The sequence below is a fragment of the Pimephales promelas genome, chromosome 7 (genome assembly GCF_988280905.1).
Source record: "Pimephales promelas chromosome 7, fPimPro1.hap1.1, whole genome shotgun sequence".
Taxonomy (NCBI): Eukaryota; Metazoa; Chordata; class Actinopteri; order Cypriniformes; family Leuciscidae; genus Pimephales; species Pimephales promelas.
The window spans coordinates 25,494,079-25,615,974 of NC_142775.1; the positions used below are offsets into that span (position 1 = coordinate 25,494,079).

General features: G+C 38.1%; 5 protein-coding genes across 12 annotated transcripts; all 5 read right to left on the minus strand.

Annotated features, from left to right (window-relative positions):
- Nucleotides 1-24,105: 24,105 nt before the first annotated feature.
- On the minus strand, nt 24,106-42,468 carry rif1 (replication timing regulatory factor 1). Of its 3 annotated transcripts, XM_089133262.1 has the most exons (37): nt 42,300-42,468; nt 41,534-41,584; nt 40,889-41,010; nt 39,014-39,092; nt 38,750-38,846; nt 38,515-38,645; nt 38,343-38,434; nt 38,060-38,249; nt 37,885-37,977; nt 37,646-37,784; nt 37,188-37,339; nt 36,944-37,058; nt 35,858-36,034; nt 35,495-35,605; nt 35,260-35,322; nt 35,066-35,166; nt 34,173-34,259; nt 33,980-34,053; nt 33,630-33,813; nt 33,421-33,528; nt 33,179-33,328; nt 32,986-33,085; nt 32,626-32,905; nt 32,501-32,543; nt 32,230-32,429; nt 31,986-32,079; nt 31,725-31,856; nt 31,479-31,621; nt 30,127-30,216; nt 30,007-30,055; nt 26,948-29,893; nt 26,699-26,821; nt 26,513-26,599; nt 26,202-26,317; nt 25,865-26,018; nt 25,667-25,787; nt 24,106-25,575 (listed from the first exon to the last, which is right to left on the minus strand). In XM_089133262.1, exons 3-37 carry the CDS (start codon nt 40,999-41,001, stop codon nt 25,340-25,342), a joined length of 7,170 nt encoding a protein of 2,389 aa, XP_088989388.1. In that variant the 5' UTR covers nt 41,002-41,010; nt 41,534-41,584; nt 42,300-42,468; the 3' UTR covers nt 24,106-25,339. The 3 variants fall into 3 exon arrangements, with proteins under 3 accessions (XP_088989388.1, XP_088989389.1, XP_088989387.1); XM_089133263.1 differs by lacking the exon at nt 41,534-41,584 and having other exon boundaries at nt 33,630-33,810; XM_089133261.1 differs by lacking the exon at nt 41,534-41,584.
- A 653-nt stretch (nt 42,469-43,121) lies between these two features.
- On the minus strand, nt 43,122-50,229 carry tnfaip6 (tumor necrosis factor, alpha-induced protein 6). Its single transcript, XM_039655625.2, has 6 exons — nt 50,028-50,229; nt 47,966-48,103; nt 45,983-46,144; nt 43,828-44,056; nt 43,653-43,693; nt 43,122-43,523 (listed from the first exon to the last, which is right to left on the minus strand). Exons 1-6 carry the CDS (start codon nt 50,146-50,148, stop codon nt 43,429-43,431), a joined length of 786 nt encoding a protein of 261 aa, XP_039511559.2. The 5' UTR covers nt 50,149-50,229; the 3' UTR covers nt 43,122-43,428.
- A 6,787-nt stretch (nt 50,230-57,016) lies between these two features.
- On the minus strand, nt 57,017-93,704 carry itgb5 (integrin, beta 5). 2 transcript variants are annotated; one of them, XM_089133264.1, is made up of 16 exons: nt 93,356-93,704; nt 93,191-93,282; nt 92,645-92,730; nt 90,698-90,905; nt 90,340-90,589; nt 89,293-89,461; nt 87,614-87,775; nt 86,043-86,138; nt 85,870-85,959; nt 83,236-83,370; nt 77,082-77,511; nt 61,817-62,039; nt 60,622-60,722; nt 58,692-58,811; nt 58,323-58,489; nt 57,017-57,829 (listed from the first exon to the last, which is right to left on the minus strand). In XM_089133264.1, exons 1-16 carry the CDS (start codon nt 93,406-93,408, stop codon nt 57,731-57,733), a joined length of 2,481 nt encoding a protein of 826 aa, XP_088989390.1. In that variant the 5' UTR covers nt 93,409-93,704; the 3' UTR covers nt 57,017-57,730. The 2 variants fall into 2 exon arrangements, with proteins under 2 accessions (XP_088989390.1, XP_039511557.2); XM_039655623.2 differs by having other exon boundaries at nt 93,191-93,703.
- A 624-nt stretch (nt 93,705-94,328) lies between these two features.
- rbm44 (RNA binding motif protein 44) lies at nt 94,329-107,427 on the minus strand. Of its 2 annotated transcripts, none has more exons than XM_039655620.2 (18): nt 107,083-107,427; nt 106,387-106,453; nt 106,112-106,218; nt 105,952-106,026; nt 105,819-105,876; nt 104,033-104,175; nt 102,989-103,944; nt 102,836-102,897; nt 102,088-102,252; nt 101,802-101,967; nt 101,690-101,730; nt 100,314-100,404; nt 96,284-96,368; nt 96,111-96,218; nt 95,826-95,896; nt 95,658-95,731; nt 95,031-95,244; nt 94,329-94,875 (listed from the first exon to the last, which is right to left on the minus strand). In XM_039655620.2, exons 1-18 carry the CDS (start codon nt 107,222-107,224, stop codon nt 94,603-94,605), a joined length of 2,898 nt encoding a protein of 965 aa, XP_039511554.2. In that variant the 5' UTR covers nt 107,225-107,427; the 3' UTR covers nt 94,329-94,602. The 2 variants fall into 2 exon arrangements, with proteins under 2 accessions (XP_039511554.2, XP_039511553.2); XM_039655619.2 differs by having other exon boundaries at nt 96,084-96,218.
- Nucleotides 107,428-110,878: 3,451 nt separating this feature from the next.
- etv5a (ETS variant transcription factor 5a) lies at nt 110,879-120,358 on the minus strand. 4 transcript variants are annotated; one of them, XM_039655764.2, is made up of 13 exons: nt 120,218-120,358; nt 118,620-118,752; nt 118,439-118,529; nt 118,181-118,228; nt 117,807-117,857; nt 115,927-116,050; nt 115,555-115,839; nt 114,535-114,821; nt 113,236-113,295; nt 113,052-113,120; nt 112,613-112,782; nt 111,559-111,660; nt 110,879-111,431 (listed from the first exon to the last, which is right to left on the minus strand). In XM_039655764.2, exons 2-13 carry the CDS (start codon nt 118,665-118,667, stop codon nt 111,201-111,203), a joined length of 1,566 nt encoding a protein of 521 aa, XP_039511698.2. In that variant the 5' UTR covers nt 118,668-118,752; nt 120,218-120,358; the 3' UTR covers nt 110,879-111,200. The 4 variants fall into 4 exon arrangements, with proteins under 4 accessions (XP_039511698.2, XP_039511696.2, XP_039511697.2 ...); XM_039655762.2 differs by having other exon boundaries at nt 111,553-111,660; XM_039655763.2 differs by having other exon boundaries at nt 118,439-118,532.
- Between the last annotated feature and the right edge of the window lie 1,538 nt (nt 120,359-121,896).

Below are 121,896 nucleotides of genomic sequence, written 5' to 3' on the forward strand. Positions count from 1 at the left end.
GTGCAAAAATGGAGGTTCTAGCCCCTTCCAGAGCTGAGACATCGAAACTCAAAAATTGGGCCCGAAAAAAAAACGACAGTGGTACCCCTTACGTTTTTTTTTTTTGGGCGAAAAATTAAGTTTCTCCAATCTTCCCAAAACTCTGGATTCTGATAGAGGGCCATGAGACTTAGACCTGAGTGCAAAAATGAAGGCTCTAGCCCCTTCCAGAGCTAAGATATCGAAACTCAAAAATTCGGCCCGAAAAAAAAAACGACAGTGGTACCCCTTACGTTTTTTTTTTTTGGGCGAAAAATTAAGTTTCTCCAATCTTCCCAAAACTCTGGATTCTGATAGAGGGCCATGAGACTTAGACCTGAGTGCAAAAAATGGAGGTTCTAGCCCCTTCCAGAGTTGAGATATCGAAACTCAAAAATTCGGCCCGAAAAAAAAACGACAGTGGTACCCCTTACGTTTTTTTTTTTTGGGCGAAAAATTAAGTTTCTCCAATCTTCTCAAAACTCTGGATTCTGATAGAGGGCCATGAGACTTTAACCTGAGTGCAAAAATGGAGACTCTAGCCCCTTCCAGAGCTGAGATATAGAAACTCAAAAATTCGGCCCGAAAAAAAAACGACAGTGGTACCCCTTACGTTTTTTTTTTTTGGGCGAAAAATTAAGTTTCTCCAATCTTCCCAAAACTCTGGATTCTGATAGAGGGCCATGAGACTTTAACCTGAGTGCAAAAATGGAGACTCTAGCCCCTTCCAGAGCTGAGATATAGAAACTCAAAAATTCGGCGAAAAATTAAGTTTCTCCAATCTTCCCAAAACTCTGGATTCTGATAGAGGGCCATGAGACTTAGACCTGAGTGCAAAAATGGAGGTTCTAGCCCCTTCCAGAGTTGAGATATCGAAACTCAAAAATTCGGCCCGAAAAAAAAAACGACAGTGGTACCCCTTACGTTTTTTTTTTTGGGCGAAAAATTAAGTTTCTCCAATCTTCTCAAAACTCTGGATTCTGATAGAGGGCCATGAGACTTAGACCTGAGTGCAAAAATGGAGGTTCTAGCCCCTTCCAGAGTTGAGATATCGAAACTCAAAAATTCGGCCCGAAAAAAAAACGACAGTGGTACCCCTTACGTTTTTTTTTTTGGGCGAAAAATTAAGTTTCTCCAATCTTCTCAAAACTCTGGATTCTGATAGAGGGCCATGAGACTTTAACCTGAGTGCAAAAATGGAGACTCTAGCCCCTTCCAGAGCTGAGATATAGAAACTCAAAAATTCGGCCCGAAAAAAAAACGACAGTGGTACCCCTTACGTTTTTTTTTTTTGGGCGAAAAATTAAGTTTCTCCAATCTTCCCAAAACTCTGGATTCTGATAGAGGGCCATGAGACTTAGACCTGAGTGCAAAAATGGAGGTTCTAGCCCCTTCCAGAGTTGAGATATCGAAACTCAAAAATTCGGCCCGAAAAAAAAACGACAGTGGTACCCCTTACGTTTTTTTTTTTTGGGCGAAAAATTAAGTTTCTCCAATCTTCTCTAAACTCTGGATTCTGATAGAGGGCCATGAGACTTTAACCTGAGTGCAAAAATGGAGACTCTAGCCCCTTCCAGAGCTGAGATATAGAAACTCAAAAATTCGGCCCGAAAAAAAAACGACAGTGGTACCCCTTACGTTTTTTTTTTTTTGGGCGAAAAATTAAGTTTCTCCAATCTTCCCAAAACTCTGGATTCTGATAGAGGGCCATGAGACTTAGACCTGAGTGCAAAAATGGAGGTTCTAGCCCCTTCCAGAGCTAAGATATCGAAACTCAAAAATTTGGCCCGAAAAAAAAACGACAGTGGTACCCCTTACGTTTTTTTTTGGGGCAAAAAAATAAGTTTCTCCAATCTTCCCAAAACTCTGGATTCTGATAGAGGGCCATGAGACTTTAACCTGAGTGCAAAAATGGAGACTCTAGCCCCTTCCAGAGCTGAGATATCGAAACTCAAAAATTCGGCCCGAAAAAAAAACGACAGTGGTACCCCTTACGTTTTTTTTTTTTGGGCGAAAAAATAAGTTTCTCCAATCTTCCCAAAACTCTGGATTCTGATAGAGGGCCATGAGACTTTAACCTGAGTGCAAAAATGGAGACTCTAGCCCCTTCCAGAGCTGAGATATCGAAACTCAAAAATTCGGCCCGAAAAAAAAAAACGACAGTGGTACCCCTTACGTTTTTTTTTTTTTGGGCGAAAAATTAAGTTTCTCCAATCTTCCCAAAACTCTGGATTCTGATAGAGGGCCATGAGAATTAGACCTGAGTGCAAAAATGGAGGTTCTAGCCCCCTTCCAGAGCTGAGACATCGAAACTCAAAAATTGGGCCCGAAAAAAAAACGACAGTGGTACCCCTTACGTTTTTTTTTTTTGGGCGAAAAATTAAGTTTCTCCAATCTTCCCAAAACTCTGGATTCTGATAGAGGGCCATGAGACTTAGACCTGAGTGCAAAAATGAAGGCTCTAGCCCCTTCCAGAGCTAAGATATCGAAACTCAAAAATTCGGCCCGAAAAAAAAAACGACAGTGGTACCCCTTACGTTTTTTTTTTTTGGGCGAAAAATTACGTTTCTCCAATCTTCCCAAAACTCTGGATTCTGATAGAGGGCCATGAGACTTAGGCCTGAGTGCAAAAATGGAGGTTCTAGCCCCTTCCAGAGCTGAGATATCGAAACTCAAAAATTCGGCCCGAAAAAAAAACGACAGTGGTACCCCTTACGTTTTTTTTTTTGGGGCGAAAAATTAAGTTTCTCCAATCTTCTCAAAACTCTGGATTCTGATAGAGGGCCATGAGACTTTAACCTGAGTGCAAAAATGGAGACTCTAGCCCCTTCCAGAGCTAAGATATCGAAACTCAAAAATTCGGCCCGAAAAAAAAACGACAGTGGTACCCCTTACGTTTTTTTTTTGGGGCGAAAAAATAAGTTTCTCCAATCTTCCCAAAACTCTGGATTCTGATAGAGGGCCATGAGACTTTAACCTGAGTGCAAAAATGGAGACTCTAGCCCCTTCCAGAGCTGAGATATCGAAACTCAAAAATTCGGCCCGAAAAAAAAACGACAGTGGTACCCCTTACGTTTTTTTTTTTTGGGCGAAAAAATAAGTTTCTCCAATCTTCCCAAAACTCTGGATTCTGATAGAGGGCCATGAGACTTTAACCTGAGTGCAAAAATGGAGACTCTAGCCCCTTCCAGAGCTGAGATATCGAAACTCAAAAATTCGGCCCGAAAAAAAAAAACGACAGTGGTACCCCTTACGGTTTTTTTTTTTTGGGCGAAAAATTAAGTTTCTCCAATCTTCCCAAAACTCTGGATTCTGATAGAGGGCCATGAGAATTAGACCTGAGTGCAAAAATGGAGGTTCTAGCCCCTTCCAGAGCTGAGACATCGAAATTCAAAAATTCGGCCCGAAAAAAAAACGATAGTGGTACCCCTTACGTTTTTTTTTTTTTGGGCGAAAAATTAAGTTTCTCCAATCTTCCCAAAACTCTGGATTCTGATAGAGGGCCATGAGACTTAGACCTGAGTGCAAAAATGGAGGTTTTAGCCCCTTCCAGAGCTGAGATATCGAAACTCAAAAATTCGGCCCGAAAAAAAAACGACAGTGGTACCCCTTACGTTTTTTTTTTTTGGGCGAAAAATTAAGTTTCTCCAATCTTCTCAAAACTCTGGATTCTGATAGAGGGCAATGAGACTTTAACATGAGTGCAAAAATGGAGACTCTAGCCCCTTCCAGAGCTGAGATATCGAAACTCAAAAATTCGGCCCGAAAAAAAAACGACAGTGGTGCCCCTTACGTTTTTTTTTTTGGGCGAAAAATTAAGTTTCTCCAATCTTCCCAAAACTCTGGATTCTGATAGAGGGCCATGAGACTTAGACCTGAGTGCAAAAATGGAGGTTCTAGCCCCTTCCAGAGCTGAGACATCGAAACTCAAAAATTCGGCCCGAAAAAAAAAACGACAGTGGTATCCCTTACGTTTTGTTTTTTTTGGGCGAAAAATTAAGTTTCTCCAATCTTCCCAAAACTCTGGATTCTGATAGAGGGCCATGAGACTTAGACCTGAGTGCAAAAATGGAGGCTCTAGCCCCTTCCAGAGCTAAGATATCGAAACTCAAAAATTCGGCCCGAAAAAAAAACGACAGTGGTACCCCTTACGTTTTTTTTTTTTGGGCGAAAAAATAAGTTTCTCCAATCTTCCCAAAACTCTGGATTCTGATAGAGGGCCATGAGACTTTAACCTGAGTGCAAAAATGGAGGCTCTAGCCCCTTCCAGAGCTGAGATATCGAAACTCAAAAATTCGGCCCGAAAAAAAAACGACAGTGGTACCCCTTACGTTTTTTTTTTTGGGCGAAAAATTAAGTTTCTCCAATCTTCCCAAAACTCTGGATTCTGATAGAGGGCCATGAGACTTAGACCTGAGTGCAAAAATGGAGGGTCTAGCCCCTTCCAGAGCTGAGACATCGAAACTCAAAAATTCGGCCCGAAAAAAAAACGACAGTGGTATCCCTTACGTTTTGTTTTTTTTGGGCGAAAAATTAAGTTTCTCCAATCTTCCCAAAACTCTGGATTCTGATAGAGGGCCATGAGACTTAGACCTGAGTGCAAAAATGGAGGCTCTAGCCCCTTCCAGAGCTGAGATATCGAAACTCAAAAATTCGGCCCGAAAAAAAAAACGACAGTGGTACCCCTTACGTTTTTTTTTTGGGCGAAAAATTAAGTTTCTCCAATCTTCCCAAAACTCTGGATTCTGATAGAGGGCCATGAGACTTAGACCTGAGTGCAAAAATGGAGGCTCTAGCCCCTTCCAGAGCTGAGATATCGAAACTCAAAAATTCGGCCCGAAAAAAAAAAACGACAGTGGTACCCCTTACGGTTTTTTTTTGGGCGAAAAATTAAGTTTCTCCAATCTTCCCAAAACTCTGGATTCTGATAGAGGGCCATGAGACTTAGACCTGAGTGCAAAAATGGAGGTTCTAGCCCCTTCCAGAGCTGAGATATCGAAACTCAAAAATTCGGCCCGAAAAAAAAACGACAGTGGTACCCCTTACGTTTTTTTTTTTTTGGGCGAAAAATTAAGTTTCTCCAATCTTCCCAAAACTCTGGATTCTGATAGAGGGCCATGAGAATTAGACCTGAGTGCAAAAATGGAGGTTCTAGCCCCTTCCAGAGCTGAGACATCGAAACTCAAAAATTGGGCCCGAAAAAAAAACGACAGTGGTACCCCTTACGTTTTTTTTTTTTGGGCGAAAAATTAAGTTTCTCCAATCTTCCCAAAACTCTGGATTCTGATAGAGGGCCATGAGACTTAGACCTGAGTGCAAAAATGAAGGCTCTAGCCCCTTCCAGAGCTAAGATATCGAAACTCAAAAATTCGGCCCGAAAAAAAAAACGACAGTGGTACCCCTTACGTTTTTTTTTTTTGGGCGAAAAATTAAGTTTCTCCAATCTTCCCAAAACTCTGGATTCTGATAGAGGGCCATGAGACTTAGACCTGAGTGCAAAAATGAAGGCTCTAGCCCCTTCCAGAGCTAAGATATCGAAACTCAAAAATTCGGCCCGAAAAAAAAAACGACAGTGGTACCCCTTACGTTTTTTTTTTTTGGGCGAAAAATTAAGTTTCTCCAATCTTCCCAAAACTCTGGATTCTGATAGAGGGCCATGAGACTTAGACCTGAGTGCAAAAATGGAGGTTCTAGCCCCTTCCAGAGTTGAGATATCGAAACTCAAAAATTCGGCCCGAAAAAAAAAACGACAGTGGTACCCCTTACGTTTTTTTTTTTGGGCGAAAAATTAAGTTTCTCCAATCTTCCCAAAACTCTGGATTCTGATAGAGGGCCATGAGACTTTAACCTGAGTGCAAAAATGGAGACTCTAGCCCCTTCCAGAGCTGAGATATCGAAACTCAAAAATTCGGCCCGAAAAAAAAAACGACAGTGGTACCCCTTACGTTTTTTTTTTTTTTGGGCGAAAAATTAAGTTTCTCCAATCTTCCCAAAACTCTGGATTCTGATAGAGGGCCATGAGAATTAGACCTGAGTGCAAAAATGGAGGTTCTAGCCCCCTTCCAGAGCTGAGACATCGAAACTCAAAAATTGGGCCCGAAAAAAAAACGACAGTGGTACCCCTTACGTTTTTTTTTTTTGGGCGAAAAATTAAGTTTCTCCAATCTTCCCAAAACTCTGGATTCTGATAGAGGGCCATGAGACTTAGACCTGAGTGCAAAAATGAAGGCTCTAGCCCCTTCCAGAGCTAAGATATCGAAACTCAAAAATTCGGCCCGAAAAAAAAAACGACAGTGGTACCCCTTACGTTTTTTTTTTTGGGCGAAAATTTAAGTTTCTCCAATCTTCCCAAAACTCTGGATTCTGATAGAGGGCCATGAGACTTAGACCTGAGTGCAAAAATGGAGGTTCTAGCCCCTTCCAGAGTTGAGATATCGAAACTCAAAAATTCGGCCCGAAAAAAAAACGACAGTGGTACCCCTTACGTTTTTTTTTTTGGGCGAAAAATTAAGTTTCTCCAATCTTCTCAAAACTCTGGATTCTGATAGAGGGCCATGAGACTTTAACCTGAGTGCAAAAATGGAGACTCTAGCCCCTTCCAGAGCTGAGATATAGAAACTCAAAAATTCGGCCCGAAAAAAAAACGACAGTGGTACCCCTTACGTTTTTTTTTTTTGGGCGAAAAATTAAGTTTCTCCAATCTTCCCAAAACTCTGGATTCTGATAGAGGGCCATGAGACTTTAACCTGAGTGCAAAAATGGAGACTCTAGCCCCTTCCAGAGTTGAGATATCGAAACTCAAAAATTCGGCCCGAAAAAAAAACGACAGTGGTACCCCTTACGTTTTTTTTTTTTGGGCGAAAAATTAAGTTTCTCCAATCTTCTCAAAACTCTGGATTCTGATAGAGGGCCATGAGATTTTAACCTGAGTGCAAAAATGGAGACTCTAGCCCCTTCCAGAGCTGAGATATAGAAACTCAAAAATTCGGCCCGAAAAAAAAAACGACAGTGGTACCCCTTACGTTTTTTTTTTTTGGCGAAAAATTAAGTTTCTCCAATCTTCCCAAAACTCTGGATTCTGATAGAGGGCCATGAGACTTAGACCTGAGTGCAAAAATGGAGGTTCTAGCCCCTTCCAGAGTTGAGATATCGAAACTCAAAAATTCGGCCCGAAAAAAAAACGACAGTGGTACCCCTTACGTTTTTTTTTTTGGGCGAAAAATTAAGTTTCTCCAATCTTCTCAAAACTCTGGATTCTGATAGAGGGCCATGAGACTTTAACCTGAGTGCAAAAATGGAGACTCTAGCCCCTTCCAGAGCTGAGATATAGAAACTCAAAAATTCGGCCTGAAAAAAAAACGACAGTGGTACCCCTTACGTTTTTTTTTTTGGGCGAAAAATTAAGTTTCTCCAATCTTCCCAAAACTCTGGATTCTGATAGAGGGCCATGAGACTTAGACCTGAGTGCAAAAATGGAGGTTCTAGCCCCTTCCAGAGTTGAGATATCAAAACTCAAAAATTCGGCCCGAAAAAAAAACGACAGTGGTACCCCTTACGTTTTTTTTTTTTTGGGCGAAAAATTAAGTTTCTCCAATCTTCTCAAAACTCTGGATTCTGATAGAGGGCCATGAGACTTTAACCTGAGTGCAAAAATGGAGACTCTAGCCCCTTCCAGAGCTGAGATATAGAAACTCAAAAATTCGGCCCGAAAAAAAAACGACAGTGGTACCCCTTACGTTTTTTTTTTTTTGGGCGAAAAATTAAGTTTCTCCAATCTTCCCAAAACTCTGGATTCTGATAGAGGGCCATGAGACTTAGACCTGAGTGCAAAAATGGAGGTTCTAGCCCCTTCCAGAGCTAAGATATCGAAACTCAAAAATTCGGCCCGAAAAAAAAACGACAGTGGTACCCCTTACGTTTTTTTTTTTTGGGCGAAAAATTAAGTTTCTCCAATCTTCTCAAAACTCTGGATTCTGATAGAGGGCCATGAGATTTTAACCTGAGTGCAAAAATGGAGACTCTAGCCCCTTCCAGAGCTGAGATATAGAAACTCAAAAATTCGGCCCGAAAAAAAAACGACAGTGGTACCCCTTACGTTTTTTTTTTTTGGGCGAAAAATTAAGTTTCTCCAATCTTCCCAAAACTCTGGATTCTGATAGAGGGCCATGAGACTTAGACCTGAGTGCAAAAATGGAGGTTCTAGCCCCTTCCAGAGTTGAGATATCGAAACTCAAAAATTCGGCCCGAAAAAAAAACGACAGTGGTACCCCTTACGTTTTTTTTTTTGGGCGAAAAATTAAGTTTCTCCAATCTTCTCAAAACTCTGGATTCTGATAGAGGGCCATGAGACTTTAACCTGAGTGCAAAAATGGAGACTCTAGCCCCTTCCAGAGCTGAGATATAGAAACTCAAAAATTCGGCCCGAAAAAAAAACGACAGTGGTACCCCTTACGTTTTTTTTTTTGGGCGAAAAATTAAGTTTCTCCAATCTTCCCAAAACTCTGGATTCTGATAGAGGGCCATGAGACTTAGACCTGAGTGCAAAAATGGAGGTTCTAGCCCCTTCCAGAGTTGAGATATCAAAACTCAAAAATTCGGCCCGAAAAAAAAACGACAGTGGTACCCCTTACGTTTTTTTTTTTGGGCGAAAAATTAAGTTTCTCCAATCTTCTCAAAACTCTGGATTCTGATAGAGGGCCATGAGACTTTAACCTGAGTGCAAAAATGGAGACTCTAGCCCCTTCCAGAGCTGAGATATAGAAACTCAAAAATTCGGCCCGAAAAAAAAACGACAGTGGTACCCCTTACGTTTTTTTTTTTTTGGGCGAAAAATTAAGTTTCTCCAATCTTCCCAAAACTCTGGATTCTGATAGAGGGCCATGAGACTTAGACCTGAGTGCAAAAATGGAGGTTCTAGCTCCTTCCAGAGCTAAGATATCGAAACTCAAAAATTCGGCCCGAAAAAAAAACGACAGTGGTACCCCTTACGTTTTTTTTTTTGGGCGAAAAAATAAGTTTCTCCAATCTTCCCAAAACTCTGGATTCTGATAGAGGGCCATGAGACTTTAACCTGAGTGCAAAAATGGAGACTCTAGCCCCTTCCAGAGCTGAGATATCGAAACTCAAAAATTCGGCCCGAAAAAAAAACGACAGTGGTACCCCTTACGTTTTTTTTTTTTGGGCGAAAAAATAAGTTTCTCCAATCTTCCCAAAACTCTGGATTCTGATAGAGGGCCATGAGACTTTAACCTGAGTGCAAAAATGGAGACTCTAGCCCCTTCCAGAGCTGAGATATCGAAACTCAAAAATTCGGCCCGAAAAAAAAACGACAGTGGTACCCCTTACGTTTTTTTTTTTTGGGCGAAAAATTAAGTTTCTCCAATCTTCCCAAAACTCTGGATTCTGATAGAGGGCCATGAGAATTAGACCTGAGTGCAAAAATGGAGGTTCTAGCCCCTTCCAGAGCTGAGACATCGAAATTCAAAAATTCGGCCCGAAAAAAAAACGATAGTGGTACCCCTTACGTTTTTTTTTTTTTTTGGGCGAAAAATTAAGTTTCTCCAATCTTCCCAAAACTCTGGATTCTGATAGAGGGCCATGAGACTTAGACCTGAGTGCAAAAATGGAGGTTTTAGCCCCTTCCAGAGCTGAGATATCGAAACTCAAAAATTCGGCCCGAAAAAAAAACGACAGTGGTACCCCTTACGTTTTTTTTTTTGGGCGAAAAATTAAGTTTCTCCAATCTTCTCAAAACTCTGGATTCTGATAGAGGGCAATGAGACTTTAACATGAGTGCAAAAATGGAGACTCTAGCCCCTTCCAGAGCTGAGATATCGAAACTCAAAAATTCGGCCCGAAAAAAAAAACGACAGTGGTACCCCTTACGTTTTGTTTTTTTTGGGCGAAAAATTAAGTTTCTCCAATCTTCCCAAAACTCTGGATTCTGATAGAGGGCCATGAGACTTAGACCTGAGTGCAAAAATGGAGGCTCTAGCCCCTTCCAGAGCTAAGATATCGAAACTCAAAAATTCGGCCCGAAAAAAAAAACGACAGTGGTACCCCTTACGTTTTTTTTTTTTGGGCGAAAAAATAAGTTTCTCCAATCTTCCCAAAACTCTGGATTCTGATAGAGGGCCATGAGACTTTAACCTGAGTGCAAAAATGGAGGCTCTAGCCCCTTCCAGAGCTGAGATATCGAAACTCAAAAATTCGGCCCGAAAAAAAAACGACAGTGGTACCCCTTACGTTTTTTTTTTGGGCGAAAAATTAAGTTTCTCCAATCTTCCCAAAACTCTGGATTCTGATAGAGGGCCATGAGACTTAGACCTGAGTGCAAAAATGGAGGCTCTAGCCCCTTCCAGAGCTGAGACATCGAAACTCAAAAATTCGGCCCGAAAAAAAAACGACAGTGGTATCCCTTACGTTTTGTTTTTTTTGGGCGAAAAATTAAGTTTCTCCAATCTTCCCAAAACTCTGGATTCTGATAGAGGGCCATGAGACTTAGACCTGAGTGCAAAAATGGAGGCTCTAGCCCCTTCCAGAGCTGAGATATCGAAACTCAAAAATTCGGCCCGAAAAAAAAACGACAGTGGTACCCCTTACGTTTTTTTTTTTTGGGCGAAAAATTAAGTTTCTCCAATCTTCCCAAAACTCTGGATTCTGATAGAGGGCCATGAGACTTAGACCTGAGTGCAAAAATGGAGGCTCTAGCCCCTTCCAGAGCTGAGATATCGAAACTCAAAAATTCGGCCCGAAAAAAAAAAACGACAGTGGTACCCCTTACGTTTTTTTTTTTGGGTGAAAAATTAAGTTTCTCCAATCTTCCCAAAACTCTGGATTCTGATAGAGGGCCATGAGACTTAGACCTGAGTGCAAAAATGGAGGTTCTAGCCCCTTCCAGAGCTGAGATATCGAAACTCAAAAATTCGGCCCGAAAAAAAAACGACAGTGGTATGTATCCCTTACGTTTTTTTTTTTTTTTGGGCGAAAAATTAAGTTTCTCCAATCTTCCCAAAACTCTGGATTCTGATAGAGGGCCATGAGAATTAGACCTGAGTGCAAAAATGGAGGTTCTAGCCCCTTCCAGAGCTGAGACATCGAAACTCAAAAATTGGGCCCGAAAAAAAAACGACAGTGGTACCCCTTACGTTTTTTTTTTTTGGGCGAAAAATTAAGTTTCTCCAATCTTCCCAAAACTCTGGATTCTGATAGAGGGCCATGAGACTTAGACCTGAGTGCAAAAATGAAGGCTCTAGCCCCTTCCAGAGCTAAGATATCGAAACTCAAAAATTCGGCCCGAAAAAAAAAACGACAGTGGTACCCCTTACGTTTTTTTTTTTTGGGCGAAAAATTAAGTTTCTCCAATCTTCCCAAAACTCTGGATTCTGATAGAGGGCCATGAGACTTAGACCTGAGTGCAAAAATGGAGGTTCTAGCCCCTTCCAGAGTTGAGATATCGAAACTCAAAAATTCGGCCCGAAAAAAAAACGACAGTGGTACCCCTTACGTTTTTTTTTTTGGGCGAAAAATTAAGTTTCTCCAATCTTCTCAAATTTCTGGATTCTGATAGAGGGCCATGAGACTTTAACCTGAGTGCAAAAATGGAGACTCTAGCCCCTTCCAGAGCTGAGATATAGAAACTCAAAAATTCGGCCCGAAAAAAAAACGACAGTGGTACCCCTTACGTTTTTTTTTTTTGGGCGAAAAATTAAGTTTCTCCAATCTTCCCAAAACTCTGGATTCTGATAGAGGGCCATGAGACTTTAACCTGAGTGCAAAAATGGAGACTCTAGCCCCTTCCAGAGCTGAGATATAGAAACTCAAAAATTCGGCCCGAAAAAAAAACGACAGTGGTACCCCTTACGTTTTTTTTTTTTTGGGCGAAAAATTAAGTTTCTCCAATCTTCCCAAAACTCTGGATTCTGATAGAGGGCCATGAGACTTAGACCTGAGTGCAAAAATGGAGGTTCTAGCCCCTTCCAGAGTTGAGATATCGAAACTCAAAAATTCGGCCCGAAAAAAAAACGACAGTGGTACCCCTTACGTTTTTTTTTTTGGGCAAAAAATTAAGTTTCTCCAATCTTCTCAAAACTCTGGATTCTGATAGAGGGCCATGAGACTTTAACCTGAGTGCAAAAATGGAGACTCTAGCCCCTTCCAGAGCTGAGATATAGAAACTCAAAAATTCGGCCCGAAAAAAAAACGACAGTGGTACCCCTTACGTTTTTTTTTTTTGGGCGAAAAATTAAGTTTCTCCAATCTTCCCAAAACTCTGGATTCTGATAGAGGGCCATGAGACTTAGACCTGAGTGCAAAAATGGAGGTTCTAGCCCCTTCCAGAGTTGAGATATCGAAACTCAAAAATTCGGCCCGAAAAAAAAACGACAGTGGTACCCCTTACGTTTTTTTTTTGGGCGAAAAATTAAGTTTCTCCAATCTTCTCAAAACTCTGGATTCTGATAGAGGGCCATGAGACTTAGACCTGAGTGCAAAAATGGAGGTTCTAGCCCCTTCCAGAGCTAAGATATCGAAACTCAAAAATTCGGCCCGAAAAAAAAACGACAGTGGTACCCCTTACGTTTTTTTTTTTGGGCGAAAAAATAAGTTTCTTCAATCTTCCCAAAACTCTGGATTCTGATAGAGGGCCATGAGACTTTAACCTGAGTGCGAAAATGGAGACTCTAGCCCCTTCCAGAGCTGAGATATCGAAACTCAAAAATTCGGCCCGAAAAAAAAACGACAGTGGTACCCCTTACGTTTTTTTTTTTTGGGCGAAAAAATAAGTTTCTCCAATCTTCCCAAAACTCTGGATTCTGATAGAGGGCCATGAGACTTTAACCTGAGTGCAAAAATGGAGACTCTAGCCCCTTCCAGAGCTGAGATATCGAAACTCAAAAATTCGGCCCGAAAAAAAAAAAACGACAGTGGTACCCCTTACGTTTTTTTTTTTTGGGCGAAAAAATAAGTTTCTCCAATCTTCCCAAAACTCTGGATTCTGATAGAGGGCCATGAGACTTTAACCTGAGTGCAAAAATTGAGACTCTAGCCCCTTCCAGAGCTGAGACATCGAAATTCAAAAATTCGGCCCGAAAAAAAAACGACAGTGGTACCCCTTACGTTTTTTTTTTTTTGGGCGAAAAATTAAGTTTCTCCAATCTTCCCAAAACTCTGGATTCTGATAGAGGGCCATGAGACTTAGACCTGAGTGCAAAAATGGAGGTTTTAGCCCCTTCCAGAGCTGAGATATCGAAACTCAAAAATTTGGCCCGAAAAAAAAACGACAGTGGTACCCCTTACGTTTTTTTTTTTGGGCGAAAAATTAAGTTTCTCCAATCTTCCCAAAACTCTGGATTCTGATAGAGGGCCATGAGACTTAGACCTGAGTGCAAAAATGGAGGTTTTAGCCCCTTCCAGAGCTGAGATATCGAAACTCAAAAATTCGGCCCGAAAAAAAAACGACAGTGGTACCCCTTACGTTTTTTTTTTTGGGCGAAAAATTAAGTTTCTCCAATCTTCCCAAAACTCTGGATTCTGATAGAGGGCCATGAGACTTAGACCTGAGTGCAAAAATGGAGGTTTTAGCCCCTTCCAGAGCTGAGATATCGAAACTCAAAAATTCGGCCCGAAAAAAAAAACGACAGTGGTACCCCTTACGTTTTTTTTTTTGGGCGAAAAATTAAGTTTCTCCAATCTTCCCAAAACTCTGGATTCTGATAGAGGGCCATGAGACTTAGACCTGAGTGCAAAAATGGAGGTTTTAGCCCCTTCCAGAGCTGAGATATCGAAACTCAAAAATTCGGCCCGAAAAAAAAACGACAGTGGTACCCCTTACGTTTTGTTTTTTTTGGGCGAAAAATTAAGTTTCTCCAATCTTCTCAAAACTCTGGATTCTGATAGAGGGCAATGAGACTTTAACATGAGTGCAAAAATGGAGACTCTAGCCCCTTCCAGAGCTGAGATATCGAAACTCAAAAATTCGGCCCGAAAAAAAAACGACAGTGGTACCCCTTACGTTTTTTTTTTTTGGGCGAAAAATTAAGTTTCTCCAATCTTCCCAAAACTCTGGATTCTGATAGAGGGCCATGAGACTTAGACCTGAGTGCAAAAATGGAGGTTCTAGCCCCTTCCAGAGCTGAGACATCGAAACTCAAAAATTCGGCCCGAAAAAAAAAAACGACAGTGGTATCCCTTACGTTTTGTTTTTTTTGGGCGAAAAATTAAGTTTCTCCAATCTTCCCAAAACTCTGGATTCTGATAAAGGGCCATGAGACTTAGACCTGAGTGCAAAAATGGAGGCTCTAGCCCCTTCCAGAGCTAAGATATCGAAACTCAAAAATTCGGCCCGAAAAAAAAACGACAGTGGTACCCCTTACGTTTTTTTTTTTGGGCGAAAAATTAAGTTTCTCCAATCTTCCCAAAACTCTGGATTCTGATAGAGGGCCATGAGACTTAGACCTGAGTGCAAAAATGGAGGTTCTAGCCCCTTCCAGAGCTGAGACATCGAAACTCAAAAATTCGGCCCGAAAAAAAAAACGACAGTGGTATCCCTTACGTTTTGTTTTTTTTGGGCGAAAAATTAAGTTTCTCCAATCTTCCCAAAACTCTGGATTCTGATAAAGGGCCATGAGACTTAGACCTGAGTGCAAAAATGGAGGCTCTAGCCCCTTCCAGAGCTAAGATATCGAAACTCAAAAATTCGGCCCGAAAAAAAAACGACAGTGGTACCCCTTACGTTTTTTTTTTTTGGGCGAAAAAATAAGTTTCTCCAATCTTCCCAAAACTCTGGATTCTGATAGAGGGCCATGAGACTTTAACCTGAGTGCAAAAATGGAGGCTCTAGCCCCTTCCAGAGCTGAGATATCGAAACTCAAAAATTCGGCCCGAAAAAAAAACGACAGTGGTACCCCTAACGTTTTTTTTTTTGGGCGAAAAATTAAGTTTCTCCAATCTTCCCAAAACTCTGGATTCTGATAGAGGGCCATGAGACTTAGACCTGAGTGCAAAAATGGAGGGTCTAGCCCCTTCCAGAGCTGAGACATCGAAACTCAAAAATTCGGCCCGAAAAAAAAACGACAGTGGTATCCCTTACGTTTTGTTTTTTTTGGGCGAAAAATTAAGTTTCTCCAATCTTCCCAAAACTCTGGATTCTGATAGAGGGCCATGAGACTTAGACCTGAGTGCAAAAATGGAGGCGCTAGCCCCTTCCAGAGCTGAGATATCGAAACTCAAAAATTCGGCCCGAAAAAAAAACGACAGTGGTACCCCTTACGTTTTTTTTTTTTGGGCGAAAAATTAAGTTTCTCCAATCTTCTCAAAACTCTGGATTCTGATAGAGGGCCATGAGACTTTAACCTGAGTTCAAAAATGGAGACTCTAGCCCCTTCCAGAGCTGAGATATCGAAACTCAAAAATTCGGCCCGAAAAAAAAAACGACAGTGGTACCCCTTACGTTTTTTTTTTTTGAGCGAAAAATTAAGTTTCTCCAATCTTCCCAAAACTCTGGATTCTGATAGAGGGCCATGAGAATTAGACCTGAGTGCAAAAATGGAGGTTCTAGCCCCTTCCAGAGCTGAGACATCGAAACTCAAAAATTGGGCCCGAAAAAAAAAACGACAGTGGTACCCCTTACGTTTTTTTTTTTGGGCGAAAAATTAAGTTTCTCCAATCTTCCCAAATCTCTGGATTCTGATAGAGGGCCATGAGACTTAGACCTGAGTGCAAAAATGAAGGCTCTAGCCCCTTCCAGAGCTAAGATATCGAAACTCAAAAATTCGGCCCGAAAAAAAAACCGACAGTGGTACCCCTTACGTTTTTTTTTTGGGCGAAAAATTAAGTTTCTCCAATCTTCCCAAAACTCTGGATTCTGATAGAGGGCCATGAGACTTAGACCTGAGTGCAAAAATGGAGGTTCTAGCCCCTTCCAGAGTTGAGATATCGAAACTCAAAAATTCGGCCCGAAAAAAAAACGACAGTGGTACCCCTTACGTTTTTTTTTTTTGGCGAAAAATTAAGTTTCTCCAATCTTCTCAAAACTCTGGATTCTGATAGAGGGCCATGAGACTTTAACCTGAGTGCAAAAATGGAGACTCTAGCCCCTTCCAGAGCTGAGATATAGAAACTCAAAAATTCGGCCCGAAAAAAAAACGACAGTGGTACCCCTTACGTTTTTTTTTTTTGGGCGAAAAATTAAGTTTCTCCAATCTTCCCAAAACTCTGGATTCTGATAGAGGGCCATGAGACTTAGACCTGAGTGCAAAAATGGAGACTCTAGCCCCTTCCAGAGCTAAGATATCGAAACTCAAAAATTCGGCCCGAAAAAAAAAACGACAGTGGTACCCCTTACGTTTTTTTTTTTTGGGGCGAAAAAATAAGTTTCTCCAATCTTCCCAAAACTCTGGATTCTGATAGAGGGCCATGAGACTTAGACCTGAGTACAAAAATGGAGGTTCTAGCCCCTTCCAGAGCTGAGACATCGAAACTCAAAAATTCAGCCCGAAAAAAAAAACGACAGTGGTACCCCTTACGGTTTTTTTTTTGGGGCGAAAAATTAAGTTTCTCCAATCTTCCCAAAACTCTGGATTCTGATAGAGGGCCATGAGACTTAGACCTGAGTGCAAAAATGGAGGCGCTAGCCCCTTCCAGAGCTGAGATATCGAAACTCAAAAATTCGGCCCGAAAAAAAAACGACAGTGGTACCCCTTACGTTTTTTTTTTTTGGGCGAAAAATTAAGTTTCTCCAATCTTCTCAAAACTCTGGATTCTGATAGAGGGCCATGAGACTTTAACCTGAGTTCAAAAATGGAGACTCTAGCCCCTTCCAGAGCTGAGATATCGAAACTCAAAAATTCGGCCCGAAAAAAAAAACGACAGTGGTACCCCTTACGTTTTTTTTTTTTGGGGCGAAAAATTAAGTTTCTCCAATCTTCCCAAAACTCTGGATTCTGATAGAGGGCCATGAGAATTAGACCTGAGTGCAAAAATGGAGGTTCTAGCCCCTTCCAGAGCTGAGACATCGAAACTCAAAAATTGGGCCCGAAAAAAAAAACGACAGTGGTACCCCTTACGTTTTTTTTTTTTGGGCGAAAAATTAAGTTTCTCCAATCTTCCCAAAACTCTGGATTCTGATAGAGGGCCATGAGACTTAGACCTGAGTGCAAAAATGAAGGCTCTAGCCCCTTCCAGAGCTAAGATATCGAAACTCAAAAATTCGGCCTGAAAAAAAAAACGACAGTGGTACCCTTTACGTTTTTTTTTTTGGGCGAAAATTTAAGTTTCTCCAATCTTCTCAAAACTCTGGATTCTGATAGAGGGCCATGAGACTTAGACCTGAGTTCAAAAATGGAGACTCTAGCCCCTTCCAGAGCTGAGATATCGAAACTCAAAAATTCGGCCCGAAAAAAAAAACGACAGTGGTACCCCTTACGTTTTTTTTTTTTGGGGCGAAAAATTAAGTTTCTCCAATCTTCCCAAAACTCTGGATTCTGATAGAGGGCCATGAGAATTAGACCTGAGTGCAAAAATGGAGGTTCTAGCCCCTTCCAGAGCTGAGACATCGAAACTCAAAAATTGGGCCCGAAAAAAAAAACGACAGTGGTACCCCTTACGTTTTTTTTTTTTGGGCGAAAAATTAAGTTTCTCCAATCTTCCCAAAACTCTGGATTCTGATAGAGGGCCATGAGACTTAGACCTGAGTGCAAAAATGAAGGCTCTAGCCCCTTCCAGAGCTAAGATATCGAAACTCAAAAATTCGGCCTGAAAAAAAAAACGACAGTGGTACCCCTTACGTTTTTTTTTTGGGCGAAAATTTAAGTTTCTCCAATCTTCTCAAAACTCTGGATTCTGATAGAGGGCCATGAGACTTAGACCTGAGTGCAAAAATGAAGGCTCTAGGCCCTTCCAGAGCTAAGATATCGAAACTCAAAAATTCGGCCCGAAAAAAAAAAAACGACAGTGATACCCCTTACGTTTTTTTTTTTTGGGCGAAAAAATAAGTTTCTCCAATCTTCCCAAAACTCTGGATTCTGATAGAGGGCCATGAGACTTTAACCTGAGTGCAAAAATGGAGACTCTAGCCCCTTCCAGAGCTGAGATATCGAAACTCAAAAATTCGGCCCGAAAAAAAAACGACAGTGGTACCCCTTACGTTTTTTTTTTTTTGGGCGAAAAATTAAGTTTCTCCAATCTTCCCAAAACTCTGGATTCTGATAGAGGGCCATGAGACTTAGACCTGAGTGCAAAAATGGAGGTTCTAGCCCCTTCCAGAGCTGAGACATCGAAACTCAAAAATTCGGCCCGAAAAAAAAAAACGACAGTGGTATCCCTTACGTTTTGTTTTTTTTTGGGCGAAAAATTAAGTTTCTCCAATCTTCCCAAAACTCTGGATTCTGATAGAGGGCCATGAGACTTAGACCTGAGTGCAAAAATGGAGGCTCTAGCCCCTTCCAGAGCTAAGATATCGAAACTCAAAAATTCGGCCCGAAAAAAAAAACGACAGTGGTACCCCTTACGTTTTTTTTTTTTGGGCGAAAAAATAAGTTTCTCCAATCTTCCCAAAACTCTGGATTCTGATAGAGGGCCACGAGACTTTAACCTGAGTGCAAAAATGGAGGCTCTAGCCCCTTCCAGAGCTGAGATATCGAAACTCAAAAATTCGGCCCGAAAAAAAAACGACAGTGGTACCCCTTACGTTTTTTTTTTTGGGCGAAAAATTAAGTTTCTCCAATCTTCCCAAAACTCTGGATTCTGATAGAGGGCCATGAGACTTTAACCTGAGTGCAAAAATGGAGACTCTAGCCCCTTCCAGAGCTGAGATATCGAAACTCAAAAATTCGGCCCGAAAAAAACCCGACAGTGGTACCCCTTACGTTTTTTTTTTTTTGGGCGAAAAATTAAGTTTCTCCAATCTTCCCAAAACTCTGGATTCTGATAGAGGGCCATGAGACTTAGACCTGAGTGCAAAAATTGAGGTTCTAGCCCCTTCCAGAGCTGAGACATCGAAACTCAAAAATTCGGCCCGAAAAAAAAAACGACAGTGGTACCCCTTACTTTTTTTTTTTTGGGCGAAAAATTAAGTTTCTCCAATCTTCTCAAAACTCTGGATTCTGATAGAGGGCCATGAGACTTAGACCTGAGTGCAAAAATGGAGGTTCTAGCCCCTTCCAGAGCTGAGATATCGAAACTCAAAAATTCGGCCCGAAAAAAAAACGACAGTGGTACCCCTTACGTTTTTTTTTTTTTGGGCGAAAAATTAAGTTTCTCCAATCTTCCCAAAACTCTGGATTCTGATAGAGGGCCATGAGACTTAGACCTGAGTGCAAAAATGGAGGCTCTAGCCCCTTCCAGAGCTGAGACATCAAAACTCAAAAATTCGGCCCGAAAAAAAAAACGACAGTGGTACCCCTTACGTTTTGTTTTTTTTTGGGCGAAAAATTAAGTTTCTCCAATCTTCCCAAAACTCTGGATTCTGATAGAGGGCCATGAGACTTAGACCTGAGTGCAAAAATGGAGGCTTAGCCCCTTCCAGAGCTTAGATATCGAAACTCAAAAATTCGGCCCGAAAAAAAAAACGACAGTGGTACCCCTTACGTTTTTTTTTTGGGCGAAAAATTAAGTTTCTCCAATCTTCCCAAAACTCTGGATTCTGATAGAGGGCCATGAGACTTAGACCTGAGTGCAAAAATGGAGGCTCTAGCTCCTTCCAGAGCTGAGATATCGAAACTCAAAAATTCGGCCCGAAAAAAAAACGACAGTGGTACCCCTTACGTTTTTTTTTTTTGGGCGAAAAATTAAGTTTCTCCAATCTTCCCAAAACTCTGGATTCTGATAGAGGGCCATGAGACTTAGACCTGAGTGCAAAAATGGAGGCTCTAGCCCCTTCCAGAGCTGAGATATCGAAACTCAAAAATTCGGCCCGAAAAAAAAACGACAGTGCTACCCCTTACGTTTTTTTTTTTTGGGCGAAAAATTAAGTTTCTCCAATCTTCCCAAAACTCTGGATTCTGATAGAGGGCCATGAGACTTAGACCTGGGTGCAAAAATGGAGGCTCTAGCCCCTTCCAGAGCTGAGATATCGAAACTCAAAAATTCGGCCCAAAAAAAAAAAACGACAGTGGTACCCCTTACGTTTTTTTTTTTTCGGGCGAAAAATTAAGTTTCTCCAATCTTCCCAAAACTCTGGATTCTGATAGAGGGCCATGACACTTAGACCTGAGTGCAAAAATGGAGGCTCTAGCTTCTTCCAGAGCTGAGATATAGAAACTCAAAAATTCGGCCCGAAAAAAAAACGACAGTGGTACCCCTTACGTTTTTTTTTTTTTCGGGTGAAAAATTAAGTTTCTCCAATCTTCCCAAAACTCTGGATTCTGATAGAGGGCCATGAGACTTAGACCTGAGTGCAAAAATGGAGGTTCTAGCCCCTTCCAGAGCTGAGATATCGAAACTCAAAAATTCGGCCCGAAAAAAAAACGACAGTGGTACCCCTTACGTTTTTTTTTTTGGGCGAAAAATTAAGTTTCTCCAATCTTCCCAAAACTCTGGATTCTGATAGAGGGCCATGAGACTTAGACCTGAGTGCAAAAATGGAGGCTCTAGCCCCTTCCAGAGCTGAGATATCGAAACTCAAAAATTCGGCCCGAAAAAAAAACGACAGTGGTACCCCTTACGTTTTTTTTTTTGGGCGAAAAATTAAGTTTCTTCAATCTTCCCAAAACTCTGGATTCTGATAGAGGGCCATGAGACTTAGACCTGAGTGCAAAAATGGAGGCTCTAGACCCTTCCAGAGCTGAGATATCGAAACTCAAAAATTCGTCCCGAAAAAAAACGACAGTGGTACCCCTTTCGTTTTTTGTTTTTTTTTCGGGCGAAAAATTAAGTTTCTCCAATCTTCTCAAAACTCTGGATTCTGATAGAGGACCATGAGACTTTAACCTGAGTGCAAAAATGGAGGCTCTAGCCCCTTCCAGAGCTGAGATATCGAAACTCAAAAATTCGGCCCGAAAAAAAAAACGACAGTGGTACCCCTTACGTTTTTTTTTTTTTGGGCGAAAAATTAAGTTTCTCCAATCTTCCCAAAACTCTGGTTTCTGATAGAGGGCCATGAGACTTTAACCTGAGTGCAAAAATGGAGGCTCTAGCCCCTTCCAGAGCTGAGATATCGAAACTCAAAAATTCGGCCCGAAAAAAAAACGACAGTGGTACCCCTTACGTTTTTTTTTTTTTGGAAACTGATAGAGGGCCATGAGACTTAGACCTGAGTGCAAAAATGGAGGCTCTAGCCCCTTCCAGAGCTGAGATATTGAAACTCAAAAATTCGGCCCGAAAAAAAAAACGACAGTGGTACCCCTTACGTTTTTTTTTTTGGGCGAAAAGTTAAGTTTCTCCAATCTTCCCAAAACTCTGGATTCTGATAGAGGGCCATGAGACTTAGACCTGAGTGCAAAAATGGAGGCTCTAGCCCCTTCCAGAGCTGAGATATCGAAACTCAAAAATTCGGCCCGAAAAAAAAAACGACAGTGGTACCCCTTACGGTTTTTTTTTTGGGCGAAAAATTAAGTTTCTCCAATCTTCCCAAAACTCTGGATTATGATAGAGGGCCATGAGACTTAGACCTGAGTGCAAAAATGGAGGCTCTAGCCCCTTCCAGAGCTAAGATATCGAAACTCAAAAATTCGGCCCGAAAAAAAAAGCGACAGTGGTACCCCTTACGTTTTTTTTTTTGGGGCGAAAAATTAAGTTTCTCCAATCTTCCCAAAACTCTGGATTCTGATAGAGGGCCATGAGACTTAGACCTGAGTGCAAAAATGGAGGCTCTAGCCCCTTCCAGAGCTGAGATATCGAAACTCAAAAATTCGGCCCGAAAAAAAAAATGACAGTGGTACCCCTTACGGTTTTTTTTTTGGGCGAAAAATTAAGTTTCTCCAATCTTCCCAAAACTCTGGATTATGATAGAGGGCCATGAGACTTAGACCTGAGTGCAAAAATGGAGGCTCTAGCCCCTTCCAGAGCTAAGATATCGAAACTCAAAAATTCGGCCCGAAAAAAAAAGCGACAGTGGTACCCCTTACGTTTTTTTTTTTGGGGCGAAAAATTAAGTTTCTCCAATCTTCCCAAAACTCTGGATTCTGATAGAGGGCCATGAGACTTTAACCTGTGTGCAAAAATGGAGGCTCTAGCAGAGGCGTAGCAAGCTTTTGAAAAGTGTGGGGGATGGATGTGTCATTTAAATTTGGGCATGTTACGTAGACCCCTGTCCCTCTAGCGGGGTTCGGGGGCATGCTCCCCCGCAAGAAAATTTGGTACATTTTAAGGTTAAATGCATCAATCTGGAGCACATTGAGAGCTCAAAATTAAGAGCTTCAACTGGATTCGACCCAGGCCTGTGCACATTGAACAACAAAAAAAAGCATGGACTTGTTGCTTACCTAAAGAGGGCTCAAACATGTTTATAGTTAAGATATAGAGTCTGTCATTATATTCTATATTATGCTATCAAAATTACAATACTTTTGTCCTAATTTCTTCACTTGTAAGAAATAAACCCTTGAGCTTTTATTTAGGAGAAAACACAGAACACCATGCTGATCGTGTGAGCAAAGAGCGCGTTTTTTTTTTTTTTTTTTTTTTCAAATCACGCAGCATTACAAACAGAATGCCTAACGCAAGTCTTTTACTGTTTATCCAAAAATACGAAATATAATAATGAAAACACTGGACATGTCAATAAAACATAAACATAACATCTTCCCAAACACATATCAAGCTTATTTAAAAAACTCGAAAGCATAAACACTCATTCAAAGTACCTGGAAAAGGGAGATGTAAACAACCATAAGTTCCCGCCTCCTCAGCACGAGCTGACCGATACATCTAACACATCAAGAGAGGCGGGACTTAAGGCAGAACAGCCAATCATCAGCCGGACACACTCAAAGCCGGTGTCATGTTTGAGAGGAGACAGCCGCACCGAGCGCACACACACACACTGAGCGCCAGAGAAACGGAGGAGCGACTGTAGAAAGGCGTTTGTGTAAAATTGCGGAAAAACGGCAGAAAAAGTGCAGGTGTTGAACACTCTCACCGGGAAAAGTGTGGGTGTTAAATCAGAATCCAGAGTTTTGAGAAGATTGGAGAAACTCAAAATTTCGCCCCCCGAAAAAAAACGACAGTGTTACCCCTTTTGTTTTTTTTCGGGGGGCAAAATTTTGAGTTTCTCTGATCTTCTTGAAACTCTGGATTCTGATAGAGGGCCATGAGACTTAGACCTGAGTGCAAAAATGGAGTCTCTAGACCCTTCCTGGGCTGAGATATTGCGATCCCACATAGCATTTATCCCATTATAAAAATAATGGGTTCGTGGACGGTGGAATTTTGGGACGGCCCTTGGTGCCACACACTCAGGGGGCCTCCCTGAGTGCAGTAGAATAGTTTTCATCCGAAGATTTTGAAAGCTAAGCTTAAAAACCACGTGTCCACAAACCCATTATTTGTCCAATAACCCACTATTTTTATAATGGCATAAATGCTACGTGGGATCTCAATATCTCAGCTCAGGAAGGGTCTAGAGACTCCATTTTTGCACTCAGGTCTAAGTCTCATGGCCCTTTATCAGAATCCAGAGTTTTGAGAAGATTGGAGAAACTCAAAATATCACCCCCCGAAAAAAACCCGACAGTGTTACCCCTTTTGTTTTTTTTCGGGGGGCGAAATTTTGAGTTTCTCTGATCTTCTTGAAACTCTGGATTCTGATAGAGGGCCATGAGACATAGACCTGAGTGCAAAAATTGAGTCTCTAGACCCTTCCTGAGTTACAAGGTAACACGATGTAACAGGTTACATCGTGTTACCTTGTAGGATACATTGTTAGTTTTTGTGAGTGAGTAGTGAACATCATGGCAACGTATAAAAAGTACCTCACACGGAAACACTTAACTTAAAGGATAAATGCGCGCAATTAACGTAAATCAAGCAAGCTAGAATGCATAGGCTACGAAGTGTTGGCAAAATAACACATTATTGGAGCGCAGAGGGCATAATATGTAATTTTTTCCAGAAAGTTTCTTGCACAAAATAACTTCAAGCACTTTCAAGGACCTGTGTCTATGTATGTTTATTTTCAAAAACTTTCCAGGGCCTTGAAAAAAAAAAAAATCAGATTCACAAACTTTCAAGGATTTCAAGGACCCATGGGAACCCTGTATGGAGCTAGGACTTTCTTTATTAGATGTGAGAAAATAAACATTTTTTTTTCTCTCTGATCATTTGAGAGAAAATTACATACAGATAGCAAAAAAAGCATTCCATGAGAGAAAAAAAAAAATTTAATAGAAAAAGTTCATACCAAAAATAAAAATTAATATTTAAGACTAAAAAAAGTTGAGAAAGTATTTTCTCATACAACATAAAAAATATAAATGTTTTAAAATACATTTAAAAATTATTTCTGAGGAAAAAAAAATCTCTCTCAAAATACTTAGATATATTTTTTGCTATTGGTGTGAAAACATACTCAAAAAAAAAAGAAAAATTCTTGCTCTCGAGAAAAGTATTCTCGTCGTTTGATAAACTTAAGATTGAGCCACTGTCACTGTGACTATTTTAATGATGTCTTTAATAACTTTTCGATGCCAGCAAGTTTCAATCCCTCAAGAAGCCTATGGACTAGTATGGAGGATTGATCCAGCTCTCAGATTCAAAAATATCTTAATTCATGTTCCAAAGATGAAAAAAGGTCTTGCGGAGTTGGAACATGAGGGTGAGTAATTACTGACAGAATTTTCGTTTTTGGGTGAACTATCCCTTTAAATAAATATTGTAAAAATAAATTGCTTATTGCTAACATCAAGTAAAAATACTATTTCATTTATTTGCATGTTCATGTCCATTGTTAGGTTTTTTTTTTTTTTTTTGCTCAAATTAAACATTTCAAAATTACCAAGCCAGTTTCTTTAGCAACAACAAAAAAAAAAAACGTCCAATTTGTTATTTTGTGGTTTGTATAAAAGACTGGGGAAAAAAAAAAGAAAAGAAAAAAAGCACCAAATGTTAAATAAAAACAAATTAAATTTTATTAATACTATAGTTTTATTTAAAAAAAAAGGTTCCTTGGCATCTCCGTACAATTTTACAGTCTTAAAAATCACTCCATAAAATACACACACTTAAGTAGCAATGGTAATGGCCATTTTGGCCATTTAAGTCTATTCTCTGAAAGCATAATTAGAAATGCAACTACTCTAAAATTCAAGCTAAAACTTTAGGGATGAGCAGTCCACTGTTAATTCAAGTTAAAAGTGAATTCTTGTGTCAGGAAAATGTCTCAATGTCCTCATGGCAAGCTATCATCAAGATTATTCAGCAAGCGGGACTGCAGATGGGTCACAATGCTTCTCATCATTCCGCTCAGATGTTCGTGCATCAGGCCCAACTGGTGGGGTGAACAGTGACCAAGTTCCTCTGAAGTTAAGCGTCCACCAAGGGTGACAACATCTGAGAGCAAATCATTCGATTTTTTCTCCTCAGGCATCAGTCCTGAATCTACTCCTGCTTCTGATGGTTTGTCATCTGGCAAAAGTTCAGAGAAAAAAAGTAATGAGGCAAGTCATCAATATGTATTATGCATCACCAATGAACTTGACGGGGGAGGGTGTGTTACCTTGAGCCTCTCCTGGTGTTTGCTCTTCATCTTGGTTTTGAGGAAGCTCCATCTCTTCAGGCTCAGATGTCATTTTCTCCATTTCGTCAAAACTCTTGAGGTCATCAGAACGCCCTTTTCTCTGTACAGCCAAACTTGAGGTGTAAGAATGATCTTCCATAATAAAGTAAGACACTATTTAAATAATCTACACATTACCTGCTGTTCATAATAGGTTTTAAGTGCTTTCCTCACATTGGACAGCTTAGGTGAACGAATAGGAAGGGACTTGATTTCACTAGGGGTAAGGGCACTCAGATCTCCAACCGTTTTAATGTTCCGGGCTCTAACAAGTTGGCCAAAGCCACGAGGCCTGAACATACAGAGAAATAAACAGCAATTAGTTCCATTCTTACTACAGATATCAAAGAAGAAGAAAAAAACTACCGGTAATTTATTAGGAGTTCACCAAATCCTCTAAAAATGTCAGTAAATTAAAAATGAGGAATGACCTTAAACTGAACCCAAACCCTAGTGAAGAGGAAATATGGCTTACCACATGTTGGAGGATATCTGTGGTAAAACTGCCTCTACAGGGGTAGAGCAGCCAACAAGTGCTGGATAAACACAATCTTTAGCAATAGGACGTGGCTCCTGGCTCATTTCCGAAATCTATGATAAAGAAACAGGAATATTTTAACACCATTTCCATTGCAGGTACTGTTAAAACTAAATGAACTTTCATTGCAACTTTCACATTGTCTTAATTGCTTTGAATTTGATAAATAAATGATTTGAATAAGTAGACTGCATGAGATTGAAATAAACAGAATGAAATATTTTAGTACATTGCAAGAGAACCCTTACCAGGCATTTTTTAGAGCTTTTGGATCCAGGGCTACGGAGGTTACGTGGACTTAGACCTGAATAGCCTTTTGTGGGTGTAGTGATATACTGTATGAAGACATTTAACAGGCCATGAAAGAAATGTAAAAACAATTCAAGCACAGTTTTACATCTAGATCTAATCATTTCAAAACACTTATCACAAACCTTCGACTGTCCACTCAAGACTTTTGACCTAGGTGAGCTTGTGCGAATAACCGGACTACGTCGATCAATATCATCAGCCAGTTCTTGATGGTAAATTGGAGTTGCAAAAGACACTCGACGAGACTGCACAACCACAACAACATTACATAGATGATTTTCTCTTTGTATGAAACCACTACAAGCTTACATTACTGCTGTTTCATTGAACATTTAGATTTTAATGTTCTCAAATTAAGAACTGTCCAATACCTTTTGGAGGGGGGATGGGGTATCTTCTTCACATGTTCTCTTCTGTCCCTTCTTCAGAATACTGGTAGATGGAGAAGCTGATGGAGACCAGGCACGAGATCGGTTTCTGCTCGGGCTCTGGCCAGGCTCTAGCTCACCACTGAGAGCGTCTAAAGGTTTAGGCTTGGGTGGGGAATCTAAGCAGGCTTCAGAGGTACTACTTTGAGGTGGTACAGACGACTCCTGCATATCAGCTGAAAGAGCCCGGTTGTCAATCTGAGTGTCTTCATCCTTCTCGATGAGACCAACATTCTTGTCAAGCAATTCTTTGCCATTTGACTCTTCTAGCAACACAACCTTTTCTCCACTCGGCTCTGGAACAGCAAGGTCTTCACTTTCCTTCACTGCATCCTCCTGATGGACATGGGAAGACTCTAGTTGCTCTTGGCATATAGGTGCATCTTCCACTGGGCGACCCTGACTTGGAGAGGTGTCTTGAGGTGTTGAACTCTGGGGTGGTTCTTGACTTACTGAAGGGTTGTCTAATTCTTTGTTGTGCTTTGGACTGTCTGTGCACCCAGAACTCTCCAACTGATTTGACTCTACCTCCTGGACTTTTACAAACACATTGTTTGATTCATCCCTCAGGTTGGATAATTCAAGCTGTGCTTCTTCCTCTGCTTCAGACAGCTGAGAAACAATTACACCAAGCTTTGTAATGGGGCTTTCAGAAGACACAACCTCACATGGGAGTTGAGCAGGCAAGGTTGAATAAGGCTGAACATCAGCAACTGGTAAATCTACAATTGGTGAGCTCTTGCTTTCCTCCAATACGGATGTTGGGCTTGACTGCTCAGGTTTAGAGTACAGGGTGTCAACAACAAGTGGAACCTGCTCATTTTTCAGATCCTTTGATTCTTGGATGTCACTGCCCTGTGAGAACACTTCCTGGTTGTTTAAAAAGCAGTTGCAGCTTCTAGATCGCCTACGTCCACGGCCCCGTCCCCTGGTATGTGGGCACTTACGCAAACTGCCAAACTTTAAGTCTTCTGATACCGCCTGTGAAGATGAATTTGCTTCTTCATCCTCTCCCTTACCACTGATAATCTCCTTTTCTTCGGTATCAGTTCCAGTATTTAATTCTGCATCAGTTTCAGTTTTCAATTTTGTCTCAACTTTGTCATCTACTGCTCCTTTTTGAGAGCTGAACTGTTCATGTGATACACTATAAGAGGAAGGAAACTCTTTGTTTTTCTTAAGTTCATTGGTCTCACTAACTGAAATTTCCAAACTAGCTTCAGGATCTACCTCATCTTGTGACATCTCCATTGATACTTCTGATTGAATATTAGCATCCTCCTTTTCTGCCACTATCTCAGAAACTTTAGGTTCTGTGGCAACTGGTAGCACCTCATTTGACGGGGGTTTCCGCAGTCTCTTTTTAGGCCTTGGCCCATCTTCTTGGCTATCAGGGGTTTCAGACTCCATATTGTCGGCAGCCAACAAACCTTTAGATCGTCGAGTTCTGTATCTACCAAGCCCTTGAGATGAATCTTGGCTTGCACTTAACTCCTCAGCATTTACAGTTGATGTAACATCTCTACTAGAGTCCGTCTCTTCTTCTGCAGTTTTCCTCCTCATAGCTCTTCCCTTCATCTTTGTCATTGTTTGGGAATCTGTCGGACTCGATTCTTCTTTGGTCTGCAGTAATTGAGATTCAGATCTTCTTGTTCTTCGCGTTCGTGGAGATTGCTGGCCATCAGCCTCAGAATCAGAAAGAGGTGTCTGTAAATGTTTCTTTTTCGAAGGGGATGTGGCATTTTGAGAATCATTTTGAGAGTTTTCATCTGCCTCCTTGTATGTGGATTCGTCATGTGTTCTAGTTTTCTTTGGAGATCTACCCAATGCCAGACTTTTAGACTCACTGAGAGTTGGCAGTCTCTCTCCGCTTTGGCTATCTGACTGGGCTACAGGTGAACTTTCGGGAGAAGTCTCACCTTGACTTACTCGTGGAAGTGCCTGTGAAGACTCTGCAGAGAAAATCTGTAAACCACTTGGGCTAAGCTCTCCTTTCATCCCTTTACTTTTCAGCAGGTCACCTACAACTTTACGGTCTTCCCGAACCTTAATTCGTCTTCCAGTTAAAGTGCTACTTGCTGGCGTAAGTATTGACTTATGTGTATTTGTCATTGAGTCTGCAACCTGACTGACTTGTTCTTTGCTTTTCATCTCCCCAGGATCTTCCCCTGGGCGAACAGGTTTACTTCGCCGTCTACTCGACCTTCTTGGTTCTTGACTAGATTGAGAATTAGCAAGACTTTGTGAATCTTTTTCAGGAGAGTCTTCCTCAATGCTGGCTTTGGACACAGGACTGCTCTTAACACCAGATGCATCACTAGATACTTGGGTCTGGGTGTCAGGGACCACATCCCCTTCCTCATCAGTACCTTCACAAGGATGATCTCCCATTGACTTAATCTCATCTTTTGCCTCTTCCCCAACTTTCTCATTTTGAGCAGATGGGTCAGTGCTGCTGATCTTTTGAGATTCCTGAGAATCCTCTTTAGTAGTCTGAGGTTGTGAGTCATTTGGCGTGTACTTCGATTCCTTTGAAGAATCCAGTCTACCTGATTTCCGGGTGAGTGGACCAGTAAATGCAACAGTTGCCGGACTTGATTTCCCTTCAACATATTTCTCTAATGTTATGAATGATTGACGTCTGCTATTGGGTTTAGGAGGTGTACCTGATATCATATCAGATGAACCCGAAACATTAGGGCTGGTCCCCTCTAGATCACTTTTCTCATGCCCACTCGCTTCAATTGTGATGCCATTGGATGGCGACTGATCCTTCTCTAAAGTTTGATCTTTATTTTGCACAGATTTTTCTGGTGTTTCTACATCTGATCTGGTTCCTTCTTGGGTTATTTTAACATCTGGGGATGGTTCATCACTTGTGGCAATCTCCTTAGGGGAGGAAACAAAATTAAAACCAATTAAAACACATAAGAGAAAGCATGCACGCATATCCCACACATAATCAAATCAGCAGTGCCAGAGTTTGAAAACTGCCGTTTTACCTTAGCCTCTTCCTCAGGTTGATCCCCATCATCTTTTGTCAATTTGTCCCTAAGAAGAAACAGGTTTTAATAGTAGATAAAAAAAAGGAGTAAAAGCAAATCCATAATTCCAATACGTACATTGACTCCTCCTGACTCTGAGTACACTGTGAAAAGTCTGTGGTGTCCTGGGAGGCATCCAGATTATTATAGAGAGCAGGAATGTCAACCCTTATACAAAATAAATAACCAATCAAAAAACATAAATGACAATTTCTTTTCAAAATGCTTAGAGAATTTACAGTCATATACACCTCAGATGGCTTAAGAGTATCTTTCAGACACAGAGTTATAATTGTTTTGCTTTCCCTTTTATGAAACCATGTTGAGGTTCAGGGGGAGAGGGAGGTTTAGTTATTCAAAAATAAAAGATGTTTAAGATTAATTTTTTTCTAAAAAATCTTACTACATTTGGATTTCTGAGATATATAAAAAAAATATCCTGGTTCTTCTGAGCTTTTTTTTAATGGTAGCGTGTGGCGCTCCTGATTTTGAAGACCAAAAAAGGTGCATCAATCCATCATAAAATTAATTCACTATTCACTTCGCTACAGGGGGTTAACAAAGGCCTTCTGAAGCGAAGCGATGGGCTTTTGTAAGAAAAATATCCATATTTAAAACTTTACAAACTAAAATATCTAGCTTCCGGCAGGCGGCCTACGCAAATCGATTTATGCCAAAAGAGTAATCTCTGCCCTGACGCCAACACATTGACAAACGCAGAAGCAGAGGATAGAGCAAAACAAAACACTAGTCACAAATTAGAAGTATTCAATTATTTCGATATAAGAGAAGAGGAGCCATATTTGTTTTAACCGCAAGAAGTAAGCTTAAGCTACATCACCTTAGAAGTTACTGTTTTAGCGCAAGTTGAAAATCAAAAGCTAGTTATTTTTGTTCATATAGTATAAACTAAATTTTAGTAAACAGATTACTTTTATGAAGGATGGATGTACTTTTTTGGACTTCAAAATAAGAAGCATCATTCACTGCCATTATAAAGCTTGGAAGAGCAAGGATATTTTTTTATCATAACTCCAATTGTTTTCATCTGAAAGAAAATAGTCTAGGATGGCTTGAGATTAAATCATGGGATAATTAAAACCTTTTTGATGAACTATCCCTTTAAAGATGACAGACTACCAGACCGTCACAGACGAGGCTTAAGTCTAGTTCCAGACTAGAATACATGTTTGAACTGTCTTAACTGAAAGCAACTTGCACTGACATATAACACCAGTAATGTTTTTTTTTTTTTCTAGGGCATGTTATAAAAGGAACTTAAATATCCTAATTGAACTAAGGCCTAATCTGTGCTAAGCTTGTCTGTGAAAATGGGCCTATACGTATAAAATTAAAAATGTGCCGTCTTGTACAATTACACACTTTTTTCATGCCATGGCAGAGGTCTAAACTTCAGAACTTAAACTTACCGTTTAGTCCTTTTGACCTCTTTCTGGTGCTCAGTCAGCACTCTTTGCTTTGTCTCAGGTGGAATGAAAACAAAATCTACTGATGCCGCCTCCTCAATAGCTTCTCGTCGCAAAGGCTTGGGCGATCCAAAGTCCAGCTTGATCTAGAGAGAGACCAGGTGGTTTGTTGAGGGACATGCTGTGGTAGCCAATTAAGCACCACCATTGACATCTTCAAGTTCAGATTCTTTTTTTGTTTTTACTTACAGACACTGGCTTTGCTACATGTACAGAGCCTCTTCCTTTAAGCTCGTCTGCCCTCGCAAGGAGAGAGTCCCTCTTTCCCACAGAGGTCATCTTCACCCCACTAATTTGTGTGTCTAGCTGAGAACTCTCACCCTTATTAGAGAACATAAATTTAGTATGCTTTTAGGAACAAAAAAAAAAAACTAACAGAGATGACATGTTTAAGGTAAACAGCTCTGCGTTCTTCAGGATTTGCATTATTGTTAGCAACACTATACGCACAGTATACTGTCCACTGCAATCATCTGGTGCATCGATAGCTCCAAAACCAGGTAAAATCAAGAGAGTTTTCTGCTTAGCCTGACTTAACACAGACCTAAAAAAAGAAAAAGAAAAAAAAATACTCATAAAAATAAAAGATACTGTCAGTATCAAAAGGGGAAAAATTGCATCCTTGATTTAAATATCTGAAAATCTGCCTACACAACACGTTACACAAATTCCCAGCAATGCAATGAAAACGTACTTCAGAGGCTCGGGGTAAGTCAAGGTGAGTGCATTTCCAAAGGTGGCATTCCAGAACTGAGTGACCACAGTGCGAATTTGCTTGCTCTTGTGTGGAAAAAGCACACAGAGCAAGGGCGACAACAGACCAAGCATCTCATCGTTGTGCAGAGTCAATTGTGTCTGAAGGCAGCCAAGCAGGTCTGTGGCCAGTTTCTCTAACTAGGAGAGAACATAATACGCATCAGAGCTGCTGTGGTTTTGATTTCAAATTTACACAAGTAAATTCTTACCTTGTGTCCAAGTGTTGCACTGGGCTTTGATGGTTCATCATAACTTTTATAAATGAAAAGAAAAACAAGTGTTACACAAAAGGGGGAAAAATACAATGTATGAAGGATGAGAAGACTCCACAAACCTGGAGAATTGTTCATAAAGGTGTGAGAGTGGTTTGGTGAGGGTGGACAGCACCTCTTGTAGGAACGTGGGCAGTGTTATATTAGTCAAAAGAGTAGACAAGATGGAGACCATCACCAAGCCAATTCCATTTAAAGCTCCACAGGCGGGCTCCACAGATTCTTCTGAGGGGTTCACAGAAAGAAATGCATCTAGAGTCTGGATCAGGAGAGTGTGGAAGGTCGAGAGATTCCCCAGGGCTCTGCTTTTCTTGCGTACCCAACTCAAAGGTGTATGAGGAGCTAGGGATTAGCACATGAAAATATGGTCACAGTGCCATTAACACAACTTTACCCATTTGAAACTGAAGCAAAATCCTTACATTTCATCTTCTGTTGAAATTGTGGCGTGTAAGGAGAAAAGTCCATACTCTCAATGATGACCAGCAAGATGTTTGCTATTGCATCTAGCATAGGCAGACTCTAAAACAAACAAAAGGATACCAATTATAATAGACTCAACACCCTAATTAGGTGCACAATTTAATAACTTTTCCAAGGTTGGAAGTGCCGTACTTTCAGAGCATCGCTTTCAAGAGAGGCAGATATCTTGGCACACAGCTCTTCACAGCATATATTCTCCTCAGCTGTGGCTACCAAAGCGGAGCAGCGAGCAAATGCCTTGTAAAGCCTGGACCAAGTACTGATCATGGCTTTCTGAGTGATCTATTCAAGAAATTAAGTCAAAGGACAAATAAAATTAAATACTTGCATTATAATGGAGAAATCATTGTACAAAAGCTATGACTGGCTCTTACTTGGGGTAGGGCTGAACCAGGAAGCAGATGAAAGACTGGAAACATCAATGCACTGTAAATGGCGCTGAAGTTATGCTCCAGAGCATCTCCTTGATTCACTTCATTGGTCTATGTTGGAACAATGATTTATCAATAGTAGTGAAATACAAGGCTTGACTGGCACTCAAATGCACGTTCATTCTATACCACAGATTATTTAAATTAAGTACCTGAGTGATTGTGTCCGTCAGAGGGTTTACCACCACACTCCACATCCTCCAGAGCTGTTTCTTGTTCTTTACAACCTCTGCACTCCCACTAACCGCTCCTAAAACAGCCTCTCCAAATGCCAGGGGCGATGTAGGTCCACAAAATCCACAGCTCACAAGGGTTTCCAGGCTAGAGAAAAACCTGCTAGATGACAAAGAAAACAAGTTAAGCAAACAATTTCAATGGAAATAAAACAATTAGTATAACTCTTAGGTTTAATGCAAAAAAATAAAGTTCTCCAAAATATTACTTTTGGTCTTGATATTAGGTATTAAATGATTAAATGATTAAAATTAAGTCTTATGGTTACCTCTCATCTTCAAGAAACGATGAAAGCTGGTTACTTTTGTAAAATAGCAGTATTAGGAAAAGTGCAGGTGTACCCTGGAAAAGAACATGTGGAAAATTATTATCTTATTCACATAAATTCAATGGATGAAAAATTGAAATTTGTGTTGAACAATTTACCAAGGCTTTACCATAAGTGGTAAAATAGAACTTACGTTCAACAAATCCATGTTTGCCACTTGATAAGCTGCAGAACCAAGCACCTTCTGAGGGATTCCTTTAATGGTGGCTTCCAACAAAAGCTGCAGCAAATAATTTGAGCAAAAAAAAAAAAGTTAGAACAGAAGGATCGAACCAACAACCAACATAAAAATTTACTACAGTTCAAAGTTTTGTTTTTGAAACAAGTTATTATGCTCACCAAGGCTGCATTTATGTAATGGAAAATATACTAGTAGCTCTAATATTGCCAAATTGTCAATTTAAAAATCTTAAAATCTTATCGCGTGACAATGGGGGAGGATTCACTGCGCAACAGAAAACGTCTGATAAATGTCCTATCTTGTAGAATCCCTATACACGTAGTTTGTGCGATCACAAATTTGAAAGTGAAAGTAAAACAAGCTCCCTGATGCAAAATAAAATGACAATTTCACAACAATTATAAAGAGTCTGTGCACTACAGTACTTTTTTTGCACTTGAACTTAATGTTTGATAAACTACTACTGATTACTGAATGTTTGATAAAAATACAGAATGTTTGATAAACTACTACTGATTTACTACACTTATTGTTTGCACTTAAGCCTAAGGGAAACTTTTTTTCTGTGTTCAATGTGTATAAAAGAGTTCAGTTAGGTTGTCACACACAGCCTCAATCAGAAGTTCTGAAAGCTCATAAATGTACAGTTTGGTCTGAAATCATACACGACAAAAGCCAGTCAGTAAAAACCTTTTACAGTGCTTGTATATAGTTTTCTTTCAAAGCATTAGATAATTCATACTCAAAGTAGACCTGAAATGACATGTATTAGAAAATTATTAGTCAAAACTTGTTCTTGTGAAAGTAATTGAACAGGTCATTTTCACCATGAAGCGCTATCTTACCAGTGCACGTTCAGCAGGCAGAGCATCTGAAGACAAGATGGACTGAAGAGCCTGTAGGAGAAGCGTAAGGACCTCTGAACCCTGCCGTTCCTTCTTGTTACCTGTTGACGAGTGTGACGGGAAAACTTTTTAAATTAGCCAGTATTCACAACAAAACAGCATGCAAATTATCTTTGACTTAAATGTTCACCAACCGGCTTCTATAGCTGTGCTGACAGAACTGATCAGGTTGCTCCAAATTAGATTAAGAAGTGCTTCTGTGGAAAATAAATACACAAAGTGATTAACATGGACAGCAATAGCATATATTTCCTTTACTGACTGATCTAATTAACAATAAACAACCTTAAAAAGACAAACAACTAAAGGCGAAAGTTAAGTTGGCATTAGGAGTTTAGGCTACATTATGCAGATGACATTGTTGAATACCTGGAGCATGTTTTCCCACAGCAATGAAGCCATCGCTGATGGCTGATATGAGGGTAGAGGCATGTCTGCTGAAGAAGGACGGGCTGGTGAGGAACGGGTGTGTCAAGGGCTCTGAAAAAAAAAAAAAAACATGTTGACATCTGCTATATCTGAAATTTCATTCCATCACTGCAATTATATGAACTTCACTGTAACGTGAGGTTCCACATATTAGACTGTAGTTGTACATCTGAACATCTCTAGATTATTAATCAAATTCACGTTTATATCACACGTTACATTTTGTATAGACCTTGAAGCCCAATGCATCACTGATGGAAAACAATTTTCAAAGCTCAGACAATACTGTTTGTGTATGATTACCCAAGCTGATTTGAAGACTTTCTTTAGCAGCTGTGGCCATAACCTCTGGACCCAGGAGCCAGTGAAGAGTCATCTCTAGTCCCAGGAGCTGAATGGAGCGGTAGGACTGAGACGCCTGCATGCTGCTATTCAGATTCATGCGAGGAGTAGTGCTCGTCGTGCTGCAGGAGGGAATGCCTAGAGAACAGGAAAATGAAAAATGACATGCAGCTAATATGACAACATTTGGGCTAGACACAAAAAAGAATCAAGGAGCTTAAGGGTACAATATGTAGCAATTTTTCACCACAAAAGGTCGCAGTTACCAACAATAACAAAGGCGAAGCTTGATGATGCTATGAGGGAGAGTTGAAAGATGGGAGATGACGTTATTTCACCATCCAGAGATGTTATGGAATTAATGAATCATGATCACGTATGAGGTAATTTATTTGCTTTTGTATTACTTGTACGTCTGATTGCAATATTTTATGTCACCATAATGAATAAACTGCAAGGAACAGGAAATGTTATGCTATATTATGGCGCTTTTCCACTGCATAGTACGGTACGGTTCGGCTCAGTACGCTTCGACTCGGCGCGAAACAGTTCGGATCGCTTTTCGTTTCCACTGCAGTAGTACCCCTTCAAAGTGTGTGGGACTGATCGTTATCTGCATTTCAAAAACACCACGCCGATATTGATCCTCATTTTAGTTCTCCTTTTTTGTCCCAAAGTCTGCTTGCCATGGTCCATAATGTTTCAACGAAATTACAACAGCTTGCAGCTAAACGTTACACACTATGCAGTTGTCCACATCTGTCACCATGGTTACATCATGGCTGTGGACAGGAATAAAAAAAAATGGAATTTCTCTGAAACAAACTCTGGAGACTTTTGGGATATTGTAAGTACACAACTGCAGAAAATATATCACACTGTTTAAGTCATTTTTGAATATTTTATTACAAAATTCCTACATATTGTACCTTTAAATAGAACTTTTTTTTTTTACATTTTATAAACAAAACTAATCGAAACTGCCATCTCATTCCATCCCCTTTATATGATGTTATGATGAAGGAACAACAAGGAAATGAGCTGTACCTGTTTTAGGTGTATTAGGGGTGCCATTGCTTGGGTTAGGGGTACGAGCAGGTGTAGTGGGGGACTGCAGTGGAGAATCAGGAGGAAGTGTGCTGTGTAGTAGAGGCACACCAACCTTTAAGAAGGAGGTGGAAAGAAAGGACAGATAAACTGTTGCTGAAATTAACCATTAGAACCATGGCCATACATTAGGTACAACTGTCTGCAAAGATAGTCATCTATCAACATAAACAGTGAATTTTACCTGCTCAAAGTTAGCGGAGAAGTTGGGCCCAAGCTTGACTACGAGATACCACCACACCTCCAGCTTGGTGAGCAGAAGAGCTTCAGTCCTGACTTGGATGGAACTAAGGGGCTGCATGAGGAGCTTCAGACGCTTACTGCTGCACAGGATATCTGCTCAAGAGAAACCAGTTACAACTTTAAAACAAAAGGGGAGAAAATGTAGAACGCTTAATAATCATGAACTGTCGCTGGACGGTTACTAAGAGTTCTCAGACTTATTGACCAATAAATTTCAATGGCGTGTCAGTTGTGATCACTAAACAAGGATTTTTAAACACCAACATATTTGAGCCAAGCATAAAAAATATCCATGACCTTATCATCATGACTTTCCACAAGACACAATTTTGTAATTCTCTGATTTTCGCAGGTTTTCCATGACAGTGGCTCTTACACCAAATTTCCAAAGAAACTTGCCTGGATTAAGGGCAAAATTGTCAATGAGGCTCTTCCAAGCTATGAAGGCAATCTTCTTAATATTAGGGGAAGAGTTGCGGAAACCCAGCTCCTCTAAATACAGCAAGGAATTAATAAAAGCACCGCCTTTGTGGAGCAACTGAAAAGAGACAGAAACACACCCTTATCGACACTGAAAATACCAAGATTAAGAACTGAAAAATGCTTGAAGAGCAGCATTTAGTGACTGAGAATCTTACTTTCCCCAGAAGTTTCACAAACAAGGGCCAGAGCTTTAGCATATTCGTTTCATTCTTAGAGGCAAACAGCTTCTGCATTTCAGGGATGAGCATCTGGAGGCAGCAGAGCAATAGAGAGCAAAAACATAAATATATGCACAAAAAAAGCTGCTGTGTACATCCACATAACACTTACAGAGGACATCATTGGCTCTACAATGGCTGCCACCTCCTGCTGTTTCTCCAGAAGAAGAGGCATGCCCAATTCCAGTGCTGCTGCCGCACGCAAGCGCACTTTATTGGCCGAATGAACCACGAGAGGAACAACCAGCTTGGCCCAGCACACGGCTCCAGCAGCCATCTGAGTGGGAGCCTGCTCCAGCAACCTGACGGTCATCACAAAATCTTATTAACAGATTATGTCAAGTATGAAGGACCTTGCAAAATGGCAGTACCAAGAAAGAGAAACTTCATCAAACCTTATAACAACATTGAGGGACTCATGGTCAATGAGGATTGACTGAACCTCTCGAGTCTGCAAGGCCTCCAGACTCTTGAGAATCTCTGGGGCCTGAAATGTAGAAAACATTTTAGCCACACACAATATCATATCAGGGGGAAAAACATTAAATCCAAGTTTTTAAAGCAAACCTTTTTGGATGCCACCTCTGGCGGAAAATTCTGTTTTGAAATCACCCATAATGCTCGTGTGCATGTAAACTTCTCCTTGGACTTTACCACGACATTACAGAGTGTAGACAGAATATCTTCGGAAATATTTGCTGAAGGAAACAATGGGGAAAATTGAGGATTATGGACGCTACTACTTATGGGGTGGGGGGGGGGGGGGGGATGTAATATTATACTAGAGAATTAAACTTTTTACCTGGTATGACTGAAACGATGTGTGAGTGGAAGACACAGAATCCCAAAGCCTGCAGTGCAGCTTGACACAGCTCCTCATTCTCACTGGAGATATGTACCTGAAAAAAATAAAAAGATTTACAGGGTTGATGCCTAGTTAAGATATACAGTTTTCTGAAATAACCTTTTCTTGTTTATTTTGGAGAAAGAATTATAATGCTAAATATTCAGTTACAAGCACAAAGTGCCAGTGAATGAGTCTTAATTCACAGAAGCGACAACTTACCAAAAGGATTTTACTAAGACGTGCAAAATGCTTTACAACCACAGGCAGAAACTGACGCCCTTCCTCTCCATTGAGACGGCTAGGAGAAAGAAAGAACGACAAAGACTTAATCAATCTATTAAAAACTTACTCATACATCAAGCAAACACAGTTGAGCATTTTTTACACAATATTTGATGTGCTTGTGTAAATTCAGATGTCTCGATTCAATTCACAAGATCTCAATTAAATTTGATTTGATTCAATTCAATGAATTCAATTATTAAATTCACTAGCCCCATCACAAAAAAGTAATAAGTCAATAAATGAGGTTTTTTGTAACCAATTTATCTTTGTTTTGTAATAAGTTTGACACCCAATATTTTAAATAAAAGTGAAATCTATTTAAACTAATATGAATTTCAAAGTTATTTAAAGCCAAAAACAAGACAAAAGCCATTCATTAATAAAAAAGACAGACAAAAGCCACTCATTAATAAAAAAAAAAAAAGAAAAGAGCAAATAATCACAAGCAACAATAGCACAAATACATTTAGAACAAAAATACAAATGAAATAACCAGTGCTTTAAGTTTTTCAGGTAGGTCTAACATTAGTTTTCAGCTACTGAAATTGAAAAAAGTAATTAAATGTTAAATAACACTGCATTTAATCTTCACAATAAAAAAAATAAATGAATAAATAAAGGTTAATCCTTAAAGTTACAAGAACAGTTAAGTGAAGAGCAGAGTAATTTTCTGTCTTTTGCAGACAGCAACAGGGATATTAAGTTGCTGTCACTTTCGGATCCAATAAGGATACACATGCGTTCTTTCTCTACTGCTTAAACCATAACCGATAAGCTTAACTTGGATACTCGTAAAGGCGGGCATTTTGAGATAAATGTGTGAATTTGTGCGTTTAGGTGCAAGGAGCCGTGAAATAATTAATTTTATTATTTGGACGCTGTTGTGTGCGCTCACAAAACTTCCCTTTCACTTCAATGTTTAAATTGGCAAGGCTTGAAAACGCATGCAAATGGTAAACTTTTGTGACCATGCAGTACTGGCTCGATGAGGACACTGACAGTTCCTTCAACAAACACCTTTCACACTGAAAAGTGCACCTGTATCAAGCATGATCAGAACTGAATCTAGTGGTAATGAGTAGTAATAAGATTAACGTCAATAAGACACGTTCAAGGAAAAAAATCTATTCATGGCTTTTGAGAATCAATATCGAATCAACCACATTAAAAAAAAAAAACCTGATTAATCGAAAAATCATTTTTTTTGGCCAGCCCTAGTTTGTGAATAAAAAACCAAATGTTCACATTATAAAGCATAGAAGTCTCTTCAGAAGACTTGGATTAAATCGCTATTTACATGGACTTGGTTTACAACCTCTTTAAAGGGATACTTTACCTCTAGAAAGATGAATGTGTATTTAAAATGGATCATTTATGTAGAAGAAATGAAATTATTTTTTAATTAATTTTACTTTCTAGGCAGAGAAAATCCAGAAAATATGTTTTTGGCTTATGTGGATGAAAGACAACAACCACCGAACCCACCAAATACCTCACATTTGCGTGACTACCTTTAATGTGTATGACTGCGTGCTAATGTGAGCTGGTCTGGTTACAGTGCCCAGGATGTTTTTCTCCAGTCTGCCCCTGTATATAGGCCTGCAATATACTTTATTCCCTGTATCAAATCATGTCATCTTATTACCCACCTCAGCCCTTGATGTTTCAATTTCAGACCCTTTTGTTTTTAAAACCTAGAAACGTCAAAGTTATAAAATAAAGCAGAAATCCAGCATAAAAATAAAGCAAAAAATTTGACTAAAACCTACTCAACAGTGACAGACACCAAAACTGTAAGCTAACACTTACTTTGCGATGGTGATATAGGCATCTGTCTGCTCTGACAGTCCAGCTGCTTCATCCTCAAGACAATCTAGAAGAGGTAGGAGGCTAGCACTAGATAGAGGTACTGCAGCCATCATCCTCACAACCTGAAAGACATAATAAAACACATTGAAGCAATGCATAGCACATCAGAAGAATCTGATTTCACAAAGTACATGTTCCTGGAACAACATGCCAATCATCAATCAGACATCAATCAGATTTGAGAGATGCGTTTACAGTTTGTCAAATTCAGGCTAACCACCAGGGCTAGATGCCTCTTCATCAGTGTTTTCACCTTTCATTTCCCTCTGATTTTAGGGATAGCTTGTGGGTAGGGTTAGGTAAAGGGGTAGGAATATGTTTAGGATTATAGCTACAGATAGGATTTTTTTTTCAATGACCAACAAAATATGTCTAACTCTGTGAAATCAAGATGTGCTTGTAGCATTAATTACAAGAGAGGATGTAATGCAAAAAAAAAAATTTAAAAAAAAATTAAGGAGTACCAATTCAGTTGAGTAACAGGAGAAGGGCTGAAGTTTTAAATTCTGGACCTCTAAATCTTTTCAAAATATATTTAGAAACTACTGTGCCCCCTTGGACCTTTAGGACCCCAGAGTGACTCACCTTCCACCTCACATGCTACAGCCCTGGCTGGGAGTTTTGCATCACGCATTCCTGCGATTAATAATCGATTATGAAAAACTATGCATTAATCAGTTAATCAGCATGTATGAAAAGTGAATATTTTAACCATGGCATGTTATAGTGGTAGTGAAAGTGAGCTAGAATAGATCGATGCATGCGGGACATCGTGTTCTCTTGTTATGATAAGATATCAGACGCACAAATGGCATTAATGACTGGACTACATTTCTATTTTGTGCTCTTGCATTGATCTACTATTTCTTAAGGGCATATTTTGGGAGAATAAACCCTAAATACGACGTTTAGCTAGCCAGAGAGGCTAATAACAATAACGTTACGCCGTCCATCTTTATTAAACCTCTCTGCGAAAGATCATAACGTATTTGCATTAAAATATAAAGTATTTACTGGAGAGTGTGCACTAACGCCGCTAACTTATCAGTCAAATGTGCAAATATTAGTCCACATTATCGTTTGCATTTTAAAGCTATTGTGTTAACATGTGCGTTGAGCGTTCAGTTACAACTTGTGGGCACCTCGCGAACAGAAAAATACAGAGGTAAAAAATATGCCGTTAATTGGAAACTTTAAACCGCCATGTACGTTTTTGCTGTAATCAATCTAATCCAACAGGAACTTCCCCTACAAAGACTGCAGAGTTATTAGCGAGCTAGTTACCATCATCATGTTCCCCACCCAACCCCCTGAACACACTCATGAACAGACACAACTCAAGATGTCTCACCTCGCGCTTGAGGACACGCTAACAACCAATGAAGGCGATATCATCGACACACGATGTATATCAGAGAAATTAGAGGGGTTTATACAACAGTGTTTGTAAACGATCAAGACTGCGCAGCGTCTGTCCACTCCACACTCCCCGCGAAAATGCTGGCGCCAAACATGACGCGCGATTGACGCGTCACCTTCAACCCGACGTCAACTCCGCCCTCTCATAAATTATTTATTGGATGAACGTACATCAAATTAAGACACTATGGTCATTTGAATAGTTTATATTATTAGTAAAATTGCTCACCTAACATCACAGTTTGTAAATGTACATTTAAATATATACCTTACCACCTAAATTCTCTGACCGAGGGAAATGCTAAATAAGCTAAAAATATATTACTAGCCCAAGTGTGACCCTGCATCATAATTCTCAGTCTGAATAAAAATCAAGAATTGTAGCCTATATGCACTCTTAAGTTTTTGTTCAACAATATTTTCCATCAGTTATTTGCTGCAGTATTCAATAACTTTGTATTGGCAAATTCTGTTTGTTTATTTATTTATTTATTTATTTTATTAGTATGTTGTGTTGAGCAGAGTTGCTAGAATGTCTACAGTTACAACTTTTACCTCAGGATAATGACATTTATAATTAATTTATAAATAATTTTCTCTTCCTTATGCGTTCTAAACTGATTTGTGTATAGGCATAGAATATATTATGAAGAATGTTGGTAAACCAACATGCAAAAAATGCTTTCCGTTAACGCATATTATATGTAGGGCTACATAAACACACACACAAAAAAAAAAAACACACACACAAAAATCCTTAGCCTATATTTCCAATGGGTTTATTTCTATTAAAGCCAAGAGATTTCAATTGAATTATTTTGGTTAAATGTTGTTCACATTAAAACACTGTAAAACATTAAATACAATTTTGAAAACTGTTTTATAAGAGTTTTTGAAATGTGCACATGCCAACACATACATTTATGATTATTATTAGCTTTAAATTGCACTGTGGTTAAAAAAAAAAAGTAATATATACACTTGTAAAAAGAAGTGTGATTAGTGAATTAAACAGTGGTCAAGAGAAGGTGTCAGCATGATCTCGCTATGAGGAGAGGAGATCACTCCTGGGAGGAGTTCACAGCGACGTACTGTAGCTGAAACCCTCCAGCCGTCACAGAAGAATCAGAGAGGAACTTCAGAGTCATGACGTTCCCTGAGCAAGAGACAACACAGAAACAGAGATAAAATCTCTGAACTCTAGTTCACTAACCATTAAGAGGAAGAATTAAAGAAAAAATAATAAATGTATTCAAAACTTAAAATGACTACTACAACAACAGACCTGTACTTATGAAGTCCTCCGGAAGTTCATCCCCACAGTATCTATCCAGAATAGACACAAAATTATTTTATTATTTTTGGACTACATTTATTTATTTTTTTGCTACATTGCAAACTCTCAGCAAATGTAACTTAAAAGGCCTATAGTGAATAAAGCATAAACAACTATTATTTACCTGCCAACAAAGCCTGAAACATCATCATAGCTGTCAAAGATCTCCAGATAATCACTGAGGCAAGCTGTATCCTCCTCAATGTCAAAGTCTAGGAATCGCAGGCGTATTCTCTGGCCGTAGCGCACACGAATGTGCCAGTAGCAAATCTGCTCATCCTGGTAGTCTTCTGGATAACCAGGAGAATCTAAAACCTTCTCCTGATCTGTGTGCACTCCTCCACACTCCTTTGCTGCAAAGTCAGTACAACAGGTATACAAATTAATACAGAAATAAATATTAATAAATGAAAAATCAAATGAATAAATAAATAAATATCAATAAATTAAAAATATAATGAATAAAGGGGAACAAACTGGATACAGTTTAATTACCTAAATATCTAAATTAAACTTTCAGGCAATGCTTGTTCAAATCATTATTCAAAACCTTTGTGTGTGTGTGTGTGTGTGTGTGTGTGTGTGTGTGTGTGTGTGTGTGTTTGTCAAGTATTCCCTACATTATTGGGACAAAATATCCCCACAAAGATGGTAATATCTGAAATTCTTGTCCTTGTGTTTTTTTTTTGTGTGTGTTTTTTTGTGTTTTTTTTTCTTTTGTCCCCATGAAGAAAACAGCTTATACATACTGAGGGAATTTTATTGAAAATGTAAAAATGCAGAAAGTGTTCTGGGATCGGTAGGTTTAGGGGTTGGGTTATGGATAGTTCCCATAAAACATGAAAACAAACACGTCTGTGTGTTGATCGGTTTCATCAGATGAGATGACGGTCAGGTGTAGTAACTGCTTAAATGATCAATTGGGAGCTTACTTAGAATGCCATGTCTAAAAGGACATTTGACAGGAAATCTCAACCTGAAAGTATGTGGTCACCATTTACTCTCTGACTTCTCTTTGAGATCACTGCCGACTCAAGCTCTCCATAGGGAAAAGTTATTTCACTGGCTCATGGTGATAAATCAGGAGAAAAGAGCCAGTCACAAACTCAACTGGGTCTCTGTTAAAACATTACTAAACCTTGTAAAACTTTCACGGGGCTTCGTTTAGATTACTCACAGTAAGAGACATTTTACATATTCACACAAGAAAACACAGCCAGAGAAAACAAGCAAGCTTTTTACAATAAATGTAACTTATATGAATAATGTCCTGTGCTGCAATTTTTCTGTCCATCTGTAGTCGTGTGCCATAAAACAGCCATCGCCTTTTCCCCTCAATGTTTAGTCATGGTTGTCTTTGTCTAGACCACAATTTTTCCCCACCCTTATAGTTTAGAGACCAATGAAAGTCTGAAAAAATGATATAAAGAAAGGGTCTTAACCCTATGGAGATTTATACCTTACTATCACACTAATGACTACATTTTAGTCCAAGTTAAGGGTGTTTCCCAAAATCATTCCCAAACCATAGCCAAGTATGGTCGAAAGTTCCATAGTTATCATTTCTTAATCATTTCTATTTCCCAAAACCATAGTTTCAATGAACATTTGCAAACTGCATCACAAAGTTGGTATGACAGCTAGTTATCCGTTTATATAGCAAGTGGACTTAAATCCTTATCTTGGACAAAAAAAAAAAAAGAAAAGCTGGCTTTCAGTACAATCTATGGTTACGTTTACAAAACAATAATGTACTGGAAAAGTTTTTCTTTGCGTTTTTAGCATACAGACGACAACGTTGTCAAAACGATCCCCGTTCACATAGATCCATGAAAACAATTAAAAATGCTGTAAAAAAGACAGTAATTGTATAGTTTTCGAAAACTTGCACTTTGAAACTCATTTGCATTTTCAGGCCCCCAAAACGCCATTGTTGTGTAAATGGATGGCCATTTTTTGTTGAATGTAAACAGCCCCTATATCTTTCTTTTTGAATATAGACAAATTTAATTTACGTCTTTTAAGGGTAGTTTACACAACACCATTATCGTCTCCATGTAAACTACAAAAACGCAAATTCGAGATTCGAGAAAACGGTGATGTCCTGCGCATGCGTATTTTTTGCCCATTCAGTCTATCAGGGACAGAGTGTTTCTTTATGAAATGACATCCCTAACTGCTGGACTGGCTTGCATCATACAACGTTTGTATTTTTCCAAATCTCTCTTTGTATGACTTAATCCACCCAGATTTCCCTAAATGCCACCTCTCAAACTCACCCTCAGGGTTATAGCAGTAGACATCCCACTTTTCACTTTTGTTTAGCCGGTATCCGTAATCAATGATTCCGACCTTCCCGAAACCACAGTTGACACCAGCTTTAACAATCGGATAGCCCACACGTCCTTTGTCAAACCATCCAGCTGCACACACATGGAACCCTTTGGGAGAAAGACAATATCAAAATGATCTCAAATTCAATTAATTAGCTATTCAACTAATAACTAGATAGTAAAGTTAGTAGACAAACTTTAAGTTGGCTAAAAAAAGTGAGCGGTAATGAGCGACACCTGTGAGACGCACCTTCTTGCATCTCTCACGGACAAGTGGAAGCATAAAGGAGTAGCAACAACAGTGCAGATCGAGAGAGGAACAGGCCTGAACCTATGTTGTGTCTTGGTGTGTGTGTCAGCAGTTGTCTGTGAGGGGCTGCTGGCTTTTACTTTAAGTTTTGTATTTGTTTATTTTATTATTAAAGTGTTGAATGTTCGCCGGTTCCCGCCTCCTTCTTCCCATAACAATGAACCTTGTTTCATTGGTGCCGAAACCCAGGAAGAAGGAGAAACGTGCTGTCAGAGAGTCATCCCCGCTGTGGGGAATCCACAGTGCCATTGAGCATGGTGGGGAGAGTCCGTCATCATGGACGCTCTTGGCGGTGCGCTGGAATGAGTTGCCGATGGGACGGTTAACTCGCTGCCGACCGCCTGGGTGCTGGAGGAGCGAAGGGAGCCCTCAGGCCAAGGGCTCGATTTGGCATCCTCACCCGGAGATGTGGTCCGTCCTTGCACGCATGAGGCATCAACGGGTACCCGCAAACATCCCGGAGGGAGTGTTAAATTCCTGGTCTGTGTTTTCTGGCTGGTGCAAAGCCAGAGCCTTTTTACCCATAGTTCTGTGGGGTTACGTAAGTTCTGACCTTCCTTCAAGAGCAACTGGATAAGGGCAGAACCCATCCCTGCTCAAAGTTTACGTGTCGGCCATAGCAGCGTTTACAAAACCCGCAAATGGCCAGTCACTGGGGAAGAACGATCTGTTCATCCATTCCCTTAAAGGAGCTAAGAGGCTGAATCCTCCCAGACCCTCCTCAGTCCCTATGTGGGACCTTTCCACGGTTTTGGAAGCCATAAAAGGTGCCCCGTTCGAGCCAATCAACTTCGGACATGAAACATCTGAACACGCGAGCCGTCTTGCCTTTTGCCGTCAAGCCAACTTAATGAATCATTAAGTTGGCTTGACGAATTCAATATTAACAATGAATATTAACAATGATTAATAATGTTTAAAAATAATACATAAAAATCTATGTAATGTAAATTTCCATTATTTATTTTTCTCAATGTTCATATTATTGCATTTGCAGTATTTCACAAACACATTCTGTAGAGACTGAATATAAAATGTTCTCTATGACAAAGCTAATAATTGAAGGAAATTCGTCTTTTTCAAGGGTATGAAGAATAAAGGGCTCTTGTGTTCCGAGGAGCCATAGGCACAATTTGAAGGCTGGAAACAGAGATGCAAAGAAGCAAAGCAGACCTCCTGCATAGAGTGCCATAGGCCTGCACTAACCATAAAATGTTCTCATTACTGATCAGAGCTCAAGTCTGGATAAAATTTACTCTTACTGCAAAGAAAAAGGAATCATCTTACAAGAAAACAGGTGTTACTGCTCAGGCAACACATGACAAAGACTTTTACAGTTAAACAAAACACTGGGTGGCACTGGAGAATGATCTTTGCTTTGTTTATATGATGTGTGCAAATATTTAATACATCTAACTGTGAGAATGTTGATTATCATTCTGCTTGCTGACAGATTCAAAATAGTTTCTGAATATGTACTATTATACAATAAAACCTAATCAATGTGATCCAAGTTACAGGACTTGCTCAGCTTTCAAAACTTATGCCATTGACCAGGCCCTCTCTAGCTGTTTATTTTGACATCTGATCCAAGTGAGATTTGTAAGTGTGATACAAACCAATTTGTCGAGCAGCCTCCAGTTGATCATACGTAGCAAGATCTCCCCCCTCAAAACTGCACACAGCCTTGGCTTCCTTATACGTCAGCTGATATCTTCCTTTGCGAGATTCGCGGTGGTAAACTCCAGCTGCTTGCTCTATAAGGAGAGAGAGGATAGATCTCATTTGGCAACACTTTCAGCTTCGAGGACTCCTGTGAAGTTATCTGGGTCTGTTCAGCATCTCAGAACAATGATTATGCCTGTCTACTCAAATTACATCAGAACTAAAACAAGGAACTTATATTAGAAGGTTTTACCCAACATATATATTTTACGGTGCAGAACATCCTGAATACATAAGGGACAAATATGATGTACATCCAGTTTCTGTTGCTAAGATTACTAAACCAGATGAGGTCAATCTTAGCCTCTCTTTTTACCTCAGATACAGAACATCGTGCTGTTTTGCAGTTGTTTTTAAGCATGCATGCATAGTTTGGAGGAAGTTGTATCCTGTCTCAAATGAGTTATAAGCCAGTGATTTTACTGTGCTGGCCTCAAACATCCAGGTTTTCAGAAGACTTCAACCATTAGTGAGCTCCAAACATGTCTCTGAGAAAAGCCCAAAATGGGAGACTCATTTGAAGAATGAATATATATAGGCCTACTGTAGCTTGTTTAGCCGTAAGTGTTTTCAGATGTGTTGTAGCTGTCAAGACACTTTGCCACCACAATTAACATTTATTTATGCCCTTATGAACTGCATAAGAGAATATGATGTAGATCTGTTTACATCAAATCCATGCTTTAATGGTAATCTAATCATCACATGTTTCAACAGTCAGTGGCTTGCAACTATAAATGTCTGCGTTTAGCATCACAGAGCATCTTCGATGACGGTATTCTATGAAGATATTTCTTTTTGCATTCCGATTCTGAAATCCAAAGGCATTTTTCTCTTACGTGGATTTGGCCCATTTTCCTCCACTTTTGAAACTCAACTGTTTTTTTCTGCCACCACAGCAGCAAATGACATAAGCGTGACATTGATTTCAAATTGGTCTGTAATAGATCTATAGAAGTTATGTAGCCCCACCCCTTTTCAGCGATGCACCCATTGGGTTTTGTCTTCTGGTTTGTATTTCCATAGCATGAAGGTAAGATCTTACATATTTATGAATGACCCACTTTATGAAATGTCTACTCCGCTTCAAACACAATGCAACTTTGGTTAATCCACTTCACCAGCTATTACTCTTCAGCAGCGATGCCATAGAAACATACAGAGCTACCTCAGAAGTTTTTAGATGAACAAAATTCTAAAGATGGCTGTGTGCTTGTTTCTCTGGCAGTAAAGGTCTATTGGCCTATAGATCAGTGCGTATGCATTTACCTGACTTAAAGAGCAGAAGTGGGGTTCATCTAAGGTAACCACTATCCAAACTTTCCTAAGTTTCAGGAGTTACTTCAATGAAGCAAAGCAAGAAGGCTAATATCATTTCGTATGCTATTCTATTTATCCCCCATAATTCGCACACAACTTAGGCTATCAATTTATTAATCACAGGTAGCTACAACTAAAACATTGGTAATTGTTGGTTCTACACAGGAAAAGAGTGAAATGCCAGTTAAATTCAGATTGTTCTTCTGTCCTATGTCTTAACAAACAACTCTAATCTACAAAGAAATGTCATCAGGATCCAAGAAACTCACTGCCAGTGAGTTTCTTGGATCCTGATGAAAGTGTTTTGAGGTGCCCTGGGGTAAGTTGCAGTAACGTTAGCCTGTGTAACAGAATGAAGTCATTTCCCCTGTGTTTAAAAGGTCCTTCAGACTGGCTGCTATCAGCCTTCACAGAAATAAGCCTTTCATTAGGTTCTAAAGCGAAATGCACACATGCAGTATTGTACAACATATAGCCTAAACCCTGTTGAACAGTAGGTAAATTAAAGATTTTGCTTTTTAAAATCATTATGAGGGGAAAAGTTAAGAAACCGCACTTTTAAAATATTGACAAGTCATGTCCAGCGATTCTATAACACAGTTTGGATCAAAAAGTAAGAACAAGTGAAATAAATACCCAGCCAGATAGAGTTGTGCAGTATCCCATTCTTGTAACCCCAAGCTTCAGTCTCCTTCAGGACACATATAACGGCGAATACCGTTAACACGCGCATTTCTCTCACTCCGCAGCGGATCATACAGATGTTAGTGCAGCGGTCACCCAATGCACTGTGTGAAACACATCATGTTGTGTTGTGAGTTTAAATGGTTTTCCTGCCTACTCGACTCCGTTAGGTGTGGTCTGACGTGTGATTTCAGTAAATGATGACGATTGTTGAGGGCTGGATTGGGGAAGCCCCCAGAGCAGAGCATATGCCCTGCTAGAAGGCGCTATAGGTACTATTGAATGGTCTTGAATTGGTTTGTGTCCACTAAGAATAGTCCATTAACTTAGCTTGTGTAATGACAAGAGCGTGAATTGCAGCCTGTAGTGATGAAATCACTGCTACACTTTAATTGAAACATTGTAACAGATATCAGATTTTAGATTAAGACCACCATTTTTTTAATCTATACAAGAAGATAGACACCTCGTCTCCAGTCTTTTCAAAAGATGTAAAAGTGTTTTCTTTGTTTACATAGAATATCATATAAACTTGAAATTAACTAATTTTCTTTTGTTTGTATATTTTAATGCTTAAAACATTACAAAATCTATAAAAAGGTCAAAATAACTATATATACATATATATATATATATATATATATATATATATATATATATATATATATATGTATATTAGGGCTGTGCAAAAATTAATTGTGATTAATCGCATCCAAAATAAAAGTCTGTGTTTACATAATTGTGTGTGCTGTATATAATTATTTTGTATATATAAATACCTATGCATGCATGTATATATTTAAGAATTATTTGCGTTTAAATTCTGTATATATAAATACATAATCTATATTATATAAATATTTTATATATGAATAACACATTTTCTTAAATATATACATGCCTGTATGTATATACAAAATAATTATATACAGCACACACAAATATATTATGCACAGACTTTTATTTTTACTTTTATTTTGGATGCGATTAATCGCAATTAATTTTTGCACAGCCCTAATATACATATATATATATATATATATATATATATATATATATATATATATATATATATATACTGTATATACTGTATATACTTAGTATATATAATATATATATATATATTATTTTAATTGTTATATTTATTTATTTATTATGTTAGGCCTAAATGTAAAATTACATCATTGATTTCATCACTGAGATAAAACTCTGAATAAACTTAAACAGCAGAAACAGACTGGCCTTCGGATACTTTGTTTTCTCTTTTTTTTTTCTTGTTGTGTAAAACTATTTAACCATTTTTAAATGGAATTTATTTTTTCCAACATAGACAGTCAGGAGTAGGCTAATTGCTTGCAGATTTCATCAAAATAACACCCGTCTGTTGTACTCCGACTTCAATTTAAGAAGTGTTGTTTCACAGTCCTGCATGCCTACTACATGAATTGCAAACGGTTATTTCCATTTCCCCTTTCGTGACTTCATGCCATAGCCTACTATAACACTGTCCAGCTCATTTTGTGGTTTAATACAGGCCATTTCAAAATCTGTGAGTCTGTGAAAGGCCTACACCCGAAACACATGAAAATCAAAGAAAAGTTCAGCCGGTAACTTTTAACGGCTGAACAGACATTTAGCCTATCTGTTTCAATGATGGGATAAAAACAATTTATGATATTGATTTAGTCTTGTATGCCATACTTTATTATGAGGCTAGTGAAGAAATTATTAGATCACTCCATTAGATAATTTCATCAAACAGAATATACAGCTTGACTTGTCATACTTAATTGCTTCCAGATTAACAGTTTACCGTGCTGGCCTTTATATGAGGTTGTAATTCTTTATTAAAAGTGGAGGTAGAAAGAAAAAAAAAAGATATACTGTGGCACAGAAAAAAAGATCAGTTGGACATGACTTGAATCTGCTCATTTAGTGAACTTTACAGAAATGGCATACTACTAAATACATTTATGTCAAAGCTGATCTTGGTTTCCAGGTCACATTGTCTCAACCTTTCTGGAAGAGAGAAACAGAATTTCATAGAATGACATCTAATTCCATGACACAACATCCTGCTCAAGTCTAAACCATGGTAGAAACCACAAAGACGCACCAACTAATACACCCAAGCCCACATTCTCCCTCACACACTCCAAATTAATGAGTCACTTATGTCTCGCTCCGAATAGTTCACTTACAATCTGTCATCATTAATGTCCCAAACTCATAGCTAACATAGCCTATGTCTTCCGAAGATATGAGTTAGAATAATAGCACATGAGTGGAATATAGGCGACTCTTAACCCTCTGGTCCTCTTCGGTCAAAAATGACCAAAAACTTTTACGTTTTGAATTATTGATTTTTTGATACTTGGTGACTTTTGTTGTATTAGCTGTGAACATTAAAAAAACATCATGTGCCAGCTCATTTTGTGGTTTAATACAGGCCATTTCAAAATCTGTGAGTCTGTGAAAGGCCTACACACCCTGAAAGACATGAAAACTGCCAAAGAAGTTGTGCTGTAAGATCTTAATTACTGTTCCCTTCTAAAGTTTTATTACCTTTTATATAATTAAACTGAATAAAATACCAATTAGTTGCAAAATGTCTGTATAAAGTGTAAAAAATCATCACTATTCATCCTTATTTTATTAGATTTTTTTATTATCATTAAATACTGAGTAATGCAATGCATGCCTTGTGTTCCCTTTCTAACCAATGTTATTGTTTAATTGTAATCATAATGCAAAACCTGATACTAATCTAACAAAACTATATAAAAAATATCAAAAAGTAATTTTTATAGTGTCTAAATATATATCTAAATAATAAAAAATAAATAAATTGAGAAATAATGTCTTTTAAAAAAATCTAATCAATGGTAATCAAAATGCCTCTCTATTTATATAGGGAGCTATTATAATAATAGTATGGCCAGGCGGTTACACGACATTATACATATTTTTTTAACGACACTGGATGGCACTTTTCTCACTTCATTTTTTTAAAGGCCTGCACTCTATTTTAATGTGAAATGCTGCATTTATTGAACAATATATATATATATATATATATATATATGAAGAGTTCAGATGCAAAAGCCTCTAAGTGCCATTTGAAATTTTCTTCTAAAATGATCATTTTTATCAAGCTTGTATAAGTTCAGTAATTTCACTTAAATGGCAATGAAGATTACCTATTAATTGTCATTTAAGTGAAATTACTGAACTTGAATATGCAAGCTTGATAAAAATGGTCATTTTAGAAGAAACTTTCAAATGGCATTTAGAGGCTTTTGCATCTGAACTCTTCATATATATATATATATATATATATATATATATATATATATATATATATATATATATATATATATATATATATATATATATTAATTCTAATGGAAAAAATAGCTGATAAAATTTTTATAATTATTGCATAGAAACCTTTGAAAATTCTAAAAGAATCTAAAAATTCTAATAACAATAATAAAACAATATTGAAAAAAAATCTATTACAAAAAATTTTAAAATTTTAAGGGTTTGGTCACTTTTGACCAAGAAGAATCCAAGAGTGACCCCTAAAAGAAGAGGACATATTTGTACACTAATAAGAGCAGAATTAAAGTTGATGCCTATGGACATGCACTATGACACTTCATCCAGTAGATGGTGCTTTAGGACAGAGCAGCACAATTATTCTAAATTTCTTTCCACAAAAGATCCTTATTCCTTAAGAACATATTCTGTAAAATAGTATTTTTTTTATTACTGTTATTTTTTTTCCAATTATGTTACATAACTGTAGTGTCATTAGTCACTGCAAGTAATTATGTCGAAAAAATGAAAGTATTCTCTAGGCTCTATGATTAAAAAACATTTTATTTTCAGACGATCTTATTCATTTTTGAAATCTACATCAAATAAATCTGGACTGATATTGGTATTTGTGTGATCATTTAATGTTACAGCAGATAATGTGAGCAAGACATATACAGTATATAGAAATATACCAGTAACACAGAACTTTTTGATCGCATTAAAGATCATTGACTGTTCTGCTTATGGCATTGGAATACTGGCGTACAAAGGGTTGATTTATTGATTTCATTGAAGAAGAATTGAGATTTGGACCTGTGAATGTTACTGACAAAGATCAAACACTCAGGCATAAAGACAAGTCTCTGAAATAACCACATGATTATTTATAGATAAACATACTAATGAATCCTGTAAACTCCCATGCTGCCTAAGAATCTGCACAAGGCGAGTAGGACTCAGTTTACAAAAATCATTTTCATCACAAATGATTGATCACCAGTGCTGAATATGAGCTTATGGCTAACACCAACTTCCCTCTGAATCAAACAGAGTGGATGTAAATTCCTTCACTGAACGCAGACATTTAGTGAGTCAAAGACACAGCCTCATTAGATGAGTATCAGACCTCAGTGCTGCAGGACATACCTTGCATTCCGGTAAAGATGAATGTTTGCTGTTATCACATCTCCCTGGAAATTAAAGAAATGAAAGACACACTTGACACATCAATATAGGTTGATAACTGCATGATGCTTCCATTTATACCGTCATGTTTTTATTATTATTATTATTTTAGTTTTTTTTTTAAAGAAATAAAAAAAATCTGTTTATTAAGGATGTATTAATTTGATCAAAAATGACAGTAAAACCTTTGAAATTTTGAATTATCTATCAATCAAAGAATCCTAAAAAACTAAAATCAGAAAAAAAATGAAAATGGAAGAACTTCTCTTCAAAATAACATGAACAATGGTCACAATCACTAATATAATTAGTGACCTACATAGTTTACAATCTTTTTGTTTTGTTTTTTTTTCTTTGCATAAAATTTTTCAAATTCTTAAGACCACCTTTTTACTTTAACTAAATTATAAATAAATGAAAGGAAAACGAGAGAGACTTCACAAGGGGGCAGAAGAACACGCCTTCACAGTCACATCTGTTGCTGTTCAGCTCCTAAACCTAAAGTCTCAGACATTACCGAAACACACACAACCCTACTTTCCCTTCTTGTGTTCAGAGCTGCGTCCTCTTCCGGTGACATGACTTCACTTCTGTCTGAATGCTCTGGCTGTTGATACTGGCTCACTGCTTCTGCTTGGGAGAAAAACAGCATTCAGCTCATCATCAAACTCTGAGAACATGTCAATTATGTGCAAACCACAGACAGGGTTGACATCGAGCTCCATACACATGTGTACTTCTGCAACCCCAAGTCTCAGCTCAAAATGTCAGCAATGGTTGTGTGGCAAGAGAACATGGAAATGGGGGAAGATTTTGATTTGGGGAAAGATTTAAATTTATCGTGCAGACTTTTACAGCAAATACAACTTCTAAACGCAGAGAGACATTTTAAATGTAAGACCCTTCACCATACCTTTGATTGGATTGATAGTAGTAGACGAGCCACCAGAAAATACTCTTTAAAATTTCCTAGAGACAGTCTCATGTGGTTTCACAGTAAATCAACACTGAAAGTGGGTTTCTACTAGGTTCATAAGGCGTGTGCACTTTCCCCATTGCAAACACAGCTGCTCTCACTGAACATAAGTCCTGTCCTGAGACACGTCACCACGCACGCACAATGGCTGATTTATACTCTCAATCTTCTTCGCTGCAGGTAAAAAAAAATAAAATAAAAAACTTCTGTACCACATGCACACATGTAAAGCACAAAACAAGCTGCCCATTTGATCTGACCTACCAAAAGTCAAAGGAGAATATGATAAATAAAATGTACTAAAATGTACCGCCCAATTGCGCCTCACCCAGTCCAGGCCAGGAGCACCTTGTTTAAGCACCTTATTAAGTCAGATTTTCCCATCAGCTTAGAGAAGGGTGCATGTGTCATTCCCTACTGAGCTGACATGTTTTTTTTAGCATTAAGCAAAAAAAAAAAAAAAAAAAAGTATGTTTGAAAGTACTAGTTTTTGCATAGTTGAGCTACAGCCTTTAGCTGTCCGTCCAATTTTACACGATGCAAGGTGTAGGCCTAATTTAATAAAGCCGATTTATACATTGCAACACCTAGGTCTGCAAGACTGACCATGGGGGAACAACCTCAATAAAAATACCAATTTCATCAGAACTAATTATTTGCATGACAGTTTAAAAAGACAAATTAATGCTTTTGTCTGGCTGAAATTAAACTACCTATGCATGTAAATGTTTAAGAAAAAAAAATGATAAGGATCTTGATGAAGTTGTTTATTGCACCGTAGTTAATAATAATTAAGCTATTTTGGGGAATGAACAAAATAACCACCTTTCTTGGAGTGGAATCCGAGTCTAAAACAGACAATAATTTCTTACAGCGCATTTTTTAGTTTAATTTGCGATCATTTTTTCTTCCCTGCTATACTGGCATATATCCAAGCGAAACGGCTTCTCGAATAAGAGAACATGTAGTGCGGGACTTCATAATTTCCATGGGGAATTGACTGGATGGATAGTTGTTTACTATTGCTGTGATGTCATGTAACTTAAGTGACAGGTTGTCCTGCCCTTGCACCAGTAAACACATCATCAGAGAACAGAAGAGATGTCATTATATTGTATTAAATATCAATATTATGTTGATTAAAGATTAAGATGGCACATGAATTAAGAAATATTGATGTGCACTGATATATGTGCGACAGCATTCTAAATGAGGTGCTCAATGTTAAAAGAAGTTAAACTTAGACCTTGTTTTTTTCCATTGCACTGAGCACAAAAACTACCCCTAATAATGCCCTTTTTGTGCCTTTATTAAGTAGACACAAACATGACTATTGATATGGGGTCAATCTAATAAGTTCTTACTGGCAGTGTCTAATTTTATACTTGGTCCAGGTCCTGATGGGGTGAGTGCTGAGCTACTAAATGTAATCGTTCCAAAAAGAAACAAAACACTCTTGAATTATCAGCAGGCAGTGTTATTGCATCACAATGTACAGTTGAAAATCACTATGAAAATGTGCAACCTGTGGCAATACACCAAATAATAGTATTGTAGAGTGGCATTACTTTCTTTACTTGATAAAACCTTAACCTAATATACAATGTGCAAAACAAGTTAAGAGAATTATTGCTCTGGTTATGTTAGTACCCATTTCTTCATTAAAGAGTTGATGTGTAATTTAGCCTTTTGTTGTGTTCTATGCACACTCTACGGTGCTAAATAAATTTAATTCATGTAAAAAATATGTAACGGCTGGGAAAGGCACACTGTTAAATATATACACTTGGGAAAAAAAATGTCTCTTTGCCTATAAAACATTGCACAGCAAATTCATCATAAAGAGCAGGAGGTGTGGTTAGAACTAGAGAAAATTAGGAGTTATATTCAAAGCGGCCCATGGCAGGTCAACATCCATTGCTCATGAAGGTTTCCGGAGAATTAGTCAAGCCAATCCTCTTCTCACATTCAGCATGTGTCCAACTGCTGCTCACCAATGAACGTTCATTATCCAACCGCATAAAGATCAGTTCTAATTCTCAAAAAAAAAAAAAAAAAAAAAAAGTTTGCATTGCAAAAGACCATTCAATTTGTTGTCTCTGTCCTCCACTGTAGAGCAGAGGCGTGCTGGACAGGTCCTGCCATGTCCCCCAGTCCAAATGCAGGTTGATCAGTGGACTCCTCCGTTGCATGACTTGGAACTGTGCATATGGAAAACTGTCTCCATTGGGTGAGATGGGATGGACTGTTTATAAACCGGATTAGATGCCTAGGAGGAAGACAAGGAGAGACATACAGAAGAGTAAATAGGTCAGATGGGTTCATTGAAATGCACACGGTTAGAGGGGCAGAGCGACCAGAGCCTTTGAACCACAGCCTTGGAATTATCATTACGACTGATCTGCATTCCCAGCTGACTGATGTTTTCCAAAAGGCCTCATGGTTTCAACCAAAGCCTAGTTGTCTGTGTGATTGCATGGATTTGCCTGTTCAAGCTATTAACAATTAAGGTAACTTACAAACAGTGCAAACAGCAACACTACCATTTAAATAATAAATAAATAAATAAATAAATAAATAAATAAATAGTAAAATAAATAAACAATGATAATAAATAATAAAAGATAAACAATAACTAAATAATAAATAAAAATAAATAAACAATAATAAAAATAAATTATATATATATATATATATATATATATATATATATATATATATATCATTTCCATCAAACTTAGTGCAGTAGATTGAGTTCTCACCATCTCATAACGGGCCCTTGAACGTGCATTTTGAAAGCGTGCAAACTCGCGGCGGTCGTGGATGGTAATGGCTAGTTTCCAGAGGGCTAGCAGCACGATGCCCATCAACAAGATACTGCCAACAACTGCCAGAAGCACAGTCATGGCATTTGGGGCAACGGCACATTCTGTAAACACACAAATGCTTGGCCATAATGTGTGACGTGAAGTTTAGCTGAAACTCTTCTCATTAAAAACAGTGTTTGGATCAGAAATAGCAACAACAACAAAATATTATTTTGATCAAATTCTTCTCTTATACTTCCTCAAGATGAGTGTTTAACATGATTCAGAAAGCAGTTTATTACAGAGGTAGTGCAAAATACTGACCTGGCTCTTTAAGAGCGGTGAGGACCGATTGGCCGTTGGCATGTTCGGAATAAGTGAACTTCATCACACAGTCATTCTCGGTCTTATAGACGCATTGAACGGTGTTGGGAACATCTGTTTCTGAAATAGAGAAAGGAGTTGGGTTCAATAAAACAGCAGTCCAAACTGTGCCTGAGGAAACAAACCGATAAAGTAGTACATGGAGACAATAGCATAATCTTGACATGCTGAAATTATTTTTGGACCAGATCTTGCATTCCTCAACAAAGACCCAGATTAAATGTTTAAAATGTTATCATAATTATCCAAGACAAAAAAATAAATAAAAAATAAAAAAACCCTTCCCCCTTCCTTAGTCATTTAACTATGGAGCCTCTTTCTCTAAAAGAGCTGGAAGTTTCCGGTATGCACATGTGGAGTTCATTAAGTCAGTCAGCTGACTCAAAGGACAGAGAAATGTTGTGAAACATCAAATCTATAATGGAAAGGCCTTAAAGAGTTCACAAGCATCCTGAATGTTTCACTGCAATATCTCAGAGAACGAGTCCAGCATCACATTGCCCAACAATAAACATTCATTGATGCATTGATGCATTCCTCAAACCATGTAAAAATGCCTCCTGCAATAAAACCTATAATAAAAGCCCTGGAGAAATTCTCATAAACTCGATTAATAGTTTTGGAACTCTTATAAAACAATTATAATTATAAATAAATAAAACAAAAATAAACATATCATAAAAATCGAAATTAAATAATAAGATCCTCATATTACAAAGCTTCACATTTATTCATTTTCCAAAGTGCTATTCTTTAGTAGTTTTTTTGCATTTTACATATTAGTGGTTTGAATTAATGGCACGGTTGCAGGGGAAGAGCAGTAAACACTGGCTTTCTCAGTGGGACACAGAACAGTGAGTGTTGCAGAGACGTCCAGACTCACATTCTCCAGATAATAACATAAACAGAGCTTGCCATGATGCACCACAAACCGTGCTTCACCCTGCTGCGAGTAACACATTCATGACCTGGAAGCACAAACTGTGGCGCTCGACCAACAGTGTGTCCCGATGAGAGGGAAAACATCGGATCTATGAACTGAGCTCCTTCATGATTTCAGCTGGATTCAAGTTCTCTCTCTGATTGAAGTTAAGGAAAATGTAAGCTAAGTAACCAGTGTGTTGATGACATTGGCTGGATCCCATGTAAAAAAAAAAAATGGTGAACACTAAAAAATAAATAATAAAAGAAACCAACATAACATAAGCTATCAGTTGTCATGTTTTTTGTTTCACAGTAAAAGTAAATGAACCCTTATGCTCAAAAGGGTTTCATCTTTGAATAAGATGCCATTTTGAACCACTGGAAGTGAGGTAGGCAACTGCGGAGAGGCTAGCAATAGCAAGTTAAGTTAGCTTTGAAAGCATGAGATTCCACCCTCCCTTCACAGCGTTCGACTGAATGCAATGATTGAATTTTGGTTCGGAGAATTCCACAGAAGACATATTTACATATTTTAATATTTAGTCGACTTTTATTATTGATTGCTATCAGGATGTTAATCGCTATAAGGATGTGAAGAGGTACAATCAGTATAACAAAAAAGATTGTGGTTTGTGAAATCCTGCTAAGAAATTTTCTTCACTTACCTGCTTGCTTTATCATACCAGGGATATGAAGATGACAAACATTAAAATTCCTTCCTCACATGCACAAGCTTTAAATAACATGTTTTGATAACTGGGTAAAGTTTAGTATTGCATGGATGAGTGGAGCAAGAAAGAAAGAACGAAAGAAAGAAAGAAGTTTTTCTCAGAGGAAAACATGTGTCTGTGCAGGGTGGAGAGATACAGTGATAGAGAAGATGCCCCAAAACACTAGCTGAACCCTCAAACTTCAATCAATGTCAAGTGTTTGAGTGTGTACTCACTAAGGGTTTCAACGGTCATGATCTCATCCTTGCACATGCGCTGACAGGTCTGGTTGTCGGCCAGTCTCCCCGTGTTAAAAAGATGACACTCGATGCATTCCCTGAGATGAAACATTTAGAAAGATCATTCAAACTATAACTAACACAATACTAAAAAAAGTTTGACAGGATTGAGTCTAAACAAGTCAATGATGAAGGAAAGACATCTCAGACCCTGTCAGTCAGCTTTGATCAATATAATAGAGAACATGCATGTGTTATTATGCAGTTTGAATAACATCTGTGGCATGCCTCCTAATGCCACAGAAGTAAAAAAAAAAAACACACATTAAAACACACTGTTCTGTGTTGTAAATATGTTTATAATTTTTTTCTAGTCTCTAGCTCAGCAACTCAACAATGGAGTAAGAAATTATGATTTATGAAGGACAAAGTGGGTGATAAGTGCTTTTGAATGTAAATTGTTAATAGTACAGATTCATTTTTATGTATATCAGAACCATCATGCTTATACCCATGTTTGAAAGAACCTAGCAAATCTTGGTGTTACATACACTGCCGTTTGAAAGTTTGGAGTCTGTAAAATGTACAGAAAATACAGTAAAACAGTAATATTGTGAAATAATATTACAATTACAAAAATAGAAAACCTGTTTTCTATTTGAATATATTTAAAATGTAATGTGATACTCTAATTGCAAAGGTGAAATTCCAGATTTAGTGATCAAGAAACGTTTAATTTAGTCAATGCTAAAAAAAAAATCTCTTTTAAATCTCATATTATTTTTGTGGAAACTGGTAAATTTCTTTAGAATTCTTTTAATGAAAAGTTATTTAAATTGGAAATCTTTTGTAACATAAATATCTTTGTCACCTTTGACCAATTTAATACATCCTCACTGAATAAAAGTATTAATCTATTTAAAAAAAATCAAAACTGACCCTAAGCTTTTGATAATGCAAATATTATCAAAGTACTGCAACCCTTCACTGGAATGCGACTAGTATGTAGCAAATTAAATTTTCGAAACAGAAAGGACCATTTAAAGAAACAGAAGGATGAAAGACGGATGCTATTGGTTGCATTATGCAGTAATTTTTTTTTTTTTTAAACAATGACAAACTTTTAAAGACAGCATTACATTAGAATCATTAGAAACTGAACATACTCGATTGAGCATCCTCATTCACATACCTCTTTGTTCCACAGGCATCTGGACAGGTGGGACATTTTTCGCAGGTGTCCCCAAACGCCCCTGGCTCAGCGCACTGGCACCGCCCACACACACAGCTGCCCCGCCCACTACAGATCTTCCCGTCGTCTGACAGACAGGAAGCCGTCTCTGTAGAGCAATTACAGTTGTCTCCAATGTAACCAGCATGGCATTTACACTCACCGCAGTGGCATTCTCCATGACCTGGAAAACAGGGAAAGATAGGCTCAGAATAAACTTTATATAAATTGTGACATTCAGTCAACAAGCTGCTATGTGCAAAAATCCTGCACCAACAAATTTGGTTAACTCACTGGCATGGACAAGGTCTAAACACAAAGACCTCTCAGAATCGTAGAATACTGTATACACAAAAATACACATTGAGAGATGGCATAGAACCATCATTTACTGACATTAATGGAAACACAAGCGTTCCACATTTCTCTGTCATGGCACAAAGATGACCACTGTCTACTTCTCCCACAATCTCTGAAGTCTCTCTGTCCACAGCCGAGCACATTCCAGCGGACTGATTACATGCAGATCTCCTCATTCCAACTCCGAGGATTCTTGGCATGTGTCTCCATCACTGAGCACGAGCCAAACCTTGCGTTGAAGCAAATGTGCTATAGTCGCTGTGTGAGTGACCCGACTGAAAGTTTACATTATGATATAGTAGAGTACGAAAATGAGAAGGGTCTTACTGTAAAAATGATCTAGAAACAAGACAAGCTTTCATGGCAAAACAGCTGTGACCAGAAAGCAGTAACAAACACTTGGTGTGGCATCAGCTGCCGATGTAGCCTCAATGCAATGATTGCACAAGAAAGAACAGGCTAACGTTTGGAAAAATTGAACACCCACTCATACCCATAGCTGCAGTTTTGTGCTTGTGTTGAGTTCTGCCACTATTTACTTATACTCAAGTTGTTGCATTAATTGATTTTTTTCTCCTGTAGAAAGTAGACATTTTCTGTAGAAAGAGGACCTTCATGCCAGTGTTGTAGTCGAGACCACCTCACTCGAGTCCGAGTCGACACCGAGACCACAGAGAGTCGAGTCCGAGTCAAGACCGAGTCCATAGAGAGTCGAGTCCGAGTCGAGTCCGAGTCGAGACCGAGACCAGTGAGGGTTGATTACCTAATTTACTTTTATTTACTTAGAGAAATCCTTTTTCCTTTTTTTTTTACTGAATTTACTTAGAGTTTAAAAAATATGATCAGTTTAGGGTAAAAAGGCCACATAGTAGGTGGTGTTAAAAGTAATTTTATTACAATTTGTCATGCGCAGTTGCGCACTAGAAAATCGCCAATCACTGGGCGTGTCAATCAATTTGAAGAAATATTTTATTAACATACATTAATAATCATGAAAAATAGTTTGAATTAAACTCGAGTGGACTCTGGAATAATTCTGAGTCCTAAAAAAAAAAATTTTCGAGTACGAGTCAATTCCGAGTCCAAATGGACACGAGTCCATGACAAGACCAAGACCATTAAAATATGGTCTCGAGACCGAGTCCGAGACGAGTCCGAGTCTCGAGTACTACAACACTGCTTCATGCAGTTCACAGTGACCAGAGGGTGTTGAGCAAACGCATCATAAAATGAGTGAAATACGTAATTCTCTACTGTTCTATGGCAAGAACTGCTTCACAGTTCTGCAAAATATTTGTTTTCCAAGGAAAATTAACAGCATTTGGTTTGGAATAATATGGGAGTGAATAAAGTACTAAAAATGTTTTTTAAGATATTAATTTTCTTCAATTTAGAACGGTTTATAACCACTTATAATGGTTTTCAACATTGAACCAAATCAGCATATTAGAATGATTTCTGAAGACTCATGCGACACTGAAGAATATTTTTTTGCTTAATTACATTTTAAAACATTAAATTTATTTTAATTTTTATTTTACTTAAAATGATTTGAATAATTATTTTGTAATTAATATTTACAACTGTTTTACTGTATTTTCGATCAAATAAATGCAGCGTCGATGAGCTGAGAATCATTTAATTATTTTTATTGTTTTTTTTTTTAATCTTACGACCTCAAACTTCACCGGTTGTCTACATATGGGGAAAGTTTTGGGTGAAGTATCCCTTTAAAGATACAGCACATCCTCACAACTGCTACTGATTAGAAACATGAACTACCATGGGAGATGATGTCTGAAACTAATCTCGTGAGAAAAGTATAACATTACATGACACTCTAAGGCGAAAAACATACCGATAGTGAGGGATGATGTGTTTGACACACCACACACACACACACACACAGTCCATTGAGGCCCTGCTCGTCAGCTCCCACACAATAAATGTTTCATTGTGGTGCCACAGCAGAACTAAAACAATCCAGGAATGTGCAACCACTGAATTCTTCTCTGACAAACAACGTTTTCCTGAGAGATACAATACACCTTCACGCAGTTCCCCAAATTTATATTTTATAGAACAAAAAACGTCCATTAAAATACGACTTTCTAACAAAGACCTTTAATAAAGTAATAGTCCAAGTCTGTTAGGGTTATGGGAGTAATATAAGGAAGACAAATTCCTGATTAAATATAATGTGGCACGCCTTGGGGTGTGTATTCTGCTGGAGACAGTAATCACAGAGTACACCTCAACTGAATGAATGACCCTCTGAACAAATCTGGCATGAACAAAGACGTGCTGTGGCGTGTTCTCCACACCTGCTTTCTAAAGGTGTGTGTGACAGTACTGTTACTCTAAAATAACATTATTCGCAGGCTTCCCTTTTTTGCCACAGACATTCAGAACTAAGAGATTCTTCATATTTTACGCACTGAGCTAGAATATCAAGTCATAATCTAAACACAAATAATATGTATTACCTAACATGAACCAACAATGAGCAATACAGTTGTTACTATATTAGTTAATCTTTGGTAATGTTGGTAAATAAAAAATACAGCTGTTCATTGTTTGTTCATGTTAGTTTCCAGTACTGTTAAATACAACCTTTGATTTTAATAATGTATTAGTAAATGTTGAAATGAATATTAACTAAGATTAATAAATGCTGTAGAAGTATTGTTCATTCTTAGTTAATGTTAATGCACCTTATTGTTAAGTGTTACCAATAAATGCTAGAGAATCGATGCAGACCTGCTCTCCCAGCATTCCCGAATCCACTCATTTATTTAGGTCACTGAATAAATGTGCTGTTGCCATGCCAGAAAGGCAGATCCATGTTTGAAAGCCTCAGGGAATGAACCTCAGCCCATTTCTACCACATCCACAGTTAAACTCGACAAATTCACACATGAGTGAGTCCAAAGCCACGCAAGCACTGAAATATGTCAATTACAGTTGACCTCAAGTATCAGGTTTATTTAAAGGTGCAAAGTTTCACAGTCAACACAGAGTCTGTGCTTGTAAAATCCAGTGTTTGAATAGTGTAAACTTGAGCTCAATTGCTGTGAAGTCTTTGTGAAGGACATAGCCATTCTCGTGTGATGAAAATGTCCTTTTTTCTGCCTTTAAATTACTAAAGCATAAATTACTAAAACAACAGATTGAGATTAACTTGACAGGCATTTTTGAAAGAAAATGTGTAGGCTTGTAATCTTCATTAATTTTAATGAATGAGCAATGAAACGTATTGATAGCATGCTCATACACCAAACTGAAGTGGAAAGGAAAAGCAAACAAAATGTGGAAAAAGAAAATAACGCTGAGCTTCCCAATGCAAAATACTTCCAAAGGCTGGAAGTGACCAGTCTAAATATTTCCTGTCTGCATGCTTGAGTGTATGTTTTTTCTAGTTTCTTGTACAAACATCATATTACCAGTGTTATCATTAACTAAAAGTATTTTTTTCTTTAAAACCCCATAATAAACCCAATAAAAAAAAGGTGGAATATGGATTTGTCATTCTCCATTTCTAAAATTACACCAATAGTAAGATTTAAATTTAGGACCTCTATTTTTCAACAATATTTTTTGCTTCTTTAAAGGGACAATGTGTAGGAATTACTCCCATCTAGCTGTGAAAATGTATTTTGCATTCAAACGAATTGTGCTCTCCAGCGCCTCGCTTTTTCAAATGGGCGTTGCATCTACGGTAGCCATTATGTACCAAAAAGCTATGACAGGATGCGTTCTAATAGCACTTTGTCGAGTGTTCCTTCGGGTGAACAGGTTTCTTATTTCAACCAAACAGCAACTTGACACAACGAACAAACGAATGTTACAGTATGAATTACTGACTGTGAAAAACGTTATGCCTTCTTTATTCATTATATTTTCTGAAGTATGTGCATTGTTGGATATCATCATCTTTTAACTATAGATGTTCATCTGTCCATAAAATAAAGTACCCAACCAAACAATGAAAAAAAAAAGCTTGTAATTAAGACTGTAACATTGACTTGTCGAGAAGAAAGCAGGACTCTCTTTCGAAATCTTTCTCCTGCATTAGCTCTATCCACCTGGAAAAAGCTATCCCGACATTAACTTGTGTGTTTTGTAATCTCCGGTCACGTTTCCTTTTACAATCTATTTTGGACTTTTCTGGCGACAAAGATTTGCAATGCAGCCTTTTAAACTTGCCGGGGCAGAGACAAGCGCCTCTCACTGCTCTGCTCCTCCATTTCTGCTGCTTTTAGTTACGTCACTCTGGCTCTGAATGAAAACGCATTGGCCTAGTACACATTGTCCTGTTAGGATAAGTCAGATAATTGGCATTTGTGGGTATTTGTAGACCATTGAGGACATATTTACGGATAAAAATACTGATTTTAAATAATAAAATACATTAAAAATTACATATTGCCCCTTTAAAAGAACATTTTACTTCCTAAAACATTTAAATCCATTCAGTATCAAATGATATTTAAACAAGCAACATTCCGAGAGACCATTTGGCACTGTTGTTCGACTGATATGCTGACCCTGACCCGTCCTTCCTGTGATAAAGACCCCTTTAGCCACTGTAGTCCCACAGGAAGTGTACATCCAGCTCCTGAAGCAACATTCCTCTTTATATTTTTAGCTGTACGCTTCATTTCACTCTACTTAAATCATTTAAAATTAGACTCTTGAGCTATTCTAGTGTATCATCACACTCTTGCAGTTTATAGAGGAGAGTCAATGAACTGTGTTTGCTAACACCAGAGACTACTACCTCTACTTTATTCTAGCTCTCCATTCAAAGCATTTAGGCTTTTCAAGCCACAGAAAGCCAAATGTTTTGCTGAAAAATGCACAATACACAAGTTTCCAGTCTAGGCTGAAGTCATTAAGTACATTAAGAACAATCTAATAAATTTAAGAGATTTAACGCATTGTAGCAGGGCCTAAAACTAAAATGTTTTGCCATACGTGCCAATGGCAAGTGACTTGAAAAATGCAGAGGAGTTCCTCTATCAACCAATAGTACTATACTAATAGCAGAACTACAACTACTACCACTACTAATGGTTTTCAACAAACTTGTATAAATCTGATGATGCTAATTTGTACAGCTTGTAAAGATTTAAGTTACCAAAACATTTAATTCAACCACAAAACCTAATGCTACACTTCTTTTCTGTGAGCATAATGTAGTTAGCAGGAGTGAAAGAACTTGCCGACTGACTTCAGATCAGAGTTATAAAACATGGTTTTATATAGTCATGGTTTGTGGCTTGTCTGTCTTTTTTTGTGGTGGCAACTTAAAATAGACCGTCTTTTGGATCTAGAAAAAAAAAACACTCCAAAAGCCCTGTAATCACTGGCGTGCAGTGAGAGCACAGGGTGTGCAAACTATGCCATGTTCCAGTTCCACCCAGTGAGGAACCACCAGCAGAAAACACTTTGCTCCAGGGGCATCTCACTTCCCCGTCTGGAGCCGCGAGAGTGAGTCATTTTCAGAAATTTTGATCAAACTACTAACAGGCTACTCAACGACTTATGAAAACGTGTCATCACAGACTCTTCATCACAGGTCATTCTTCCTTCCCTACGAAAGAACAAACAAACAAGTGCTGTTGAAACGGAAGATATCATTTCATGATGTGAGTAACTCAACTCCATATTTTCAGTGGCAAGTTCAAGACAATAATTTTGAAGGAAAAGCTTTCAAAAACTGCTAAATATAGAGCCAAAAAGAACTGTTGTAAATGACAAAGGGTAAATGTGCCACATTTTGTGATGTACTGTTTAAAGACTTCAATGACCTCTCTGAGGAGTTGTGTATACGTGTGACATTGACCACAGAGACACAACATTATACATCTGGAGACAACACAAGGAAGCCATGGTCTTTAATAGGAGTCATCCAGTTTTTACAGGCCTCTGATCAAGCACTGATCTAATAAAGTGCGTTAAACCCATAAACACAGCAATGTTTCCAACAATTGTTTCATGCACCAAATGAACAGTTTTCCTCTAGGTCATTACTCTCATTGTTCATTACTATGGCAAAAAAAAATGCACAGTAAAATATTTTAAAATCTCTTATACTCAATGCTGCATTCATTGGAGCAAAAACATGTAAATATTGTGAAAAATATAATTAAAATAACCATTTTGTATTAACAATTTAAAAAGTCATTTATTACAGTGATGATAGTACAACTGAATTTTCAGCCTCATTACCCCATTCTTCAGTGTCACATGATCCTTCAAAAATTATTCTAATATGCGGATTTGTGGCTCAAGAATCATTCTATAACAAGCAGGGACACGTTTGTGTGCATTTTATTTTGTGATTTCACCGAAATGAATAGAGAGTCTCCGCAACGGCGAACACCCTCTCGTAACTTTTGCAACCTTGAGCTTGGACTACAAAACCGGAGCGAGAAATAATAATGGCAGATTGCTCGAAGTGTTGGGTTAGTAGTCAATGTCCTTATTTGTCAGTTCCGCTGCAAATACTGTGACGTAATTGTTCAAAATATGTCATAGAGAACACGGAAATCTGAACAGGTTGAAAAATATGACCAAAACAGAATATAAAGATATAAACAAAGCACCTGAAGAGAATAATTTCATCTTTTCTGTACTTATAAACACTCCAAATATACAACAAAATGCATTTAAGGGCTAAAAAAGTGGATTTTGCTTGATATGTCCCCTTTAAGAACTAGGATGATCAACAAGCAGTTAGTTAGGGGTAATCAGTCTTGTTCTTGTTTGATACTGTTCGGTATCAAATTAGACCAATGTACGTTTTTATGTAACTAACTTTAAAAAGTTATGAACAGTCTTGAAGAAAAACATTTGGATGACTAACTTGTAAGACTAGTCTTAGCAGTTTATGCGACTCGCCCCAGGACACTGGCAGCTTCACTTCTCACCAATGGAAGAGAGCGAACGGGCGTCGTCCATCTTTTTCCAGTCTATGGTTTAGCTAAAAAAAGTACAACTCATCTGTCTATAAAGAAAGATGTGCAACGTAAGCCAAGACACGGCAAGCTGCCTCTTGTAGTTTTGCCATTCAAGTGTTGAAGTCTTGGCAGGAAAAACAGGTCTATAGATGCCTGACATGTGGTGTCCGTTCTCTTTACAAGATTCCGTAGTAACCAGGAAACCTCATTGTATTCCAAAGAAAATAAAAGAAGTTAAAAAATAATCAAGAAATAAATCGCATGTTTCTCCACTTAATGATAAGCACATCTGAACTCTAGTGCAGGGCAAAGAAATTACATTTAATTTAATTAACACAGTCAGTTGTGTCTCATGTGACTGGAGGGTAACATCTCATGCTCCAGTGACAATAACAATTACAGAGTAGGCATAACAGATAAATACAGTTTTCTTCTACTACATAGTCTTCTGACGCCTTTTAAATAAACAGGTAGGCTGGGGACAATGTGTAATGCTTTTAAACACATGAACGGATCACTATAGTTTGGGCCTGCAGTACGTTTTCTACTCAGGAACAAGCTAATGTTTCTGTGCATGTTTCATTGCTGGTTTGGTATGGTGTAAGGTTTCACACTAAATACGGTTAAACGAACTGCACGTTTCTGTTGACGTAAAGCACAAGTGTGGGAAGTGCCAGGGCAATAAGCCAAAAAAACAAACAAACACCATGTCGAGAACTTAAAAGTCTCTTAAAAAAAAAAACATCTATAAACAGGTTTAAATAAGAAATGCATAACAGTTCTATAGCTTGTCTAAATAAAATAGCTGACTAATCCCATGTTTTTGAAACCAAAGATAGAAAGACAGTGTAGTGTTTTTGACAGTCCTGTGATTCTAGTCACAAAGCCGACTATCTGCAGAGACAGCGTTTGTGTCCACAAGGATATCTCAAATCTTATCCGCACCCTTGCATTCCAAAATTGGATTGGAGGTTAAACATTTAAAACAGCAAAGTATTTTTTCATGCCAACAATTAATAAATACTTTAATGCCGGAAAAAAATACCTTAAATTGTTGTTAGGATGCAAGTAATATATCAGGTTACTGTGTGGTCTAACAACAGACTAGTCAACTTTTCCCAAATGGTACCTCGCATGGAAAAATCATTATCCTACAATTTGCTGCCCAGAGCAGGTCAATTAAAGGCAAAGTAATCCCATTGTAGCAATGTGGTCACTTAAATTCAGATTTGAAAACCAACTAAACAAGACCAAGATGAATAAGTTTGGGTGTATTTTACCAACGCTTGAGACGACACACAAAGTGACAGATGAGATTTGTTTTTGTTTTTAGCACTGACTGATTGCAGTGTAGGGATGAATCTGACTGAAAACTAAAAAAAAAAAAAAAAAGAAAAAAGCATCACATTTGAAGGTGTCACTCAAATATGAACCACCGCACAAATCATGCAGTGACATGCATAAAACATCTTTATGAATCAATAAAACCTTCTGTTTGACAGCTCAAACTCTTATCTGCCCCAAAGTCCAGTATTTTTTTTTAAAATGCAATTTTCAATCTTACATCCTACTTTCTAATAAAATACAAAGTAGCTAAGATTTGGGGTGTGAATGTACATGCAACATCCATTCATAAGGCGTGATATTTCAAAGGACGAATATCTGAAAGCCACCTATAATGAATATCTTTTGACATTCTATTCTTTTGAAATGTTTTGTGTAAAGGCTTGGCATTTAAAGTAAGGAAGAAAAGTCTGTCAGAAGCGAAGCAGGATCCATGGGAGATGCTTTATTTGTTTAGCATGCTAATCCAGGTCCTCGAGGCTTCTAAAATCTAGACGATCCTCTTTCCATCCGGACTGGGTTTGTTTAACTGAGCTTTTCATTTTGCTGGTGTATTTGGGGATGGTTTTAGGGAGTGGAGCACATCTGAGGGATTGAGTCAATGTCTGAAAAACTCCACTGTTTGGTAAACTGCAAGTAGAGGAGTCTATTGAGGCCAACAGAGGGGATCAAAATACACCATTTTAATCATACAAAAATGTGTGCATTTCCAATAATGATATTACCCATGAAAGATACTTCAAACTCCAGGACTCTCATCCCCACAGAAATGGAAATGCATCTTGCTGCCATATCAAAAACATGTTCTTCTGGCAAAATGTGCTCTCAACACAGTCAATGGACTAAGGAGTGAGCATTGACCTCTATTACAAAGTCCAATTTCGCTTATGGTTCTTGCAGCTCTATTGTTCAGCACGTGACCACATTGCTCTGATAAAGTCCCACAGGACACAACATGACAAAAGGGGTTTATATCCAATCTTGTCAACAAAAGAATGCCAGATTTTCCTGCATTTATGAAGACAGTAAAGCAGTGAAGGTCTTGTCTGTTTGTTTGCATCTATGGTCAGTGTGTTGCCAGGTGCTGAAGTCATCTACTGAGGATGCAAGGGTGTGGAAAAAGAAACTCAAACAGACGTCAATGTTCTGTGTACAGTTAGAAAGAGGAGTTGGTGGATAATGTTCTGTTCGCCAAAAGTTAAACGGAACCACGTTATGTCCAAATTACAGCATATGTTTGGTATTCAACACACAACGTCTCATCTGCACCATGCTAAAGCCTATACAAGCTAACATCTGAAAGTTGTACAAATCTTTAAAAACAACTAGGCTAGGTGTGTAACATATTTTCTTCAATCTGTAAATGTTTTTGAGAAAAACAACATATATGACCAAAATAACAAACATCACTCCTGATGTGTTATTACAAGTTAGTGACACTTGTTTGAAAGCCCATGTATAATTATATACTGCTTGAGGTCAAGTGCATGAGATTGAACAGATTTCACATGTTTTTCTTAAGTTAAGAAAATACATGTTTTTGATGAAACACTGTCTATACACACTGCAATTCAAAAGCTTTGTGTCGCTAAGACTTTTGAATGAGATCTCTAATGTTCACCAAGGCTGCATTTTTCTTGATTTAAAAAAAAACAAACAAACAAAAAAAAAAAACATGTTATGATGTTGTTTATTCTCTCTTACATTACATTAATTTATGTATGTCCATGTAGTGTTTGATTATATTTTGTTTTAAAAGTTCTGTTCAAGTCACCATTACAATGATTATATATACTGATACACGTTAGACTACTACCTGGCGTGACAGTTGAATCACACCGTAACAACTAAAAGCCATCCACACTGGACACAACAAAGTGATCGATGCAAATCCATTTGTCCTTCGTATCAGAAGTAGCACATCACAACTAGAACGGGCCATCAGTTTTACGCTTGGGAATTTGTCGTCACGCGGCTGGCACCACATTCATTGGAGACAGCATCACTGATTATAATGGGTTCGCTTTTGTTCGTTGCGGAGTGCCACCAGTGTCTGGTGTAGACAGTGGTGTAAGAACGTTATACATTGCAATTATGAAATATCAATGCTCGTATTAATTTAACGTGCTACTCTACACACCAAAAATGCAAGTTCATAGAACTTAGTATATTGTGTTTGATGAAAGCAAAGATTTTTTTTTATTGTTAAGTAAACTCAAAAAAAGTCCTGAAACTGGTTTCCTCAAGTTTTTGTGTTCTCTCACCTTCTAATACCTTTAAAACAAACATACATGCTCACAGTTAAAATGACAATTGACTAAGTCTACACAACAACGTTGAAAATGGGGCACATTTATACGTCTGGAGCATTTAGTTACTATTTCGGTCTCTGTGTAAATAAGAAATTAAAATCAGCAGCAGATGTATAGAACAGCACTACAAAGCAACGGTTTACTACGGGCTAAATAGTTTTAACATACTGTCATGCTCACACTTCTAAACACTCAAAGCTATTGTGCAGAGATTCAAAACATATGTACAATAATACATTTTAATATGGTTTTGACTGACACGAGACACATCAACGAAGTATGTAAAAATAGCAAGAAAAAAAAAACAAACAAAAAAACTTTGTGCACTTCCAGCAGCCATCACACTAAATCCAGTCAGTTCAGCAGATTCAGAAGTCTTTCATTATGACAGCAGAGCAGAAACTAATCATTCAAACACCAAAAAGGACACACAGATGTCTTATCAGCGCAGTGCTGTCTGTCTGTGGGAGCACTTCAGGCTGCTATAAGCATGACAGCAAGACCACGCTAATCCACAATAAACAAAAATGAATATATTTAGAGCTGAATGTACATAAACTTCATATGAAATTCAGGTTTTCTATGTTATTACACAGCTCTATTTCTGTATCTGTAAAACTATAATTGACCGGAAGTTATACCGGTTATACCAGTAAGCCGTGTTACACGTATCACTTTTGCGTAGGTTGTCTTCACCCTGTGAAGGATTGTTTTTGCCATAATGACCGGCTGACTCAACATTAGTTTTTCCATGGCTTCATATATCATATAAATAGGGAAAGCTGATAAAATATTACAGAATACGACATCATGGTTCAATGATCCAGGCCGGGTGACTGTTGCATTTTCTTATGGCTTTATTTTCTGCAACTACCGCTAACAAAATGCTGTTTTAGGTAACAACAGGGTGCGGTGTGTGATATGCAATTAAGATAACAGCTGAGTAAACCATTTCAATAGCACTTCCATCAAAGAGTGTGGTTAAAGAAAAACAATGCTTTGTTTACTTCAGCTGTATGAACAAAGGACTATGCGACCAATGAGACCAATAATGAGAGTGCTTATGTTCAATTTAAATGGATTTAAAAATATCTTTAAAGTAACCGCTATTAAATATACCTATATATTAAATGTTTGTCTACAAAGGGTTACAAAACATCTTTACAAAAACAGTTTATTCTTGCCCAGCTGTAATAAGAAGCCATCAGCCAATCACCATCAGGAGTCACAATATACCAAGCCCAGTGATCCAGTACTAATGTGGCACAGGAAGAAGCTCTTACACACTCACTGACTGATTCATATTTGAGTTTTAGATCATAATAAATAAGTTTAAAATTAAACGAGCACTTTACACATAAAAAAAATGTGTTGGTGTCAGGACTACACCCTTATAACTTAACCACACAACAATTTAGGTCATACAAAAATAAATAAATAAATAAATATGGCACAACAACATGTGTCTCAAATATTTTAATTTAAATACTAAAAACTAGAGCTCTTATCTTGGTAAAAAGAGTGGTAAAAATTCCAAGAAAAAGCTATGCTTATGCAATACAGATTGATACAGTTTGTGAATGTGTTACTACAAATGATGGTGGCAGTGAATAAAATAATATTCTGATATTTTTCAACCACAACCACAACCATGTCAGAATGCTTATTTTTAAAACCTTCTGAACATGTTCAATGTGTGCTTCTTTTACTGAGGTATGCGAATAAAAGACCCACAGACAGACGTTTCTGTAATTTATACATAGATGTATGTGTGTCTGTGTGTCTATGTATAAATTGTATACACCAAACCAACAATTACCAAAAACACGCACAAAACTGATTTTGAATGGGCATATCTGTTATTCGCATATCTCTCGAACCGTTAATCCGATGGATTTCAAACTTGACGGATGTATTGCTACGGGCACAAGTAAGTGCAATGCAACATTTGATGTTGTTTGGACTAGAAATGCAAAAGATGTCAGTAAATATATCAGTAAAATAAGCAAACATTGGCTTTTGCCGCTTGCCACTCTGGCTCACACTGCACACTGAGTGACCACTCCCCAAAATAAACATTCTGAAATTAGAGGGTTGTGGTTTAAAAATATCTGAATATTGTACTTTATTCACGGCCATCATTTGTAGTAGCCTATTCACAAACTGTTTGCTCAAGCGTAGTGTTTTCTCGGAGTTCACCGTTTAGCTGCTCCGGCCAAGGTCTGAATCTCCCCTGAATCGTCACACTTATACATTTGTGGATGTTAACTGAAATTGTAAGTCAGCTACACTGTTTAATTGAAGATAATATTTTATTCTGGTGCGCTTAACGCTATTGTTTTCTCAGAGTTTATGCTCCTGTGTAATAATAGCCTAGGCTATTCAGCAACTCAAACATACCAAACCAATAAATACTAAAAACACATTTTGCACGGGCCTTGCACTAGTTTACTTTAATTTGAATTGTTTTATGACTTGATTATTAGATTAACAACCACCCTGCAGTTCCTAACCACTTGGGAAACCCTACCCTGGAGGACTATGTTCATCTTACTAGTCCGCCTGTTTAAGAAACCTGTCCCAGTTTCTAGATAAACACTAGCATGCTAAACAAACTCCATGCATGCTGAATTTTATATTAGATCCAAAAAGTCTCGCAAATCACACTCTGTAAAACAAGCTGCTCTCACTGGAGTATAGCCAAATCAAAACACCACAAAGCATGTTTATGGGCCATTTAACATGTGAAAGAAACCTACAGAGAACTCTCATCAACGGTTGCCTTTTCCCACAGCCATTATTAGCGAGTTTACAAGAATTGTCCCAGTTAATTCACCATGGCAAAGCGGTATGAGAGCGCATAATTACTCAGACTCATTTAGAACTCATTACAGCAGACGAGAAGAGTTTTCGATGGCTGACATAGCAGGAATGGGACATATTCTCGATTCTATCAATGACATTATTGCTAAAGAGGCTCAATCCATTTTGTGCTGGGTCGGCAGTTCCTGCTGACATAAGAAAAGAAAAACATAGAGCTTCATTACCATAGACCAGCCATTGTGTGGATGGATAAACAAATGCAGCCTGCTACAAAGCTCTCACTGTGGCATGGCGGAGATGCATCGTGTGGAGAGAGAGAGAGAGAGAGAGAGAGAGAGAGAGAGAGAGAGAGAGAGAGAGAGAGAGAGAGAGAGAGAGAGAGAGAGAGAGAGAGAAAGTAAGAGATGGGGTGCCAGCCAACTGCTCTCTGGCAAGAATTGATAAAAAAAAGAAAAAAAAGAAAATAATAATAATAAGGCATCTCATGGCCATAGATATATTGTGAAAAAAAAAAAATTGTGCCATTGTGAAAAAAATAAATAAATAATAATCTACGTTTAAATTCAAAGAGGCAAGATAGTCATGCATAATGCATGAACTGACATTTTCATACCCAAAATGAGGCGAGGTGAACATTTTGGAGCAATAAACGCTGATGTAATGTATGTTTCATTAGGAAGCCGGGGGGCACGAGACTCTCATAAAAAGTTCAAAACAGACTCTATTAATAATGTATGACGTTCCAGGAAATCCCTTATATAGACAAAGGCATCCAGCTATCAGTGTAGCTGAATAAAAAGCATGAACGTTGACTGTGACTAAGATTTATGTGGGTTTTAAGTCATAACTGGTTATTTTAATCACAAAGTATGTGAATAATGCAGTGCTAATTGACATAGACTTTATAACAATATAATTCATATTTTAACAAATATAAAATATATTTTGTGATAAAAAGTCTCATTAACTGTTCCGTCCTTGATGACTTCCTTGATGATATCCTTAATCCACAAGTGTATAAAACCAATTATAAAACAAATACTAAATAAACCAACTATACAATTGTCACAATTGAGATTATAACAAATTATTGTTTGTTCATCAGTCTATTTACTTTCTTAGCCAATTATTTATATATAGAAGAAACCTTTCAATCTTTCAATTAAAATAAACTGATTAGAATAAACTGATATGACTTTTTTTGTCCCCCTCACTTCTGAAATGATGGCTACACCCCTGTGGCATCCTAAAGAGGCCCGTGGGCAAGCCAAACGGGCAAATGTCTGAAAAACTAGGATATGGCCATGTACTGGAACTTGTACTGAAAATTCAATGCACAGGTTGAACTATTGTGGAACTAAGGTGCAAAGATTTCTTTGAAACATATTGTGACAATCAAAAAAGCGATTCAATTCATCTTACCTGAGCACAGTGTGCCCTTGTGTCGGGCACAGGAAAAGTCATCACACTCGCAGAAGGTGCCGTAGATTTTGCCAAACTCAGACTCGTAGCAAAGGCACTGGTTACAGCTGCATTCTCCGCGGCCGCTGCACACCTGCTTGCCCTCAGCCTCACGGCAGGCACTGAGGTGCTGGTAGTCGACCTCACCCTCCTGGCACTCGCAGCGGGCACCCAAGTAGCCGGGCTCACAACGGCACATCCCACAGCTGTAGGAGCCGGCCGAGTTGCAGCGGCTACTGTTGGGATCCGTGTGATATGTGCAGCTGCAATCACAGCGGTAGTCCACAGAGACCTCCAGGCGGTCTTTAAAACCAACAGGCCTGATGGAGAAACTCTTCTTGGTACCTTTCGGAGGACAGCCTCTAGCGTCTACAGTTAGGTTGAAGGAAACCTGAAAGAAAACAGACAGCTCATTTAAGACAAAATACACACAAATCATTCTGTAGGCCAACCTGGAAGTTAGCATCACCCTGGTTCCATTGACAAAAAGCCAGCAGGATTTTTCCTTTGACTTTTGGATTGCAGAAAATAAGCTCTGTGACCAACTAAAGTTTGATTGTTACATGTTTTTTTTTTCCATCAAGATAATCTACACAAATTAACTTGTTGAGGCCTAAATACAATGGTCAGAAGTAAAAAGCTGAGGATGAAATAAACAAACTACACAATCACCAAGCTTCTGGCAACTCCTTCAATATTTATTTAAATTCAACAAGTTGGAGAGTTCGAGTTAGCTCAGCATAAACACAACAAGGCTTTAGTAAGGCTGAACAGCGTTGATGAGCTTTTGTGCTTGGTGTCATAACATTTAAATAATGTCATGTGATGTCCCAGAGAGCCTTGATAGTACCATTTAGTCACAAATAATAATAAAAATTCACAAGTGATGCATTTTATATTGTATAATGAAATGAGAAAAAAAAAAAATGAACTTGGTGGTTGAGGAGATTCCCCCTCTACGTGAAGTACTTTAAATATCAAGAAAGGCGCTATATAAATGTAATGAATTATTATAATTATTGTGTTCACCACAGACTTTATTTCAGGCACTAAAAATTTTTTTGGGGATGACCAAAGAAAAGGTTAAAAAATGCTAACTCAAAGGAAGGGGAGTTCTCTTCCTGGTGGCATGCATGACCTTATCTTTGAAGATAAGAGGGTTGAGTAACTGATGTAGATCATAGCTGTCAGATTAATGCCGGACCATCAGATCAGAGAAAAGACAGACTCCACCCAGATGATGACCACCCAGAGGAAGGAAGTCTAGAAGAGGTTTCATCCAAACTAGCCAAGACTTGATCTGCAATCAGTCAATTTCTGGTAAGATGGTGAGAAGAAATTCATTTCTCAGATTTAGTATTCCACTTGACTGTTTAAGTTTCATACAATTGCACTGGAATTATGCAAGATGCAGTGCAACAAAAGCATTTATCAGTTTATCAATTCTTTTCCCAGAAGTGAAAAAACTTCATGTGTGGATCCTCTGGAGCAGAGAACCCGACACCTTTAAAAACATGTAGTCTGGCTGGCCTTTGATTCAGAAGCGCCCAGGGAAGAGTACAAGCCCAACATGCTGAGTCTGAACGCTTTGAAGTAGCATTTCAGATCAGTGAGCCCTCCAGACCTGAGAGCTCAAAGCTCAGAGCAGAACACTGGGCCACAGAGGGTCATACTGATGGAGGTAGACAAGAGGATCATGTACCCTTTAATCACAATGAAAGAAAAGTTATTTTAATCGAAAAGGGGTTGCTGTAAATTTGATAGCACTGGTTTCTCTACAGCAAAGTAACTTTTGATGGTCCCTTTTGAATATCTACTTTCTCTTTATAGTGTTGGCCTTCCAACATACATTCTTACTGACTATAACTTTGCAACTACATGCAAACTTATTCTAAACCTACCAAGTCTACTAGTACTCTACCAATCTAATGAGAGTTAATAGACATATGTGCAACATTACTAAGTCAACAAAATGTGTTAAAGGGACCATCAAACTAAAGTGAAACCAACTCAATCAAATAGTAAAAACCTGATAAATGGGAGGCAAGCAAGAAAATGTGCTAATTATTTAAAACGTCTATTTTTGTACCAAATTCTTAATGGTAAGCTATAAAAAAGAAATTGTGCAAGTAATATCAACTGTTAAAAAAAATCTACGGCATTTTAACATCATTACATCACAAATTATCCAGCATTAACGTGCTCCTTAAAGACCACGCTGAAAGACATCACAAGAAAAGAGGAAAAATTAGGGATCAGGCAAAGGCACAGAAAGACAACGTTTTTCCTCAGAGGCAATGACCTGCAGAATTGGATTAAGGAGACATGTGAGTCACAAGAACATGGCAACAATTAGATGAAGGCATTAGATGAAGGCACAAACGCATTAGAAAACTCCATGAAATCTGTGCAGTTGAGCAGAGGAAGAGGAAATATAATTAGGCAATCAAAGGGCAAAACTGTATACTGCTTACTAATACACACAAACCAGTCGAAAACTTGGGAAAACACTGGCAATGTTCAACATTTAGTGATGATCCAAGTCAGATCCGTGTGTTTGCAGAAGTAGTTTGTGAAAGACCTAAAGCCAGAGCAGCAGAAGTCCTGAATAGATGCCAATAACCTGAAGCATCAGTCAGAATGGGAGGTTTAATGGTTTTCATAGTCTGACATTCTGTGTCTGAGAATGCAATAAGAATGCTAAACTGCTAAGAGCAGATAACACAACTCTTCAGAAAAAGAAAAAAAAATCTATATAACTTGATATGAAGTATTCACTCCATAGGCTTCTTAAGGGATCGAAACTGTCCGGCCCAAAAGTTATTAAAGACATCCTCAAAATAGACAGAGTGACTACAGTGGCTCAATCTTAAGTTTATCAAGTGACAAGAATACTGTGTGCGCAAAAAACAAACTAAAATGACAATGTCAACTATTCATTTCCTTCTCTGTTAGATTTCACGTAGTGGAACTGAGCATGAAGCCCATGGAGGAGTGATTCAGCTCTCAGATTTAATCGAAAATATCTTAATTTGTGTTCCGAAGATGAACGAAAGTCTAACGGGGTTGGAACAACATGAGGGTAATTACTGACAGAATTTTCATTTTGAGGTGAACTAACCCTTTAACTACTAAAGCACATAATTTCTATGTGCTAAACTAAAATTTCATGAAAACTAAAAATATAAAGTTAAAAGCCAATTTTAAAAGTTTTCAATAAAAACTAGAAATGCATTTAAATATTCTCAACATTAAATTAGAATTTAAATAGAAAAAAAAAAATAATACCTGGATAATCCTAAAATTGTATCTCCCGATCACCCTGTCTACTTATTACAATATAAAATGCATTTAAAAAAAGGCTATTATTATAATATTAAAATTAGTGTAATAATAAACATAACTACAACTACTTTTCAATATGTACAAAAACACCTACCACATAGTATACCATAGCATTCTTGCGTCTGCAAAACAGTGAGCAAAGTTTTAAAAATCCATGGCAAACAAACTCCATCCTAAAGTAAACTGATGTTTCCTGGGACACCATCCAGATTAATATAGGATTAGATCAATGTATTATGTATGGGACAGTCTGTAGTAGTCTCTAGGGGCTTGAATCCACTTCTGTGAAAGGAATCTAAGCTTAACTTTAGAATCTGGGCAACAGCCTCTGTATCTAAGGCCCGTGTTTTTCCACAGCTCCTCGCCCAAAAAGCTCAGTGCTATTGTGTGAGCCCATTGAAATGCAGCATCCGACTCCTCGGAGGGTTTGGTGGAGGACCGTGAGAGATACAAGGGATTCTGTTTGGGTTGTGCCCCCCTTTCTAAAGGCATGATTGGCACTCGGGCACGTTGTGACAAATTTCTCTCGTGGATGAGACAAAAAGACCCGGCCTATTGGAGCAGCCAGAGAAAATTGGGTTGCTCCATTCATTGTGGTTATTCTGATGTACCCCTCCACTATTTCCTTTACGCTCCTTCTCAACATTCAATTAAACAGAATGGGAATGATACAGGAGAAACTGGAGGGTCAGATCACTGCATGGTGTAGAAGTTTTACAAAGTCCATCTAATTAAGAATGTATGGGAGATCCAACAATGACAATAAACACCATCAAAAATAAAAAGCATTCTTTCAAAGTAACCGTTAATTACACAAGCACTGTTGGATACATCATGTGGCCTTGATTGCTTCGGTAATCTGCGTGTTATGATACTGTAAAATTTAGTTACAATAACACTCTGAAAGGGCTCTAAGCAATTTCATTTCTTTTTCACTCTAAACAAAGAGCGAGTCTGCTGTGGCTGACACTGCATAATGGCGTGAGAGTGCGGACAACGGCATGTTATTCAAATCCTGCATGTTATCTTGAGCAAACACCACATCGTCTATACCACAGGAAGTGCTAAACAATATGCCTGAGAGTGTGTGATTTCAGCCATGTTCCTAGGACCTGCTGAAAACCACTGCGATACCAATTATCTGTAAGTGGCCCGAAACTGAGCGTAGGTAGACAGCAAACGGACATTGAATCAATGTGGAAATGACGTCTGTCATGACATCGAAACAACGTTGATCTGGCATTGTTTTGCTCATCGAGTTAACGTTGAACCAACGTCGGACGCGGCATTCTTCAAAGCTAAATGAAAATCGAAAATTGGTTTGCTTTCATGACGTTGAAACAACGTTGATTTCAAGTTGATTTTCCGCTAGTTTTGAGCGTCTGACGTTGGTTCAACGTTAATTCGATGAGCAAAACAATGTCAGATCAACGTTGTTTCGATGTCATGTTTCCACGTTGATTCAATGTCAGTTTGCTATCTGGGTAGGTACCGGTAGTGTTTGGAATCTTCCTGTCAATGCATTTACTTTTCAAAGTTATTTCTGACTCAAATACTAGATCTTCTGGTGTTAATATGGCCAAATTTACAATTTGAGATGGAATAAAAAAAAGGTTATGCACTAGAAGATAGTTAAAGAAAATATGTTGCTTTCATATCCAGGGCATTATATACAGGTCAACAAAGGCCAAACGGGGAAGTAAAAACAAGTTTCAAACTGTGTAAACATGATTTGAACATTTAGGAAGATCTCCTTAAAGGGGTGGTTCAGAATTTTGAACATTGGGCCTCATTTCCAAGTTAGCCTTAGGCCATGTGTCCACCAAAGCGTTTTTAGCCAGCTGAAAACACTAGACGCTCTGCCCTAGAGGCAGTACTTTGGGCGCTTGAGAGCATTTTGGCAGTGCAGCGTTTTTTTTTTTTTCCGTTGAGACGTTTCGTTGCTATGATACAGAATATTCGCATCACAGTTTACTTGTAACTGATTTTGCAGATAATTTGTTTCATACTAAAAATGTATTTTTCATCCATTTTGTTCGATTGGCTCTGTTGGTTGATGTCGTTGTACAGAAAGAATGTTGTGACAGTTGGTCGGTGTGTTATTAGTCCCGCCCCTCCTCCACTGTGATTGGAAGGGTGGGTAAAAAGTGACAGTGATGAGCGCTGCTTTTTATCCAAAGTTGAACATTTTTCAACTCTCGGCGACCATTAAAAACTCATTACGCTCATAGCATTTAAAAAAACGTGGCGCTCCCATTGAAAACAATCGAAAACGTACGCCAGGCACGAGGAAAAACGCTTTGGTAGACATACAGCCTTTGTGTTATTTATCAGTGGAGACAGATTTCAAAAATTTTCATCCAGTCGTTCCAGTTGCAAAGTTCGCTGGTGCTAGGCTAGCACGAGTCAACGGTAACTGCTAGCCTTCCATTAGAAACACTTTTACCCACTCCACAGTACACCAAAAGCAAATAAATTACAACGCTAGACTATTGATGTAAATGTCTGTTAAGACATTAAGCCCGATGTCCAAAATTCTAAACCACCCCTTTAAGGAGTACAACTACCATCAATTTACTAGTATTAGGCAACAAGATATAGCATACAGAATCCTGGGGGTATAATAAGAGGTATAATAAGATCTGAGCTCATTGCCACAGACCTCATAGACTCAAGTTGCAGACTGAGAGACAGGATCAACTGTGATCCATTTAAAAAAAAAAATTTGTAAAAGGCACAATCATGATTTGATAAAATATAAAGTACTAACAGTGTCACCAATTTTGAGGTCAGCACACTTGCGGAGGCCAGGCAGGGGCTGGCCGTCTTGGCAGGTGGCGGTGAAGGACAGACTGAGATCTTCAGGATGATCCCACACGCTCAGCTCAACTTTTGACCTGATGTTCTGCACAAAAAAAAAAAGAAAACAAAAATCAAGCAAATGATCCAAGAAACAAAACAATCCAACATTCACTAGTAACAGTTTGAAAGGTAATGGAGATGTTCAAGAATTACTGCATTTGGGATCTATAATGCTTTAAAACGTAAAACCACAAACTTTCAATCATATACTTCGATCAAATACTATCACTGAACACACCAAAATAGATCATATCCATAACAATAATCATAGTTTAGCATATTTTGGTGGAAACTGACAGTCAGGAGAGATGAGGAATTGGATCATCTGGGTCAAACCCTAACTTGATATTTGGCCAGTGTTTGTCATCAGTTAGAAACTGTTTACCGGTATTTAATTTTTCTTTCCCCCCAGTGTCCAGTGAATCTTCTCTACTGTTCAAAAGTTTGGGGTCAGTATGTTTATTTTGTTTTTGAAAGAAGTATCTTATGCTCATTAAAAACTGTAATATTGTGAAATGGTTTTAAAATAACTGATTTCAGTTTCAATATTATATATGAGTCAGTACAATTAAAATATATATATATACTTTTGAACTGTAGTATGTGTAGTCACTTGATCTTGTTTAATTTAAGGTTATATAAAAATGCTAGTGTAAAAATTTACTCCAATATATAGCTACATAAAAAAAACAAAAAAAACAAAAACAAAAAACAAGCTCTTCAGCCAAAGAGACCATTTCTTGGAAAACAGCAGAGATCTGCCAATGCAGTAACAAACACAGAGTGTCAGATCTTCACAAGCCAGAAATACCACACTGAAAAGCTTACTGTGTGAACTAAAGCAAACACATGGACGAGCCCATCAATGACAAAAACAGGAAATTCCCTACCTTTTGTAATCATGTGATCACACAGTGAAGACACAACAAAAGACCAAATGTTTTCTAAATAACACTCCACAACATCATCTGTTCTTAATTCAATTTCTAACAATTTATTAGCTGAAAACCAGGGGGAATTAATTCGGTTGACAATTAAACTGGAATCAATTTACATCGAATACTTTAGATGAGTAATGGTTATTTATTACTATGCTGTTGTATTGATAAAACAATTTCCTGAGTCTGAAGTGTGTTGACCACATTGCCTGAAAATGAACCGTGTATTCATAATGGCCCGTCACTATATATCACAGCTTCAACCCTGAACCTTTTAATATGCATTCTACACTCTTGAAAGGAAATAAAAGCATGAAGGGGTCAGTCTTGGGGTCACCAAGAGCACATTTTTTCTTTTATGTACACCTGCCACCTGTGCTTTAAATAGGACTATAAAGGGACACAGGATGATGTTTTAGGTTGGATGTACTGAATAAATTGTATAAAGAAATAATATATAGAACACATCAACGCCACAAATCCTAGAGCTTGTTTAAAAAGATTAAAATAGAAAATAGAGATACTTCAATCGTAGTGCATGAATGAATGTATTTGTCATGCGCCATTTAAAAAAAAGAGCTATTTAGGTATTTTTGCAAGCTATTAACAAACCTGCACTGCCACAGTAAAATAAACAATCAATAAATAAAAAAACAAACAAACAAAAAAAAAAAACACTTGTGCCTACCTTACAGACTTGCACTCTATCTTTGGAGTGCAGCAGAAACCCACCAGTAGGTGGCGGCATGTCAATCGCTGCATCCGAAATCAAATATTTTTTCTACAATATAGTATGCAAAAAACAGTACGGCAACAGAGTAGCATGTCCGAATGCCTAGTATTTCACAGTAGGTGAAAAGTCCCCGAATGACCTACAACTTCCGGCGAGATTCTGAAGTGCGCATTTGTTCGACACTTTAATATCCCACAGGAAAGGATTAATACGTTGTTGTTGTTTTTACTACCCACACTCATACTATTGTAAGGGGTTTACAGACAAAGACCCAGAACCAGATAAGAAGAATGAATAATAAAGGCAGTGGTTCCATAACCTGCAACCAAGAAGACAAACACACACACCAACACACTGCTTTTCCAAGGTTGGATTTGGCCAAGCTCTAACTATAAACAGGAGAGTCGTCTCAAAACATCAAAATAATGCCTTCTTTCTCCTAAGGATAGCTAGTAACTTACATCAGCAAGCATTTAAGAATATGATTTCACAAGCATAAGCACAAAGAATATATATACTGTATATACTGTATATATATATACGTGTGTGTGTGTGTGTGTGTGTGTGTGTGTCAATAAATGATTAAATAATAATGAATATACCTAATTACTGATTTTATGAAAGAACTATACAAGCATTCAAAGGGATATTATGATATATATATATATATATATATATATATATATATGCTGAAGAGGCAAGAGATTTTGACTACCCCCTTCACTATATAGAAAGTACTTTAACAGTCACGAAGGAAGTTCAAATTCAAATTCAAATGAAGTTCCTGCTCAGACAGTATGCGATATCGGAAGCAGCGACTGTCTTAATGAGTCAGTTATTGAGTCAAACTGTGTTGCAATTATAAACTTACATTGTATGCGTTCACAATTAGCTGAATAATGTTTTTGGAGTCTTGGTCCAAAATTTCCACTGTAGTCCCAGGGATCAACGCAGTGAGATTCTATAGATACAAATACATTAAGAACATATTAAACACAAACAGCTCAACGTCTAACAACACAGCTTATGAGGAATGAGAGGTACCTTGTAAAGAACATAGTGTCTTTTGGTCACTGCAAAGATGAGGAAAATATTGTTTTCAGCCAGTTTCTCTCCAAGTAGAGCGAGTGAAGGGTAGTCCTGTAGAGGGACGCCACATGTCCATACATCAGTAAGATACATTCAAGCAATCCCTCACTCCCTGCAGCACCCTTTCTGTCAGGAAGTTTGCAAAAGGAAGTCATCGCTCTTCTGATTCCCCTCCACTGTTAGCGTTATTATCCTTCTCACCCATTTCCTCTGAATTCAGCTACAGCGTTCTCTGCTAAACTGCCCGAGTATCCAGGGAGTTCGTACTCAATATATTTAACCAATGATCATCGATGTGTTAAGTACATTTGAGTAAGGTTTTCTTACAGAACAAGATGGATGCGTAAATATTAAATCCTAGTTTGCGGTAGAAGGCACACACTGCTTTTGTTTGTTTTCCTTCTGTCTGAGCGATCTCTCTCACTCTCAAAACATTCAGTTACTTTGGATGGAGACCAAACTGCTAAACAAGCGACACATCTGTTCTTGCACTTTGACATAGATGGGGAATAACAATTTATCCAGTTCAAAGCCATAAAAAAAAGTTATGAATTTTCAAGAGACATCACATGGTGAAAGGAGAAGGAAACAATAAGTGCACAAAAGCTTAAAACTGAATTATCTGCATTGCCTTTGAAGGTTTTGCTATGCTATTCAGCAAACACATACCTGCTGAGGTTTTAGCCAAGCATTTCAGACAATAATGACATGTTATCATCCAAGCATTTATAGCTGATGGAAGTTAAGGGCAATTAGTTATTAAATGGCTGCTATAATGCCCTTTTCACACAATGAAAATAAGTCTTTGATGTGTGTATGTAAAGTTTTAGCTCAAAATACCCCACAGATATTTGTATATAGCATGTTGAAATTGTTACTTTTTGAGGGTTAACAAATCGGTTTTGTGTGTCCGTTTGAATGCAAATGAGCTGCTACTTCCGTCACAGAGGGGCGGAGCTTCAACAGGTTATGTCCTTTTACCTCACACAAACATGCACTGAAAATTTCAAAACTTTCAGCCTTTTATGTACAAACCGTAGTCAGACAATGATAGAGTGACACATGAAGAAGTGACATGCAGAAAGACATTTCTGAATGGTTAATTGGAGAATTTATGCAGCTTATGTGAAGTTAACTATCTTCTAGGAATTGATTAGCATATTCTGTCATGATATTCTATAAATCATGTTCCCGGGGGCGGGGTTTATGTACATTTTATGGTTAGTGATTTCACTAACCCGGGAAGGAATGTTATGTAGTCCCTACCAGACGTTTGTTGTAGTCCTTAAACTATTTCTTTAAAAGCATTTTCTTTGAACGTTGGGCATTGGAAATTTGCAGATGTTATTTATGCTCAAACTAACTGAAGTAAAAAAGTATGGCAAATTTACAACCACCCCTTAAGTATGTTTAAATAAAACACAGCTCATTCAGAGAGTCTACAAAACATTTATTCAAAGCAAAACATGTAGTCTTCACATTTGAAGACTGATTATTTGTTTAGTTTTGTGGTGTAAAAGCTTTACCATCTTTGTTGAAGCGCTGTACTCATTCTTGTCGTTCAGGTGACACTGTCCATCGTGAGGATGCACTAGTCCACCGAGCTTGCCGTCCAAAGCCAAGTGGGGGACGTCATCGGTGGCAAACACCAGGAGATGATAAGCTTCTTTCCTCCAGCCAATCCTCTCCTGCCACAATGACACCAAACTTCATTTATACCAGCCTATATCTTTTGCATCTCTATACCATTTAATATGTTCATTTAATTGTTACACACAGATTTTTATTTTTAATAATTATTCCAATTAGTTTGCTGTTGTTAGTTGATGGATATAGTTTACAGTTTTATTTATTTGATGGATCAGTTCAGTTATATTACAGTTGTCAGAATGTGTATCAACATATGGACATTATCAGCGTTTTTCAAATCAAACACACATACTGTATAAGATAATTTTCCAGAAATACATTCATTTAAAAATAAGTAGTAGTAGTTGTATAAAGTAGTAGATGAAATACCTTTGTAAAACATTTTGTTAAATTATTTAATCATTTTTATATATTTTTATTATGCAAGCAGCTTTTATGGCCTCATATTATTTTAAAGATGAAATAGATACTTTTAAACATTCATGTCAACAGTATTAGATTTTGCTGCATTTGGCCGAGCAGTGGTTTGGGTGGCTTGCCAATGTATTAGATTTCTCCAATACATAAAATAAGTAAGCTTGACCAGAGTTCTTGTATGTGGGGAGAAGAATTTATTGAAGGTTTGTACTGTAGCAGTCCTTCAGCAGCAATGTTAGCATGCCGCTCTTCAACAATCTGAAAGGGTTAGTTCACCCAAAAATTAAAATTATGTCATTGCCCGAAGCCCGTAAGACCTCCGTTCATCTTCGACACAGTTTAAGATATTTCAGATTTAGTCCGAGAGCTTTCTGTCACTCCATTGAAAATGTATGTACGGTATACTGTTCTATACTGGGCTTGGAACGACATGAGTCATTAATGACATAATTTTCATTTTTGGGTGAACGAACCCTTTAACCCAAAGTATACATAAAAACAAATGGGCTAAAACAACAACAAATCTACCCTGCAATCTACTCTGTTTCTTTGTCATTCACACAATTAAATTTCTATAGGCCATACATCTGTATGGGCCAATCAGTTCACACCTTTGCAGACACAGATAGAGTTAAGGCACAGTCACAATGTAAATGCATCTTATGACTGAAATTACAAAATCTTTCAACATGACCATTTAAAATTCTTTTTCAAAGTTATTTTAAGGCAAATGGGGGTTTAAAAATGGTGATTAGCCCCAGTTCTTAAACAGTTATCTAGCAGACAGCACCTGCTAACTAATGCTTCAGAAACACATGGCAAATTCAACCATTTTAAACACAAGATATCATTAGTCTCACAAACAAATAACACATATAGCGTTTAAATGGGCAAGGCTCTCCTCTTTCATTCAGCGTAAACCACAGTCTCTTTCTCCCATGCATGCTGCGATTGTGCCTTTCATGGCAAAGCAAATATTTTTACAGCCTATGATGTCAGGCAATATTCACGCATCTCTTTTAAGTTTCAGACACACCTGTATCTCTTTTGAGAAAACTCAGACAGCAAAGATGTCTCCGTGTAGGGAATTGAAGAAGCAAAGAAGAAGCAAAATGACCAGTCCTGACTGACTGCTTACCTTGCAAACTGCAGCCTGCAGAATGGCATCAAACCCCCCCTCTGGTGCATCCCTGTTACGGGAGACCATCTGCTTCTGCACTTCCTCGTTGAAACGATCAACCTTGTCCGTAAGAGACAAGAGGTGACGAAAGCCAAATGTGGGGACACAGTTTGGGAACAACTTATATCTGAAATAAGAGAGGAATTATAAACAGCAGGAGCTTAAACAGCAATACTGAAAACATAAATTAATCCTAATATTGTGCTTTTTGATATCATTATAAAAAACTTATATAGATTACTTAAATAATCAGATAATTTAATGAAAATAATGCGTCAATGCCATGGCAGGGTTATGTATGTACGCATGTATGTATATACACACACAGACAAATATAACGAAAATAAATATTTTAACTAAAATTTTAATGGATGCTATGTTAGTTTAGATATATTAAAAATGTGTTTAGTAATATTACTTAATAATATTTGAGGTTTACTAATTGCAGAACAAGGAACATGATGGTTGACATATTGTCTGTTCCTATGATTTCTATTCTGAGCATTCAGCAGAAATGAGTGCATAACCTACATGGGCACTGATGCATAATAGGCTGCAGGCTGCATGCTCTGGGACATGTGCTGTACTGACTTTGCAACCTCAATCTGCTGTGTCACACATTTCAATGTCTGCCATTATGTCACTTTGGATTAGAATAATAACCACGAGTGACAGCAGGATTCTCTTTTAAGGATTATCTGAACTAGATTAAGTTTTGACTTTTGAGAGTGACATAAGACTTTGGATAATTCCAAAATTGTAACATCCCAAGGGCTTTTGAATTTCCAAGACAAGGCTCCGCTAAAGCAGGGCTATTTTTAGTTATACAAGATAAATAAATGAAGACATATTCACTTCCCCAGATGTGAAAGTGTCTCCAAACTGTTCTCACTCACTAGCGAGTAGTTGTTCCTTCCATTCAATTTCTTTCACTGCATAACAAAGGGAAAGCCAATCCCAAACCTGTTTACAGCTCATCACAGATCTGTAAGAGAAGTCCCTTACCCATTGCATGGGTTGTCCTGGTACTTGGGGGCTGTGTAGGAGAAGGGTGAGATATTCTTATCCACAAAGGAACCAAAACCAAGGCGGAAGTTACTAGTTAGCTTCCTCATTTCCTCAGCCAGTTTGGTGCCCAGGTTGCGGATTGTGTCCAGATCGTCCTTCATTGAGAGTGAGAGGTCCATCAGGTAGTACAAATCAACAGGGTAGTCTTCCACAGGGCGCACTTGTACCTCAAAGGAAATCTGGTCACCTGAAGAGTGGGATTAAGAGTCACTACATTAACAGACCACATAAATTGACCTACAAACACATTTTATTTTATTCTGTTTCTTCTCTAAATCTATCAACAGATGCATACCAGGCCTTAAGCTGAGAGAGATCTTCTGTGGGTATATCTGGATAACATCATACTGGGTCACCCCAGAACCTTTGGAGCTCAGGGGTTTGCTCAGCAACAGAGAGCTGCCACTCCTGGGATTCTCTATAAAAGGAGCATCACATCCTCTTTTCAGTAAGTTCTGGCTAAAGTCACATCGTGAGGTGAGAGTTCTGGCCTGTCCAAAGTCCTGCATCAGGGAAAAAGAAAGATCACGGTCTAAGCAATGTAAGGAAACAATTAAATAAATGAGCAAACCCAAAATGCAGGGGAATAGGGCAATAATGCACTTAGTAACATGTCGACAGTTCAAGTGCATTAAAATTAATAAATCAATGGCTTGTGCCAATGACTGCCATCAATGGCAGTCTATGATGCCTATAATACCGCCTAGGTAGGCAGCGGAGTAGTTTGAAAGTGAGACACAGCCACCAGGGGCGTAATTTGCGGGTGGGACGGGTGGGACATGTCCCCACCACTTTTTGCCAAGGTCGATATTGTCCCCACCACTTTTTAAAAGTTCTCGCGGCACGGATAAACAGTAGAAATAAATAAAACATCTCCATCTGGCAGACCAGTCATTTCGTTCGTTTGTAAAATAAAAGAAGAGATCTAGCCCTGAAATACGTTGATTTTTTTTTTTTAATCAAGTGATCAAAGTGCTCCTTGCCGCCTGCGATCGGTGGCGCGGTTACAGTGTATCTCGTGGCTCACGCACAGTCTTCACATGCATGCGCGCTTCAATCCGTTTCGGAGACTGTTTCGGAGACTTTTTGTTCGTTCCGGTGCAGAGAATGCGAGCGGAGTGGAGCGGGAGCGAGCGGGCGGATCTTGGACAGAGCGGAGAGGGGCATTTTTTAAAGGACGGAGCGTCACCCTATTTCCCGCTCGAATTTCGCTCCGCTCATACCACGAGTCTGACTCCACGTCTTTTCCCCGCCTAGCTCGCATGGTGTTCAGCATCCCAAGCGGAGTCTTCAAGGGCAGATAGGGTTTTCTCTGCAACAACCGCATGAGTCTGAAGCCTCAGACATTGTCCAAACTTGTGTTCTTGAAGGTGAATTTCTCTTTCTTTCTTTCTTTCTTTCTTTCTTTCTTTCTTTCTTTCTTTCTTTCTTTCTTTCTTTCTTTCTTTCGTTCTTTCTTTCTTTCTTTCTTTTCTAAAAGTTTGACAATGTAACCCATTTAAACTGTAATGCACTCTGCGCAAAAGTTCAGTTATACGAATTTTGGATTAATAGTTCATTTAGCATACTTTTAAAACGTTGATGTATAGGCCTATAGCCTGTACATTTTTATTTATAATAAAGCCCATTGATTCGTTTAATTTTACAGCATTTTTTGTACTATTGATAAGCATAATTTTATTAGGCTATTTGTGCGCGCTGTGCAAACGTTTAGTTATCAAAATGTTGGCCTAATAGTTAATTTACTTTTTAAATTTACTTTTAAAATGTTTATGTAGGCCTTTATTTTTTACATTTTTGTTTATACACTTATTTTTTATCTTTATTTATATGGCCCATTTATTCGTTTAATTGTACAGCAGTTTGTGTGTACAATGGATAGGTTATAAGCCAATTTAAATTTTAATCATGCATGCGCGTTCCGCAAAAAATCAGTTATCAAAATTCTGGCCTAATAGCCTAGTTAATTTACTTTTATGTATATTTTTGTTTATATAATTTTTATTCATATTATTTGGTCACTTTATTCGTTTAATTTTACAGGACTTTCTGTAGGCCTATAGCATAGGCTATTCCACTGAACATGTTGTAAAGTCGGATCTATGTTTTATTCACGTGTCACGTGATTCATTCATTTATACACATGTCCCACCCACTTTTTATAACAAAGTTACGCCACTGACAGCCACACTCAAAAAATCAAGTGTCAACCAATGTCTGGCAGGAATGTGGTCGCACGCACCTCTTGCGCGCACCAGGCGCAGCTCGGGTGAATGAGGAAACATTCTTCACAAGATGAGGCGCTGCCGCTCATGCAAACATTAAGACCTAGTGGGGAAAAGAGAGTCCAATTCAAGTCAAATAGGAATTTTGAATCTGCGCATAATTCAGACTCTTTAATCTAACGTCAGACACTTACAACTGAGGTCTAGGCTGTTAGCTACAAACAGAGAAAGCATATCGCCATAAAGACACGGAATTGCTCAGAAAATAACTATCACAAACCGATCCCTCGTTATCATAATGGAGAAAGAAAAACATAAATAAATGAATGATAAACAAATAAATGCAATTAATTATTACAGAAACTATAATAAATCAGAAAAAAAAAACATTTAGATTTATTTATTATTTATTTTCACAACATTCCGTTTATTTACTCGCATTTACTAATTTGATATACATTGAATTATTTTTCGTATTTGGTCATGCAGATTAAAAATGCAAGTTTATTTTTTTATCTGAACGAAAGTACTCCGACGACTTTGTGTTTTCACTAAACACTTACCATTGACGCTGTGAATAAACAGTTCCAAGACCATGTAAACTAGAAGAGCCGGGTGACGTCTAAATGGGCAAAGTTTCCACATTATTCCTTGCAAAATCAAAATTCCGTTCAACATCAAATGAGATTTTGTCCAATTGTATAAAAAGATTGTATTATTTTATATAGTGAGTGACTGAGATCTTCTCTTTGTCCATCCTCTCCAAATCACAGCGGCACATCCATGACTGAAGTTAGCGTCCAGTGCAGAGAACTGCATTGGTAAACACATGAGTAACGTTAAAGTCCGAGCGGCGTCTGAACAATAATCCACATTCGAAGTTATTTGGTTACTGTCGCGCTCTGTCTGAGGTCCACTGCAATAATTCAGCATGCACTGCATCCATTACTGGTTTTCAAATCTTCAGTGGCAAGAACATTTAAACTTCGTGAACATGCCTTTTTTATCCATCCTCCGGTTGTTTTCGGCTTGAAAGTTCAGTAGTCGAGTGCCTTGCGCGTCCCTGAAATTAAAACTCCGCCCATGGGAAACCAGAGAGGACTTTGCTTTACACCCCCAATCAGTGTTCAGACAAGTTCCACCTTCTGCAACTGGGATTGGCTAGTACGGGCGACTTCCAAGCATGCTGATTGGACAGTTAACAGGTCATTCAAAAGATGTTACCAATCAGGCGAAGTACGGCGATAGTCATGAATGAGGAGGGGAAAACCTTTATTGTGGATTTTTTTTTTTTTTTAGCAAATTAGAATTTGCTCTTAAACCTAAATCAACCAATCTCACTTTAAACTGATAAATCATTAAACTAGGTGCATCTTTACCTTACGAGGTATTAGATTGAGCGTTTTAAAAATATTTTTGATAGGTTAGTGGTACATTAACTGGCTTGGAGAGTTCAACCAGTGGCGTGAGGGCAGTCATGTGACCATCACTAATTAGATCGCCACCTGTTTTACAGTGAGAGCTGTGGAAGTAGTTTTAGGTAGCTCAAAGAATATAAGGTTGTTATGGTTGAACCCAAGCTGACAGTAGAGATAAAAAGAGTTCCTTCACCACTGGCCATTTTTACAATTGCAAAAGGGCCTTGACCTGGCTTAAAATGTTCAAACTAGTGTAGTTTGCACTAATCAAACCATTAAAGAATGCACAGGAAAGCAGTTTTATTTAAGAAACACAGGGGAAACTTATATATGTAGTTATCATAACTCTGGTAATAGCAGAACTAAAAGGATGAAAAATCTGAAATTCAAAAAAACATTACTCCTCCACTTCCAGGATCAACTTTCAACTCAGAGGAGGTGTTGGGAACAGATAACAACAAAATGTTTATACATAAATTTGTTACAAAAATGGAACTGAAAAAGTGAAATCCAATCATACGGGTCAGGAACAAACCACTTATTAAAACAGCACAAACTTAAATACAAGTGGGGGTAGAGGCCTGTGTGAGAAGCTCAGAGGTCATATCCACTATAGATCTCAATGGAAGGCCACTGAGGAAGCCCTGGTGCTTGGCCCGCAGTTCCAGCAGGGCATCCACGATCCTTTGGCGGCTTATGTTTGGGTGGCGCTCCGACATCCGGGCCATGATTGTGTCAAAGCTTGTTGCATAGTGCTGGGGCACACATGTACCAGAGGCTGTAGGTGAGTCGCACACATTGGTCAACCTGTCCACACTACAACGAGGCCCCTGAGTCAAAAAAGCATGACAGATATCAAGGATTTGAAATCAAAAGTTGTCTGGTATTAGCAATAATTAAAGTATTAAAATCACTTACAGTGGCTGAAATCCAACTAGTTCTGGACAAAGCAAACTTCCTAAAATGCCTGCTACTTCATACTTACTCCATGTGATGGACTGTAGGTTACGCTCTTTGTTCCAAGTCTATCCCCTGCAGTTTCTGAGGTGCTGTGAGACGGATCACTCAATGTAGGCTCAGCTAAAGCAGGCCGACAGAGTTGAACCACTTGGACAGCGTGACCATGGAGGGAGCGACCATTTAGATCTTCAACTGCTGCCTTGGCGTCGCTGGAGCTCTTGAGATAAACAATAGCTGCCCTACATAAGCATAGACAATATTTCAGTTAATTAATTCTAATCTTGAAGGAAGTCTGGAACGACAAGCATTCAGCATTACTACAAAGTCTATAAAGCAGATTGACTGTCTTGCACAGTTCATCTCCAACCCTAATCAAACACACCTGACGCAGGAAATCCTAAGAAAGAGAAGAGTAAAATCCTAAGAGTAAGAAAGTGTTCCTTACTCATTTACACTGATACAATGTACACAAAGTTGATAACATTTACTGAGATGCTGTTAAATAGTGTATAGAGAAATTGTAATGCAGTAGGCTAAAAACTAAATTTAATATTGATGTTGGTATTGACTGCTATTTTATAACTTTGAACTAGTGTTTAATCTTAGATTTTGGGCATATGTGGGATCAAGTCAGCATGTTGAGAATGCTTACCTCATATTGTTGCTGAAAGTGGAGATACTGACATTCGTAGCATTGTACTTCTCAAACCAAAGCAGCAGTTCATGCTAAAGAAAACAACATTTAGTGGCTTCTGCTGCCCTCTAGAGGCTAAAACGAACTTTATTGAAGAAAAAAAAAATACATTTGTGGGCACCCTACCTCACTGACATTGTCTGGCAAGCATGTAATGCACAAGATGGAATTTTGTTTTGAATCATCTTCATCAGTCCCTGTGAAAAAGTATATATTTATCAAAGATAATCTGATCAACCAAATCAAAGAGCAATGAGGCTTTCTTCCAGAACAGAATCTGAGTTTAAGCTACATTTTTAAGTATAGACCTAAATGGGTGTTGTTGAAAGGGGACAGAGATTCACAAGACATCACTATCACTTAGTTTCAATTAACCTACTACACCTTTGTGCTTCATTTTGTTGTTCATACTTTCCCTCTTTTCAATCAGTTTCTCCATTTTTTCATCTTGATTTGGAGACCCAAGTTCCTCTTCTGCATCAAACCAAGCTTCGCTGCCATTTGGATCCTTGATGGCACCTACCATATAAAACACTGTAATACAATTCCAGTTTATTTCTCTTTCTTCAATCTGAAATTCATACCAGGGGTTGCCACAGTGGAAGCTCCTGGCTTCTTGTTTGAAAAGGCGACTTCATCTCTCTTGTTGCCATCGCATTTTGCTTCATTCTATTCAGAAAACAAACACTGAACTGACACTGAAACAAAACACTGAACTGAACTGACTGAAACAAATTAATAAACTAGAAAAAAAAGTTTGATGACACAAACTTTAAGTTGGCTTGAGAAAGCCGGACCAGAGCGTTTGAAGAATTTTGAAGTTTGAATTAAGTTGGAAAAAGATGGAATTAGAAAGAAAGAAAGAAAGAATGAAAGAAAGAAAGAAAGAAAGAAAGAAAGAAAGAAAGAAAGAAAGAAAGAAAGATTAGTTAGAAAGATGGATAGATTAGATAGATAGATAGATAGATAGATAGATAGATAGATAGATAGATAGATAGATAGATAGATACTGTAGATAGATGTTATTGGTAAGAAGCTAGCATGATTAACATGTAGCTAGCATCATGCTAGCATGTTTTTAGCAAGAAGCTAGCATGATAAGCATGTAGCTAGCATCATGCTAGCATGATTAGCATGTTGCTAGCATCATGCTAGCATGATTAGCATGTTGCTAGCATCATGCTAGCATGTTTTAAGCAAGAAGCTAGCATGATTAGCATGTAGCTAGCATCATGCTAGCATGATTAACATGTAGCTAGCATCATGCTAGCATGTTTTTAGCAAGAAGCTAGCATGATTAGCATATAGCTAGCATCATGCTAGCATGATTAGCATGTAGCTAGCATCATGCTAGCATGTTTTTAGCAAGAAGCTAACATGATTAGCATGTAACTAGCATCATGCTAGCATGTTTTTAGCAAGAAGCTAACATGATTAGCATGTAGCTAGCATCATGCTAGCATGATTAGCATGTAGCTAGCATCATGCTAGCATGATTAACATGTAGCTAGCATCATGCTAGCATGTTTTTAGCAAGAAGCTAGCATGATTAGCATGTAGCTAGCATCATGCTAGCATGTTTTTAGCAAGAAGCTAACATGATTAGCATGTAGCTAGCATCATAATAGCATGATTAGCATGTTGCTAGCATCATGCTAGCATGTTTTTATCAAGAAGCTAACATGACTAGCATGTAGCTAGCATCATGCTAGCATGATTAGCATGTAGCTAGCATCATGCTAGCATGTTTTTAGCAAGAAGCTAGCATGATTAGCATGTAGCTAGCATCATGCTAGCATGATTAGCATGTTGCTAGCATCATGCTAGCATGTTTTTAGCAAGAAGCTAACATGATTAGCATGTAGCTAGCATCATGCGAGCATGATTAGCATGTAGCTAGCATCATGCTAGCATGATTAGCATGTTGCTAACATCATGCTAGCATGTTGCTAGCATCATGCTAGCATGTTTTTAGCAAGAAGCTAGCATGACTAGCATGTAGCTAGCATCATGCTAGCATGATTAGCATGTAGCTAGCATCATGCTAGCATGTTTTTAGCAAGAAGCTAACATGATTAGCATGTAACTAGCATCATGCTAGCATGTTTTTAGCAAGAAGCTAACATGATTAGCATGTAGCTAGCATCATAATAGCATGATTAGCATGTTGCTAGCATCATGCTAGCATGTTTTTATCAAGAAGCTAACATGATTAGCATAAAGCTAGCATGATTAGCATATTATTAGCATCAAGAAAGAAAGAAAGAAAGAAAGAAAGAAAGAAAGAAAGAAAGAAAGAAAGAAAGAAAGAATGAAAGAAAGAAAGAGAAAGAAAGAAAGAAAGAAAGAAAGAAAGATGCATAGATTAGCTAGAAAGAAAGATGGAATTGTTAGAAAGAAAGAAAGAAAGAATGAATTGTTAGAAAGAAAGTTGGATAGATTTGTTAGAAAGAAAGATGGAAAGATTTGTTAGAAAGAAAGATGGATAGATTTGTTAGAAAGAAAGATGGATAGATTTGTTAGAAAGAAAGATGGATAGATTTGTAAGAAAGAAAGATGGATAGATTAGTTAGAAAGAAAGATGGATAGATTTGTTAGAAAGAAAGATGGATAGATTTGTTAGAAAGAAAGATGGATAGATTTGTAAGAAAGAAAGATGGATAGATTAGTTAGAAAGAAAGATGGATAGATTTGTTAGAAAGAAAGATGGATAGATTAGTTAGAAAGAAAGATGGATAGATTAGTTAGGTAGAAAGAAAGAACGATAGATTAGTTAGAAAGAAAGATGGATAGATTAGTTAGAAAGAAAGATGGATAGATTAGTTAGAAAGAAAGATGGATAGATTAGTTAGAAAGAAAGATGGATAGATTAGTTAGAAAGAAAGATGGATAGATTAGTTAGAAAGAAAGAAGGATAGATTAGTTAGAAAGAAAGATGGATAGATTAGTTAGGTAGAAAGAAAGAACGATAGATTAGTTAGAAAGAAAGATGGATAGATTAGTTAGAAAGAAAGATGGATAGATTAGTTAGAAAGAAAGAAGGATAGATTAGTTAGAAAGAAAGATGGATAGATTAGTTAGGTAGAAAGAAAGAACGATAGATTAGTTAGAAAGAAAGATGGATAGATTAGTTAGAAAGAAAGATGGATAGATTAGTTAGAAAGAAAGATGGATAGATTAGTTAGGTAGAAAGAAAGATGGATAGATTTGTTAGAAAGAAAGAAGGATAGATTAGTTAGAACGAAAGATTGATAGATTTGTTAGAAAGAAAGATGGATAGATTAGTTAAAAAGAAAGATGGATAGATTTGTTAGAAAGAAAGATGGATAGATTAGTTAGAAAGAAAGATGGATAGATTTGTTAGAAAGAAAGATGGATAGATTAGTTAGTTAGAAAGAAAGATGGATAGATTTGTTAGAAAGAAAGATGGATAGATTAGTTAGTTAGAAAGAAAGATGGATAGATTAGTTAGTTAGAAAGAAAGATGGATAGATTAGTTAGAAAGAAAGATGGATAGATTAGTTAGAAAGAAAGATGGATAGATTAGTTAGAAAGAAAGATGGATAGATTAGTTAGAAAGAAAGATGGATAGATTAGTTAGAAAGAAAGATGGATAGATTAGTTAGAAAGAAAGATTGATAGATTTGTTAGAAAGAAAGATGGATAGATTAGTTAGTTAGAAAGAAAGATGGATAGATTTGTTAGAAAGAAAGATGGATAGATTAGTTAGTTAGAAAGAAAGATGGATAGATTAGTTAGAAAGAAAGATGGATAGATTAGTTAGAAAGAAAGATGGATAGATTAGTTAGAAAGAAAGATGGATAGATTAGTTAGAAAGAAAGATGGATAGATTAGTTAGAAAGAAAGATGTATAGATTTGTTAGAAAGAAAGATGGATAGATTAGTTAGAAAGAAAGATGGATAGATTTGTTAGAAAGAAAGATGGATAGATTTGTTAGAAAGAAAGATGGATAGATTAGTTAGAAAGAAAGATTAGGTAGATAGATAGATAGATAGATAGATAGATAGATAGATAGATAGATAGATAGATAGATAGATAGATAGATAGATAGATAGATAGATAGGTAGATAGATAGATAGATAGATAGATAGATAGATAGATAGATAGATAGATAGATAGATAGATAGATAGATAGATAGATAGATAGATAGATAGATAGATAGATAGATAGATAGATCATTAGTTCATATAGAATGGTAGTTTAATTGAGTCTAGGGCTTCAGGGAATTTAGATTTGAGTTTTTGTTGTACGCTATTGGGCCACCGTAGTCTTGGCTCAATTTGACCATGCTGCAATGAAAGTCAATGGGATTTTTATGATTTTTAATATTAATTTTTAAGAAATCTGAAAGTCGAATCAGTCTAAAAAGATATAGCAACTCGAGTCAGAACAGTCTGAAGGTCTGACCCGAGTTTGGAGTTTGTAGAGTTAAAGCTCTAGGAGGAGTAGCAGTCAGAAAATTTTGGGTAAGAAAAATAAGAAGAAGAATAATAATAAGTTTAAATAGGATTTCAGTAAGTTGGCTTTCTCAAGCCAACTTAATTAATCACAATTATCAAAGAATTTGAATGGAAGAATGTGAATGAACTACCGGTGCAGCATCAGTGTCCTGACAAACGTCAGAGTTCAGTGCTCTCATCTCTTTACTTTCTTCATCCACTCCGTGACCGCTTGCAATGGTACTATGCAGAATCATAGAATAATTGGCACTTCTGAACATGTGAAAAATTTTATATTTGTGTACAGCCTCATACATGCATCACACAGCAATAAATAATGTGATGTACATTACCCACCACTGTAAAGGTAGACCTGCTGATATTATGTGGGGGCAAAAAGCCACAATAGAATGCACTACAAGATCAAAATGGTGTCCAAAATTTTGGGGTCGGTGAGATTTTTAAATGAGTAATTTTAAAAGAGTCTCTTATTCTTACCAAGTCTGCATGTATTTGTTCAAAAATACAGCAAAACATTAATCAAGGTTCATTCACATTTTACCACTGCAGGACTTTTTAAATAACCATTCCACGAAACATCTGTTCAAACTCACCACAGCATCTTAACTTTAATAACCAGAGTTATGTAGTTTAATACAAAATAAGCTGAAACCGGGCAAGACGTTACCCCATGCAGAGAACATCATGACGGAAGCCAAGTATTGTACTTTGTTCAATCAACATCAATTAAACATTCTATTATACAGATATTTGTGAAACATGTATGCCTTTTCCAAATCTTTCAGGTTTTATTTATTTTTCAAAAATTTTTCCAGGCCTGGGAATTATTTTAAAATTTCAAGACTTTTCCTAGGTTTTTCCATGACCGTACAAACCCAAAGCAATGATGTGAAATATTACTTTATTTAAAATAACTTTTCTATTTTACTACATTTTAAAATGTTATGTATTCCTGTGATGTATATCTACATTTTAAGCATCATTACTCCAGTCTTCAGTGTCACACAATCCATCAGAAATCATTGAAATATGTAGTAATATATAGTTTTGATGCTCAAGAAACATGTTTTATCAATGTTAAACAGTAATATTGTGAAAAAAAAAAATCAGGCTTTAATAAGTAGTATGGTCATTTTTGTTTAAAAATTATAGGAACATTCCACAAAATTTTAAAAATGTCTTTACTGTCACTTTTGATCAATCTAATGTGCCCTTGCTGAATAATAGAAATAAAAATAATAGTATACATTTTACACACATCTTACCGACCCCAAACTTTTGATTGGTAGTATATACATATTGGCAGATATTTCAGAGAGGTTTTGGCTTAAATCTAGCAAAGAATTGACTGAAGCACTCGCCTCCAGCATCCTGGCTGTGAAATGTGGCAGCGGTATGTTCCAGCATTCCAACAAAGAACTCATACCAGGGGAGGCAGTCAGAAAACTTAATTTTTGTGTAAAGATTAGTTTTAATGATTTTTATTTGACATATCAGAACCACTTACCTTTCTGGACTGTCAAATAAGTCTAAATGGGCATCAAGTACCTGAAAAGAGACTGTATTACCTACAACTTATCTCAGATGCAATACATTTCCAAATTAAAATTATGTCATACCAATGCTGGGCTGTAGTTTGCCCCTGTAGTTATCTTTTCAGAATCTACTGACAGGGGCCGGAGGTCATCCAGAGAAGTGCCTGTCAGAATCAGTCTCCTCATCTCATGGTAATCTTTCTGTAGTGTATTCAGAATTTCTGCTATGCTGTCCGGCAAGGCCTCAGTACTGAGGTACATACACACAAAAAATAAATAAATAAATAGCTGACCTCAAAGTTCATATAGAATACCGCAATAGAAATATTGAATTCTCATAACAGAAATTCTTCATTGAGCGATCCCTTACCCTTGATGAGCACTTTCACCCTGTGGGGAGGTGAAGTAACATCTCCAGCAGTGCTGTTGACACATGACAAACTGAAGAGCGAGAAGACGCAGCTCTGTTCTTCTCACTCGCTGGGCACAGTCACACCCACAGACTCTCCTGCAGTGGTCACCACCAGGACCAGGGCTGAGAAGATACATGAAACTTCTTGACATTTTAATAATTGTTGCTTAAAAAAAAGATGTTTTGATGTAGTACATGGACTAAGACTGGAGCACTGTTTTACAAAGCTAACTAAAACAAAGTTGTCTACCTCAAGGGGGCGCTTGAAGTCTCAGAAAGCCAAATCCTGAGGATGTTTAATGTTTTACTGAAGACATTTTTTTCTAATTTGTTCATTTCAAAGACAAAAGAAAATCCTATATAGCAATCACTATAGTCTGTAATTTCAGAAAGTAACATTCATCACATGACAACAGCTTTCAGAACACTTGTGCAGCTTGCTACAGTAGTACGGAAAACATTTTAGATTTACAAAAATGACACTGAAAAACACTAATAGCCACTAACTTGAAAATGTACGGTTAAGTTAAAAAACCTGATCATTTCATTAAATTTTGTAAGAATTAAAGTTTTGGTGTAATGGACTTTCAATGGAGGGAAAATTATCGCTCCGATTTCATTAATATCTTTTAGAAGACAAATTAAAGTCTTGAGGGTTTGAAACAACATGATTCATTTGAGTGAACTAACCCTTTCAGCACATTACCTTGCCTTTCTACTCTTTAGCCGTTTCAGCTCCTTCTCGATCTCCTTAAGTTTTATGAATTCCTAGAAGTAAATGATTAGCACATTATTCACAGCTCACTTGAAAAGATCACAACTCCAAGCGCTCCATTAGGCGCACGATTATATATGATACCTCTGTGGGGACATCCAAGTCAGACATGTAGACTTCAGTAATGGTGTTCTTTTCAGATGTGGCCATTTGCACAGTTTGTGTATCCTTCTCATGGCTGACAGCTAGCAAGTCAGTGGCAACATTTTCCACCTGAAAGATCTGACCAACCTCTGTTGCACATGTAGACGTGAAGCAGGCTCTGAAATCACCACAGGCATCTACTATTTGGTCCACAGAAACTGTCCCACATTCAGAAGATCCCACATTGACCTTCTCTATCGGTTGCTCGTATCTTAAGTCCTGCGTCTTTTCCAGGTCTTCATGACTGTCTCTGGACTCATCAGCCAGATCGAAAGTATTGCTGAGACAAGAGAAACAATCAGTGGAGTTTGCAGAAGTACCACTGGCCATAGCGGCGTCTGACGGTTCATCTGTCAGTTCTGTACTGCCTTTGGTGGCCATGATTGAATCATCGTCGCCTGTCTCGGTACTTCGGTTGCCATTGCTCCATACGGTGTGGTCCAAGCTGGTGCTACTGAAACTGTAGTATTCTGGCATCCCTTCCTGATCCAGATTGGGGTCATCAGCTTTGTCCATTTGATCATACAATTGGTATTGATCTTTTTGGATATAGTCATTTCTCTGAACATGACTATGCTTATCCAGCTCAATATCAAGAGAGAAGCTCGCCTGGGCTGATGTGTCTTTGAAGTGTTTGGTGTCCTCCCTGTTCTCTACTTCCTTCCACAGCTGAGACAGGCATTGGGCATGGGGACACATTTCTTTACTGTACGGAGGATGATGTGCAGCAGGGCTCCTATCATTAAAACTCTGTCTGTGTGTAGCTTTCTGCATGTTTAAGGTACTCTGCATGCAACCTAAATTAATATTTTGCGTTGTGAAGTCACTTTGGGTAGTCAAGACCTTCAGCTCTTCTTTCACACTGTTTGGCAGCAGCTCAAGTTGTTTCTCATTCTCTAAACCAGAAAATTTTCTGTAATAATCAGTACTCTATCTGCTAATGAAGTTTCAAAAGTCTACAGAAGGACTCAAACATCATCTTACCTGACACGAAGACTTCGTCCTTTGAAATTGCAAAGTGAATGCCACAATGGCTACACTTCTTGGTACCAAATGGACAACTGGTCCTACAGTTTTGACACCGATATGCACCATAAAATGATGGGTAACTGGACCTATAACTGGACCTAAAACACAAATTTCTTTCTAACGGCCACATCTCAAAATTCAAATCAACAACTAATGCATAGAACCAAGTCCCCAACCTATATTTTTCTTTTTTGATAATCCGTACAATCAGAACGGACAATACATCACAACACAGAAAAAAAAAGAAAAAAGTTATATTAATTCTATTTCATGGCAACTTTCAGATATACACTCACCCAAATGATTATTAGGAACACCAGACTAATACTGTGTTTGACCCCTTTTCGCCTTCAGAACTGCCTTAATTCTACATGGCATTGATTCAACAAGGTGCTGAAAGCATTTTTTTTGGAAATGTTGGCCCATGATAGGATAGCATTTTGCAGTTGAAGGAGATTTGTGTGATGCATATCCAGGGCACAAAGCTCTCGTTCCACCACAATGTGGGGGCCATTTTAGTACAGTGAATTCATTGTCATGTTCAAGAAACCAATTTGAAATGATTCGAGCTTTGTGACATGGTGCATTACCCTGCTGGAAGGAGCCATCAGAGGATGGGTACATGGTGGCCATAAAGGGATGGACATGGTGAGAAACAATGCTCAGGTAGGCCGTGGCATTTAAACAATACCCAAGTAGCACTAAGGGGCCTAAAGTGTGTCAAGAAAACATCCCCCACACCATTACACCACCACCACCAGCCTGCACAATGGTAAGGCGGCATGATGGATGCATGTTCTCATTCTGTTTTCGCCAAATTCTGACTCTACCATCTGAAAGTCTCAACACCAGGCCACATTTTTCCAGTCTTCAACTGTCCAATTTTGGTGAGCTCTTGCAAATAGTAGCCTCTTGTTCCTATTTGTAGTGGAGATGAGAGTAGGGTCTTCTGCTGTTGTTGCCTATCCGCCTCAAGGTTGTGCGTGTTGTGGCTTCACAAATGCTTTGCTGCATACCTCATAAAGGAAAGTCAAAGTTGCTCTTCTAACAGCTAATAATCCTTTAGGTGAGTGAATAGGGGTGGAACGATACATGCATTTATTGAACCGAAATGGTACGGGCATTATGGTTCGGTGCATGTGTTATCGCGGAGAATACATGGTATAAAAATAAATAAAACTTGTGTGCAAATTAATGTAATGTAATGTGGAACTACTGTTAGATTTGCGGGTTGTTTAGCGACATAATCTGTAGCCCCAACTTAGGTGAGCGCCACCTTTTGTCAGGTCGACGACGGTTCAGTGAGTGAGTCAGAGATAGCAGCATTGAGTACGAGTATGGCGAGTAGTGGCGATCCACGAGAGTTAGAGGACCTGCCAGCCTAAAAGATCGGAAGTTTGAGATTATATATATATATATATATATATATATATATGGGACTTGGCTCTGTCAATCAGTTGATTGGATGGAGACAGATTGAAAAGGGAGAAGTTTAAGTGGACTACAAAAAAAAAAATAGGTTAAAACCAATAAATAAAAATGACCTGCATGGATTAATAATTCACAATAAGATGAAAACCATGCATTTAGAAAATAGGGTAAATTTTCATTTCAAGCCAACTTTAATATTTAACAGTTTATAAAATGTATGCTTAGTAAAGCATGTTGAAACAGAATGGCAATAAAATCATATGAATACCAAACTACAGCAAATTGAAACAAACTCAAATTAAAAACTTACCTGTTTGATGACATACTGATAGTTGTTTGAGGGGGAACACTGTTTCCTCTGGTGATTGCTAAATTAGAAAGAGATATTTTTACACATTATACAGAACGCTTGCTCTGACAAATGATTTACCAACTAAACTCACGTTTCACAAACACGTAGTGTCTGGCTACTTCAAGTCCTGGGTGTTTCTTCAGAAATAGCAGATACCCTCCCTCTTCTGTCGATGAGAAAGCAATTTCACATATTTCCAAAATTGCCCATACATTTGACTAATGGTCATTTTATACTTTACATGCCCCTACGTTGTATTAAGGTCCTGTCCTCTGCTGTTAAACATTGGAACCATCCAAGCAACTTTGGATCTTTGAGCTCCAGGTAATAATTGGCCCAGACAAGCTCATACAGTGACCTAGAAAATGCACAATTACTTCTCTCAGATTAAAAAGGCACAGTGGTACTTCAAATTGTATTGATTAAAAAGCTCAATGCTTAAAATAGAATCACACTGAAGATATAAGTTAGCCTATATAAAATCGGTAAATTTTCTTATTGATTGTTTAGATCAACCATTGCTTACCTCATCAACAGAAACTTCCTTCCGTCAGTGGTAACGTTATACAAATACAATGGATCATTGTGAAAGCCTTGAGAGATGAGTAAGAAATTCAGCAAAAAGTCGGTTGGCAAAATGCATGACGTTAGGCCTATTAAAAACTAAGTTCACCACAAAACGGTTACTTCATGACGAAGACAAACCTTCTATAAACTAACGTAACATTTGTCAACTAATGGCACCTCTTACATCATACAAATTTCGTTTACCTGGTTAACATTTAAGATAACTAATTATCTATAACTGTTACTTAGGTCCTGATGTTTGGCCGAATTTTAAGGCGTCGTCCGTTGATCATAGCGCGCCGTTCACACACAGAGATGCGCGTGCAGCTGCACACAAAATGCCGTCGTGGTCGACCTTATTTTTTCAACGCGAAAGATTGTGCGTGTGTGTGTGTATGCCATGCTTCCCTTATGATTTAGGATAATCAATTAAAATAATAACAACCAACAAGTTTCTGGTAGCCTAAGTTTGCCTATTTCCAAAACATACGATTTTATGGAGTTTGAGGTTTTAAAATTAAGAAAACAAATGCGAGAGGGAAAAGTTGGTAAACCTAAAAATTTCTAAAAATAAATAAATAATAATAATAATAATAATTACAAAAATGACCAAAAATAATGCTAGTAGCACTACGTTACTTTGGACTCGACTTACCAACAACCCCGTTCACTGCATATGCATGTTGGTCAAAGGGAATGACTTCCTGCCACATGGTTGTGGCAGAACGATCCTCATATGGGATGGAACTCAAAGATTCAAGCACGAACGGTAAAACGGCAGGTGGAGGATACCACATTTGGAACACATAAATTATCCAATTTAAGAAAAAATCCGTTCGACTTTGTTTGCAGCGGTATTTATCGAAATTAAAACAGCCAAGCGTATGTCCACTTCAGATAAAGCGCTCTCTTAATCATTAGGCGCAGCTGCGTGACTCAGGCGCCAGTTAAGAAGCACGACAGGAAAGTGATAATTTTCTGTTATTGTGTTATAATTTAGATGATTTTGACTAGTTATAATGAACAGTTTAGCAAAGTCCCTTTAAGACTGTAATTATTAAGAATGTTTTTTTTTTTGTTATTAAATCGTGCATTGATATGAATCGGTTCTTTCGAATAGTTTCAAAGATTCGGTCAAAAACAATTCAGCGATTCTTCCGTCTTGACGAACTGCGTCATCATGATCCCGATTCCCGACTCATGCCTGGCCTTAGATTTATAAAGTGTTCTTTTTTTAATTTTTTTTATTTACTTTGTTTTTTTTGTTTCACTTTGAAGGATTATGTCTCATTGTATTGTTCTGTTCATGACATTAATAATAATAATAATAATAATAAAAGATTTATAAAGTTGTAATTAGTAAAATCAAAACAAACAAACACAACATTTAGATCTCAAATATAATTTAAGTAGCGTGACCAACAGTCCTGTTTTCACAGGACATGTCCTGTTTTCCCGTCCTATCCTGGCCATCTTGGCTGTTTTTTTATAAAGTGATGAAAATGTCCTGGTTTACAAAAAAAAAAAAAAAAAAAAAAAAAAAAAACTGCTGGGAATGATCAGCTCTACAGCAAAATATAACGTTAGATGGGCAAACAAGGAAGAAAAACAGGATAAAGTGGAAGAAAACTTTGTTAAATTTAGAGGTATTTTAGTTATTTATTATTTATATATTTATTTTTCTAATACAGAAGAGACATTATTTCTATCATTATTTCATACATTATTTTTAAAACCTGTCATAATAATACATGTTGAGTAACCTCTGAGAAGCCTACCTGAATTTGTGTCTTGTAATATAACAATTTTCTATCCATACAGAGGAGGCCTACTTTAAATGTATTGATATTAATAAGGAATCTTTGAGTAAACTTCAAGTATCATTTGAGTACCTGTTTGCCGGGCCGACTGCCCTGGTTTTTGGTGTTCAAAATATGGTCACCTTAACATTAAGGTAATTAAATTATGCCTTTGGTTTTATAAAACCGACTGTGTGAATCGGACAACGTTTTGTGCCTTTCCCTGCATTTCTTCCGTCGTTTACATTCAGGTTAATTTTAAGAATATATATAATTGCATAAAAAAGTATTTAATTAATTAATTAATCGAGTAAAATAAGAAGTTCATTAATTAGAGCTTATATTGTAATCACACTTCATTTAATTTCTGTCCCAGCAGATGGACAGTTGCTTACAAGGCAAAATAAACAGTGGTGATCGTTAGATCATGTCATATCTTAAGCTTTGTCTTGCTCCATTATACTAACAGAGACGTACCCTAAGCAAATGGTATGCATTAGCTGTCGGTTTGCTAAGTGAAATCAATACTTCTCAATAACAGTCATTAGTAGACCACAGTGCAAAATATATGTTGATGGAACTAGTCATTAACTTCTTTGCATGAATGCATATTGCGTATAGTGTTCTTCTCTATTGCATTAGTCAGTTATAGCCTATAGCATGAAGTTAGCTGGAAATAAACTGGTTGTGTTGACTGCAGTGTTGTTTACGGGAAGGTGGGTTCAAAGGTTAAGTGTCTTTCTAGAGCAGGGGGGGGGGGGTGAGGAATGTTGCCACGGTGATCTAACAATCACCCTCAGCTGGATTATCATCATTTTCAGTTTCTGGATGAAATTTATGAAGACTAAACTGCAATTTTTAGTGTCTCAGTGTAAAAAGGAAAAATATGATAGTGTAGATGCACAGTGTTGTGCAAACATAAATGGGTTTGGATGAATAATTGAGGCTGTGGATGTTTTGACATAAGTGCAAGATATAGTATCACACATGCGACTCACCCATCCATACAAAGCTATTAAATAATCATAGATGGGAGACTTACAGCATGAACATATGCATTAGCCAACCATCTGAAGTCCTGATGAAAGGACAGTGCAGCCCCTGGGACAGCAAGAGGCCTTTAACTGAATAGAGGCTGATCGATACAGAATAGTTTCAGATTCACTGCAAGAAAGCAATTGCTAGCCCATCATCTAAAATGGGCTTTATATTTCCCACATTGATTTTGTACTTTATATTCATTAAAAAAAAATTGGGCAAAAAGTATCATGGTTTCCACTAAAATATTAAGCATCTCTACTGTTTTCAGCATTGACAATATGCAATGTCTCAGCAGTTTCAATGAACCAAACAAAACATGACTACTGTCACTCAAATGGCTAGTAAGATGTGACAGAAGAAAAAGCAGAACACAGGAGCCCAAGTGAAGCAGAATGAACAGTTTATTGTACCCAGTACAGATTATAAACTCAGCAGTGTAAGGTACACATTGTGAGGGGACAAGGTTAAGCCTGTACAAGTGCAGACAACCCTTCCATGGTGGATGTTGAGACAAGCCCCTCATTCGATGAGAAAACGGTTATTTTATAAGCTGCACCTCTCATTTAAAGGCACTGCTCTCGAACCCACCAGGAAAGGGTGCCTGGTAACCACTGGTGTGCAGACACTGCAATGCAGGGATCCAAATCATACATAAAATATCTGTTACAGGCAGAACTATACAGCTTATACAATAAAATCAAATAAATGCAGACTTTGCAAAAATATATAAGTTCATCTTTCCAAAGAAAAAAAAGGAGAGAGAGAGAGAGAGAGAATACAAATGCAGAGAACTCCACAATTTATTCTTTGTCCAGCATAAAGCGATATGTTAGTGGACAACTGATCATTGAATATGTCATGCAAAAGGTAGCAGTGGTCTTTCGTCAACTTGAGATTGGCAATGAGTAGCTGACCAGGAAAATGTATTTTTCTTGTACCTTATTGCATGCAAGGCCCTGCTTTCCTGGTGCATTAAAATATAGAACGATGCCAAAAAAAAAAAATCTCTAAGAGTCTAAAAGTTTTTGACCTTTACTTGCGCTAAAGCATGGAGAAATTCTGACTAGTGCATCCCTTTTTTGAAAGTAAAACAATTATATAAACTAATTAAAATTTTGGCTTTTTGGGGAGTGTAAAATTAAATAATAAACAGGCATACAGAAATACATTTAAAAGTTTAACAGTCTTGTGAAGTTGACTAAATATATTTAGGAGTGCCTCTGGTTTAACTTCACATCAACAACCCCTGGGTTAACCAGCAAGAAAAAAAAACAAAAAAAAAAAAACACGTTTTTATAAAACTAACACTTGACAAAGGATTCAGAACGAAACCAATGATACAAAAAGAACATGTTCAGTATTCCTCAGCATAATTAATGCGGTCCATATTAGTTCAACAAAAGTGTATAAAAGCCAGCTTTCTAAAGAAACAAATGGGTCATTTTTTTTATTTTCCTCCTTGCAAAACAAAGCCCTTTTGACTTCTTGTCTACATAGTTTGGAGGTAAAACAAAATAAATGGAGACCAAAAAGGCAACTATTAAATAGCGCTGCATTTAAGGTTTTTTTTTTTTTTTTCTGTGAGGATGTCTCTTAATAATTTGTTACCAATTTTTCTTTTTTTTAAAAAGCAGATTGTCAAAAACAGAATTGCTACAATTCTTGCAGTGAGATCCGTCAGTCTTTCGGTGCCGGTCAGCTCCAACTCAAGCTCTTCATCTCTGCGGCAGAGACCGTTTGCCACGAGGAAGGTTTAAGCGTGGGAAACCAACTTTCCTCACCTCCTCGTGGGCTGACGCCAGAGAAAAGGTGGCTTGCAGATTTCTCCTCGTTCTTTTTTAATGATTGGGAGGGTTAATCTGAAAGTGGGCAACAGTTCAAAAGGAGTCGAGGCAAGAGGGACAGATGTGTTTGTCAGATCAACTGTTCATCCTCAGTACACATAAGCATCAGGGAACGGCATCCCAGCAACACACTGCTCACCACCGTCTACCAAGTACGAAGCCCCCTCGTCATAGTGCGCCAACGGAAGAGTGTCGTCGTCCACCCCGGGCAAGCCGTCAGGGTCTGCTTTAAGGTTGGGCCTTTGGTTGTCTGGGAAGGCCATGGAGAAGAGGGCCTCGGGATCGCACACAAATTTGTACACATACCTCTCACCAGCAACCTGAGGAGAGAAATGAGGCATTAGATTATCAAACAACAACAACAACAAAAAAAAACTTGGAAAATTGGAGCAACTATTGTCATTAAGAGTAAAGCATAAAGTAAAAGAAACGTGAACCTGCCTTTACCTTCTGCATGATTCCCTTCTCATAATAGTAACGAAGTGAGCGACTCAGCTTGTCGTAGTTCATGGCCGGTCTGTTCTTTTGGATGCCCCAGCGTCGAGCCACCTGATATCACAGACAAGGATTATTTCATTAGCCAAGCTTTATTTAGTTGCCAGTTTAATTTGGAGAGCAATTTAAGGTGCACAACCAAAACTGTGTTTGATTCCATTCCAATTTATGAATAAAGCGGTGTCACTTGCAGGGAAATTGACACCAAATAAAAATGGAAATTGTAGCCACCGGGAAAGCTAGTGTTGCTTTGTCATAAATTACTTGGTATTTAGAGCGGTCAAACTCTCAAATAAAATTCAAGTTTGCTAACAATCAGTGGCAGATGCCTTTTGTCTTTGAGTAACAGTGTCTCATAGTTCTGGGAGCCAATAATCATAATGTCACATGACTTACTGGATAAAATAATATGCATTTCAAAATGTATTTTGTAAATGTCTTTTCCTTCATGAAGATGAAATGTCTTCTTAAAAAGGAGTAATTCACTACTGGCAAAATTCGCTGTCTACACAGTAGAAAGGCAGAAATTGTTTTGGGGGATAAAAAGATGTACTGTACACTGTAAAAATGGATTTTCTTCATAAATAATGAACTAATTAAGTACACTTTAAAAGAAAATACTATTTCAGTCAGTCTACTTTAAAATGTCATGTTTAATTCAATGTCATTTGCAGTTTTGTTTGTAAATCTAGTTTTAATAAAAGCCCTAGAGCTGTAAAATAAACCAGAAGATCTGGGTGCAGGTAAGAAAAAGAGTGAGTAAGCATTGTTCATTTACATAGACTACAAACATCGTAACAATTCAAAGCTGATTGAAAAATCGACAAATCCACCTTAAGTTTTATTTTCATCTTAATGCGTTTCTATTGGCATTTTTGGTGTGCTTTTCCAAAATTCACACAAAATTACATGGAAAACTCAGCTCCCAAAAGCGAGAATATGTAAGGCTATTGTACATGGTGAGTGTGCTTGTCAGAAACTAAAAATATTGAATATAGGTGCTGACCTCTTCTGGCTCAATAAGTTTGAACTCCATTCCACGTCCTGTCCAGGCAATAAAATGGCCATTGGCAGGATCATCCAACAGCGTAACCAGAAACTGCCAAAGCTGGAGGGAGCCACGACGTTGGTATGGTGGGCCGTCCCGATAAACAGAGGGCTCTTGCTTTACCTTCCCTGTCAGGAACAAGAATGATGAGGATTAGAGTTTGCCACAGTGGCGTGAGCAAGCAGACGAAAAATTCCAAAACACATGCTGCTAATGTGGACGCAGTGTTCATTTCACACCGTCATACTACAAGGTGGTGCCTAAGTGATTTTTACACACACAAAAAAAACACTGAACATTAGAAAATAAAACTACTGAGATGGCTTGACTATTAACTTGTCTTTCAATTAAAACTATAGATAACCGATGGTGAAATCTTGGTGAAAAACTTCAATACCTTCAAGTCTCTCGGGAACCACGCAGGTGTCGTCGAAATACAACTGTTGATCTCGGTCAAATGAGAAGTCTACAGGCAGAGAGAGGAAACAAAGATACTGTAAGATTAAAAAAAAAAGGATAAGATAATTTTAGCAAGCCAAAGCTGCAGTGAGGTGATATGTGATAATGGCAAAGTCACTTACTCTCATGGTTTTGGTAGAAGCTTGCTGCTCTCCCAAATGAAGACTGACACTTAGGCACTTCTGCAAAACAACATGAAAAATGGGCCCATTAAAAAGGAGAAATTACCAATCATAAATGAGTTTGAAGTTAATTTAAATGAATAATAACAAAAACTATAATGGTATCTCAAGGATACTAAAATAACACTGTCTATTCCTTATCTAGAAATAGAGATTTAAAGAGTGACTTCTGGATTTGGCATCTGTACAGAGGTTTTGAGGGAGCTCTGAAAAAGTAAGACGATGAAAAATATTGAACAGCTCAGATTGAACAGCTGGGCTGTGAATGTCCAGTCTCGCACATCTGGTAGTGCTGGCTAAGCTTATATCAACACACCAAAGAAACAAGTAGCATTAGCAATGAGTCCACTGAGTCACCAAATAGGATTAGCCACTGTGACGAGATACTGGACCATGACAATCAAGTTTTATCTGTCCTTGTGTGTCCTGGTGATTCGGCAGGCTACTCTGCCCCTTTGTTGTCTTACTTCGAGTATGTGGTCCTCACTGATTGAATCAGATGCATCATCTATCAGGCTGCTGTACAGATGAAAACACTCAGTTCAGCCGCCTCCCATGCAAATGTAATATGTGACGTACACATTTACAAGAAAGGACGGTAAGAGGATTTGAAATTATATCACTAACCTGCAAACATAAACCTTGAGGGATATTATAGAAGAATGTATGGATCACAAACAGGAAGATGAGCTAAGCTGGAGGGTTGTGGACAATTATAGGATGCATAAACGAACCTTAAACTGAAGTGGATTACCCACAGATACGAGGATTACACACAGATGTGTTTAACGCGTGTTTAGGACTGAATAACCTTGTTAAATGACACATTCACCTTTGATATTTGTTAATAGGGCTGTAAATGTATTGAAAATGTTCAAATTTGATAGTTACAGGTTCATTTATTAATGAAATGTCAATATTTCCTAATATCATAAAAAAAAATCATGATAATCAACAATTATATATAACGTTATACAGCATCGTAAAAACAAATACTTTTTACTATAAATATTTTTCTTACAAAATTTAGACACTGCCTTCTCTGAATGTCTCTTTGAATGCAAAGGTTTAATGTGTGCCTGCTTTTGTTCCTATACACCTCACTAAACAACGCTAAAAGTCACAGGCCCGTGTAAGCACACAAAACCCATTCCATGCCCTCATCCAGAGAGCTCTCAAGAAGCCCAGCCAGATTGTGAACACCCAAAAACCATTTCTAAGAAATGGGACAGTCCTCACCAGAGTCAAAGCAGAAGTCTCGTGGCTCTTGCTTGATGGCCATTGGGTGGAAGGCAGCCTGGGATGGGCCCATGTTGGGAACACCTTGTTCAGCGTAACGGGGGTCTAGAAGCTCCTGTTTGAAGCCCTGAGGAGGCACGGGGACCAGAGGCTCCGACATTTGCCGATGGTAAGGTGGCCTTCCATCTCTTGGTGAAGTGCTGGTGACCTGTGGCATGAAGTTGGGTCTTCCCTGGGTGTCAGAAGGTGGGAATGGAAGACAAGGCTCTGAAAGTTGCCGCTGAAACCTGCAAGATAACAGCAAAAAATATAAATGTTTTGTCATGCGAGGCAGGATAAGGAGCAGCTTGGCAATAGCACTTTAGAGCTTTCTTCTACTGGCTGTAAATGATGTGCCACTGTTAAGCTCCCAGGAATTCAGCTACAGGTGGCTGAACAGGATGCCAACCAATCTGTTCTCATGGGGGTCATATTATTATACAACCACAGCTGTGATTTACACCACTTTTTTGACATCAAAGTGAGCATTGCTGAAATGTCATCGGTCATATCATTAATACAATATAATAGAATACAATTATAATCATATGAACATAAACCACCAATATACACTACCAGAAGTCTGGGGTCAGTAAGATTTTTTTTGTTGTTGAAAAATATGTACTTTTCTTCAACAAGAATGTATTCAAATGACCAAAAGTGAGAGTAAGGACATGTATTACAAAATATATCAAATATTATGTTTCAAAAAATACTAAAGTTATTTTCAGTTGTAATATTTGACAATATTAACATTTTCACTGTATTTTTCATCAAATAATTGCAATCTTGGAGAGAATTAGAACTTCTTTTAAAAACATTTCAAACCCCAATCGAACACTAATATAATACACATCCCAATATATATTGTAGGGCTCATTGTAGTTCACTTTTGTCCTTCATTCCGTACATACTAACAGGAAGATATAAAGTATCCCATACACATGTTCACTGAAGTTCTAAAACCATGTAGAGACTGACCTAGGTTCATTATTGAAGTGTGGTTGACGGTTTAGGGGTGGACAGGGCACTGCAAAAGGTGGGCTCTGGCTATGGTGAGGGAGTGTTGTCTGGCTAGGCGACGTCTTGGTCATTGAAGGCTGCCCATGAAGGAGACGCTGTCCTAATGTCGTGTTAGAGACAGGGGGAGGACTCTGTTCATGCAGCGGACGTGTCCCCAGAGTGTTGGCGGAGCCACATGGCGAAACGGGTGTTGAGGGAGGAGTCAATGGCTTAAACCCAGCTGTGGGCTTCCTTTCATAGGCACTGCATTGAGGAAAATGAGAATAGTCATCACACTCAACATGTTGACAAGAAGGTCTTAATGATGCTGAGATGGATATAAGAAAGTACCTGTAGCTATAAAGGCACTTCTCTCCATACGGCATGGGACTTCTATCCTGGCTACAGGGAGAGAGCTCTTTGGAGGGACTCAGTTCCCGTTTGATCTTAGCCAGTGGCGGACCATGAAACATCACTGGGAGAAGAAAAAAAAAGCAGGAGGAGATGTTTCTAATCGAATACATCAACAAAAGTGCAGTGAAACGCTTAAGGAGATTCTTCTCTACCATTAAACCCCCATATTTCACAGGTAATGACAATCGACTGTGAAGCATAAAAGCTCTTCGTTCTGCCTATCATTATCACGGTGCAGAACAACACATGCAATCAAAGCACTCCCCTCTGATTTCCATCATAGCCAAGTCAATACTCATGAATCAGTGTGGTCGTAATTCAATGATTGTGAATGATTTTCCTCCCCGCACTGTAACCATTAGCCCCTGGATCTCTGCATCAAGCTCTCATATCCGGCGCCACATAATGGCCAACGCAACTGGATCCACAAGTCGAGCCAGATAAATCACCCAGACTGTACTGGGCTTAAAAGACACTCAGTAGGCACAGGGTTTTTTCGCATATTCGGTGTGCTCTATGTGCATTGACCATATGTGAATAATAGCATAAATTAAACCTATTCACCATTTAAAAGTGATTGTGTAGCTTCAGCGCTTTTTTGACTTTTCGAAGCATTGAAGTTTTTGTGGAATGGATTTTCATTAAAAAGATAGATAAAGATGGACAAGTCTTACAAGTTTGGAATGACAATTTTTAATTTGGGGTGAAGGTACATGCACTCTTCCACATAAACTATTAAAGTGAGATTTTCTGCTCTGTTGACATTGGGGTTTTTGCAAGAGCCCCCACACCCCATTGATATGCTACTGGGATAGTGTAGGAGGGCATGGGCTGCCATGTGACGTCCAGATGACCCGTTGATACTGAAAAGACTGTAAAAAAAAAGCTTGCACATGAAGAAACCCTTGGCTTACGTCCAAAAAGTGCCTCATTTTATAAACAGCATGTCACAAACGTTTATAACAATCTTCTGCTTTTCAGTAACGCCACGCTGACATGCAAAACTGGACCAAAATGCATGCCCTGGTACACACCCTGTCTCCAAGCCTCAACATCAGACGAAAACAAAAACAAACTTCAGTGACAAAACGGGGAGAAAAATAACATAAAACGCTCCACCAAGCATTCCTCAAGTATTTCCTTTGGCTTTGATTCCTGCGGCCAGGCTCTAACAAATTAGGTGCGTTTGGACAGAGAACCCTCAATGAAATGAGATTCAGTACTGTGGATTCAATGGGTTTAGGTAGGCAGTGAGGGGAAGCCTTTTCCTCTCACCCTTCCCGTTGGAATCCGGTCCATTCCAGAGGCTAAACAGAGTGCATGAAAGTGTGAAATCTGATTATGAGCTTGGATCATGTGATGCTGATACCAATCGGCTGATTTAACTGAAAAAAAATAGGTAGTTGCGGGGGTTCTCGCTGAGAGGATTCAGGCAAGAATGAAAAGAGAAAAGACAAAATTTTAAGTCCTATTAAATCAAAGCACTATTGCTGACCAAGTTAAAGAGCAAATCAAATTCTTTAAAAATTATCAGATGCTAAAATATATAATATAAACTATATAATGAGCTTCATTATTTTGTGAGACTGACTGTTGGCCTCTTCAACAAATTAAATTCAATAAGAGTATCTGGCCACTCAGTACCATCCTTAGTCTAAGATCTTTGTTTCCCATGAAACTTTGGCTTTAAATTTGAGCAAGAGATGAATAATAAATAGCTTCAAGAGTTCAGCCTCTGCCGTTTTCCCTAGCCATTCCTGGACGGCATCCAAAGTACACTGCCAAGGAGAATAAATAATACATCTCGAGGTACTCACAGCTCTCCGACTGGAAATCTGGGACAAACTGTTCGTCATCGGGCACCTGAGCTGTGGAGAGAGATTGGAGAGCATTAAGGAGTTGCAAACAATGGTCCCTTGCCGATAAACAATTGGCAGATCAAAGTCATTTTCTCAGACAACATTTAGTTCCTCTAAAAATCAACATTCATCTTAGTGCCAACATTTTAGACACTGCCCCAAAGCTGGTGCAACAGACCCAATTAAATGGCTACCATGTCATGAAAAATAAACAGGAGCTGGGACACTTAGAAATTATATATATTATAAGAAATGTTCATGAGTCTGAAATATAAATGTCAGCTACAAGAAAAAGCACAAGTGACATGCATGAAAATGAATAGGCTACAAACCTTCTGCGATCCAGATCTCCTGCAGCTGGCTGAGGTCCTGGAAAAGTTCTGCGGATGACAGGCAAACCAAGACAGTCAGAGAGCTCGAAAACCACTACGATCCAAGTATTTGATAAACGAAAGGCAGCCTTCAACAATCACAGCATCGATCAAACTACTTTGAGCACATATACTTCTGCTCTCTCACTGTTAATGTATCCCAATAATCGGATCCATCTGCTAAACATGCATTAGTCATGTTCATTAGGTTGAAATTACCCTCTGTGTCCTGAGCGAGTTCAGTCTCCACTAATTTTCTTTTTCTCTCATTAACTGGTCGTATATACGGTTCCTCCAATTGCAATGACTTCTGCTGTGGAAAAATACTTTGGTCAGTGTTGACTAATTTAATTTAGATTTGTTTTTTGTTTTTTTTTTTGAAATGCATAAATATACTTACATTAGGTGGGACCATAAAAGGTACTTGCTGGTCATAAAATCCATCCATTTCACCTGGGTCTTCAAAGAGGCTCCCAGAAAAGGGTCTTCGCTTAAAAGCGATTGTTATATTGACCTCTTTGGGTCGGTTTTCTCTAAGGGGGGAGGGAAATAGATTAGTCATTCAATAGATCTACACTGGACAGTCAAGTGTGTTCCACATCAAAACACCAAGCCCCACAAACAAACGCTCAGATCCATCTGATCCTGTGTATTCATCCTCCCCCTTCTCTCTCTGTTAGCCATCACAACATCCCTCTCTATGTGTAAAGACAGACAGAGGAGCGAGGGCGCGCGCAAGAGAGAGAGAGAGAGAGAGAGAGAGAGAGAGAGAGAGAGAGAGAGAGAGAGAGAGAGAGAGAGAGAGAGAGAGAGAGAGAGAGAGAGAGAGAGAGATCTGCATAATGCAATCTGCGAGATGAATGTAAACCTTACATAAGCAAAGCCAACCATCTGTGCCCATGAAGAGAGTGATGAGCATATGAAGATAAACTGAGGAAAATGGAAAGTTGGAAACCATATATTTCATGACACAATGATATTCCAGTTATATTACTAGTCTATGAATAAACATAGAAAAACAAAATTGTTAGCCAAGCATACACACACATTTATACTATAATTATTTTTTACTATTAATTTATTTTCATTAAATATTATTTCATATCGACATGTACACATTTAAATGTTAATAGACGAGACAATATGGAAGTCTAACTAAAATATAACTGACAATTATCAGCTAGAGATGAAAGTACGGAAAACTTCCTCGGCTAATAGTTGTTCAGTCATAAATAGTTTACATGCACAACGAAACAGCTCGCATATCACCCGCTCACACTATACTTAAAACCGAACTTTTCTTATTCCAAAAATGAATTAAAACAATGATAAATAAATTAACTTAGTAGAATTAATTTACTAATAAACTAGTAGAAAATGATATGACCAGCAACGTAAATCACCAGAAAACAATACTTCCCATTCTCTTTCTCTCTCATTTTCTTATTTTAGAATAAAATAACGTACACGTTTGAAATACTTTGAGTATTATTATGGGGAAATGGTCGAGAAAAATACCCTTAAATTAAGTGCTTAAGCAAAGTGTACTTAAAGCAAATCTAAAATTGAGCAGGGGTGAGGACCTCCTCCCACTCGGAGCCCCCTGACGGCCTCTTGTTTTTCTCAATGAAGTGAAACTCGATCCGTGAGGGGGGGAAAGAACGAGAGACCTCCATTCACAAAACCATACACTGTTCAGGCTGCACAGTCCTCACCTATAAATGTCAGGTTAGTGCACTAATGCGGACCATACAAGCTTCTGTAACAACAGCAAATGCGCAAAATAAGGACAGGAAAAACTTCGTGCATTAAAATGGTTGCCAAAGTGAATAAGCCCTCTCTTGGAGAAAATGGCGTTCGCTTTCCCCCCAAGGCGAGATAGCTGTATTTGCCGTTGGAATCCCACGATTAAACTTACGCGCTGCGGAGAAACAACCGCTTTCAAACAGATATCAGTGCACGCCATGCAAATATTTGAAGAATTAGGGTTAAACTCACCCTATAGATGACGGCTCGCAATGGACTCAAAAAAAACACAGTTTCAGATTGTAATCCCAAAAGGATGCCGTCCGCTCGCACTGATCAATACATGCGCTCTCTCCGACACTCAAAACTTGAATGAGGTTTGTGTAAATGGACTGCACGGTTTTCCCTAGGGCTCGAGAGGCATTTGGCTCATTGGCTCAGAGGGCACGTCATTCACATTTCTAAACCAATGGTTTGCGAGAATAACTTGGAATATGCATAAGCACTGAACGACCAATCGAAGCCCTAAACGCAGTCCTATTTTTATGAATGGCTGAGTTTCATTCACTTTCAAGATTTTTCCTCGCACGTTCCACAAGCTCTTAAAGGGCCAGAGACCAAGAAGTATCGTCAGAAAAACACATTAGAGAAGTTGGAGGACAATTAACATGAGGCAAACAAACAGTCAGTAGTTATTTCATGTCTCAAACTTTCCAAATAATTTATAACTATTCTAAAACACTGATTAATTTGGCATGGATTTCCTTTCCTGTGGAATTTCATATACGATATTAGAACATTCCTTTTCAGTTTATGAATAAATTAATATCTGTGTCAAACAGAAGAGACTTTGGCCTACATTCATTTTTCTATGCAATAAATATTCAAAAACTGTATTAACAATTTAAAACTGAAATGTAAAAATATAAGTTTTCTCAAAACAGCAAACAAAATCTGTTAAATACATAAAATTTGTATAATAATATAATATTGATTATAAGTTTATGATAAAAACAAAAGTTATTCTAATTTATGTTGTTGAATAAAACATGAAAGTCTTTTAAAATACATTTTCTTTACATGGCCAACAAAATTTTCTTTACTTTTTTTTTTTTTACTTTACTTTTTTCAAATTTTTCTTTACATTTTCTTTACTTGGCCAACAAAATACAAAGTTAACAAAATACATTATTTTAAAATAAAATGCATTAAATTATTATGTATACCCGCTACAGTGGTATCACAATGAACTGCGCAATCTTGTGATGTGCAAGGGATTTACAATGTAGTATTGTGGTCAAGGCCAGATGTCCTAGAATCTATATTTAACAGTGGTTTCTGTGAAAAAGAGAGGGAGAGAAATTCAAGTTGAAATGTCAAGTTTGAGTATAGGATAATCTATAAAATCCTTCTGGCTTTCGAGCAGAGCCCACTTTCACAGGAGGACAATGATAGCATGAAAGAGATGTGCATATTACTGGTGTCATTGTTTCTCCTGCTGACACTGCTTGAGCTGCCAGGGTCTCCTTTTTATAGCACCTTTCACTAATGTGGTGGGAGGAAGGGGGTGGCCAAGAGCATATTGTATTTCCATTCTGCTTTCTAAATCCTGAGTGGTGACACTGGAATAAGTGGCACAGCAGCACACCTCTCTCTCTGATATGTTACATTTTTTAAGGGACGGATATTGAAGTGATCCGCTCTCACTCACTGTGATACGCAGAGAGGCTCAGCTCATCAGAAGGGCTTATTTGTGCCCATGACTGGGCCAGTGTGACAGTTCTGGCACTGTGCCCCTCTCTGAAAATGTGGGCTAATCCATGGAAGGAGATGTACTGCACATGGAAATAGTGACAGACAGAGCAGCAAATCTGATCCCTACACCTGCATCATATCTGTAACAAAGAAAAATCAAAAAGTTTAAACCTTAA

Bases quoted from the DNA above. Each gene is read 5' to 3' on its own strand.
- tnfaip6 (XM_039655625.2), bottom strand. From the start codon at position 50,148: ATGATCCGCTGCGGAGTGAGAGAAATGCGCGTGTTAACGGTATTCGCC. The intron at 48,104-50,027 runs GTATTTATTTCA...CTCTCCTTATAG, and splicing joins GCACAACTCTATCTGGCTGG to AGCAAGCAGCTGGAGTTTAC. The intron at 46,145-47,965 runs GTTTGTATCACA...TTTCTCCCAAAG, and splicing joins GGAGGCTGCTCGACAAATTG to GGTTCCATGTGTGTGCAGCT.
- etv5a (XM_039655761.2), bottom strand. From the start codon at position 118,667: ATGGATGGATTTTATGACCAGCAAGTACCTTTTATGGTCCCACCTAAT. The intron at 118,533-118,619 runs GTAAGTATATTT...ATTTTTCCACAG, and splicing joins CTTTTATGGTCCCACCTAAT to CAGAAGTCATTGCAATTGGA. The intron at 113,296-114,534 runs GTGAGGACTGTC...GTTGTTTTGCAG, and splicing joins AGACTTCTGCTTTGACTCTG to AAGTGCCTAAGTGTCAGTCT.
- itgb5 (XM_089133264.1), bottom strand. From the start codon at position 93,408: ATGTGCCGCTGTGATTTGGAGAGGATGGACAAAGAGAAGATCTCAGTC. The intron at 89,462-90,339 runs GTAAGGGACTTC...CTCTTATTTCAG, and splicing joins CAGGACAACCCATGCAATGG to ATATAAGTTGTTCCCAAACT. The intron at 83,371-85,869 runs GTAAGTTTATAA...TTTTTTGTGCAG, and splicing joins TAATTGTGAACGCATACAAT to AACATCAGGTCAAAAGTTGA.
- rbm44 (XM_039655619.2), bottom strand. From the start codon at position 107,224: ATGTGGTATCCTCCACCTGCCGTTTTACCGTTCGTGCTTGAATCTTTG. The intron at 102,898-102,988 runs GTATCATATATA...ATTTACTTCTAG, and splicing joins ACTTGGATGTCCCCACAGAG to GAATTCATAAAACTTAAGGA. The intron at 101,731-101,801 runs GTATGACATAAT...GTCTCTTTTCAG, and splicing joins CAAACTACAGCCCAGCATTG to GTACTTGATGCCCATTTAGA.
- rif1 (XM_089133261.1), bottom strand. From the start codon at position 41,001: ATGATGGCTGCAGTACCTCTATCTAGTGCTAGCCTCCTACCTCTTCTA. The intron at 37,978-38,059 runs GTAAGTGTTATG...TGCTGCCTCCAG, and splicing joins TAGAGCCAATGATGTCCTCT to ATGCTCATCCCTGAAATGCA. The intron at 31,622-31,724 runs GTAAGTAAAAAC...GTCTCTCTCTAG, and splicing joins ATGTAGCAAAGCCAGTGTCT to ATCAAGCTGGACTTTGGATC.